Source organism: Phyllostomus discolor, chromosome 9 (genome assembly GCF_004126475.2).
Source record: "Phyllostomus discolor isolate MPI-MPIP mPhyDis1 chromosome 9, mPhyDis1.pri.v3, whole genome shotgun sequence".
NCBI classification, from domain to species: domain Eukaryota; kingdom Metazoa; phylum Chordata; class Mammalia; order Chiroptera; family Phyllostomidae; genus Phyllostomus; species Phyllostomus discolor.
In genome coordinates this window covers 67309304-67453482 of record NC_040911.2, presented here as the reverse complement: position 1 = coordinate 67453482, position 144179 = coordinate 67309304, and the positions used below count along the sequence as shown (strand labels likewise).

Genomic DNA, 144179 nt, shown 5'->3' with positions numbered 1-144179 from the left:
ACAGTGTAATTCTGAATCACATGGTCACTGTGGCTCTGCCATCCCCCAAGATGTGATTCTGGTCTGCACAGTCAATGATGGGTCCTTGCCATCTCTATATTCAGGCACCTGAGAAAGAGTAAAAGCCAAAATCCATGGCAAGTGGCTTATCATATGATGGAGATAACCAGAAGGTCTCATCTCTTTCACATCTGCCTATTTCCCATTGACTCAATATGAGAGGTTGGGAAATTTAGCCTCTCGTTAGGCAGCCTGTATTCACAAATAGGGAGAAGAGAGGACAATTAGCCAGCTACCCTAGCTATTTCACTATTTTCTGGTAGCTTAAGAAAACAAAGGCTTCATTCTCTCTCATCCTATATGTCCATGCTAAGTAACTAGAATCTTGCTCTATCTTGTTGTCCTCATTTTTACACCTACATTCAAAGTAAACTGCTACATATTTCAAATTTTGCTTTTTAAACACTTGTATTAAAATACAACATGTACAGAAAAGTGCACAAACCAAGTGTATGCTCAGTGAATTTTTTTACAAAGTGAATACACCCAAATAACAAGCTCAAAGACAAGAAAAACAGCATGACCAGTGCCTTGAAAGTCCTCTCATACCCCATCAAGTTACCATCCTCTTACCAAGAATAACCATGATTATGCCAAAACCATAGGTCAGTTTTTATTGCTGTGTAATGCTCTACTAATGAATACATGGTTTATTGATTCTACGGTTGATGGACACTATTTGTTTTTAATGTTTGACTCTTACTAATAATGTTTTATGCACATTATATGTCTCCTGATGAGACATATATTGCATTTGTCTCGGGTATTTACCTTGGAATGGTACTGCTGGGTCATAAGGATACTCTTATTGCCAAATAGTTCTTCAGAAATGGTTGTACCAGTTTACACAGCCACGAGCAGTGTGTGAGAGCTCTGGTTGCTCCACATCTCCACCAACACTTATTATGTCAAGCACTGAGTCTGTTTTGGTTGGACCTCGATGGAACACACGTACACACAGGCCAATTTACATTTTCAAAACCCACAGGATGTCCAGAGAGACACATGTGAAATATATGTTGAGGATGACACCTAATTCCGTGCTCTCATTCTCTGGACCACAATGCTGAAATTGGCAAGATGACATATTATAGCCCCAGATATAAAATCTAGAGATTTTATGTAAAAACTCTGGCTATTTTGCTTCTGAAAAAGAATAGATGATCTAGCAACACAGGGCCCATATTCCCTCATGGCTATAATTGGCTGGAGTTGAGTGAGAGAATGGTGGCTCCCAATTCACTATTCCTACCATTCCCTATGCCTTCCATGACTAACCCACTTTATTAATTTACCTTATCTCCCTCACCATGGTTAATATAGAATTGACCTTCAACACATACGGAGGATTCCCAGTTTCCCTCTTGGACCTGACCAACAGGGCTAGGCATCCAACATGACTAATCCTTACCCTTGTTAGGGTATAAGGAATGTATCAGAAATATTTCCTGTCCCAAGATATCTCCACTATTACAACTTTTACTTTGTATTAAGGACTGCTCTCTTTTCACAGGCATATCTTAAATAGAATAAAAACTATTGGCAATGATAAAACAGTAAATTGTCCTTTTGGTGATGAATACCTCCTGCTTCAAATATCTTTTGCTGTGTAGCAAACCACCCCCAACCTTAGCAGCTTAAAACAACATTTTGAGTATGATTTTGTGGGTCAGTAACTTCATCAGAGCACAGTGGGAGATAGCCCAGCTCTGTTCTGTGATGTCTGGGGCCTCAGCTAGAATAGCTCAAATAGCTGAGATCTGGCTGGAACAACTGGGTCTAGGCCTCAGTCCTTTCTGTCAGTTGAGTTCTTCGGTTCTCCTCTGCATGGTCTCTTTACAAGGTTTTCTTGGGTTTCCTCACAGCGTGGTAGTTTCAGGATAGTTGGACTTCTTATATCGGGCTGGCTTTCCTCAGGGAGCAAAACTTAGGCCTGGAATTGTATCGTGTCAGCCTAGATTCAAGGGGAATATAGACTGTGTCTCTTAGTGGGGAAAACACAAAGAGTTGGTGACATCTTTAATTTACCCCATCTTCCTCCCTTCCTGCCTCTCTTTCTTTATTCTCTGACACTTTGCTTCCCACAAACATGTATAGGATGTTTCAGTTACTATGCTAATTATAGGAGCACAGAGATAAAACATAATCCTTGACCTCAAGAAGCTTACAATCTAAATGGATAAAAACCAGCAAACTGACAATGACAAAAGAGTAAAATGTGCAATGATGGGTGTACATGAAGAATCTGTAAAAGAGAGGTCAATATATTATTCATATTTGTAGTCCTTGCAATTTATTTAGAGCTTGGGCCAGGCCCTCTACAAACACTAACTGAGCCAAAGAATTCATGACTGTCATCAAAACCTGAGCATGGATTAGTTTATATGATTACTTCTCTGAAAAGAAATAACTAGAGGGATGCCTTTAAAAGTTTAATATAATTAAGTGCACAGTTATTCATTTACCTAATGATAAAATTCTCTGGAATTAAACATTTCTATTGTTTGGCATAAAATATTAATTTATGTGTGCAGAGTCTTTGAAGCACACAGTAACCTAAAAATTCTCAATTTTTTATTGAAAATTGCTGAGTATTCTGAGATCACTGAGACACATGGGGGAAAGCAACCAGAGTGACCAACACAGGGGGAAGGGTGCTGAACAGCCATTGGGATGGTCAAGAGTAATCCCATTTATCTCATAGTTCTGCCTGGAAACCTGCCACTTAACTAGCACTTGTCACATTGAGACAAAAGTTGCTTGAGAAAACACACAAACCCTTGTTTGTTTAAGCCACTGCTTATCAGGTTTTCTGGGGGTTGCAGTCAAACATTTAGTGTTTCTAACAGCATACACAGAAAGCGAGGCCTTCGGGTTGGAGGATGGAGAAATGGATGCTGCAAAGCTGTGTGGTGTCAGTTTCCTTAGAAGCACAGCCAAAAATGGGAGTTCTTCTCCAATTTCTTTTTTAAAATTTGTATTTATTTATTTTTAGAGAGAGGGGGAGGGAGAAGGAGAGGGAGCAGAACATCAATCGGTTACCCCTATTCGAGACCTGACCTGCAACCCAGGCATGTGCCCTAACTGGGAATCAAATGGGCACTCAATCTACTGACTCACACCAGTGAGGGCTCTTCCCAGTTTCTCTCTTTTTTAATTACTTTATTGTTGTTCAATCACAGTTGCCTGCATTACCCCTCACCACTACCCCCCCACCCCAGCCAATCCCACCTCCCTCCCCTGCTTCCACCCTCCCCCTTGGCTTTGTCCACGTGTCCTTCATAGTAGTTCCTGAAAACCTTCCCCCCACTTTGGCTCACAGAAAAACCTTGTAAGGGAGTGAGAGGAGCAGGACTAGGTAGGAGGAAAAGCCAAAGGAGGATGTGATTTCAGGTGAAATCACTCTCAGCCTGATCTCCTGGGGAGCTCAAAAGTATAAATTGCAACATTGTGAATGTCTGCCTTGAGGCAAAGGAATGGGGGCTTTTGTACCCCTTACAGTCAGCATTGCATGTGACCACCCCAGTGTGTTTGGGGCCCTGGGTGATAAAAACTGTGTGGCAGCTCTAATGGCCCAAGGACCAGTGCTGGATAAAGTTGCAGGTGTGGGCCATTAGCAACAGCACCTGCAGCAGCCCTGGGACAGTAAAAAAGATCCCAGGGGATCTGAGCAGGGCACCAACAGCTTCTGCTACAAAAGATGACTAGTTCTTTCCAAGATTTATGGCAAACCCTAAAATCTAATTTGCATACATACTTATGAGAATGACTAAAATGTACAATCACACTGACCAGGATGTTTCCCAAATGCTGGTGAAGACAGGGAGCAATCAGAACTATCTTACATTGCTGGCTCAACCACTTAGAGAAAATATTTGGCTGTACCTACTAAAGTTAAATGTATGATGAAACTATCACCAAGCAATTGCACTCCTGAAAGTATACTCAATAGTTGTGATACCTATGTGTGGTGGCAGCTGGGGTACTAGAGATATTGAGGGGAACACTATGCAAAGTATATGATTGTCTAATCACTAAGCTATACACCCAAAACCAATACACAACAATAATTCTAAAAGCTAAAAAAGAAGTATACCCAACAGAAGTGAGGGTTTTGTCTACCAAAAAATATGTAATAATGTTGGCAATAAAAAGGAAGGTACTAGTTCTGGCTGGTGTGTCTCAGTGGACTGAGCACGGGCTGTGAACAAAAGGGTCACCAGTTCAATTCCCAGTCAGGGCACATGCGTGGGTTGTGGGCCAGGTCCCCAGTGGGGGGTGCATGAGAGGCAACCACACATTGATGTTTTTCTCCTTCTCTTTCTCCTTTCCTTCCCCTCTCTAAAAATAAATAAATAAAATCTTTAAAAAAAGATGTGCTATAAAAAAGGATGGTACTAGTGATGGATATTGAAGGAGTTATTTAAGTGGAAGAGCCAGCTTCCAATGGTTACACAGTCTGCAATTCCATCTATCAACATGACATTCTAAAAAGGCAAAGCTGTAGTGATAGTGACTAGTTTGGTGATTGTCAGGAATTAGGGGTGAGGAGTAGTAGGGAGTTTTTGGGGTGATGAGACTATATCTTGATTGCTTGATAGTTGTATAAATCTATACACATACTAAAATGTATAAATGGTACAACAAAAATTAAATAAATAAGTAAGAATAATTTTTTAAAAAGCTAAGTGTACAAATGTTCACAGCACTTTATTTATGACAGACTAAACTGGAAACCCCCCAAGTGTTTATTCAGAAGAATGGGTATGTAAATTGTGATATGTTTATACTAAGAAACACTGCCCAGCACTGAAAAAGAACAAACTACTGGTATGTGCAATAGTATGCATAAATCAAGTGAAAGCGGCCAGACACAAAAGAGACCACATTATATGATCCATTTACATAATGTTTAAAAACAAGAATGATAAATCTAAGATGATACAAACAGGATTGTGACTGGGACAGGACATAAGGGTGCGTTGTGACGTGCTAGAAATGTGCTCTATAAACATATTCATTTATAAAAGTTCATTGTGCTGTATACTTCAGATTTGTACTATAACTTGTATAAGTAATACCCCAGTATTTTAATATGCTTACAAAATTTACAGAATTATTTTAATCTGCTTTGTATATGTCTAGGTGGTATTGTACAAAGGTGCTGAACTTCCCTGCAGACTGTTGGTTCCTGAAGAGCACACTTCCTGTCTTCACTTGACAAACATAGATAGAGCACCATGCTAGGTTCTAGGGACCCAAGAGAGCAAAGACTTGGTCTCTGCTCTTAAAAAATATTGCTGTTGCTAACAAAGGGGATGATGATATTTGGAATGCAACAAATCCCAGATTACATTTTGTCCTGCTTAGTAAAAATGCAGCTGTGTGAGAAAAATGACCATTTTCCTCATGAGGAAAAAAGTTGTTTTTCTTTTAAAGATTGTATTTATTTATTTTTAGAGAGAGGGGAAGGGAGGGAGAGAAACATCAATGTGTGGTTGCCTCTTGCACGCCCCCTATCTGGGACCTGGCCCACAACCCAGGCATGTGCCCTGACTGGTCATTGAACCAACAACTGTTTGGTTGGCAGGCTGGCACTCAATCTACTAAGCCACAGCAGCCAGGGCTGGGAAATTTTTTTTAACGGGCCTATAGCACCATCACTGGGAGGGGATTGTACCTTACTACAGACTACTTCTAGAGGAAAAGATTTGACATGGTCTATGAAAAAGCACAGATCAGAAATGATCAGAAGAGCAAGGGCTTTGTGTGTTATTTAGCATCTAATAGACCTTCCTGGGAACATATTATTCCTTCTTTTTGTCCCCATGTTAGTTTGATATATGCTTGCTTTATCTTATGCCTCCATGCTTCTCACAGAAATTTCTCAAGTAAAAATGTAAGTTCATACATTATGAGAAAAATAGTAAACCTTGACTCACTTATTTAAGGTTAAACCTGCATGTTAGGTTTGTATGATTCTGCTATGATTTTTACACTTGTCTTTTTCCAAGCTCTGAAATACACAAGCTTAACCTTAAAATGCCAAAAAAAAATCATTTCAAACAGAAGGAAACTGAGACAACTATACATTATAAATGATTTTAAGCAGTGTTTTAAGATATATTTTATTGATTATGCATTACAGTTGTCCCATTCCCCCCCTTTATTCCCTTCCACCCTGTGCACCCCCTCCCACCCTCATTCCCCCCTTAAGTTCATGTTCATAGGTCATATATATAAGTTCTTTGGCTTCTACATTCCCTATACTATTATTAATGCCCCTCTGTCTATTTTCTACCTACCATTTATGCTACTTATTCTCTGTACCTTTTCCCCTTCTCTCCTCAGCCTCTCATCCACTGATAACCCTCCATGTGATCTCCATTTCTGTGGTTCTGTTCCTGTTCTAGTTCTTTGCTTAGTTTGTTTTTGTTTTTGTTTTAGGTTTGGTTGTAAGCACAGTGTTTATAAAATAGGTTACTATTAGAAAAGATTAAGTGTTGCATATATTTTCCTAATTTTATAACTCCCTTATTCCACAAAGATCTGTCCATCATATTTTTCAATGTAGTTTATATTACCTTTTTGGTAAAAAAAAAGGAAAAAATATTTGTAGTTGCTTATATATGCTTAAAGATTTGTAAAAAACTAAGACAGGAGTTATCCTGGGGCAGTGAAGTACACTAGGCAAATAGGAAAAGGAGTTTTCACTAAGTACCATCTTATACTCAGAAACCTTGTGAAATGTGTAAATTTGTTTTAAAACTACTCAGGATTTGTTTTTATCATGTATGGTAAGTCACACAGACATAGAAATGACTGTCACAAAGGAAGAAATTTATATTCACAGTTCCCTAGAAACAGGAAGTACAACATGCACAGCCACTCAGGGAAGCACCAAGGTTGGTCAGGAGGCAGAGGGAGAGAAAGAGGATATGTGGGCAAATGCCTTTGGTGATTTCCAAAGGAAGGAATGGATGAGGTAGGTTGAGCAGGTTTAAGATTGGCTAGTTGATCATCACAGTGGAGTCTGGGACAAAGGCTGTAACTACTTTGCTGGTATCTGACCTGAGTGTGAGAGCCTGATAAAGGGGGCAGCTGGGGTGTGGACTCTGGATTGGTGGTTTGCATATGAAAGGCACACTTGTAGGCAAATCCTCTGCTATCTCTAGGAATTGGCTTGCTAGCCTTGGAAGGAAAGGGAAGTATTCCTAGGTTCAGCAAAACTATAAGATGTCAAAACATCAGGAAATTACAGGAAGCAAAAAATATGATTACTGTGCTATTACATGTGAAATGATTAAATATTAACATGAGTGCATTTTCTTTCTCTTGAGAAGGTTGCCTGACTCACAGCTCCATCTTCTCTGCTACCCAAGATGGCGCTCACTGGTCAGGTCTTGATTATTACATGATGGCTCCTGGCCATGACTGATTTGTCCAGAGTAAGCCCAAGAAAGACCAATGAGACTCTTTCTTTGGAAAATCTGATACTTTAAACAGAGACACAGGCAAAAAAATGTTCTGGATGCAATAACAATTATTTTTCATACCTGACTGTCCAATATGGTAGCCACAAGCCAAATGTGGCTATTGAGTGCTTGATACGTGGCTGGTTTGAATTAAGATGTATGGTAAGTGCAAGTTACCAAATTTTAAAGACTTAGTACAAAAAACAAAATGGAAAATATCTCAATAAATTTGTATATTGATTATATATTGAAAGGATACTATTTTGAATATATTGGGTCAAACAACATATATGAATATTAATTTCACCTGTTTTTCTTTTTATTTTGTGATATGGCACTAGAAAATATATAATATCTGTGTCTCATGTTTGGTCTCTTGGACTGCACTACTGTAGATGAAAGAGAGATCTATGAATACTCAGTGAAGTCTTTAATTTCTTCCCTCCTTATGCCTTGGCCATTTAGCTCTCCCCTCAATGATTTGAAAGTCTCATAATCCTCCATATATGTGTGCATATAAACTAGCTGGAGTTCATTTCTATTTTTTGCCAAAAATTAAATCATAGGATGTTGCAAGGGTTCAGAAAATGCTAAAGATGGGTTATCTTAGTTATCTATTGCTAAATACTATATTTTTATTAAGCCCCAAAGCTTAGTGGCTTAATAAAAATATAATTATTTATAGTTTTTCATGGTTCCTGTGGGTCAGATATTACATAGGGCAGTGTGAGGATGGCTAGTCTCTGCTTCATAGGGCCTGGGGCTCAGCCAAAAGACTCAGAGGTTATGGCTAGAGTTACCTGAGGGTTTACTTACTCACATCTCTGGTAGTTAATGCTGGTTTTTGGTTAGAACCTTAGCTGGGACTGTTGGGCAGAACACCCACATGTGTTGTGGGTTTCCTCACAACTGGGTTCTGGTGAGCATCCCAAAAAAGAAGAAAGAGCCAGGATAAAGTCCTGTTGCCTTCTTTGACCTATCTTGGAAGTCACAGGACATCGCTTTTGTTGCTTTCTGTTGGTCATACCAGTTACAAAATTCCACCCAGATTCAAGAGGAGGGAACATAGACCCACACCTCTCTATAGAGGTATGTCAACATTGATTTGTAAACACTGTTTGTGGGGTAAGATATATATTGGTATGACTATTTGGGATTTGCCATGGGTTAAGGGGTGGGGCATATGACAGGCATATCCATATAAAGAAGGAGCAGTTAGAACCCTGAGGCTGCTTTCTATCCCATGCTGTCCATCAACTCCTGCCCAGTGCAGTAATGAAGAATCTGAACCACAGAATCTTTCTTCTCAGGGACACCAGGCACAGATTAGGCCTTACGAGAAACAGGAAAATCGACTGCCAGACCTATTATCTCAAAGGCAGGACATTAGAGGATTCTTTGGTGAAGGAATTCTCAACACGAGAGAAAAGAACTAAATGTGTAAACATTTGGGGTTCTTCAATGAAATGAAGAATAAAATATTATTAAAGAAGATTGTTCATAGACAAAAAAAGGAACTTCTAGTTCTAAAATAATGGAGTCAGCATTTCTTTTTCCTGATATGAAATATCCAAAGTCAACAAGGAGACAAAGAAACAGAAATGCAAATCCATTATCAGGAAAGCTAAGACTGCTCTGAAACCTTAAATCAAAATATGGGATTCGAAGAGCCAGATGTCAATCCCAGCTACAAAAAAAAAAAAAAAAGAAAAAAAGAGTATGAATAGAAGATACTTGCAATTGCAGAGATCAGAAAATGATTAACATAGAATACTTTCCCAAATAAGTGTTAAATTCTGAGATACTAAAAGCAACAGCCTCCTGTTTGCAAAAGCAGGCAAGGGTTATATAGGCTGTTGGTGGTGTCTTCCCTGGACCCTTTTGCTAGAAGTCTTGAGACATACTCCTTCTGAGGCCTTTTATCCCCATGACTGGAATCAAGAGGGGACTCATTTCCCTAAGACTTCCTTATCTCCATGGATGAGGATCAGGAGAGATCCCCACACCCCCAATCCTGTCTATACCGAACACTCAGCCCTGCTTTAATGACCTGTCTTGGATCCAGGACTTCTAGCAGTATACTTTTGACTCACGTTTAAGAAGCCCTAGAGGCCCAGCTCAGCCCTCACCTCTGCACTCCAGTCCTAGAAAGGCCCTGCACTTTCTTTGTTCTGTCCCTTTCCCACCACTGCCTGCTCACGAAACCTTCCTTCTATTGTGCAGTAAAAGCTTCTTTACACAATTCTCTCCTGCCTACTCTAGTGGAAACCTGACTTCCTTTTGAAGACATTGTATCTCCTGCAACCCTCCCACGGCTGGCTGTTTTTTTGCCTCCCACACTAGGCTGAAGGTGATAGGTGCTCTTCTGACTCCTCATCGCTGCTTCCAAATCATTCACCCTCCATCCTCTCCAAACCTCAGCTTTAAATATAATCTATGAGCATGTATTACCCACTATCCCACTGTTGCTGTCATCTGCTCCCCTGGGGCTTTCTCCCTACCCCTTCTTGACAATTTTAGCTCTTGGCTCAAAATCACTCTAACACTATTCCTAGCTTAATGTTGGGTGATTTCAACAGATGTGTCAGTGATATTGTCAACTTCTGGACTTTCACTTTCTTGAAATTTTCCAATGAGTTTGGCCTTTATACCACCTCAACCACTCATTTGTATGGTCACACCTGAGACAGAGCTACTTAGTTTGGGCCATAGGCCAATGCTAGCAGACACACTCTTATTAGTGATCCACATGAGATAAGCATGGGAAATCTAAAGTAAGCATTTAGAAACTTTTAAAGCAGTTTGACATCACTGTGACACCCAACTATGTGATCAGTGCTTTTTTTGATCAGTGTATTTTACATGTCTTTAAAACATTTTTTATTTGTTCTAGTTGTGTGTATGTGTATGTGTATGTGTATGTGGTTTGCAACAGATTGGATAAGAGGAAAAAAGAAAAAGACTTGGTTCATCACCACAGCTGGCTTGAAAGGCTCTGCCTAGCCCTTGTCAGTACCAGTGACTGTTTCTGTGACATAACCTCTATTTCACACATTCCAATTATATCATCCTTTATTGGATCTTCAGCAGTTGTTTGACCCACCTGAACCTCCAATTCATTAATTTTGTTACTTTTGCATCACCTTTTTTGTACTTTGTCCCATCCTTGCCCAGCTTACTTTCCATGACCAGTAATTATCATTACACCCTCCCTTCCTTATTTCTCTTTCACTTCATCATACTCATTTGACAAAATCTCAAAGCTGAATAAATCCACCTTTCCACCTGTTCTGGGTTTGTGCTTATGGAGCTGAACAAGCTGGACAAAAATGCTTTAAATACCTGTCAAGAGCTTCAGTTGGATCCTTATGTTGTCCAGAATTCATATTCTACTTCCCTTGTCCATTCGATCCCTGTTCTCCTAGATGGCTATTTCCTACCTCCTCCTTTCTCCTCAAATGACTAATACCTCATTCTCCATTTTCTCTCTCAACTGATGGATGGCCTTGATCCCTACCTCAGACATCTTAGATTCTTAGCTTGTAGCTTCTACACACTCCCACTGCCACATCTAATGTACCTTTATCATCTGCACTCACCTACTCTGTTACCATAAATGCTCTAATTACTATTCATGCTCTTATATGAAGCCAACACCTGTCCTTGTACATAAGATCCCATCCTCTCCTGCTTATTCAAAAAAATCACACCAGTGTTTCCCTCTCTACTGAGTCATTCTTTCTGGACAGAAGTAGGCTGTTGTTGCTCATACCTTAAAAACAAAGCAAAACAAATAGGTATCTTTTTTTAAAAAAAAGATTTTATCTATTTATTTCTAGAGAGGGAAGGGAGGGAGACAGAGAGAGAGAGAGAAAAAAACATCAATGTGCGGTTGCTGGGGGTCATGTCCTGTAACCCAGGCATGTACCCTGACTGGGAATCGAACCTGTGACACTTTGGTTCGCAGCCCGCGCTCAATCCACTGAGCTACACCAGCCAGGGCTCAAAAAGGTATCTTAATATCACTTTAACCATCATCTACTAGGCTATGTAGGCTATGTGCCTTGCAGCTGAACTCCTCTGAAGGTTGCCTATACTATCTTCAGTTTCTTACTTCACTGTCTCTGAAATCCACACCCACAGAGAAAACACCTGAAATAGCTCTTTTCACGATTGCCAAAAATCTCCACGTGGAAGAATCTAGTGCTCCTGGATTTCTTAGGAAGAAATCTTAGTTCTCCTCTTTCTTTTTTTAAAAATATATTTTATTGATTATGCTATTACAGTTATCACATTCCCCCCCTTCACTCCCCTCCACCCTGCACACCCTCTCCCACCCACATTCCACCCCTTTAGTTCATGTCCATGTGTCATACATATAAATTCTTTGGCTTCTATTTTTCCTATACTATTCTTACCCTCCCCCTGTCTATTTTCTACCTACCATCTATGCTACTTATTCTCTGTACCTTTTCTCCCTCTCTCCTCCTCCCACTCCCCTGTTGATAATCCTCCATGTGATCTCCATTTCTGTGGTTCTGTTCCTGTTCCAGTTGTTTGCTTAGTTTGTTTCTGTTTTTGTTTTAAGTGTGTTTGTTAATAATTGTGAGTTTGCTGTCATTTTACTGTTCATATTTTTTTCTTCTTTTTCTTAGATAAATCCCTTTACCATTTCATATAATAAAGGCTTGGTGGTGATGAACTTTTTTAACTTGACCTTATCTGAGAAACACTTTGTCTGCCCTTCCATTCTAAATGAAAGCTTTGCTGGATAGAGCAATCTTGGATGTAGGTGCTTGCCTTTCATAACTTGGAATACTTCTTTCCAGCCCCTTCTTGCCTGTAAGATCTCTTTTGAGAAATCAGCTGACAGTCTTACGGGAACTCCTTTGTAGGTAACTGCCTCCTTATCTCTTGTTGATTCTAGGATTCTCTCCTTAATTTTAATCTTGGCTAATGTAATTATGATGTGCCTTGGTGTGTTACTCCTTGGGTCCAACTTCTTTGGGACTCTCTGAGCTTCCTAGACTTCCTGGAAGTCTATTTCCTTTGCCAGAATGGGAAAGTTCTTTATTATTTGTTCAGATAAGTTTTCCACTTGTTGCTCTTCCTCTTCTCCTTCTGGTACCCCTATAATTCGGATGTCGGAATGTTTAAAGATGTCCTGGAGGTTTCTAAGCCTCTCCTGATATTTTTGAATTCTTATTTCTTCATTCTTTTCTGATTGGATGTTTCTTTCTTCCTTCTGGTCCACACCATTGATTTGAGTCTCAGTTTCCTTCCCATCACTATTGATTCCCTGTACATTTTCCTTTATTTCATTTAGTGTAGCCTTCATTTTTTTCCATCTAATTTGCTACCAAATTCAACCAATTCTGTGAACATCCTGATTACCAGTGTTTTGAACTGTGCATATGATATGTTGGCTCTCTCTTCATCACTTAGTTGTATTTGTTCTTGAGCTTTGATCTGTTCTTTCATTTGGGCCATTTTTTTTTTTGGTCTTGACACACCTTTTATGTAGTGAGGGGTGGAGCCTTAGGTGTTCACCAGGGTGGGCAACCCACATTGCTGTGTTGTGATGCTCTATGTGGGGGAGGGGTCTGAGAGGGAACAATAGTGCTTGCTGTCTGCCAGATTTTAGTCACTTCCCCTGCTACGCACAAGCAAACTGCACCCTTCTGGTGCTGACTCCCATGTGGGTGGGTTTGTGTACATTCTAGGACCCTGTGGGTCTCTCCAATGAACTCTCTTGTGAGGCTGGGAGTTTCTCCTGCTGCCACCTCAACCCCCACAAGTGTTTTCAATCAGTATTTTGAGGCTTTATTTTCCAGAGCTGGGACCCAGTGTTGCGAGGTCTGTCTTGCTCCCCAGGTTTTCCTCCCATTTTATCTGCACATGAATGTGGGACTGGCCACTCTGCCAGCCACTGCCTTGCTGTGAGTCCTCTTTACCTGGCTGCCTCTCCTACCGGTTTGGATGAATATTTCTTCTTTAACTCCTTGGTTGTCAGACTTCCATACAGTTCAATTTTTTGTTAGTTCTGGTTGTTTTTGTTTTTAAATTGTTGTTGTCATTCTTTTGGTTATGCAAGGAGGCCTAGTGTGTCTACCTATGCCTCCATCTTGGCCAGAAGTCTGTCTCTCCTTCTTGATCTATTAGAATTTGACATAGTTGATCAACTCTTTTCTTCAAATCTTGGGACATGTGGTCTTTTGTTCTTTCTTCTCCCTCACTGGCCACTCTCTTCAGTAACCTTTGCTGGTTCTTCACCTTCAACCACTTCACACTGGAATATTCCAGGACTCTGTCTTTGGTCTTTTCTATTTAAACTTATTTTCTTGGTGATATCATCCTATCACTTGACCTCAAAATCCATGAATATAAAAACTGTCAAGTTTATATATCATAACAGACTTCAATCTTAAATTCCAGACTTGTGTGCCAAAATGCTTACTCAACATCTCCTCTTAGATGTCTAAGTAGACAACTTACATTTTCTTTTTAATTTTTTAAAAGATTTTATTTATTTATTTTTTAGAGAGAGGGGAAGGGAGGGAGAAAGAGGAGAGAAACATCAATGTGTGCAAGAGGCAATGTGTGGTTTCTTCTCATGTGCTTCCCACTGGGGACCTGGCCCACAACCCAGGCATGTGCCCTGACTAGAAATCGAACTGGCAACCCTTTGGTTCACAGGCCAGCACTGAATCCATTGAGCCATACCAGCCAGGGTGACAACTCACATTTTCTATGAGGATAGTGAACCATTGGTCTTTGCTCACAAGGTCCTGTATCCACAACCTTTTCATTTTAGTGGATGGTGACCTCATTCTTCTAATTGTTCCATCCAAAAACCTTGTAGTCATCCTTCATGATCTCTTTCTCTTATATCCCACACCCAAATCATGTGCAAATCTTGTTAGTTCCATTTTTAAAACATATATAGGATTCACCCACTTATCATCATCTCTGCTGCAGCCACCCAGGAGCAAACCATCACTATTTCTTGTCTGGATTACTGAAACAGCATTCTGACTCCCACAGTCTATTCTTTACCCAGCTGCCAGAGTGATGTCTTAAATGGTAAATTATATTGTGCTAGCTGTCTTCTGAAAACCCAGCAATGACTCCTATTCTATTTAAAGTAAAAGCCAAAATCCTTCACATGTTCTACAGGGCAGTAAGAAATTTGGCTCCACCATTACCTCTCTGGTCCCCTCTCTTACCATTATTTTACCCTGACCACTCTACCCTAGCCACATGGTCCTCCTTGTTATGCTCCAAATATATCAAGCACAATACTCCTTGGAACCTTTATGTAAACCTGCTTTTCCTTCTGTCTGAAACACTCCTCTCTCAGATGTCCACATGGCTCTTCTCTCAGCTCCTTCTCATCTTTGCTCAAATATCACAAGTCAAGGTGTATACCCTGATCATCTTACCTGTAATTGTAATCTGACTTTCTCTCTTCACTGGTACTCCTAATCCTTCTACCCTGCTCTGCTTTTCTTTATCACTTTCTCACACACAATACAAGCTATTTCTTTATGTTTATTCACACTATTTTTTTTTCTCCACAAGAATCCCTTAAGGCAAGATTTTTGTTTATATACATGTATGCCAAGTACCTAAAACAGTACTTGGCACATGATAGGCATCAAGCACATATTTGTTGAATGAATGCATGAATGAATTACGAATGAGTGCAAGGCTTAATGAAAAATCATTAGAGAATTTTTGTTTGTAGAATCAATCTGTCAGTGAATGTGGGGAAGATGAGAGGATGAAGAGAAACTCCCAACTGTGAGCAGTGTCAATCTTGGTTGAAGAGAGGTAAAGATTAAAATAATTCATTAACCATGTATCTCATGTCATAGCAGGAGACTTCAACATACTATAGGAAATAGAGGACTTGAACAACACTATAAACCAATAGAGCAAGTAGACATATACAGAACACTCCACCCAACAACAGCAGAATATACCTTTTTCTCAATCGACTTCCTGAACATTCTCTAAAAAGATCATGTGTTATGTTACAATACAAGTCTCCACTAATTTTAAAAGATTAAAATCATACAAAGTACCTTTTATGACCACAATGGAATGAAACAAGAAAACTAGAAAGTAAAAAATATGTGTAAATTAAACAAACAACTAATAAATCAAAAAAATCACAATCAAAGTTAGAAAATACCTTGATGCATGTGAAAACAAAAATACAACATTCAAAAATGTAAGGGGTTCATTTAAAGCAGTACTAAGAATGCAATTATAGTTGTAAATGTATACATTAAAAAAGAAGAAAGATCTCAAATTAATAACTTAACTTTACACTGAAAAGAAGAGCAAACCATACCCAAACCTAGAAGAAAGAAGGAAATAATAAAGATTAAGGCAGAGATAAATAAGGAATTAAAAAAATCAACAAAACCAAAACTTGTTTTTTCACAAAGATCAGTCTGACCCTTTAGATTAACTAAGATAAAAAAGAGATAGAAGACTCAACTCACTAAAATCATAAATGAAAGTCAAGATATTACTAATTTTACAGAAATAAAAATGATTATAAGAATACTATGAATGTTAATATGCCACAAAATTGAATAACCAGTAGATTTGTCTAGATGAACTAGACAAATTCCTAGAAACATGCAATCTAACAAAACTAAATTATGAAAAAATAAAAAATCTGAATAGTCTTGTATTAAGGAGATTGAATCAGTAATCAAAAGCCTACCAACAAAGAAATGCCCTGGACCAGATGGCATCACTGGTAAATTCTACCCAATTTAAATAAGAGCAAACAACAAGCCTTTCCAAACTCTGCTAAAAACTGAAGAAGTTCTGGCCAAGTTGGAGGCATAGGTAGAAACACTTTGCTTCCTTGCACAACTGAAAGAAGGATAACAACCAATTTAAAAACAATAAGGACTACAACTGCCATAATAGCAAACTGCATGGAACTCTAACAGACAGCCAAGGAGTTAAAGAAACATTCATCCATTCTGGTATGAGGGGCAGAGATGGGCAGCCTGGCAGGCAGAGAGGACCCATGGCAAGGCAGTGGGAAATGCAGGTGAAGAGAGGCTGGTGGACCAGGAAATTAAAGACTCAAAACCTCTAGCTGTGAAATACCGTGGGGGTTTCAAAGGCTCATGGAGTTTATTGGAAAGTGGGGCTAGAGTGGAGTGAACAAATGGCATTGTTCCCTCTCTGTCCCCTCCCCCACAGGCAGCACCATAACACAGCAAAGAGAGTTGCCCCACCTTGGCAAATACCTAAGGCTCTGCCCCCTTACAATTTAACAGATGCACCAAGACAAAGAAATATGGTCCAAATGAAAGAACAGAAAAAAACTCCAGAAAAAGAGCTAAGCAACAAAGAGATAGACAACCTATCTGATGCAGAGTTCAAAACCCTGGTAAATGTGATGCTCACAGAATTGATTGAGCTTGGTTGCAAAATAGAGGGAAAAGGAAGGTTACACAAAGTGAAATAAAGCAAAATATACAAGGGAACAAGAGTGAAGGGAAGGAAACTGGGACTCAAATCAATGATTTGGAACAAATGCAAGAAATAAACATCCAACTGGAACAGAATGAAGAAACAAGAATTGAAAAAAATGAACAGAGGCTTAGGAACCTTTGGGACAACTTTAAGTACTCCAACATCTGAATCATAGGGGTGCCAGAAGGAGAAAAGGAAGAGTGAGAAATGGAAAACATATTTGAACAATTAATGAAGGAAAACTTCCCCAATCTGTCAAAGGAAATAGGCTTCTAGGAAATCCAGGAAGCTCAGAGAGTCCCAAAGAAATTGGACCCCAGGAGGAACACACGAAAGCACATCACAATTAGGTCACCTAAGATTAAAGATAAGGAAAGAATCTTAAAAGCAGCAAGAGGAAAGGAGATGGTGACCTACAAAGGAGTTCCCATAAGGCTATCAGGTGATTTCTCAAAAGAAACCTTATAGGCAAGAAGGGGCTGGAAAGAAGTATTCAAAATCCTGAAAGGCAAGGACCTACATCCAAAATTACTCTATCCAGCAAAGCTGTCCTTTAGAATGGAAGGGCAGATAAAGTGCTTCCCAGAGAAGGCCAAGTTAAAGGAGTTCATCACCATCAGGCCCTTACTATATGAAATGCTAAGGGGACTTATCTAAGAAATAGAAGATCAAAAACTATGAACAGTAAAATGACAACAAACTCATAGCCATCAACGACTAAACCTAAAAAACAAAAACAAAAACAAAAACTCAGAAAACAACTAGAACAGGAACAGAATCACAGAAATGGAGATCAAAGGAAGGGTTATCAGCAGTGAGGGGGAGGGGAAAATGGTGGGGGAAGGTACAGGGAATAAGAAGCATAATTTGTAGGAATAAAATAGACAGGAGTAGGTTAAGAATAGCATAGGAAATAGAGAAGCCAAAGAACTTATATGTACAACCCATGGACAAGAACTAAGGGTAGGGGGAAATGCTGAAGAGGGGGTGCAGGGTGGAGGGGGGATAAAGGGGAGAAAAAACTGGGACAATGGTAATAGCATAATCAATAAAATATACTTTAAAAATCCAAATCAATAAAGTTATTGGTGAAAATTTTTAAAATTGAAGAAGGAACACTTTCTAACTCATTCTATGAGGCCAGCATTACATGGATACCAAAACCAGGCAATGACATGACAAGAAAAGAAATTTATAGATTAATATCCCTGATGAATATTGATGTAAATATCCCCAATAAAATACTAGGAAATTTAATTCAGCAGCAAATTTATAGATTATGCACTTTGGCTAACTGGGATTTATTTCTGGAATGCAAACTTAGTTCAATGTAATGAAAATCAATCAATGTAACATACCACAATAATTGAATAAAGGAAAACCTACATGATCACCTCAATTAATACAGAAAAAGCATTTAACATTTTAAACAACCTTTACTTATTGAAAAAAATTAATAAACTGTGGCCTGGTGGCTCAACTGGTTGGAGCATCATCCTGTACACCAATAGGTTGTGGGTTCAATCCTTGGTCAGGGCATATACCTAGCTTGTGGGTTCCATCCCTGGTTGGGGTGCATACAGGAGGCAACTGATTGATGTTTCCCTCTCACATTGATGTTTCTCACTTTTTCTCTCTCTCCCCTCTCTCTGTTTCCCTTCTTCTCTCTCTAAGATCAATAAACATATCCTTGGGTAAGGATTTAAAAAGTTAATAAATTACATACAGAAGGAAACTTCTGTATCACAATAAAGGCCATATGTGAAAAACCCATAGCTAACATCATACTCAATGGTGAAAGTCTGAAACCTTTTTCTCTATGATCCAGAACAAGATAAGAATGCCCATTTTTGTTATTTCTACTCAACATAGTACTGAAGTTTTAAGACAGAGCAATTAGGCAAGAAAAAGATTAGGCATCCAAATTGGAAAAGAAGTAAAATTATTCCTATTCACAGATAACATGATTTTATATGTAGAAACCCCTAAAGATTCCACAGAGTAAAACAGATATAAATTCAGCAAAGTTGCAGAATACAAAATCAATGTGCAAAAGTCAGTTGAATTTCTTTACATGAACAATGAACAATTGAAGAAAGGAATTAAGAAAAAATTCCACTTAGAATAGTATCAAAAATAATAAAATACTTAGGAATAAATTTAATGAAGGTAGAGACTGGAAACTCAAAACATTGCCAAAAATTTATAGAAAACATAAATAAATGGAAAAACATCTTATGTTCATGGATTGTCAAGGTGATGATATACCCAAAGTGACCTGCAGATTCTATGTAACCCCTATCAAAAATCCAAGTGTCATTCTTTGTAGAAATGGTAAAACCAATCTAAACATTTATATGCAATCTCAAGGGACCCAGAATAGCCAGAACAATCTTGAAAAAAAGAACAAAGTTGGAGGAGTCAAATGCTCTGATTTCAAAACCTATTATAAACCTATAGTAATCAAAGTAGTGTGGTTCTTCCTGGGGCATAAGGACAAACATATAGACAAATGAAATAGAATAGAGAGCCCAGAAGTAACCCATCATATCTTGGGTCAATGATTTCCAGCAAGAGTGTCAAGTTCACAACAAATGATGCTGAGAAAATTGGGAAGAAGGAAAGTCTTTTCAACAAATGCTGCCGAAAAAAAATGGATACTCACATGTAAAATATTGAAGTTGTAACATTATCTTATACATTTATAAAAATTAAGTCAAAATGAATGAAAGACCTAAGTGTAAAACTAAAACTAAGGGTTCTTAGGAAAAAAACATAGGGGAGAATCTTCATGACCTTGGATTTGACAATGGTCTCTTAAATGTGATTTCAAAAAGACAGACAACAAAAGAAAAAAGTAGATAAATTGGATGTCAACAAAATTAAAAACTTTTATGCTTCATAAAATAATGGCCAATATCAGTAGTTCAAAAGCACAATGAGATACCACTTCAAACCCATTAGAATGGCTATTTTGAACAAAGAAAAGAAAATAATTAACATTGACAAGGATGTGTGGAAATTGGAACTGTTGTACAGCTCTCGTGCATTGGTAGGTATGTGAAACTGTGTAGCCACTATGGAAAACAATATACATAGTGGTTCTTCAAAAAATTAAATATAGAATTACCATGTAATCCAGCAATATCATTTCTAGGTATATACCCAAAAGAATTAAAGCAGGGAGCCAAACAAATACTTGTATAACAATGTTCTTAGAAGCATTATTAACAATGGCCAAGAGGTGGAAACAATCTAAATGTACATTGATGGATGAATGAATAAACAAAATATGATGTATATATACTATAGAATACTATTCAATCTTAAAAGGGAATAAATTCTGATATATGTAAAATTATGGATATATCTTGAAAACATCATGCTACATGAAAAAAAGTCAGATGTAAAAAGTCAAATGTTTCCCCAGCCAGTGTGGCTCAGTTAGTTGGACATTGTCCTGCAAACTGAAAGGTTGCCAGTTCCATTCCTGGTCAAGACACATGCCTGAGTTGCAGGTTCAGTCCCTGGTAGGACATACATGGAAGACAAATGATCAAGGTTTCTCTTTCACATCAATGTTTCCCTCTCTTTCTCCCTCCCTTCCCCTCTCTCTAAAATAAAAAAATTAAAATAAAATAAACAAGTCAGATGTTATATAACTCTACTTACATGAGTTTCCTAGAGTAAGCAAATTTATAGAGGGAGAAAGTATAATACAAGTTATTGGGGCTTTGGTGGGGGGTGGAGTTTGGTGTATTATTATTTAATGGTTCAGAGATTCTGTTTGAGAAGATGAAAAGGTTCTAGAAATAGGAACAATGGTTGCAAACCGTTTTGAATGTACTTAATGTCACTATTATTTACCACAATAAAAAGATAAAATATGAAGCCATGACCAGCATAGCTCAGTTGGTTGAGCATCAGCCCACAAAGTGAAAGGTTGCTAGTTTGATTCCTGGTCAGGGCACAGGCCTGTGTTGCAGGCCAGGTCTCTGGCTGGGTGCAACCAATTGATATTTATCTCCCTTCCACTCTCTCTAAAATAAATAAATAAATACAATCTTTTTTAAAAAAATAAAAATATAAAATATGAGGTGGTAGGGTTGAAAAAAGAAGTAAAATTTCAAAAGAGCATCCCAGAAGTTAATATCAAATGAAATTTGTAAGAGTATACACTCTAAGTACTACTCTTAGTGTAGAATAGACACTGCTGATAATAAAGTAAGAGACATAGGGAATAGAGTTAAAAAAGTAGACAAAACATAATTGAAATAGAGTTTAAAAGAATTGGAAAGAAAACAATAGATGTGAAAATCAAGCAGAAAAAAAAAATCCAGTAAACAAATAATTGGTGTCTCTAAAAAAGAAAATTAAATAGAACAAAAAATATATTTACATATTTAAGAAGTGTTTCAGAAAGAAAAGAAGTATGAATATATGCATCATGTCCAATAAAAAATTGACTGAAAAACATATTCTAGTAATTACTGGATTTAAAAGATAAAGGGAGTATACTTAAGGAAAGCATGCAAAATAATTAAATAACTGAAAGGGAAAATTAGGTTGCCCTCAAGTCTCCACAGCTATTTAATATTTCACACCAGAGAAGCAAAGTCTATATAATTTTAATGGAAAGAAAGTATGAACAAAAGTTTATACCCAGCCCAACTGTGCTTTAGGTACAAAGCCAACACAAAAATATTTTTGAGTGTGCAAGAATTCAGGAAATACAGCCCTGACTGGTGTGGCTTGTGGGCTGGGCATCATACTGCAAACCTAAATGTCACTAGTTTGATCTCTGGTCAGGGCACATGCCTGGGTTGTAGGACAGGTACCCAGTTGGGGACATGCAAGAGCAACCAATCGATGTTTCTCTCCCTCTTTATCCCTCCCTTTCCCTCTATAAAATAAAATAAAATAAAATAAAATAAAATAAAATAAAATAAAATAAAATAAATATATCAAGAAATACAGTTTTTATAACCCCCTTTTTGGGGGGGTACAGGGAATTTTTTGATGGTACATGACAAAGCAGAGCTCCCTAAGCCCTCCCCACTTCAGGGGGTCTAGGATGGAGACTGTAGGTCAAAAGATTGTCAAGTGTGTTGGGGAATGAATTTGGGGGAAGGACTCCCCAGCAGCCAAGGGCCTCTCTTCCTATCACTAGGGCTGGTAGTCCCGGGGACCCTCATTCCTTGGAGGCCACGTGGACCTTAAGGTCCACTACCCTGTTGCTGTAGCCAAATTCGTTGTCATACCAGGAAATGAGCTTGACAAAGTGGTCATTGAGGACAATGCAGCCCCAGCATCAAAGGTGGAGGGGTGGGTGTCATTGCTAAAGTCGCACGAGACAACCTCATTTTTAGAATAACCCAGGATGCCCTTGGGGACACCCTCTGATGCTTGCTTCTCTACCTTCTTGATGTTATTGTATTTGGCAGCATTCTCAAGGCAGCAGGTCAGATCAACAACTGACACTGGGAGTGGGGACATGGAAGGCCTTGCCAGTGATCTTCCACTGAGCTCAGGGATGACCTTGCCTACAGCCTTGGTAGTGCCAGGAGAAGCAGGGATGATGTTCTAGGCAGCCCCTTGGCTTTCATGCCACAGCTTCCCAGAGGGACCATGTACAGTCTTCTGGGTGGCAATGATGGCATAGACTGTGGGCATGAGTTCCTCCACAATGCCAAAGTTGTCAGGATGACCTTGGCCAGGGAGGTCAAGTAGCTCATGGTGCAGGAGGTATTACTAACGATCTTCACGAAATTATCATACTTCTCATGGTCCACACCCATCATAAATATGGAAATATCCACAGAAGGGGCAAAGAGGATGAACCTCTTGGCCCCACCCTTCAAGAGAGCCCCAGCCTTCTCCATGGTAGTGAAGAGACCAGTGAACTCCATAGCATATTCAGCACCAGCATCACCCCATTTGATGTTGGCAGGATCTCACTACTGGAAGGTGGACATTGGCTTTCCATTGATGACAAACTTCTCATTCTCAGCCTTGACTGCGTCTGAACTTGCCATGAGTAAAGTCATACTGGAACATGTAGACTGTACAGTTGAGGTCAATGAAGGGATCATTGAAGGTGACAATATCTACTTTGCCAGAGTAAAAAGCAGCCCTAGTGACCAGGTGTTCAATATGGCCAAATCTGTTCACTCCACCCTTCACCATCATGTCTCAGGGTTGAGTCTGGCCCTGTGCAGGAAGACACAGCTGTCTGTAGAACAGGAGGAGCAGAGAGCCTATAACCTTTTTTTGAAGTTGTTAATAGATGACTGAGAAACAACACTGAAAGAACTGATAATGACCATGAAATCCATTAAAATGTGGGACTAAATTGAAAATAAATGTGGGAATTATGGTTATAGAATATAATATAAACAATATAAATTCTGGCAGTGAAAATTATGTAACTAACAAAAGTTGAGAAAGAGAGAAAGGTGGAAAGTAGGGTAAGTATGCTGATTTCTTCCATATTTAGAGCTGGCAGTCAAAAATACCATTTAAGTTGATAAATGAAGCACAGTGATCTGTATTTGAAACTTAAAAGGTAAAGGTTGAAAATAATATTATCTATTAAAATTGGGTGTGGGGAAAGTGGATTTACGTCAATTCCGTAGTGTTTATAGAAGTGAGTTAAAAATACTCCTGAAAGATCCCAGGAAATGACGCATGTTGTAACAAGAAAATCTAACCACTAACTGTATTGTAAATGTATGAAACAACCTCACTGCCTGGAGTTGGTGAACAGGTGCTGACTTAGTAACTTTGGATGCATGGACTCTGTAAAACTAAAAGCAAGGGAACTGAAAAAGGCATGGTACTCTAGTTGATAAAATGACTCCCCATGAGGGTTAGTGTTAACATTTTGAGACAGCTCTACATGTATATTGAAATTGAACAATTAAATAAATGGATGGTGGGTGATGGGAGCCAGGTTTCTCACTGTTGGTATGGGAATTTACAGATAAACAAGGGGAAACTAGAATGATCCATGTAGCAAGGGATTAGAATTGGAGACATCCTGTTTAACTTAATATAGATTCAGATGGTTATACACAGAGAAGTATTTGTAGTTATGTGTCTGTACACAGGTTAAGCATATGCACATATATTTATTTGGTCTGTCATCTGACAGGGCCTAAACTAATTACACAAAACTAATGAACACTCTAGTGGCAACCAACAAGCACACATAGGGCCCAAGTGTTGGTTTTTAAAACCATTATTCAATTAAAAGGAACCAGGGATCCTTGGAGAAATAGCTAATTCTAGCTATTGAATTCTAGCTTTGACATGGATTGGTCAAAGGGCACAAGGGCCAACTAAAAGCTCCCAGTGGCCAAAGCTGGAGCAATTTGAGCAACAAAATAAAGTAACATTGCATTATAACCCAAAATATAAAAAAGTAGTAGATAAAGGTTGAAAACTTTACCTACTAAATCTAAACTGAATGAATCTTACTTACATGAATATAAACTGATATAAATAAATAATTGAATAAATTCATAAATGGGGAAGACATAAATATCCTGTGCAGAATTCCAAATCAATTATGTAACTCCTTCATTGAATTCCAGTGCCAGGGGAAAAACTGTGTTGGACTAACTGAGAGAAAGTCTATTGTCTCCAATATGTCATCTTCCTAAGGGATTTTCAAAAACAGTTTCAACTGTGATTTTTGTCTTACATGCTGATGGCTGACTTTAGAACCTAAGCCTGAAGAAGATGGGATCCCATTATATCAGTCACCTGTACAGCCCATTACAGGGCCATGCACGAGGCAGGGCTCTATATTTGCTTTTTAAATAGTCATAATGGTGCATCATAGGGTGCCATATGGTGTACTGTTTCCACAGTCATTGGGTGCTGAGATTGTATGTAACATTTACACAAAAGTTGATCACTGGCATCAATTCAGCTGACACCCTCCATCTTATTCCTAAGCAAACTGCCCCTCAAAGCTCTTTTTACTTTCCCAGCCCTACCTCTTACAACCTTCTAATTCATTGCCTTATGCCTCTGTCCTCACCTGTTATGGTTGTGCCCATCATCTATTCCAATTTAAATCTAGCAATGTGTTTCTATTAATACCTCCCACTAGAGTACTGATGATTAATGTTCTTTAAGACAGAAGTGACTTGGAAACCAGCTTTCCCAAGTCACTGTATTGTAAATGTATGAAACAACCTCACTGCGATGACCTGGCCCTGATTCAAGCCCACATAACACAAGCCAAATTACACACTCCATGGTGAAGGCATTTTTCAAGTCCCACCCTTGTATGAGTGAAGGTGAACAGCATTATGTGACCACGTTGATCAAATACAAGGAGATGACGTTGATCTTTCCTCTTACTTAGAAGTGGCTGAAGGGGTGGGGAGGGAGGGAGGGCATAGGGTAGAATGCTATTCTAAAGAATTTAGGGCTTTATCTTATACAAATGGGAAGCCACTGAGAGGTTTTTAAGAAAGTTGGCTTCATATTTTTGACTTAGAGAGTAAGTTCAATCTGATGGCAGTGTTTATGTCTCCCAGGGATTTTACATAAGAAAAATTATCATGCAAGCAATCAATTTCAAAAAAACTTCAACATTTGAAAACAACTCAGTGAGGGTAGGATTTCCTGAAGCTCCTCAGACCTCCAGTACACCTGTGTTTGAGCAGATTTGTTTCTAAGGCTCCCTGTCTTAATGTCACCACTAATTCCTTCTCTAGCTCCTATCAGACCTGACAATGAGGGGACAGGAGCTGTGAATAGTAGCACCATTGATCTTTTCAGGAGAGCAGTGGTCACTCTGGTCACATGTGGGTCAGTTCAAAGCTGAGAAGGATGGGAGCTGATGTGATCTCAGGATATTAAGAGACTAGGATAGGATAAATTAGTAATTGAAATAGTTAAATTAGTCATGCTTCCTAATCTTTGTCCCATCCTGATAAACATTAAAAAGGGTATTTGTATACCACACTGGGATCAACTTGAGGGAGCTTGGATAATTTTAAATGGGTTTCGTGGATAATAATTATTCACATTTCCTGTATATAATATTCTCACAAAAATACAAACAAAAAATCCATGATACTATATTTTATGAGAAGAAAAATAAAAAAGTATTATGGCAAGTTTAAATATTGAATTTATATAAACTTTTCTGAAAGCAAGTCTGTAATTTTTTTTAATGAAAAACTAGACACAGGAGCCCTGGCTGGTGTAGCTCAGTGGATTGAGTGTGAGCTGTGGACTAAAACATCGCAGGTTTGATTCCCAGTCATGGCACATGCCTGGGTTGCAGGCCATGGCCCCCAGCAACCACACATTGATGTTCTCTCTCTCTCTCTCTTTCTCCCTCCCTTCCTTCTCTCTAAAAAAAAATAAATAAATAAAATAAAATTTAAAAAAGTAAAAAAAGAATAAACAAACTTTAAAAAACAAAAAAACATAGGTGTCACTATTACAAAAAAAAACTAGACACAGGGAAAGGAAATAACAATGCACTTTATAAGCACTGTATTACAAAGTGGAAAATACAACTCTTAAATAAAACTATTTAAATTGGCAGCATAAAAAAAAACTAAAGCTACTTCTCTCTGAGTTCAACTTTTAATATCATTTTATGTTTAAAATGTCTGTACATAATTTCTGATCAAGATATTTTAAATGGTAACCTCTTCAATTCTTGATAGTCATCATGGAGAAAAAACTTTCTTGGTGAAAGAAATAATGATAATATGTAAAACATTTTTTTCAGTTCATAATTTTGCATATGATTTTGCAAAGAAGTTGGTTATGCACATAGATATGATTACAAAATATGTGTACCACTTGATTAATTTTTACACACACCTAGTACCAACAACCAGGTCAAGGAACAGAATGATACAAGCATCCAAAAGTTCCATTGCTTTCTCCCAGTGAATATTCTTTGACCTTTCCCGACAAGGTGACCACCACACTGACTTCCGTAAGTGGAATTTATGCAGATATACTTGTACATGTTTTGTGCTACTTATATGTAGGCTATTCTGTTGGGCCTGTATTTAGGGGTGAAGTTACTGGTTCATTGGGCTTGAAACCAGTTCAGCTTCCTTCAGCAAATACAGCTGAAGTAGTTCCAGTAACACTCCCACCAAAAGTACAGAGCATTTCAGCTCTTCCATGTCTTTGCCAACACATGCTATTGTCAGTTAAAGCCATTGTTTTTTTAAACAATGATTCATAAATGTACAGCAGTCAGAAATTAAATCGAAAGAATCTAACAGTTCTTTTCTTCTATTAACAATGGTAATGTTGATAATTTTTTCTGACAATGTGACTGTATTTGAATCTGAGAGAACTCAATCACATCCAAGTATTTGGAAACAATAAAACTCGAATCCACCAGCTTGGGCAAGCACCTAGAGAGGTGAGAGTGCTCATGTTGGGATGTCACCAAAAGGCCCAACTGCTGCAAACAAACAGACATTTCCTAAATATGTGAAGACAAGGATTCAGGGCCACTGCTCCCAATGGTAGTGATAGGAGCCCTCTCTCTGTGCCCCCGACCCCTCCATAGTGAGTCTTATGTCTCATGGTGGGGAACCACTGGGGACTTACTGGCTGGGATGCTGACATACTACTAATTAATCATCTCAACCAGCAAACCAAGGAGGTAGCAGACATATCATTGTCCCCATAGTACAGAAAAGAAAACTGAGGCCTCCCAAACCTAAGGGATTGTCCCCTGAGTGAATATACAAATCCTGCTTCCCACCTCTTTTTTGCAGCGAAGCTGAGCTCCAAGAGGCCCATGTTTGAGAACAATAACCTGAGGGAGGGCTGCAGGGCTCTTCTATCAAAGGGAGGAATGGAAGACCCTAAAGCAGAATTGCAAAGGGTCACAGGAATGGGCATGTCTCTCAGAAGTCTGTTCAAGGGATCAGCCCTTGGGGCAAATGCTGTTACCTTAGAACAGAGTCCCTGTCCACTTTTCTGTCCTCTGTTGTTTATTTTTCTCTCCCCTCCCATCTGTGTATCTCCTCGTATTGCCCTCCCTCTCTTGCCTTTCTCCTCCTATGTGAATATTTAGCATTTCCAATTCTAAAATAATTGGAAAATGCTAAATATACACATTCTCCTTGTATCTAGTGACTGAAGATACATGTTTTCTGTTTCAAATTTTTAAACCAGGCAAATTTAATCTTTTATGTCTTCTGAAAACAAAACTAAAACCAATCAGGTTGCTCTATAACTTTGGCCTCCAGCCACGTTACCTATCTCTCTGTGCCTCAGTTTCCTCACCTGGAAAATAGGGGTAATAATAGCATGTATTTTATAGTGTTACTGTGAAGATGAAATGAGTTTTTATATATAAACAGCTTTGTTATTCACATTCTTTTAACAGCTTTATTAAAATAATGATATACCATAAGATTTACCCTTTTAAAGTTTATAAATCAGCTGTTTTGTGTACCCACCACCATGATCTACTTCTAGAACATTTCTATTACCCCAAAATGAAATCCATTAGCAGTCTGTATCTCTCAACACTCCCAGCCCCTGGCAACAGGCGTTCAATCAATACATTCTGTCTCTATGACATTACCTATTCTGGACATTTTATGTAAACAGAATCAGACAATACCTGGTCTTTTGTGACTTGTTTTTTAAAAAGATTTAATTTATTTTTTTTAGAGCGAGGGGAAGGGAGGGAGAAAGAGGGAAACATTGATGTGTGAGAAAAACATTGATTGGTCACCTCTCCCACTCCTCTAGCAGGGGACCTGGACTGTAACCTAGGCATGTCCTGTGATTGGGAAGCAAACCAGCAATGTTTCAGCTTGCAGGCCAGCACTCAACCCACTGAGCCACACCAGCCAGGGCATGATTATGTTTCTTTTATTTAACATAATGTTTTCAAGATATCAAGATTTATCTATGTTACATTATCTATGCTACATTAACATGTACCAGAACTTTCTTTTTTCTTCTGAGTATGTGTGTATATATGTAAATAACTTTTTTCTTTTTGGTTCTTTAAAAATATCTAAAATTTCTTTTGTTTCCAGCTTTATTGAAGGCATAGTTTACAAACAAAAATTATACATATTTAAGGTGTACAATGTGATCATTTGATATACTTATATGTTGTGAAATGATTATTACAACCAAGCTAATTATACACATCCATCAATTCACATACTCTTTTTGTATGAGGCAAGAACACTTAAGATCTACTGTCTGAGCAAATCTCAAATATACACATAGTATTAACTACAGTCACTATGGTGTATGTTCCCAGACTTATTCATCTTATAACTGAAATAGTCAACAGGTATATGAAAAGGTATTCAGTATTACTAATCATCAGGGAAATGCAAATTACAACCACAATGAGATGTTATCGCATACCTGTTAGAATGTCTATTATCAAAAAGACAAGAGGTAACTAGTGTTGGTGAGAATGTGGAGAAAAGGGAACCCTGGTGTGCTGTAAATTGGTGCACTGTAAATGTAATCTGTACAGCCACTGTGGAAAATAGTATGGTGGTTTCTCAAAAAATTAAAAATAGAACTACTTTATGATTGAGCAATCCTTGGGTATATGTCCAAAGGAAATGAAATTGGGATCTCAAAAAGGTAGCTGCATTCTCCTGTTTACGGCTGCATTATTCAGAATACCCAAGATGTAGAGATAACCTAAGTGTTCATTGACAGATGAATGTATAAAGAAGGTATAGTATATATACACAATGAAATTATTCATTCATAAAAGAATGAAAACCTCTTATTTGCAACAACATGGATAAACCTAGAGGACATTATTCTAAGTGAAATGAGCCAGGCACAGAAAGACAAATATTTTTTATACATGGAATCTAAAAAGTTTAACTCATAGCACTGTGGGATGGTGGTTGCTAGGGGCTGAGGGATGGATGGAAATGGGGAGATGCTACCTGAAGGATAAACAGGTCTCAAGTATGTGCCTGAATTGTGCTGTTCGTTAATATTATGAAGTAATTTTGTTTTTGCCCTCCCTGTGGATGGGTGGGCCTCAATTTTAAGTCTTAGACCTTGTAATAGAAACTCTACCTGTACTTATTACTGTGATTATTTCAGAAGTACCTCTCACCCAGAGTTGCCAATGGTTAAGGAGGAATTTTCCATTTAATTAGCATTAGAGATGGTTTAGCACTGAGAGGAAGAGAGTGAGAAATTTAAGACCAGCCAGCACCTGGCTCCTGGAAGAGAGTTGCTGGAAGATTCAGACAAAACACTGGGTGTTGAATCTTCAGTGTCAAGCAATACTGATCCTAGAGCAGTAGATCTAGAACCACACTTAACTTTGAGAGAATAGTCTACTGCTGCCTTAGCTGTAGCTGCTATAACAACAACAAAAACACCAAAACCATAGGGTGGGTTGATTAAACCACAGAAATTTATTTCTCATAGCTTTGGAGCCTGGGATATCTAAGATACCTATTAAGTTGGTGCATGTTACTGAACAGAAATTGGGGTTCTGCTGCTTGCCACAACCCATGGGCAAATTCCAGAGGCAGAGGTTTGGGAGAAAAGGAAAGAGGTCTTTTATTGAAAAGCTGCACAGTCTGGGAGGATGGCAGGCTCTTTCTTCAAAGCCCTTCCCCTCCAGAGCACCCAGAGGAAAACCCAGCCACCCTCTGCCAGACCAGTCCAAGGTTGTGCCTGGAGTCCTTCTCCCATTCAAAATACTGTTCGTCTGGAATTGCAAATGCAGCATCATGATCATCCAAGCAGTTCAGCTTCTTTCCTCATCACTGTAGGACTTCAGGTTCCCTTCTTTTCAGACCCACCAAGGGCCACAAGTCTTCTGGGACCAGCCGATCTAAAAACGGTTCAGCCCACTTCAGGCCCATAGTGGATACCAGAGGAAGAGTGCGTTTCTCCCTTCCTTCAGTTTAAATCTCCCAGCCCAAGCTTTTCCGCACTCTGGGAGGGTTCCGCTTCCCCAATCTATCCATCCTTTTCTCAGGCTAGACTGACAGGACAGCGTCTCCCCTTGCCATCATATTGACCTATATGGTACACATGCAGCTGCCCCCTGGTCCCACCCACATCCACGGAGGGAAAGGGATAAGGGGGACTTTTCCCTCTGTCAGTAACTCTTGTTAGCCTCTACATGCTCAGCTGCAGGACTTCAGATAGTGTTTGCTTGGTTACCAGGGCAGTAAAGCTGCCCCTGCCTCAGCGCAGGTCCCCTCCCTTGCTGCCTCTCTGCTCCAGCCTGTCAAGCCACTGGTATTAGGCATGGTCAGGTTTTAGTGAGGGTCCTCTTCTTCATTTGCTGATGGCCATCTTCTTGCTGTGTCCTCACATGGTAGAAGAGAGCGAGCTCTAGTCTCTTTTCCTTATAAAGACACTAATCCCATTGTCAGGGAATCTACCCTCATAGCCTCATCTAAACCTAATTACCTACTAAAGGCTCTACCTCCTAACACCATTACATCTGCCATTGGAGGTTACTATTTCAACATAAGAATGTGGAGGGGGAGGGAGACACAAACATGCAGTCCATACATGGCTACTTGCAAACTCCTTTTTTATGTTGTGACTCTTTGATATGCCAGCCTGTCTTCTTTGCAGGAACTGAACTGCTTGAGGGATGGCATGGGAACGGGGGTACCTTGAATCCATTTCTCCTAGAGCATTCAGTTAAAGTCTGTTGGGGAACAAAAGCCAATCAGCAAGTCTGGACTTGTATTCATTAGTAGGAATTCTTCAAGTTGTCTCAGAAAACTGCTTTTGTTTAAACATACTGTGCACACTTAAAAAATATACTTAGACTAGATGGATATTATTTTAATGAAAAAAAAGTTGGTTTCAGCATTTGATGGCATGCATTCTCTCACAACCCAGTAATTTAAGAGAATAATAACAAAATACATCCTGCCTAGCTTTATAAATATTTCAATGGACTACCCATTTTTTAATTCAACACTGTTACCATGTAAAGGATCACTCAAAAGTAGAATAACAAAATATTTCAAAAAGACAAGTTGAAAAAGTAGTGATCATAGAATGAAAGACCATCTAACTCTCTGGGGCATAGTCTAAGGACATGTTGAAGGTTCACTGCCTTAGATGGAAAAAAATATTTTGAGAAGACAATTAAAAGTAGTGTATATAGTTTTTATTCTTTACAGAAATATGCAAATACACCCCAAATTAAATTGCTTCTAACTTCAATGTCTGTTATGGCAGAAACCCCATTTTCCAGTTCAATGGCATATTCCTCAGGTCAAGAAACATTACAGACAAAATGACATTTGAAAAGGGTATCTGAAAATTTTTTATTATTTAAAGTTTCATTATATTACATTTCCTAAAAGCAGTATCACTTCATGCAACTTACACTTGCATAACATAGGCTGAAATAGCAAAGCACGACAGAGATGAACCTGGAAGAAGCCCTTGGGTGAGGCTCAGACTGAGCCCAAATTAACAGCATCCAAAGTTGTTTCCACAGGAAGAACTTTGTTCTCTGTGAATTTTAGTGAAAAAAGAATAATGTAATGACATTATCTCTTTATTAGAAAGCCAAACATCTTCCTGTGCCTTGGACAGTACCTTAAGCTACAGTATTTTCGAAGCACTCCATTCCCATCATTTATATTCCTAGTGATGTGGGCTCAAGAACCCAGCCTTAAAAATGGCGGGAACCGAGGCTCTAAAAGTGTAAAAGTGACCTCTTAAGGATTACATGGGCAAGGAGGTGACTAGTGATTTTCATATCAGGAGGCAAGGCGGTGTCTCTGCCCAGTTAGCATGCTCTTTAGCAATAAGGCTTTTCGATTTTAAGAAAAATCAGACTGTTTAAGAAAATCAGCAAGTTGATAGCAGGTGACTGTGTCTACGACATTTAACTAGCAAAACTCATCTCCTGGTGGCACGTCCCCGCCAAAAGGACAATGAAGGCTGAGTTTAGTGAAGCTGGTGTTGAGCAACAGCAACTGGGTCAGAGACCTACCTCAGCAGGAATTCCTTCCTCCACCCGAGCCCGACATTCCCAGCCACTGCTGGTGGTAGGGTGATAAAATGTAGTGGCTCAGGCATGGAGCCCCTCCACCCCACCCCCGAAGTGGTGCTGGAGCCAGTTTTGCGCCCAAGCTCTTCTTTAGAATTTGAATTGGCAGTGTTTTAACCCTGCCGCCTTGTAGGTTAGAGGGACATCCCTCCTTTCCTTTTCTAGGCTTCAACCAAAGTTGCACTTCCCAAGGAGCCGGGGCGCTGCTCGGCTCTTGATTGCTCGTGCCTGGCGGCGGAGGGAGGCACTCAAAGTGACTGGAGCTCTGTGTTCTACGTGTTGGGTCTGGCTCGCACAGTCCGAAACGCAAGCTGGGTCGTCGCTCCGAAGCCCCGCAGGGGTGGTCGAGGGCGGCCGAGGTGGCCCGCGCGGGGATGTCAAGGAGCTCGAAGCTGGTGCTGGGCCTCTCGGTGGTGCTGACGGTGGCCACTGTGGCCGGCGTGCATCTGAAGCAGCGACAGGACCAGCAGGTCGGTGTCACGTGACGGTCTCTTCCGGGCCCAGCGCTGCGGTGGTCCCGGTCTCTCCGCGTGGTTTCTCCCTAGCCCTGATATTTCCTTCTCTTTCTTTTCCTCCGCTGTGACGAGGCCCGGCACCCTCACGTTTTGGCGACTGCGGTCAGCTGGTTAGGCCCTGGGTCATGCAGCTCCCAGGCCGCGTGCGTCCTGGAGACACAGGCCACCCTCTCTAGGCCAGCGCCCGGGAGCCCGGCTCTCCTAGCTGAAGTTGCGTGGCTCCCTCGAACGCACGCTTGTGGGGTGGTCAGCGGTCCCGTTTTCAAGTCACAGCCACCCTGTCGTGTTACGACCCTCCAGAATGTTAGTGAGATCGCAGAAAAGTGGAAGAGGGGAAGGGATTTCCTTGGAGTACTTTCAGCGGGATACCGGCCTCTCCACCCCCAGGCCCAAGGTTAGGTCTTACTGCATTTAAATGCTAGTAAGACTTTTCCCTGTGGTAAAGAAGCACCGATCACTTTCCTTAGTGCCTGTGGCCATGGTAATTTGGTGAGATGCCTGTATGTTGTTTTTTCATTGCAGGGGGGTGGAATTTAAGGAGTCGGTTGCTATGAAAACTAGATTCTGGGGACGTTAGCGATACCAGCCTCCAAATTATCTTTTATTTTTTAATACCTTTATTTCTGGAAACAAGACTTACTAATCAGTGGAATGACGGGCAGTTTTGTGTTTCTCGGCCCATATTTTCTTTCGTATTCAAGTTAGCAAACATTTAATGATTGATCACCATGTGCCCGGCACCATACCAGGCACTTTTGGGGACTAAACATAAGGAAGCATACTGTTGCTGAGACCGATTCAAAACTGTGTTGCATGTTGAGTGTGAGAACGGGAACTAGGTCGTTGGTGAACTGTTACAGAACACGTTGGTGCAGTTATTGGTTGAGCTTAGTTTGCCTAAGGTGGAAGTAATCAGTAGCAAGAAAGTCTTTGCTATTGCGTTGACTGTCTTGCATTGACTGTGCTACGTGCTCTCTAAACAGATGTGAAGCAGATGAGGTCTTTGTCCTCTGTGTTCACAGTCCAAGGAAATCAGAAGAGAGGAAGCCTGTAAAAATACAAGAATTCTCGGGAGAGAGGGAAGGGATGATTAATGATGAAAGGCATGGAAGAGACTAGAGATTTGGGTTTCTAAGAGGGTAGCTTTTGTAACAGAGGCAGGAATATGGTTATGTGAGATATAGTTCTGAGGTCAGTGAACCGGGAATATTGAAGAGTGCCAGGTAAAGCTGGTTATTAGAGCTTGGTTCTGAAACCTAGCTACACACCCGATGTTCCTGCCAAGTTTTTACAATGCAACTGAGGCTGGGCACTACTCCAGTCCTGTTAAATCAGAATCTCTTGGGGATGGAGATCATGCTTATGTATGTTTTAAAAGTGACCCAGGGGTTTCTCAGCCAGGTTTGAGAACCACTGTGTTGGAGGGTTGAAGAACAGGAAGATTAAGATATTTGGAAGTTAGAGATGAAGCAAAGATGACCGGAATAACCTGTGTTTATCTTATATTCAGTTATTCATTGTGGGCTTACTTTCTAGCAGTGAGAAAGAGTTGGCCAAATGATTGATGGGGTGGGTATGTAGGAGGATTCAAGGGAAGCAAGACATGATGACTTGTTTCTTCACAGTCTACTATGTACCACGTGCTGCACTAAGAACTTGACATACATCATCTTTAATCCTCACAGGAACCCAGCAAAACAGGTAATACTTACATGAGGAGCCAGAGTTCTAGGTGTTAGAATTGGAATAGTGAAGAGGTCTTAGTTACTGGTAGGGTAGTAAAGTACACATCAGAAGAAAGATGTTGGAGGCAGTCAGCATAAACATTGAAACTTAGAGGAAGATAGCAAATGATGTATGGAGAGCAAGATCCTAAGTATATGCTAGTCTGAAAAGGCAGGGTACGATCTCAGGCAGGTGCAGAATGATTGCAGTGGAAGGTGTGGGCTTTAGGGGGTAGAGTGGGTGTGTGGGTATGTAGTGGTGTGAGGAGCACTAGATAGGAAGAATTGGGGAGGGAGGAGTGGAATGAGTACTTCCACTTCTGTTTCTGGAGGTCTTGCCAAGGGTTCAGGGATCAAGAAAATTGGTTTTCAGTTGATTTATTAGTCTTAATGACTCTTTATTCCCCCATAATATGGAGTGAAGTTCTAGGGCTGGAGGAGGTCCAGCAGGTAGATACTTGTTGAGTCTTTCAAATAGACATAATAATAAGTGACATGTGCCCATCTGCCTGCAGTGAGCACGGAACGCTGTGGATGGTTCGTCGAAACACGAGAAAAACATACCGGAGACAACTAGGTCCTATGGGGGAATAGGAACAGAAGGGCCACTCCTCATATGGGGAGCGCCTTGGCTACCCTCTCTCCTGGAGGGTGCCACTTGGCCACCCTTTCTCCTGGAGGGCGCCTTAGCGCCTCATCCTCCTGCACAAACAGGATTTTATTCTTGAATACCAATACAGTTTGCAAATTACAAGTAGTTAGTTTTTGAAAGGTGCTGGCAGATTTCCTACTGGTATCCTAAGCCAGAGATTTGGGGGTTTTATTTAAAAAGACTACAGGACTTAAAGCTTAGTTCTGTTTCCTGCCCGTGAGTTCATATTCTAATTAAAGAGCACCCTCCAGCAAGCAGATTTCACAGTGTCTTTTGTATTCTATGTCTTAGGCCTGATTACCCAGGAGCCAGTTTGTTTCTGGTCTGGGCTGTTTCGCCCCTGCAGGCCTGAGAAGACAAAGGCAGCCAGGAGACTTGGATTTCTCACATCCAAGAGCAAAAACTCAGGCTTTGGCAAAATTGGTGATTGATAATCGATTACCCCGTTATTTCCACAGCCCCTCAAGTCTTGTCCCTGTCATTCCTTTGTGAACGTGTCTGTCTTTGGTTCATTCTCTATCCAAGAGAATTGTTACCCGTAGTTCAAGCATGAAAAGGAATGAGGCATATGAACAGGCAGTGTTCATGCCAGGGAAATAAGTTTTGTCTCCTTTGTGGCTCCTGGTCTTGAGGTCTTTCACTCAGTCTAAGTCATGGGGGGTTACAGCTTCCTGAGACCAGGCAGGGTGGTCCTCAACAAATAATTACAAAAATATTCAGACCCCAGGACCTGTCTCCATTAATTCTGCCTTACAAAACTGTTGTTAAAAACTTATTAGAGCATTTTGTGACTTGTAACGATAAAATGTTGGTCATGACTGGATTGATGTTTTAAAAAGTCTCCTCTTAGGTGCTAGGTCCATATTCTGGAATTTTCTATCTTTCTTTAGTGCTTAACAAAATAACTACATTGATGGGTCTTTATTTTTTCTTTTGTTAGTAGCATTTTTTTCCTTCTCTGTTTTGTAATTGACTAATAATATTGTATAATTTTAATTTTTTCTCATATATTAGAAGCTAGGTTTTCAGCACCTTACAGCTTGCTTGTTCATATTTTAGTAATCTCTTTTTATCGATATTTATTCAACTAGAATAAAAAGTAGTTCAAAGAATTACTGTAGTAATCCTTACCAAATTTTTAAGTGTCATATATCAAGTAAACTTTTAAAATTCAACACAGTAGCAGTTTTTTTTCTTTTTTAATTGTTATTTCCAATTAAATGTTCTACACTGAATATTCAGGAATTTCTTAAAATATTTGATAAGTAGTCATTTAAGTGATAACATGATAGCACATTACCAGATTAATTTGATGTTTTCTTTATTGCATTTTACATTTATGCAGAAAGTTAAAATAGAGTCTGGAAGTTTTAAGTGTATTTTGGTAATGCTGTTATTTGGATTTGAATGGCACAGAGATGGGAACCACCTGTTCAGGGTGTTACTGAAATCTGTTTTTTACATTTTTAGAGGCTTCGTGACGGAGTGATCAGAGACATTGAGAGGCAAAATCGGAAAAAAGAAAACATTCGTCTTTTGGGAGAACAGATTATTTTGACTGAGCAACTTGAAGCAGAAAGAGAGAAGACATTGGCAAAGGATCTCAAAAAGCATGACTTGAAATGAATGTGAAATATTGGTGGGACAAGTAGTGTTGAATGTGTGTGTTCGTGAGTGTTGATGGAGAATAGCTTAGTGAGATCTTCCTCCTTTTTTTGGTCACTGTTCTTTTAAACTCAATCAAGTACAAGAACAATGGATTATGTAGTCTAAATTATTGCTTTAGAAGTTCATTACATCTGAGTAGAGAAGTGGGCACTCTTCTGAAGTTTCTGTTTGTGTAGTCCTGATAAAAGTCCCTTTAAGCGTGGTGTCCAGAGTTTACGATTGTTATAAAAAGCACTTCTGACCCTGTGAGAAAAAAGGGATGGATAGTAACATCCACCTGAGTAGTTTGATAAGTCGCCATGATGATGAAGCCACAAGAACTTCTACCTCAGAAGGACTGGAGGAGGGTGAAGTAGAGGGGGAGACTCTCTTGATTGTTGAATCAGAGGACCAGGCATCAGTGGACTTGTCTCATGATCAGAGTGGGGATTCCCTCAACAGTGATGAGGGAGATGTATCCTGGATGGAGGAGCAGCTGTCCTACTTCTGTGACAAATGCCAAAAATGGATACCAGCCAGTAAGGAGCTTCTCGATTCCTTTGGTTTGTCGGTTTCTATGTGGTTGGTTTTTTTAACCTATGAAAGAACATGAATGTAAAATAGACCTAAATAAAAAGATAATTATTATATTTATTTTTAGTTTAGTTTAACTAAATTTATATAAAACGCACATTTATACTAATAAAAACTGTCAACATCTATCAAGTTGTTAAATTAATGTTCTTTATGGTAATTCAATAAAGATTAGAAAATTGTAAATTCTGTGTTCCTTAAAGAATTAGCCAGATTTTTCCAACAAGGCTATGTTAAGAATTTGAATCCAAATTCTAGGCCCAGTGTAGAATTAAAGTTCAAGTTAATAACAATTACTCTTAATATTTACCTTAATGGAAAACTCCTGCTATTGTATGCTGAAGTAAGGCTAGAATTAGCAGAGTGAATGTGTTTTGTCCTTTTTTTCTAGGACTATTCTTGTTTTCTACTTGTTGGCCTCTTTGATCTGCTGGCAATAGATATATACACACATGCTTCCCTGATACTTTAGTTTTTCAACTCAGTCTTTTTAACTGCTAGCTTCCTAGTTCTCTAGGAAGAGTATACTTTGCCAGTCATCATGAGTCTTTACCAAAAAAAAAGGGGGTTTTGTGTTAGGTGGAGAACAGTTAAGATGTATATACTAGAGGAATTCTTTGTGTAATGGACTTTGTAACTAGGTCAGAGAAAAAAATTTTTTGTATGTAATTGTGAAGTAGGGCATTTTCTAGTGTGTAGAAATGTTTTTGTTAAAGACTCATCTATTCAGGTAACAGTTATTAATACATAACTTTTCACAGAAAACAAACCTAGAATTTATTATATCTTAGGTAATTTTTACTTATGAGCTCTTTCTGCTTATTAGTTCAAGGTCCTGCCTAAAGATCTCAGTGGCTCTCCCCCTGTTTTCACAGGATACATTTTCAACTGCACTTTATGATTGTGCCCTTGCTGCTTTAGCCTCTCTCTTTAGATTCCTCTTATCCTCGCACATAAAGAGAACTTTCTGTTAGGGTGAGCTTTTATTGGGTTGGCCAAAAAGTTCATTTAGTTTTTTCTGTAAGACGGTTCTAGTGCTTAGATGTCTTTAACTTCATTTGAAAGAATTTTATTGTATTATGACAATCAGCTGTCATATCAGTGTGCATTAAAAAAACATGAAAATTTGTGTAGCCATTAATGCTGAAGATGGAAGAAAATAAGCAACATTTTTGGCATATTATGCTTTATTATTTCAAGAAAGGTAAGAACACAACTGAAATGCAAAAGTAAAAGATTTGTGCAATGTATGGAGGACCAAAAGTGGTTTGTGAAATTTCTTGGTACCGTTGACATTTTGGCCAAACAATTCTTTGCTGTGGAACTGTTTTATGCATTGGAACATGTTTAGCAGCTTCTACTAAACATGGCCTCTACTCGCTAGGCACCAATAGTGGGAGATAGCTGACATACTCAAAATACCCAAATCAATAAAGTTATTGGTGAAAATGAAAACATGTGTCTTCTATTTATGGAAAAAACTAAATGGACTTTTTGGCCAATCCAATCATTCTCTACAAACAAGTCTTTTTTATCCTTAGGACTTAGCAAATTTTAATTTTCTTTCTGGAACATGCATCACTATAGCCTCCAACACCCGCATACACAAGCATCTCTCTTCCCCTGGCCAATTCTAATCATCTTGTAGAACTCACTTTTTCTAGCTCTCCTATCTTTCCAATATGGGTCATGCATCCCTTTTATGTGCCCTCACATTGCCCTTAGCACCACTGATTTTTGTGTCTTCATAGAGTATGTGCCACCTGGGAACTTTAAAAAATGCAAACCCAGGCCGTGCTTCCAAGATTGATTCATTTCATGTGGGGTAGGCCAATGCATGTTAAAAACAAAACCCAAAATCCTCCCTAGGTGATTCTGATATACGGTGAGGATGGAGAACTGTGCTGTTGTGATTACCTATTTCCTCATGTGTCCCTTACAGAATTTAAGCTGAGAACAGTTACTATCTATACCTGCTTTGGGCAGAGTAGTCCTAGTGCCTAGCCCAGTGCCTGATACTTCAGTGGGTGGACAGATGTTTGAATGTGTAAAGAGACCTATAGGAGTCAGGAATGTTAATAGCTGGAAAACCCAGTGAGCAACAAGTGAGCCTTGCCTAGTATCTTTCTCCTAAAAGTAAAGGAACCAGTGATCTTAAGTTGGGCACACACTTGATGTTGGAAGAATACAAATCTTTCTACTCCCTTCCCTGCCTCCTATTGTGGACTGGCTGGGGGGAAAAAAAAGTAAAAGAAAAACAGCATAAGAAACTTGGAAAATCTGGTTGATAAAAACTAAACATTTGGGTTACCACAGCTCTATGATAAACGTTTTTGTTTTTCTCCTAGGTCAGCTGAGGGAACAGCTCAGTTACCTTAAGGGTGATAATTTTTTTAGGTTTACTTGTTCAGATTGCTCAGAAGATGGCAAAGAGCAGTATGAAAGGCTGAAGCTAACATGGCAGCAAGTGAGTAAAAGGCTCTTCCTGTATAATTCATGAGGTTGGTCCCCCAAGGAATTTATTGGAATGTATGGAAAAAGGAACTTCTGTGAGCTTTTGAGCTGTTTTGAGCATCACTTTTTATTTACCCGTGAAAGTTATGTACTGAATGTGTGGAGAAAGTTCTTGGTACTCAGTGCTAACTTCGTGAATTGGGTTTGAGGTTCTTGAAAACACGATTTCATTTTTTTAAAAGATGTTATTTGTTTTTAGAGAAGGGAGGGAGGAAGAGAGGAAGAGAAACACCTGTGTGAGAAACACATTTGGTTCACTCTCATATGCGCCCCAACCAGGGACTGAACCTGTAACCCAGGCATGTGTCCTGACTGGGAATCCAACTAGCAACCTTTCCTTTGCAGGATGACAGCCAACCAACTGAGTCACACTGGTCAAGGCACAGTTTCATTTTTATGTAATACCAAACTCTGACTTTCATTGAAAATTAAGTTCACATTTTTCTGGCAGCCTTTTTTTGGAAACATGAAACCATTTTTAAAAATGGAAAGATGGCCCATTGGAAATAGATTAGGAAGACATAAGGTGGCTGATTGTAGAAACCAACACAGTCCAGCTTTTCTGCATTTGAACTCAAACATGTTTAAATATTTTTTGCTTGATGAATACTTATGTCCACTTTTAGTCACCTTGAATACCAGTACCATAATCCAGCTTAGCCTGATCGAGATAGCCTTATCGTATAGCCTGAACGATAACTTTTTATTGATCTTTGGTTGTATTAATTTTTTTGGTTTTATTTTTATATTAATATGTCTGTAGTAAGCATAATGTATATACAGTGTTTAAGTTCTAAAAAGGAACACATTATACATATTCAATTTTATGTTTGTTGATTCAACAAATGTTGAGTACCTGTAATGAACCAGGCACTGTTCTAGGCCTGGAGGCTACTGTGATGAACTTGCACAGCTAAGACCCCTGCCCCATGCAGTGACATTCTAGACATTTATTTTAGATTGTAAGTAGACAACTAAGTTAGTTACCCATTGCACTTTTTTGCTGTGAAGGAAATAAAACAGGGTAATGAGAAAAGATTGTATATTATACCATCTAAGCCACTTTAGGTGTTCCTTGCAAATCATAGTTGCTTTAGCAGCCTTAGATTTATCTTAATTATCAGCTTTATTAGGACATCTAATGAAATCTGTCAGTGGTGAATGGAAGGAGTCTTTGACTTGTCTGAAAATATATGAGTAGAAAGTGAAGTTTGTATTGAGGATATAGTCTCATGAATGTTGTAATTCCAATATTTTTCTCAAAGAGCACATGCAACCTACTCTAGGCAGGGTCAGTTTAATGTTAATAGATTATTCTGATGTGTGCACATGTAGGCAGATTTGCACTTGGCTTGCAAGTAGCTTCTCAAAAGCTGTAAAATGGAAGAGCAAATATATGTATTTTGTTATTTTCAGGAATACGAGTATTCTCTGAAGGTTCTTTTTAAAAGAAGAACTAGTTTTTGATTGTATTGCTCAGAATATATGATTGGCTCAATTTGCACACTTAATTAGACTAATAACACTTGGAAATTATTTCTTTTACTTCCAAAGACACATTGGTCGTGGATAATACTGGTGTGATGAAATGATAACTTCCATCAGGTGCATCTGGTTCTTGGCAAGCTGTTGACCAGTGTTTCTCGTTGCATCTTAAAAACTCAGTCTGTCATCAAAGAGCTGACAGACACTCAGTTGGTCTTGAATAGATTTCATTAGAATGTGGGTTTTCTGGGTTTTTTAAAATCTTAAACTTTGTCTTTGTTGCTTTATCAAAGTAATAAATGGAAATGCTTGCTTATATTACTGAATACCAACAGTAAAAAGGTCTGGTCTCCTGACTAAAAGGCCTCTTTCTTCCACACCCTCCTTTTATCTTCTGTCTTCCTCTTTGGTGGCTTGTGAACAACAAGTTTGAAATGCAGGAGAATCTTTATCATGTGTTTGGGAAGGACAGTGTAGTTTTTACATTCTTGTCCTGGACAGTCATTCTTACTTTACAAGTAAAGAAAGATACCATGATTGTTTTTCAAGATACTTGTGTCAGCTGTGTCTTTGCCAATCCTGAACTAGGCCCTGGGGATACACTGGTTCACAAGGCTGGCCTGTTACTGATGAGTATGTCTAATCATGCGAGCAGAAAACTAAACTGGGATGCGTTATTTTAGATTATGAATTCCAGGAGAGGAGAAAAACCATGTCCTTTATATATTGAGCTTGTAATTTTCCTCAGTAAGTATTGTGATAATAGGTAAAGTTATTTTCATGTACATTTGAATTTTTAACTTTTTAAAGTAATGAAATGTTTCAATTATAAAAAAATAGATTGGAAATAAATTAACAGACACTTATGTATCTGCCACTGAAATTAACAGTAAATTATGTTTCTGAGGTACTGTAGGAGCGAATAGGCAGAAGTTCGCTTCATTCTTTCTTTAAAGGACTTCTTGAAAAATAACTTTTAAAAATTGTGGTAATAAGCCCTGCCTGGTATGACTCAGTGGATTGAGCACTGGCCTGTGAAACAAAACAAATAAAAATTGTGGTAATATATACCCACCATAAAAGCTTACAATTTTAAGCATTTTTAAGCATACAGTTCAGTGGAATAAAGTGTGTTTACATTGTTTGGCAACCATCACCATCATCCATTTCCAGAACTTTCTTAGCTTCCCAAACTGAAACTCCATATCCATTAAACAGTAACTCCCCATGAACAATAACTGCTCAAAGGAAGATGCTTGTTGGTTAATGTAGACCTGATACAAAAATAAGTGAAAGAATTTGAAAAATTTGTTCGCAGGGTTATCTGTTAGGCTGTCCAAAAGTTTTGTAAAGTTAAGGATGAGGGGAATTGAAACTCAGTTTGGAAGCATCATAATTGCCTTGGGTCATAGACACTCTAATGGGACTATTGGGAGTTAAAGCTGTGGACCAGACATTGGGGGATGAATTAAATAAACTTTAATAGACTTCTTTATAGCTTCAGGATCCTCCTTATGGAAATAAATTCTATACTAAGAATATTCTAATATTATCCTTCCTTTCTCCCCTCCATTCTCCAGCATTACTACCTAGAATATAAAACATATTTCCCCCCTGCAGATTAACACCCTTAATCATGCCTCTCTCCCATCCCTTGTTTACTTTGTGTTTCAGGTTGTCATGTTGGCAATGTACAACTTGTCTCTGGAAGGAAGTGGACGTCAAGGTTATTTCAGGTGGAAAGAGGATATCTGCGCTTTTATTGAGAAACATTGGACTTTTTTACTAGGGAATAGGTAATGTGATTTTTAAAAAGTCTTTTACTTGAACAAAGATGTGAAGAACAAAGAATATTTGAGACAGCTTGAGACAGCCTAATACAGCCCTCTACAGCAGTAATTTTCAACTTTTTTCATCTTATAGAACACATAAAGTAATTCTAAATTCTGCAGCACACACAAAAATATATTTTTTGCTGACCTGACCAAAAACATAGGCATAATTTGATTCATTCATACTGGATGGCTATTGTTGTGTTGCTATTGTTATTTATTTTTATTTGACAGTCTAAGGGAAAAGAGGTCAGTAAAAATGGTCAGGTACTGTGTGTTTTAAAAATTGGTATGGCACACCAGTTAAAAATTGCTGCTCTGGAGAATTAGAATACATGTTTGCTTGTGGCAGTTACAGACAATTTTGTAAGTCAGAAAATGTCCTTATGGGAAGATCAGAAGAAGAAAAATAATGACAATTATTGACTGTACCCATTAATATTGCTCTTCATTAATAGAGACTTGTTAGTATTTGTTTTATTAACTGGGAGAACAGTTTTATAATTTTGGTATTACAGTGCTTAGCAAAGTCTAGGTACATTAATACACATATGGCTTATTCATTCATTCTTTTCGTAATAATGCTTTCAATTTGCTGCTGAGTGTACTCCTCCTTGGTGGCTACTTTGGTTCATCAGACTTAGGGATGCCAGTGCGCAGACATTGAGACCATGTGTTTTAACTAAATGTTTGTGTGGACCTAATAAGATCTTTATTGCAATTTAGGAATTAGTGAGTTTGCAGCTGCATTTGTGAATTCTGTTTGAGGTTCTGATTGTTAACTGCCATCTGAAGTCCTGTGTGAAATTCATAAATATTGCATATTGGGTCAGCGTAGATAAGATAAAGGCTCTGATCACATCATGTCAGAGCTGGGAGTTTGTACGTGTCCTCACTCTGAACTCACTGCAGCCTCTATTTCCTCCAGTGCTGAGAAGTCACAGTTCTGCTGATGTTCCTGGGAATTCAGGGAAGACATTTGTAAGGAGGGATGACCTTCTAGAGGCTTGCTATGAGTTAAAAATAGAATAGATTCAGTTCATTTTTACTAAAGGAGTTATTTTTGTTCTGGAGTATTTTAGTGGTACTAAAGAAAGAATTGACAGTATAACTGGTTCTTTTTCTCAAAGAAAGGAAATCTGTTGTCTTAGTTGAATGATTTAGCACTATTTGTGGAACTCAATAGATCCCATTTATAAGGGACAAGAAAGGGAAAAAACTGATAAAATTAGATCTTGGAATGTTTTCATAATCTCTTAGTGCTATTCTGTTTAATGGATTGTCTTCTGGAAGAAATTGGATTTAAATTGACTATTGTTAAGGATATTGCCTTTCTTTTAACAGAACTTGTTTGATTTCACTTGTTCATTTCTACAGCCTGTTCTTTTTAAATACGTCTGAAAGGCATTAATTACTTTCCAGTTGCTATATAGTTTAACCACTAGACTAGTGGTGTTGGCCATAATAATGCATCCCTTGAATTATTATATAGTTATTTAAATCAAGTCACTTAAAAATACATTTATTTTATAAAAAAAACTTCACACCAAGTTGGGAAGTGAAAAACTCCTATCATTTGTCATAAATAGAATGAAACTATAAAAATAAATGCACTAGAAATAAAATGCCATTAAGTTGTAGGCCCATGAGACCCACTTTCTTCATCAAAAGGGGAGAATACATATGTTAGAATTTCAAACAACAAAGTTACTCCTTGATCTAACCAGAAGGAGTGAAAGAGAATTAAAATTTACTCTGTGATTCTTTGTTACTCAGTTTTCTGACCAGTGCTAACCTTTATTTTGGAACTCTGCTTTAAACATCAGTGATTGGGAGGTCACCTGAAACTGCTCCTTGATTGAGTCACCACGGGCTCTGTTGTCTCTGTATGAACATACACAGAATCACTATACCCCAGAGAACCAGGCTGTAAAAAACATTTGCAGTCAAACTTTTTTCATAGCTAATAAAGATTTTAATTCTCCTATTCATAGAACATGTTTTAAGTTCTTAACAATAGTAACCATTTCTTATTTGCTATAAAAGGTAGGAGAATAGCACACTGTGTAATGAAGTTCTAAATTTGAATACATTTTCTTTCAGATACTTATAGATTTTGCTTTTGTGCCTTTAATTTTGTTTACTTTTTAATTATATTTTATTGATTATGCTATAACAGTTGTCTTGATTTTTCTCCCGTTGCACCCTTCCACCAAGTGGCCCTTGTTCCTTCAGGCAATCCTCCTACCATTGTTCATGTCCATCGGTCATGTGTATAATTTCTTTGTGTACTGCATTTCTTATACTATACTTCACATCCCCATGGCTATTCTGTAACTACCTATTTGTACTTCTTAATTCCCTCACTTCTTCACCCATTCTCTTCCTTGTCCCTCCCATCTGGCAACCTCCTGATGACTAACTTCTTTTCTCTTGCTTTTAAGAGTCTCTCTTTATCTTTAACCTTTGGCCTTTTAATAATGATATGTCTTGGAGTGGGCCTCTTTACATCCATCATAATTGGGACTCTTGTGCTTCTTGGACTTGCATGTCTATTTCCTTCACCAATTAGGGAAGTTTTCTTTCACTATTTTTTCGGAAAGATTCCCAATTTCTTACTCTTTCTCTTCTCTTCTGGCATAGCTATGAGGAGAATGTTGGACCAGAGGCTGTTTCACACTGTCCTCATTTTTTAAATTCTTTTTTTCTTCTTCTTGTTCCAATAGTTGTTTTTTGCCTCCTTATGTTCCAAATCATTGATGTGATTCTTGGCTTCATTCTACTGTTGTTTCCCTGTAAATTGATCTTTATTTCAATTAGTGTGTCATTTGTTTCTGACTGGGTTTTTTTTTAATTCTCCTGAGGTCTTCACTAAGTTTCTTGAGCATCCTTAAAAACAGTGTTTTGAACTCTTCATCTAGTAGATTGCTTGTTTCCATTTTGTTTAGCTCTTTTTCTGGAGTTTTGATCTGTTCTTTCATTTGGGCCATGTTTTCTTATTTCTTCGTCTTTGCAGCCTCCCTGTGTTTGTTTCTATGTATTAGGTAGAGCTCTTTTGACTCTGTGTCTTGGTAGTGTGGCCTAATGTATGGTGGCCTGTAGGGTACAGTGGCACAGCCTCCCCTTTGTCCAGGCTGGGTATTCGAAGTGTGCCCTTTGTGTGGGCTGAGAACACACTCCTTTTGTATTTGAGCCTTGGTCGCTGTTGGGAGATCAATGGGAGGAATTGACCCAGACCAGTCAGCTGCAAAGACTGGCTGTGACCATGGACCACCAACCCCTGCCCTCGATGGGGGGTCAGATGTGTAGGGACAGGGTGGTGGTGAGGATCTGACATGGTCTGTAGCTGTCCACTGGGTGTGTTGGTCCTGGGATATCCCAGGTGGCACAGCCTAAGGTCAGCCTCTACCTGTGTTTTGTGTGGGGCATCCTGTCTGAACTGTAAAGCAGTCTGAGATGGCTCCTACATGTGCTGGCCTTGGAGATTCCCAGGTGTAGCCAAGCTGTGCCTGTAATCTGACTGCCACTAGGGCTCATGGAAGCCAGCTGTTGCTTGTTTGATAGGATTTGGGAGCCAAGAGCAGCCATTCTTTAGAAAAGTAGCTTGGGTAGAGCCTCTCTGGATTTCCAAGGTGGGTCACACAATGTTAGCCAGGTTGATGGAATCTCAGATATGGTACCAGCTTACCGGCTTTGTGGAGTTAGGACTCAGCAAAGGGACAATGACTTCTGCTCATCCTGATGCCAGACACTTCAGTCTCTCCCTGTATACCACTGGTGCCTTTCAAGCTGCCACCTTGGTGCTGGGGTGCAGAGGAAGCAAGTCTGAGTAGGTAAGTCTGTGTGTGGTTCCCCAAGATGAACTGCTCTGAGATCCGGTTGCCTCCTCCACCTGCTGTTTTTCGCAGCCAGGAGATGTGGGGACTTACCGTCCTGGCACTGGAATCCTGGGCTGGGGGTGCTGGTGTGTGTCTGGGACTGCTTGCTCCTGAGATACCCCTTCCGAAATTTTATCCACGTGGGTGTGGGGCTAACCTGTTCCATTTCTGTGCCCCTCCTAACAGTTTGGATGGATGTAGTTTCTTCATTTCCGTAGTTGTCAGACTTCCATTCAACTTGATTTCTGACGTTCCTAAGTGATGGTTCTTCTATATTTGAATTGTAATTTTGATGTGGCTATGCAAAGAGGTGAGTCACACCTGCCTATGTCACCATCTTGATTGGAAGCTGCCTTTAATTTTTATTTAGTTTAAGTGTGTCAAGGATTATTTAGGGATAATCTAAATAACTATATGTACCTATTATAGAAATAAATTAAAAAATATACAGAAGCTTTATTAATTACCACAGTTTAATTGTCATTGTGTGTGTGCTCACTTAATTTGCTTGTACAATCTCAGCCTTGAATTCTTCCAGGAGTACCTTTGATTAGTGAAGAATAGTCTGAATAGCTTATTCTTTATTGATTTTAAGGTGCACAATATTTCAGATTTTGATTTCTCTGACAGCTGGATATATCTTACAAGTGATGGTGTGTCAAAATTTGATAGTTTTCTTATATATAAATGATATATTTTAAAATTAGTAGGTCTTATATTTGATGAAATATGAAACAACACATTCATAGTATTTAAAATTCAAAAAGTTATATGAAGATTCTAGGGAGATGGCAGAGTAGCAAGCACCAGAAATTTGTCTCCCTACCTAGACAGTAATTACAACTGGATAATCTGTCTGATGTAACTCCAAAAATAGGGTTTTTGGAGTCTGTTGAAGGTTTGCAAATTTCAGGGGAAGGTTTGGATAGTAAATTGCTCTTAATTTCAGTTTCAACTCTTAGGATTCCCTGTAGCTTCTGCCTATCCCTCATACTTCAGCTGTGGCAGGCAACAATATGCATGTCCTCAGAGCAGCTTGCATATAGCTTATGGGAGCCAGGGTGGAGAAAAAAGACCCTGTCCTCCAAATATTATGATCTGTACTCAGATCGCTGCTGTTCCTGATAACAGGTACAAAGAGGTAGGTGGCCATTGTTTCACTTCCCCTGTTGCAAGCCACTTCCCCTCTAGCTGAATCAGTTTTTAAGGGATTTAATAGGCTGGTTCCACCCCTCTGCACTTCATTTGTCTTTTTGTTTCCTTTTTGGAGCCAGACATTCAAAAGCAACTACATATACAAGGGAAATTAGAAGGTCAATATACGTGCTCAGGGGAAGGCACACGCTCAGAAATGACCTGAGAAGACCTTAAGTTTATACAATTCATGCTGATCTTTGGCACAAGGGACAGCCTACGTCAATCAAAAGACTAAAACCAAACTTTGGGAAAGGAAGATAATCTAATTTCCAGAGTTACTATGTTATTAAATTCAAATGTCCTATTTTAAATTTAAAAAAATTAAAAGGAATACAATGAAACAACCAAGTATGGTCCATTCAAAGGAAAAAACATAATCCAACAGATACTTCCTTAAAAAAAACAAAAACAATAAAACCAATGGTGGATTTACTAGACAAAGACTTTAAAACAACTGTCAAAGATGTGCAAAGAACCAAAGGAAGATGTGGAGAAAGTTGAGAAAATGATGTAAGAAAAAACCAGAAATATCAGCAAAGAGGTAGGAAACCTAAAAAGAAGTCAGAAGGAGATTCTGGAGCTGCAAAGTATAGTAACTGGAATGAAATATTGACTAGAGAGATTCAAAGGTAGAATTGAGAGGTTCAATACAGAGATTAAATAGGCAGAAAGTAGATTCAATGAACTTGAGGATAGGACCATGGGAAGTATTAGGTCCGAGAAACGGAAAGCAAAAAGATCAAGAAGTGACCAGAACCTAAGGGATCTATGGGATACCACCAACTGAACTAATTAATAGTCATTGTGTGAGAAAGCAAGTGAAATGACTTCCCCTATGGTCACACTGTTTGGGCAAGAGGAGGGAGCCTACAAAAGTTTGAAAAAGTTTAGACTGGAGAGGTGCTGTGGAACGAGAATATTGCTGGTAAAAGCTAAAGTTATTTGCTTCATTACTGATAGTGTTTATGCCTATTGGTTTATTTTTTTGCCTTTCTTTCTAGTACATCATTTTTGCTAAGAATACTTTTTTCTTTTGCTTCCTACCACTATTTTAGAACTGTTAAACTGGCTTTCTTATGAAAGAATTTCTGGTAATTGACTTATGTTTTCAAGGTGGAAATAGAACAGTTGCGTTTGAAAGAATTTTCAAGAGGAACCTGAGTATTAGACATTTAACATATTTAAAAATGTTTGTTATATATACTCTTGTGTAATTATATACTTGCTTACCCCACCCCCAAAGTTAAATTCTTTGTTTTTGGAACATATTGTGCAATATAGTTTTAACCCATTGTATGGTGTAAAGGCCAATAGGAACAGACTAAGAGATGCACCTGATACCTTGGGTAAAATGAACTGTTTATTAGGGTAGATAGGTAAACACAGCTCAACTCCTTGAACAACCACATGAAAATTGTAACTAATATGTAACAGCCATCACTCAGGACCATCAGAAATTGATTTGAATGGAAGTCTGACTACTATGAAATTAAGAAACCACATCCATCCAGACTGGTAGAGAAGGCAGATATGTGAAATGGGCTCGTCCCACATCCATGTGTGGTGGATAAAAATTTGGGAGGGATATCTCAGGGGCAAGGAGTACCAGCCCTATATCGAGCACTCCAGCCTGCGGTTCCAGTAGGAAGATAAGTCCCCATAACTTCTGGCTGCAAAGACCAGTAGGGATTGTTCAGCAGAAGAAACTTCTGGAGTCCCAAGCAGTTCCCCTTAAAAAACCCACATATGGACTTACACAGACACACTCCCTCTGAGCTCCCACACCACTGGGGTAGCAGCTTGAAAAGCACCAGTGGCATACAAAGAGGAACTGAAGTATCTATCATCAAGGTGGGAGCTAGTGGACAGTTTACTCCCAGCCAGGAAGGTGAGCAGCAGCCATTGTCACTTTTCTGAGCTTTCCCCACACACAGCCGCAGAGCAAACAGTCAGGTGCGTATCTGAAGACTTGATCAACCTGGCTAACACTGTTTGCCCTTCCTTGGAGATCCCTGATACTCCATCCCTTCGAATGTACTGTTCCATCCAAACTGTTAACTGTTCCACCAAATTTACAGGCCCATCCAAACTGTTAACTGACTTTTCCATATGAATGCCTGGTCTTGGCTATTGCTTTACAACTTCCAAAATCCTATCAAATGAGCAAGAGCTAGGTGGCCCCATGCCTGGAACTAGCAGCAGCCAGCCTAGATTCAAAGCTTGCCTTTCCCTGGGAATCTCCAGCCCAGCACAAGTAGCAGCTTGAAGGCTCAGAAAAGTGACAATGGCTGCTGCCCACCTTTCTGTCTGGGAGTAAGCTGTCCGCCAGCTCCCACCTCGATGACAGATACTTCAGTTCCTCCTTGTATGCCACTGGTGCTTTTCAAGCTGCTACCCCAGTGGTGTGGAAGCTCAGAGGGAATGTGTCTGTGGTAGTCCACATGTGGGTTTTTTAAGGGGAACTGCTTGGGACTCCAGAAGTTTCTTCTACTGAACAATCCCCGCTGGTCTTTGCAGTCAGAAGTTTGCAGCACAAGTTGCAGTCAGGTTGCTTTATAGCTCATGCAGGGTGGCCCTTGGCAGAACACAGGTGAGCACTGACCTTGGCCTGTACAACCTGGGGAGCCCAGAGCTCCAGGTACATAGGTACCTAGTGGACAGCTACAGACCACATCAGAGTACCACCACCCTGCCCCCACAAAACAGATCCTTCACAGAGGGTGGAAATTGTCATTCAGTGGTCACAGTCAGTCCTTGCAGCTGACTGGCCTATGCAAATCCCTCTCATTGACCTGCCAACAGCAATCAAGGCTCAACTACAAGAGGAGGGTGTACTCAGCGCACACAAAGGGCGCACTTCGAGTACCCTGCTTGGGTGGTAAGGGAGGCTGTGCCACTGAACCCTACAGGCCACCTATATATTAAGGCACACTACCAAGACATGGAGTCAAAGCAGCTCTACCTAATACATAGAAACAAACCAGGGAGGCTGCCAAAATGAGGAGGCAAACATGGCACAAATGAAAGTAAAGATCAAATTCCAGAAAAAGAACTAAATAAAATGGAGATAAGCAATTTATTAGATGCACAGCATGAAACACTAGTTACTAGGATTCTCAAGGAACTCAGTGAGGATGTTAACAGCATAGACAAGAACAGTTAGAAATGAAGCAAACACTAATTTAAATAAAAAACAATTTACAGGGAAACAACAGTAGAATGGATGAAGCCAAGAATCAAATCAATGATTTAGAACATAAAAAAGCAAAAAACAACTATGCAGAACAAGAAGAAAAAGTAGTCCAAAAAAAACAAGGATAGCGTAAGTAGCCTCTGGGACAACTTGAAGTGTTCCAACATTTACACGATAATGGTGCCAGAAGGAAAAGAGAAGGAGGACGAAATTCAAAATCTGGTTGACAAAATAATGAAAGAAAAATTCCCCTAATTTGGTGAAGAAAATAGAAATGCAATTTCAAGAAGTACAGAAAGGCCCACACAAGGTGGATGCAAATATGCCTACACCAAGACACATCATAATTAAAATGCCAAAGGTTAAAGATAAAAAGAGAATCTAAAGAGCAGCAAGAGTAAAGCAGTTATTTATGTAGAGGGGTAGTCCATAAGACCATCAGCTGATTTCTCAAAAGTAACTTTGCAGGCTAGAAGGGATTGGCAAGAAATATTCACGGAAAAGTCATGAAAAGCAAGGACCTACAGCCAGGATTGCTCCGCACAGCAAAGCTATCATTTAGAATCGAAGGGGGGATAAAGAGCTTCCCAAACAAGAAAAAACTAAAGGAGTTCATCATCACCAAACCATTATTATATAGAAGGTTAAAGGGACTTATTTTAGGGAAAAAAAAGATCCAAACTATGAAAAATAAAAAGGCACTGAACACATACATATCAACAATTGAATCTAAAAAACAAATTAAGCAAACAAGAACAGAGACAAAGTCATGGACACGGAGTTCATTTTGTTGGTTGCCAGATGGGAGGGAAGTGTAGGGGGATTGAGAAAGAGCTGAGTGGATTAAGAAGCACAGATAGGTAGTTACAGAAATAAACATGGGGTTGTAAAGTACAGTATAGAAAATGGAGTAGCTGAAGAACTTACATGTATGACCCATGAACATAAAAATGGTGTGGGGATTGCCTGAGACAGTAGGAGGTGCTGGGTGGATTGGTGAATGGGAAAAAATTTAGACAATTGTAATACCATAATCAAAATATAATATAAAAAATGAAGTATTTACTAGGGTGATTGATTCTCCTGCTTGTTTTTTGAGAGCTGTGTTTAATTCACATATAAAAGCAAGTTCTATGATCCTAATTTTAAAGATGAAGAAACTGAGTTAGCTAGGAGGTTGTAGAGCCAGGATTTGAAGGCAGACAGACTTTAGAACCTCTGTCTTGATTTATGTTCCTTCAAAGATTGCAGGTTTTGTAGCATATCATAGGCTAGACTTTGTAGAATACACAGTATATTTTCTATATAATGATTGAGTTAAAATACCAATAATTTTTATATTCTTGGACTGTCTAGGAAAAAGACTTCGACCTGGTGGAGCACAGTAGCAGGTTGCCTCAGTGTGGGAAGTCCTATGTATTTCCGTTCAGGTGCTCAAGAATTTGGAGAACCAGGATGGTGGAAACTTGTTCACAACAAGCCCCCAACAATGAAACCTGAAGGAGAGAAGTTGTCTGCCTCTACCTTGAAAGTAAAAGGTACTGTTGTGAGCACAGTATAGAAGGTGCTAACCAGACCAAAGTCAAGCAAGTGTGAGCTTAGGAAACAATCCCATTTTTACCAGATATACCTCATCTGCCTCCTGAGTAACTCTGCTTGGCAATTTATTGTGACACTTTTTTTTTGGTATAGCATAAATAATAATTTCATTAAAATATTTGATAATTTCAATCAAGTTACCAGTTTGTAAAATTTCCTTTGATATCTGGAAGGTGCTCTATTTTAATCTGATTTTGTTTTAAACTTCTCTCTCTCTCTCTTATAAATTGTTGTTCAAATATAGTTGTCTCCATTTTACACCCACCACTCTCCCCCCACCCGAGCCATCACCTCCTCCCACCCTCCATCCTACAGTCCTTTGGCTTTGTCCAAGTGTCCTTGTATACGTCCCTTGACGACCCTACCCGCTTTTCCCCTCTTTATTCTCTCCCTCCTCCCCTCTGGTTACTGTGTTTGTTTTTTATTTCAATGTCTCTCGTTGTATTTTGCTTGCTTGTTTGTTTTGCCGATTAGCTTCCACTTATAGGTGAGAACATATGATATTTGTCTTTCACCGCCTGGCTTATTACAGTTAGCATAATGCTCTCCACATCCATCCATGCTGTCATAAAGGGTAGGAGCTCCTTCTTTCTTTCTGCTGTGTAGTATTCCATTGTGTAAGTGTACCATAGTGTTTTGATCCACTTATTTACTGATGGACACTTAGGTTGCTTACAACACTTGGCTATTGTAAATTGTGCTGCTATGAACATTGGGGTTCATAGATTCTTTGGAACTGGTGTTTCAGGATTCTTAGGGTATAATCCCAGCAGTGGAATTGCCAGGTCAGAAGGCAGTTCCACTTTTAGTTTTTTGAGGAAATTCCATACTGTTTTACATAGTGGTTGTACCAGTCTGCAATGCCACCAACAGTGCACTAGGGTTCTCTTTTCTTCACAACCTCTCCAACACTTGTTTGTTGATTTGGTTATGATGGTCATTCTGACCAGTGTGAAGTAGTATCTCATTGTGGTTTTAAATTTGCATCTCTCTGATGGCCAGTGATGCTGAGCAGCCTTTCATACATTTCTGGACCTTCTGAATGTCCTCCTTGGAGAAGTGTCTTTCAGGTTTTTTGCCCATGTTTTATTATATTTTAAAATATATTTTATTGATTATGTTATTACAGTTGTTCCATTTTCCCTCCTTTAATCCCCTTTGCCCTGCCCTCCCCAACCTGCATTTGCACCTCTTAGTTCATATCCATGGTTTGTACATATAAGTCCTTTTGTTTCTACATTTCCTATACTATTAATCTCCCCGTCTATTTTGTACCTACCATTTATGCTTCTTATTCCATGTACCTTTGCCCTCATTCCTCCCTCTCTCTACCCACTGATAACCCTCCATGTGATCTCCATTTCTATGATTCTGTTCCTGTTCTAGTTGTTTGTTTAGTTTGTTTATGTTTTTGTTTTTTAGGTTTAGGTGTGACTTTATTGTGACTTTACTATTCATAGTTTTGATCTTCTTCTTTTCCTTAGATAAGTCCCTTTAACATTTCATGTAATAAGGGCTTGGTGATGATGAACTCCTTTAACTTGACCTTATCTGGGAAGCACTTTATCTGCCCTTCCATTCTAAATGATAGCTTTGCTGGATAGAGTAATTTTGGATGTAGGTCTTTGCCTTTCATGACTTTGAATACTATTTCCAGCCCCTTCTTGCCTGCAGGGTGTCTTTGAAGAAGTCAGCTGATTGTCTTATGGGAACTCCTTTGAATGTAATTGCCTTCTTTTCTCTTCTTGCTTTTAAGATTCTCTCATTATCTTTAATCTTGGGTAATGTAATTATGATGTGCCTTGGTGTGTGCTTCCTTGGGTCCAAGTTCTTTGGGACTTTCCGAACTTCCTGGACTTCCTTGAAGTCTATTTCCTTCACCAGATTGGGGGACTTTTCCTTCGTTATTTGTTCAACTAAGTTTTCCATTTCTTGCTCTTCCTTTTCTCCTTCTGGCACCCCTGTGATTCAAATGTTGGAATGTTTAGAGTTATCCCAGAGGTTCCTAAGTGTCTCTTCATTTTTTTGAATTCTTGTTTCTTCGTTCTGTTCTGGTTTAATGTTTATTCTTCCTTTTGTTCCAAATCATTGATTTGAGTCCTGGTTTCCTTCCTGTCACTGTTGCTTCCTTGTGTAGTTTCCTTTATTTCACTTTGCATAGTCTTCACTCTTTCCTCTATTTTGTGACTATACTCAACCATTTCTGTGAGCATCCTGATTACCAGTGTTTTAAAATCTGCATCTGATAGGTTGGCTATCTCTTCATTGCTTAGTTGTATTTTTTTCTGAAACTTTGATTTGGTCTTTTATTTGGGCCATTTTTTTCCCCAGCACACCTGTTAAGTAGCAAGGGGCCAAGCCTTATGTATTCTCCAGGGTGGGGCAACCCATATCACTGCATTGTGGTGCTGTATGTGGGTCCTAAAGGGAACAATGCTGCTTGCTGGGCTCTCTGCCAGCTTTTAGTCACTTCCCCAACTGCTCACAAGCAAATTGTGCGTGAGTTTGTGTGCATTCTAGGACATTATGGGTCTCTCCAATGAAATCAATCTCCTGTGAGTCTGGGAGTTTCTCCTGGTGCCTCAACCCCCACATGTTGTTTAAGTCAGAAGTTTTGATGCTTCATTTCCCCACATGAGAACTCTGGGTTGTGTGGTTTCTCTCACTCCCCAGCTGTTCCTCTTGGTTTACTCACATGCAAATGTAGGATCATCTGCTCTGCCAGCCACTGCTTTAACTTCCCCCAACCCCTCTCCACCCCTGGTCCTTCAGCTGCCACCTTGCCACATGTCCTCTCCACCCCTGCAGCCCATCTGCACTGCTGCTACCGGTCTGGATGAATGTTTCTTCTTTAACTCCTTGGTTGGTAGACTTGCATAGAGCTTGATTTTCTGGCAGTTATGGTTGTTGTTTCTTTTTAAATTTGTTGTCCTTCTTTTGGTTGTACGAGGAAGCACAGTGTACCTACCTACGCCTTCTTCTTCGCCAGAAGTCCTCCTTTGCCCATTTTTTAATTGGATTATTTGTCTTCTCAGTGTGGAGTTGTATGAGTTCCTTATATATTTTGGAGATCAAATCCCTGTCTGATATATCATTGGCAAATATATTTTCCCATACAGTTGGTTCCCTTTTCATTTTGCTGATATTTTCTTTAGCTGTGCAGGAGCTTGTAATTTTGATGAAGTCCCATTTGCTAATTCTTCTCTTTATGTCCCTTGCTCTAGGGGACATATCTGAAAATATTGCTGGGTGGAATATCTGAGATTTTCCTCCCCATGTTCTCCTCTAGGACTTTTATAGTGTTGCGACTTATATTTAAGTCTTTTATTCATCTTGAGTTTATTTATATATATATAGCAACTTGGTGGTCAAGTTTCATTTTTTTGCATGTACCTGTCCAGATCTCCCAACACCATTTGTTGAAGAGGCTATTTTTACTCCATTTTATGCTTCTGCTCCCTTTGTCAAATATTAACTGACAGTAGAGACTTGGGTTTATTTCTGGGCTCTCTGTTCTGTTCCATTGATCTGTATTTGTGTTCTTGTGCCAGTATCAGACTGTTTTGATTATAGTGGCCTCGTAATATAGTTTGATGTCAGATATTGTGATCCCTCCTACTTTGTTCTTCTTTCTCAAAATTACTGCAGCTACTCGGAGTCATTTATGATTCCACATAAATTTTTGAAGTGTTTGTTCTATATTTGTGAAATATGTCATTGGTACTTTAATAGGGATTGTGTTCAATCTATACATTGCTTTGGGTAGTATGGACATTTTGAGGATAGTAAGTCTTCCAATTGTGAATAAAGTATATACTTCTATTTGTTTATGTCATCCTTAAATTCTTTCTTCAGTGTTGTGTACTTTTCTGAGTACAAGTCTTTACTTCCTTGGTTAGGTTTATTCCAAGGTACTTTATTTTTCTTGTTGCTATATCAAATGGGATTTTTTATCTGACTTCTCTTTCTAATATTTCATTGCTGGTATACAGAAATGCCTTTGATTTCTGATTATTGACTTTGTATTCCACTCTTGCCAAATTCACTTATTAGGTTGAGTAGATTTTTGGTGGAGTCTACAGGATTTTCTATGAACACTATTATGTCATTTGCAAACAATGACAGTTTTGCTTCCTCCTTTCCAATTTGATTGTCTTTTATTTCTCTTATTTGATTTCTGTGGCTAGGACTTCCAATACTATGTGGAATGAAAGTGGTGAAAGGGGACATCACTTGTCTTGTTCCTAATCTTAGTGGGAAAGCTTTTTATTTTATTTTATTTTATTTTATTTTATTTTAATCATTGTTCAAGTACAGTTTTCTCCACCCTACTCCCATTCCAGGCCACCCACCCAACCCTCCCCCCTTCCCTCCATTACCCCCCACCCCTAGTTTTTGTCCATGTGTCCTCCAAATTTGTTCCTGTAATCCCTACCCATTCCCCCCTGAAATTCCCCCCCTCTTTTCTCCCCTCTGGCCACTGTCAGACTATCCCCTATTTCAGTGTCTTTGGTTATATTTTGCTAGTTTTTTTTGTTTTGTTTTGTTGTTTAGATTCCTGTTAAAGGTGATATCATGTGGTATTTGTCTTTCACTGCCTGGCTTGTTTCACTTAGCATAATGCTTTCCAGCTCCATCCATGCTGTTGCAAAGGGTATGCGCTCCTTTCTTTCTGCTGCATAGAATTCCATTGTGTAAATGTACCATAGTTTTTTGATCCATTCATTTACTGATGGGCATCTAGGTTGCTTCCAGCACCTAGCTATTGTAAATTGTGCTGCTATGAACATCGGGGTGCAAAGGTTCTTTTGTATTGGTGTTTTAGTGTTCTTAGGATAGAGTCCCAGCAATGGAATTGCTGGGTCAAAAGGCAGATCCATTTTTAGTTTTCTGAGGAAGTTCCAAACTGCTTTCCATAGTGGTTGTACCAGTCTGCAGTCCCACCAACACTGCACTAGGGACCCCCTTTCTCCACATCCTCTCCAACACTTGTTGTTTGTTGCTTTGTTTATGATGGCCATTCTGACTGGTGTGAAGTGGTATCTCATTGTGGTTTTAATCTGCATCTCTCTGATGGCTAGCGATATTGAGCATCGCTTCATGTGTCTTTGGATTTTCTGTACATCCTCCTTGGAGAAGTGTCTGTTCAAGTCCTTTGCCCATTTTTTAATTGGGTTACTTGTCTTCTTTGAGTAGAGTTGTGTAAGTTCTTTATATATTTTGGAGATTAAACCCTTGTCTGAGGTATCATTGGCAAATATGTTTTCCCATACAGTTGGTTCTCTTTTTATTTTGATACTGTTTTCCTTAGCTGTGCAAAAGCTTTTAATTTTGATGAGGTCCCATTTGTTTATTCTTTCCTTTATGTCCCTTGCTCTAGGAGACAAGTCAGTGAAAAAGTTTCTGCGTAAAATATCTGAGATTTTCCTACCTATGTTCTCTTCTAGGACTTTAATGGTGTCACATTTTATATTTAACTCTTTTATCCACCTTGAATCTATTTTTGTATAAGGTGTAAGTTGGTGCTCGAGTTTCATTTTTTTGCATGTAGCTGTCCAGTTCTCCCAACACCATTTGTTGAAGAGGCTATTTTTATTCCATTTTATGGTGCTGCTTCCTTTGTCAAATATTAATTGACCGTAGAGGCTTGGGTTTATTTCTGGGCTCTCTGTTCTGTTCCATTGGTCTATGTGCCTGTTTTTATGCCAGTACCAGGCAGGTTTGATTACAGTGGCCTTGTAGTATAGTTTAGTGTCAGGTATTGTGATTCCTCCTACTTTACTCTTCTTTCTCAAAATTGCAGCATCTATTCGGGGTCGTTTATGGTTCCATATAAATTGTTGAAGTGTTTGTTCTATGTCTGTGAAATATGCCATTGGTACTTTAATAGGTATTGCATTGAATGTGTAAATTGCTTTTGGTACTATGGACATTTTAATGATATTAATTCTTCCAATCCATGAACACGGTATATGTTTCCATTTGTTTGTGTCTTCCTTGATTTCTTTCCTGAGTGTTATGTAGTTTTCTGAATACAGGTCTTTTACCTCTTTGGTTAGGTTTATTCCTAGGTATTTTATTTTTCTTTTTGCTATTTCAAATGGAATTTTTTTCTTCATTTCTGCTTCTGCTGTTTCATTGTTGGTGTACAGAAATGCCTTTGATTTCTGGATATTGACTTTGTATCCCGCTGTTTTACCAAGTTCATTTATTAGGTCAAGCAGTTTTTTGGTGGAGTCTATAGGATTATGTATGTACAATATCATGTCATCTGCGAACAGTGACAGTTTTGTTTCCTCCTTTCCGATTTGGATTCCTTTTATTTCTTTTTCTTGTCTGATTGCTGTGGCTAGAACTTCCAGTACTATATTGAATAGAAGTGGTGAAAGTGGACATCCTTGTCTTGTTCCTGTTCTCAGTGGAAAAGATTTTAATTTTTGCCCATTGAGTATAATGTTGGCTGTAGGTTTCTCATATATGGCCTTTATTCTGTTGAGGAATGCTCCCTCTATTCCCACTTTACTGAGTGTTTTTATCATAAATGGGTGCTGTACCTTATCAAATGCTTTTTCTGCATCTATTGATATGATCATGTGGTTTTTGTCTTTGCTTTTGTTTATGTGATGTATTACATTTACTGATTTGCGAGTATTGTACCATCCTTGCATCCCTGGAATGAATCCCACTTGGTCATGGTGTATGATCTTCTTAATGTACTGTTGGATGTGGTTTGCCAGTATCTTGTTGAGGATTTTAGCGTCAATGTTCATCAGCGATACTGGCCTGTAGTTTTCTTTCTTTGTTGTGTCTTTATCTGGTTTTGGAATTAAGATGATGTTGGCCTCATAAAAAGAGTTTGGGAGTCTTCCATCTTTTTGGATTTTTTGGAATAGTCTGTGAAGGATAGGGGTTAGTTCTTCCTTAAATGCTTTGTAGAATTCTCCTGTGAAACCATCTGGTCCAGGGCTTTTGTGTGTTGGGAGTTTTTTGATTACTGCTTCAATTTCTTTTGCTGTTATTGGTTTGTTCAGGCTTTCTGCTTCCATTTTGTTGAGTTTTGGGAGGTTATATTTTTCTAGAAATTTGTCCATTTCATCTAGGTTTTCAAATTTCTTGGCATACAGCTCTTTGTAGTAATTTGTTACAATCCTTTGTATTTCTGTGGTATCTGTTGTAATCTCTCCTCTTTCATTTCTGATTGTGTTTATTTGGGTTTTCTCTCTTTCTTGATGAGTCTGCTTAAAGGCTTGTCGATTTTGTTTGTCTTTTCAAAGAACCAACTCTTGGATTCATTGATCTTTAGAATTGTGCTTTTAGTCTCTATGTCATTTAATTCTGCTCTGATCTTGGTTATTTCCTTCCTTCTGCTTGCTCTGGGCTGTCTTTGTTGTTGTTCCTCGAGTTCTTGTAGACGTAGGGTTAGGTTGTTTGTTTGAAATGTTTCTAACTTTTTTAGGTGGGCCTGTATCGCTATGATCTTCCCTCTCAGGACTGCCTTGGCTGTGTCCCATAAGTTTTGGGTTGTTGTGAGTTCGTTTTCATTTGTTTCCAAAAACCGTTTGATTTCTTCCCTAATATCATTCTTGACCCATTTATTGTTTAATAGCATGCTGTTTAATCTCCATGAATTTGAGTGTTTTGGGTTTTTTTCCTTAGAGTTGGTTTCTAGTTTCAATCCCTTGTGATCCGAGAAATTGCTTGGTATGATTTCAGTTTTTTTGAACTTGTTGAGGCTTGTTTTGTGTCCTATCATGTGGTCAATCTTTGAAAATGTTCCATGTACATTTGAAAAAAATGTGTATTTAGCTTCTTTGGGATGGAGGGTTCTGTAAATATCGGTAAAGCCCAGTTCGTCTAGTGTATTGTTCAATGCCTCAATATCTTTGTTGATATTTTGTTAGGAAGATCTGTCCATTTTTGATAGAGGGGTGCTAAAATTCCCCACAATAATTGTGTTGCTGTCCATATCTTTCTTGAAGTCCTCTAAGATTTTCTTTATGTATTTGGGTGCTCCTATGTTGGGTGCATATGTATTTACAATATTTATGTCTTCTTGGTGGATTCTTCCCTTGAGTATTATGAAATGACCTTCTGGGTCTCTCTTTATGGACCTTCGTCTATTTTGTCAGATATGAGTATTGTTACCCCGGCTTTTTTTTCCTGTCCATTTGCTTGGAAAATTTGTTTCCAGCCCTTCACTTTCAACCTGTGCAGATCTTTTATCCTGAGGTGGGTCTCTTGTAGACAGCATATGTGTGGGTCATGTTTTCTTATCCAATCAGCTATTCTATGTCTTTTGATTGGAGCGTTTAATCCATTTACGTTTAAGGTTATTATTGATAGGTACTTATTCATTGCCTTTTATGTACATGTGATCCTCTCTCTCTCTCTCTTTTCCTTCCCTTCCTTAAAGCAGTCCCTTCAGCATCTCTTGCAGAGCTGGTTTAGTGGAGGTGTATTCTTTTAGACTTCTTTTGTCTGAGAAGCTTCTTATTTGGCCTTCTATCTTGATTGAGAGCCTTGCTGGGTAAAGTAGTCTTGGTTGCAGGCCTCTGGTTCTCATTACTTGGAATATTTCTTGCCATTCTCTTCTGGCTTGGAGTGTTTCCATTGAAAAGTCACCTGTTAGCCTTATTGGGGCCCCCTTATATGTTACTTCCTTTTTCTCCCTTGCTGCCTTTAAGATTCTCTCTTTGTCTTGAAATTTTTCCATTTTAATTATGATGTGTCTTGAGGTGGGCCTCTTTGGGTTCCTCCTGATTGGGACTCTCTGTGTTTCCTGTATTTGTGTGACTTTTTGTCTCATCAAATTAGGGAAGTTTTCCATCATCACTTGTTCAACTAGGTTTTCTATCCCTTGTTCTTCTTCTTCTCCTTCTGGTATCCCTATTATGCGGATATTATTACGTTTCATATTGTCTTGCATTTCTCTTAATCTCTCTTCATTTTTTCTGAGCCTCTTTTCTTTTTCTTGCTCTTTCTGGGTGTTTTCTTCTATTTTGTCCTCTAGCTAGCTGATCCGATCTTCCGCTTCATCGATCCTGCTTTTCATTCCCTCTACTGTGTTCTTCAGTTCAGAAATTGTATTCTTCACTTCCTCTTGGCCCTTGTTGAGAGTTTCTATTTCCTTTTTTATGCTGATGTAGTTTTCATTGAGTTCATTGTAGCTTCCCTGTAGACTCTTGTAGCTCATTGTGAGCTCATTGAGCTTCCTGACAATCACTGCTTTGAATTCAATATCTGATAGTTGAATTGCCTCTGTTTCATTTAGCATTCTTTTTGAGGCTTCCTCCTTTCCTTTCATTTGGGGATTATTTCTTTGTCTTCTCATTGTTTGTGAGACTCTTCTTGTTCGCCTCACCTCCTTATATTGATCTGTTCTGGCTCCCTGGGTTTATGATGTGAACTTCTTCAGTAGAGTAGCAGTGAGTTTCAGTGGTGCTGTTTCCTTGACCCCCCACGCTTGCTGGTCTTGGGATGTCGGTTAAGTTGGCTTTGTGTTTGCCTTTGGGTTTTGATTGTTGTTGAGTCTTTCTTTGGTCGTTCCTTCCCGCCAGCTGGTTAAATGTGGGTCACTCTGTCCACCACCTTCTGTTTTTTGCTGTGCTGGTGAGGGCAGGTTGTGTTGAAGCTGGTTCTTCTGTGTGTACAAGGTTTGAAGAAATCTTGTTCAGTTGTTTGTATTGGGTACTGTCTCTACTGTTTAGTTGTATTTCCAGATAAGTCCTGGATTGAGGTTTGTGTGGTTACTACTCCCTCCTTCACCTTCTTCTGCTGTTATCTGTTAGTGGTTCCTTTGTTGTTGAGTTTCCTCTTCCAGTGGGTATCCTGGTGTTCACCTCCTCCACCTATTCTTTTTTGTCATCAGTTGGAGGGGGAAGGCAAAATGGTTTAAGACAGCAACAGAGAATTCTATGCTATTCACAATAGTAGCAAGTAGGGAAGATATAGGAGATCCTTTCACTATGTATAGTGTTAACCGTGGTCTTCCACCCAGCTAGCTGATTTTTAGAAAGGATGGAAAGAAGATAAGACTCTTGTTGGGGGAGGAAGGATTATGAGTTAGATCTATAAAGCAGAGAGGTTGTGGGCGGTCAGATTCTGGGGTAAGGTGAGAGTAAAGGATAGTAAATAGGTGTAGTGTGTGAGAGAATAGAGGTAACCACTACAGTAATAGCGTTCAGGAAACTTTGAAGTGGGCTAAGATCTGGGGGGAGGGTGTTGTGAAGTAATTACAATTGCATGGAACAGCAGTTATTTACAATAATATTATGGCAACATTCATATGGCAGAGTCTATGAGATCTGGGTAACATGGATAGGGAGTACAGAACATCTAGTAGTGTGTTGATGGGCCACAGGTGAGTTAATGGACAGTAGATTAGTAATACAGTATAGAAAGAGATATCAGGGGAAAGCTGTCAGGTCATACAATAAAACCAGCCTAGCAAAGCAGGCTATACAAAAATAAGAGGGATATACAAATACTGTTAAAAAAAAAAAAGATGTAGGAACACTGGAAAAATAATAATAATACAAATATGCAATAACTTGCAGGTTCTCTGTAATAGCAGAGTGACATTTATCTCACTGTCCCAGCTGTTGTGATGCCCCTTCTTTGGGTTCAACTTTGGTCTTTTCACCGATCCAGGATTTTGTCACACTGGTAGGTATTTAGGAAAAAATTTAAGAAAGTAAAAAATAGAAAAGGCAGATGAAGGCAGGACGAAGAGATAAAATTGGAGGACAGGAAGGAGGAAGGAATAAAGCAAGAAATCAGGTAAGAGAGGGAAAAGAAATCAAAAGAGAATAAAAACAATAAAACTTAAAAAATTAAAAATTGTTAAAAAAATAGAATCAAATTAAAAAGTCTCTTGGTTTCAAAGTGGCCAAACCGGTTTTTCTGCTCTTGCTGGTTGAGGCAGACTGAAGGATGATTTGTTTGGCTTTTCCTCCTTGGCCTGTGGAGTTCCCAGTGGCTCCTCAGCTTTGGGCCCTGGGTGTGGGAATCAGGTCTTTCCCCAGGGTTACTGCTGTGGGTTGCTGTGCGGGGATGCTTTCCTTGCAGGCACCTCCCCTACGCCGGTGCTCCCGCGAGCAGGCGCGGCCCGTCTGTCCCTGGCCGGTGCTCCCGAGAGCGGGCGCCTGCGCTCTCACAGCTGGGGAACAGACAGGTTAGAGCCACTAATCACTTTAGGTGAATTCCCCAAACAGTGTCTGTGTCTATTCACTCCTTCCTCTTGAGATATTCCTCCCGACTGAGCCCGCCGCTCCCCACAGTGGCCTGGCTTCTCTCACCGCCAAAGCTCCAGCCAGAACGGTGACTGCGGGAGTCCGGGTCCTCTGCACGACTCGGCCCTGGTGTCCACCGCCTCCAGGGCACCACCTCTGCTGCTCACCACCCCGGTGTGTTTGCCAGCACCTGGATTCCTCCCAGAGCCACTCAGACCTTGCTCAGCTGGTGGGGAGGGAGCAGTTGATCTGGCTCTCTCCCACTAACCCTATGGTAAACCCAGCCACAGCCCCCAGGCCTGGGGCTGCAGCCCCTTGGACCACACACTTGTCCTGGGACCCTACCTTGTTGTAGCACTCCCCTTAGGATCCATTCTTTGTTCTTTCGGTTCTGCCACAATCCTTGGTTCTCTGTTTTCAAAAATGCTGAAATATGGTGGTTGCTTGCCTTTCTACTCCATAGATTGGTCAGGATTTTCTCCCCTGAGGAGAGGAAAGCCAAATCTGCTCCTTCCTACTCCGACGCCATCTTAGATCTCCTAGTGGGAAAGCTTTTAGTTTTTGCCCATTAAGTATGTTGTTGGCTGTAGGTTTCTCATACATAACCTTTACTATATTGAGGTATGCTCCCTTTACTCCCACTTTGCTGAGTGTTTTTATCGTAAATGAGTACTGTATCTTATCAAATGCTTTTTCTGCATGTATTGATAGGATCATGTGATTTTGTTTATGTGATGTATTACATTTGTTCATGTGTGAATGTTGTACCATCCTTGCATCCCTAGGATGAATCCCACTTGATCATGGTGTATGATCTTTTTATTGTATTGTTGGATGCAGTTTGCCAATATTTGGTTGAGGATTTTAGCATCTCTGTTTATCAGCCATATTGGCCTATAGTTTTCTTTCTTTGTTGTGTCTTTATTTGGTTTTGGCATTAGAATGATGCTGGCTTCGTAAAAATGTTTAGGAGTCTTCCCTCTATTGGGATTTTTAAAAAATATTCTGTGAAGGATAGGGGTTAGCTCTTCCTTATATGCTTTGTAAAATTCTCCTGTGAAATGGTCCAGTCCAGGTCTTTTGAGTACCTGGAGTTTTTTGATTACTGGTTTGATTTCTCCAACTGTTACCAATTTGTTCAGGTGTTCTGCTTCTTCTTTATGCAGTTTTAGAAGATTACATTTTTCTAGAGATTTGTCCATTTCACCCTGGAATTCAAATTTCTTGGCATATAGTTACTCATATTAATTTTTTACAATCTTTTGTGTTTCTTTGTATCAGTTGTAATTTCTTCTCTTTCATTTATGATTGAGTTTATTTGGATTCTCTATTTTTTCCTTGATGAGTCTGCTTAAAGGCTTGGTGATTTTCTTTATCTCTTCAAAGAACCACCTCCTGGATTCATTGATCCTTAGAATTGTGCTTTTAGTCTCTATGTCATTTAATTCTGCTCTGATTTCAGTTATTTTCTTCCTTCTACTTGCTCTGGGTGGTCTTTGTTTTTTTTTTCCTCAAGTTCTTGTAGTCATAGGGTCAGGTTGTTTATTTGAAATGTTTCTATCTTTGTTTGGTAGACCTGTATTGCTATGAACTTCCCTCTCAGGACTGCCTTCGCTATCTCCCATAAGTTTTGGGCTGTTGTGAGTTCATTTTCATTTGTTTCCAGAAACTTTTTGATTTCTTCCTTGATCTTATTCTTAACCCATTCATTGTTTAATAGCATGATATTCAGTCTCCACGAATTTGAGTGTTCTGAGTTTTTCCCTTGAGGTTGGTTTCTAGTTTCAAGCCCTTGTGGTCTGAGAATATGCTTGATATGATTTTAATTTTCTTGAATTTGTTGAGGCTTGTTTTGTGTCCTATCATGTGGTCTACCTTTAAAAATATTCCATGTGCATTTGAAAAGAATGTATATTTTGTTTCTTTTGGAAACAAATCCTATTATGCTATTATAGTATAATCAACAAAAAATTTCCCAATTTTTCCCCCTTCATCCCCCACTTCGCTCTGCCCCCACAACCCTCCAGCATTCCCCCCACTTTTAGTTCATGATCATGAGTTATACATATAAGTTCTTTGAGTTCTGTGTTTCCTATACCATTTTTTATCTCCTTCCATCTATTTTATGCCTACTAATTATGCTTCTTCTTGCCTGTACCTTTTCCTCCCTATTTCCCCTCCCCCTTCCCCACTGAAATCCCTCCATGTGATACCCATTTCTCTGATTTTGTTCCTGTTCTGGTTGTTTGCTTAGTTTTTATTTTAGTTGTTTTCTTTTCTTTTAGGTTCATTTGTTGATAGTTGTGTTTGTTGTCATTTTACTGTTCATAGTTTTGATCTTCTTTTTCTTAGATAAATCCCTTTAACGTATTGTATAATAATGGGTTGGTGATGATGAAGTCCTTTAACTTGACCTTATCTGGGAAGAACTTTATCTGCCCATTCTAAATGTAAGCTTTGATGGGTAGAGTATTCTTGGATATAGGTCCTTGCCTTTCATGAACTTCAAATACTTCTTTCCAGCCCCATCTTGCCTGCAAGGTTCCTTTTAAGAAATCAGCTGATAGTCTTATGGGCACTCCTTTGTAGATAACTTTCTCCTTTCCTCTTGCTTATTTTAGAGTTCTTTCTTTATTTTTAATCTTAGGTAACTTAATGATGATGTGCCTTAGTGTGTTCCTCTTTGAGTCCAACTTCTTTGGGACTCTCTTGGGTTCCTAGACTTCCTGGAAGTCTATTTCCTTCACCAGATTGGGGAAGTTTTCCTTCATTATTTGTTCAAATAAGTTTTCAATTTCTTGCTGCTGTTCTTCTCCTTCTGGCACCCCTGTAATTCGGATATTGGAACGTTTCAAGTTGTCCCAGAGGTTCGTAAATCTCTCATCACTTTTTTGAATTCTTTTCTCATTCTTTTCTGGTTGATTGTTTATTTTTTTCCTTCTGGTCCAAACCATTAGTTTGAGTTCTGGTTTCCTTCCTATCACTGTTGGTTCCCTGAATATTTTACCTTACTTCATTTTGGGTATCTTTCATTTGTTTTTGTTTTTTTTTTGACCAAGCTCAATCAGATCTATGAGCATTTTGATTACCAGGGCTTGAACTTTTCCATCAGACATATTGGCTGTCTCCTCATCGCTTAGTTCTTTCTAAGGTTTTGCTCTGTTCTTTCATTTGGGCCATAGTTCTTGGTCTTGGCACACCAGATAAGTTTTAGGGGAACAGGGTCTTAGGTATTCATCCGGGTAGGGCAACTGTCCTTGCTGCACTGGGGTGCTGCTGGTCTGGTTGTTCCATTTGATTTTTTCTTTAATTCTTTGGTTGTCAGAGTTCCATGTAGTTTGATTTTCTGGTGTTTCTGGTGGTTTATGGATTTTAGAGTGGTTGTTTTCCTCCTTTTGGTTGTGCAAGGAATTGAAGGGTTTCTACCTATGCCTCCATCTTGGCCGGAACTCTGGGTCCCTTTTTATGGCCTTTGTTTTGAAGTCTATTTTTTCTGATACAAGTTTTGCTGCACAGCTTTTTTCCCCTGTCTATATGCTTGGAATATTTTTTTCCAATCCTTTACTTTCAGTCTGTACAGGTCTTTTTTTCTGAGGTGAGTCTTTTGTAGACAGCATGTGTGCGGGTCATATTTTCTTACCTATTCAGCTACCCTGTGTTTTCTGATTGGAGCATTGAATCCATTTACATGTAAGGTTATTATTGAGAGGTAGTTATTCATTGCCAGTTTATTCCCTTTGTATCTGTGTTCCTCTCTCTCTCACTCTTTTTCTTCCTTTTCTTAAAGCAGTTCCTTTAGCATATCCTGCAGTGCTAGTTTGGTGAAGGTGTGTGCATTTTTCAGCCTTCATTTGTCTGGGAAACTATTTTGCTTTTAATTTTAATTGAAAGCCTTGCTGGATAGAATAGTACTGGATGTAGGCCTTTGGTTTTCATTACTTGGAATATTTCTTGCCATTCCCTTCTGGCTTGTAGTGTTTCTGTTAAAAAGTTGCCTGGTAGCCTTATCTGGGCTCCCTTGTATGTTACATCCTGTTTCTCCCTTGCTGCATTTAAGATTCTCTCTTTGTCTTTGAATTCTGCCTATTTAATTATGTGTCTTGGATTACATCTCTTTGGGTTCCTCTTGATGGGGACCCTTTTTGCTTCCTGGATTTGTGGTACTTCTCTCATCAGTTTTGGGAAGTTTTTCATTATTACTTTTTCAAACATGTTTTCTATCCCTTCTTTATCTTCTTCTCCTTCTAGTATCACTGTTATACAGATATTATGTTTCGTGTTGTCCTGCAGTTTCTCTAACCCGTCTTCTTTCTTTGTGAGTCTTTTTTCCTTTTCTTGCTCACTCTGGGATTTTTTTTCTACGTTGTCTTCCAGCTTGCCGATTTGATTTTCTGCTTCATCTAGGCTGCCTTTCATTCCTTGTATTGTGTTCTTCAATTTAGACATTGTGTTTTTTTCCTCTTGGCTCTAGGTGATAATTTCCTTGCCCTTTTTCATGCTGGTATAATTTGCAGTAAGGTTCTTGTAACTTCCCTGTAGTTTTTGGTAATTCTCACTGAAATCATTGAGCTTCCTTTTAACCATTGTTTTGAACTGAATGTCTGATAGTTTACTTGCCTCTATTTCATTTAGCACTCTTTATTGAAATTTCTCCTTACCTTTTGATTGGGGGTTGTTTCATTATCTCCCCATTTTAGGGGAGACTCTTTGTTCATTTTTGCTCCTCAAATTGATTTGCTTTGACTTCCTTTCTTTGTGATGTGAACTCCTATGGTAAGAGACGTGTAGCATTCAGGGATGCAGTTTCCTTGATCTCCTGAACTTAATCCTCTTGGGATGTCCTTTATGTTGTTTATGTTGGCTCTCTGGATGTAATTGGGTTTTGATTGTTGTTACTTTTGTCATTTGCTGAGTCCTTCCCTCCAGCTGATTGACTGAGGGTTACTCCGCCCACCATATATGCTTGTATGTTGTTGTACAGGTGCTGCCAGAACAGAACCACAAAGCCCAGTGAACAAACCCACATCCACAAATTTATCTCCCACTCCCCACAATCCCACTATCAACAGCAAATGAACCAATATTAATAAGGGTGTAAAGAGATTAAGACTACTACAAGAAAGGAGAGAAATAAACTATAGTCTAAATTCTAGTGACTTAATATGCACAAACATGATAGACAAGAAATGAATGTTAAAAACCTATGCAGGAAAGAAAATATTGCTAATAATGGAGAAGACCACAGTGGATTTCATCTCTGTAGCCTCTGCTATTTACTGCTGTTTTTTCTTTTTTGATCCGCCTCTGAAGATGTCAGATATTGACCTTGTCTGACCTTAGGTGGCCTTCTCCAAGACTGCCAGGGATCTACTTTCTGTGGCTGTCTCCTTCACGTTAATCTAGTCACTCTGCTCTCAGTAGTCAGATTTAAGCACCACAGAACCAGGGCAGAGTATCTCCTGGGGGTGAGACTGTTGTTTCCCCTCAGGCTGCTACAGCTCTGAGGAGGAGTGGTCTGCCTAAGCAGGATGGCTATTGCCATATGGGGAATGACTCAGCACCAGTATCCCAGAGACTATTTTCTCAGTTCTCACCCCTAAGCTTCTGTCCCCAGTCTGTCCTCAGGCATCTCTAGCCCACCCTGCCCTAGCTTTTTCCTGAGCCCTTGGTAAATGGATGCATATGAATATTTGTGCATTGGTCCTTTAAACAGCTTTTTGTGTCTCCGGTTGTCCATCTCTGGCAGAGAGTAACTCTGCCAATTTTCATCACCAATGCACAGATACCAATTTTAGTTGTTATATGTATATCCTTTGGGCTCTGGTGCTCTAGGCTAAGGATCCCAGCTTAGGGTTTAGATCCCATACTTCTCAGGGGGATCCAATCAGGGATAATTGCTTAATTATCCCTCTGGTGCTGCCGTCTGTGGGCACCCAGCCAGCCTTTTCCACACTCCTTATCAGTCAGTTAGTGCTGAAGACGATTCTTCTGTCTGTCCGAGGCCATAAGCTTTCTCTTGCTATTCAGTTGTTTTTTTCCAGGTGATTTCTCCACAGTTTAGTTGTAATTCCAGATTCATCCTGGGAGGAGGTTAGTGTGGCTTCCAGTCACTCCTCTGCCATCTTGCCTCCCCTTGTTTGAAAGTTTTTAAAATATATATATTTTATTGATTATGCTATTACAGTTGTCGCAGTTTTCCCCCCTTTGTCCCCTTCCTTCCTGCGGTCCCCTCATTCCCTCCTGAAGTCCCTTCCCTTCATTCATGTCCATGATTCGTACATATAATTTCTTTGGCTTCACATTTCCAATGCTATTCTTAATATCCCCCTGTCTATTTTGTACCTACCAATTTATGCTCTTTAATCCCTGCATCTTTTCCCCCTCCTAGCTGATAACCATCCAAATGATCTCTGTATCTATGATTCTGTTCCTCTTCTGGTTTTTGGTTTGTGTTTGTTTCTTTAGATTCAGTTGTTGGTAGTTGTGAATTTGTTGCTATGTTAATGTTTATAGTTGTGGGTTTTTTCTTAAGATTCTTTAAAATTTCATATAGTAATGGCTTGGTAATGATGAAAAACTTTAGCTTTACCTGGTTTATGAAGCACTTTATGTGCCCTTCAATTCTAAATGATAGTTTTGCTAAATAGAGTACTCAAGGTTGCAGCGCCTTACTTTTCATTGCTTTGAATGCTTCTTGCTAGTCCCTTCTATTCAGCAAAGTGTCTTTTGAGAAATCAGCTGACAGCTATGCGAACTCCTTTGTAGGTAACTCTCTTCTTTTCTCTTGTTGTTTTTAGGATTCTCTATTTTTAATCTTGGGCATTTTAATTATGATGTGCCTGGGTGTGGTACTCTTTGGGTCCCACTTATTGGGACTCTCTTTGCTTCCTGGACTTATATGTCTATTTCCTCCACCAAATTAGGGAAGTTTTTTTTTTTTTTTTTCAAATAAATTTTCAGTTTCTTTTCCTCTTCTCCTTCTGGCATTGTTATGATTGGGGTGTTGGTATGTTTGAAGATGTCCCAGAGGCTTATTATTCTATCTTCATTTTTTAAAATTCTTTTTTCTTATTAGTATTCTGAGTGTGTGCTTTTTTCTTCGTTATATTCCAATTTATTGACTTGATACTCAGTTTTACCCACTCCACTATTGGTTCCATGTAGATTATTCTTTATTTCACTTAATGTAACCTTCAAGCCCTGGCTGGCGTAGCTCAGTGGATTGAGCGTGGGCTGGGAACCAAAGTGTCCCAGGTTCGATTCCCAGCCAGGGCACATTCCTGGGTTGCAGGCCATAATCCCCAGCAACCGTACATTGATGTTTCTCTCTCTTTCCCTCTCTCTCTCTCCCCCTCTCTCTCCCTCCCTTCCCTCTCTAAAAATACATACATAAATAAATAAATCTTTAAAAAAAATTCCTTAAAAAAATGTAACCTTCATTTCTGCCTAGGTCTTTATCATGCTATTGCCATACTGAGTGAGTTCACTGAGTATCCTTATAAGCAGTGTTTTGAACTCTGCATCTCATAGGTTGGTTATCTATGTTTTGTTTAATTCTTTTTCTGGAGTTTTGTTTTATTCTTTCAATGGGGCTATATTTCTCTGTGCCCTCATTTTGGCAGCTTCCCTGTGTTTGTTTCTGTGTTTATGTAGAGCTACTTTGACTCTGTGTCTTAGTAGCCTGGCCTATTTTAGAAGAGAGTATCTGTTAATAGTGTGGGACAGTGCCTTAGATGATTGCCAGTGTGGGGCAACCCCTTTTACCACTTTGTGGCTCTGTGGGGGAGAGCACTCAGAGAGGAGACATTGTGGATGCCTGGCTTCTGGTGGTTTTCCTGGGAGGAAGCTGTCTCCCAGCCTGTGCCCTGTTTCTAGTCTCTTCGCTTTCTCCTCATATGCCACTTGTGCCCTTCCAGCTGTTGCCCTGGTGCTGAATCCTAGAGGAGGTGGGTCTGTGTAAATCCTACGTCTATGTAGGACCTTTAAGATGAGTCTCCTGATAATCCGGCAGTTTCTTCCACACCCCATGTCCACTTTTTTCACAGTCAGAAATTATTAGGATTTATCTTCGAGGTGCTGGAACCCTGGGCTGCTGGGTAGTCGGGTGGCCAGTGATCCTGTGCACCTGAAATATCCCTCCCAATTTTTATCTACCACATGTGAATATGGTACGGCCCATTCTCCTGCCTCTCCACACTGCCTCCACAGTATCGTGCCTTTCTGCGCCTCTCTACCTCTCTTCACGTCTCCACCCCTCCTACCCATCTGGATGAATGTGACTTCTTTAAATCCTTGGTTGTTGGGCTTCCTTACAGGTCGATTTTCTGATAGTTCTGGGTGATAGTTGTTTTGTAGTCTAGATGTATTTTTTCTGTAGTTGCAAGAGGAGGCAAAGCGTGTTTACCTATATCTCCATCTTGACCAGAAGTTATTTTAATCTTTTTATCATGAAAAATTTTAAATATATGCAATATGGAGAATAATATAATGAATCCCCATGTTCACCATTCACCTAGCTTCAAATTTTACATTTTTATTTTTTATTGTTACTTTTTAAAATTGAATTTATTGGGGTGACACTGGTTAACAAAATTGTACAGGACAGCTTTTACATTTTAAAAAATATATTTGTGAAAAAATCAAATAGGATTGAAGGGTATAAATTCTGGACAGTGCCCCTCTACATACAGCCTTTCCTGCAGTTTCACTCGTCATAGTAACCACTGTTGACTCTTGTGAATGCCTTTAGAACTAGTTTCTGCATATTTAAACATTTTGTTATTTTTTAAGAAAAACTGTAAATGGACCCATAATGCTTGTTTTTCAGTTATCCCCCTGCTTACAAGTATACCTTGGATATTTTTACATAGCTGTACATGCAGATCTTTTATTTCATTGTATTCCATTGAATGACTATATAGAAATTTATTAAACCCCTGTTGGTGGACATTTTGCTTATTTCTAGAACCTTTTGTTGTTATTTTAAATAGTATTACAATATTATATTTGTGTACTTGTGCAATTTTTTTGTGATAAATTCCTGGAAGCATGTTGCTTTATCAAAAACACATGTTAATTGAAAACTTTTATCAGTATTGCCAAATTACCTTCCAAAAAATTGTAGTAAAATTTATGTTCTGGTATGAAAATGTTCATTTCTCCCTATGCTTGCTGAGCATTATTAAACTTTTAATGTTTACCAATCCTAATAGGTAAGATAGTAATTAGTTGTTTAAATGTGATTACAACTTTTTCCTTAAGAGATAGGTATAAGTCCTCATTTAAAGCATTCATTGACTTAGCAAGTGTTCAACAAGTATTTATTGAGTTAATTAAATAACGGAAGGGAAAGGAAATAACAATTAGGAGAAGCCACCCAAAAGAAAATGTGAGATTAGCGATGGGGTATAGGAAAGAGGAGTCAGAAAAGGTTCTTAAACTAGTGACCAGAAGTAAAAATGACAGGAAAACAAAATAAAGCATTCATCAAGCATTTCTCTATTTTGAATGTAATAGGTTTACAACAATAAATTAGCAAAAGAAATGAAAGCTGAGTGATTATTTAAAAATTTAGAGAGACTTCTGGTCAAGATGGTGGCACAGGCAGACATGACTTGCCTCTTCACAAAACCACATCAAAATTACAACTAAAATACAGAATAGCCATCACTCAGAACCATCAGAAATTGAGTTGAGTGGAAGTCTGACAACTACGGAATTAAAGAAATCACATTCATCCAGACTGGTAGGAGAGGTGTAGATTCAGAGCCATGGAATAGTCTGGTCCTACATCCACAGGTGGTGGATAAAAATTCAGGAGGGGTATCTTGGGAATGAGAAGTCTCAGCCCCACACCAGACTCCCAGCCCAGGGTCCCAGTGCCAAGAAGATAAGTCCCTGCAACTTCTGACTGCAAAAGCCAGTAGGGTTTATGTTAGTGGAAGAAACTTCTGGAGCCCCAAGCAGGGCCTCTTAAGAACCCACACATGGTCTCACCTACTCAGACTCAATCCCTCTGAAGTCCAGCACTGGGGTAACAGCTTGAAAGGCACCAGTGTCATACAGGGAGAAATTGAAGTGTTTGGCATCAAGGCAAGTGGAGTCCATTGTTCATTTTCTGAACCCTTCCCTGACTGAGACACAGAGCCCAAAAGCTAGTGCCGTCTCTGAGACTTCATCAACCTGGTTAACACTGTTTGACCTACCTTGGAGATCCCCAGAGACTTTGCCCCACTCAACTTGTGGGCCTACCCAAGCTGCTTTTCCACATGACTGGCTAGTCTTGGCTCATGCTTCACAACTCCCTAAAACATCAAAAAAGGAACTGCTGGCCTCAGTGAGTCTCAGGCCTGCCACTAATAGCAGCCAGCCTAGATTCACAGCATGGCTTCACCGGGGAATCTCCAAGCCTAGCATAAGTAGCGGCTATCTAAGATTGCTTTATAGCTCAGGCAAGGTGGCCCTGGGCTAAACACACGTGGAGGCTGACCTTGCCTAGCACCACCCAGGAAATCCCAAAGCCTGCACACCTGGTGGGCAGCTGCTGACCATGTCATAGTACTACCACCCTGCCCCTGCACAGATGATCCTCCATGGATGGCAGAGAATGGTGGTTAGTGGTCACAGCCAATGCTTGCAGCTGACTGGCCTGGGTAAACCCCTTCCATTGACCTGCCAACAGCAATCAAAGCTCAAGTAGAGGAGGAGAGTGTATACAGCCACACACTAAGGGTGCATCTAGAGTACCCAGCTTTGGTGATAGGGGAAGCTATGCCACTGGACCTTACAGGATATCTACTATATTAGGCCACACTCCAAGACACAGAGTCACAACAGCTCTATTTAATACATAGAAACAAACACAGGGAGGCTGCCAAAAAAGGAGACAAAGAATCATGGCCAAAATGAAAGGAAATATTAAAACTCCAGAAAAAGAGCTAAAGGGAATGGAGATAAGCAAGCTATCAGATGCAGAGTTCAAAACACTGTTCATAAGGATGCTCACTAAGTTTAGTGAGGACCTCAGCAGAACAAAAAAGATCCAGTCAGAAATGAACGATACACTATGTGATATAAAGAAAAATTTACAGGTAAACAACAGTAGAATGGATGAAGTCAAGAATCAGATCAATGATTTGGAACGTAAGGAAGCAAAAAACAACCATTGGAACAACAAGAAGAAAAAAGAATAAAAAAAAATGAGGGTAGTGCCCTGGCTGGCGTAGCTCAGTGGATTGAGCGCAGGCTGGGAACCAAAGTGTCCCAGGTTCGTTTCCCAGCCAGGGTACATTTCTGGGTTGCAGGCCATAACCCCCAACAACTGCACATTGATGTTTCTCTCTCTCTCTCTCCCTCTCTCTCTCTCTCTCCCTCCCCCTCCCTCCCTTCTCTCTCTAAAAATAAATAAATTAAATCTTTAAAAAAAAATGAGGGTAGTATAAACAGCCTCTGGGACAACCTTAAGTGGTCCAACATTCACATTATGGGTGTTCCAGAAGGAGAAGAGAAAGCAAGAAATTGGAAATATATGTGAAAAAATAATGAAAGAAAACTTCCCTAACTTGGTGAAGGAAATAGACATACAAGTCCAGGAAGCACAGAGTCCCAAACAAGATAGATGCAAAGCACTCCAGGGCACATCATCATAAAAAGGCCAAAGGTGAAAGGTAAAGAGAGAATCTAAAAAGCAGCAAGAGAAAAGCAGTTAGTTACCTATAGGGGAGTTCTCATAAGACTGTCAGTTGATTTCTCAAAAGTAACTTTGCAGTCTAGAAGGGATTGGCAAGAAATATTCAAAGTCATGGAAAGCAGAGTCCTACAGCCAAGATTGCTCTACCCAGCAAAGCGATCATTTAGAATTGAAGGGCAAATATAGAGCTTCCCAGACAAGAAAAAGGTAAAGGAGTTCATCATCACCAAACCAGTATTGTATGAAATTTTAAAGTCTTAAAAGAAGATCAAAATTATGATCAATAAAATGGCAAAAATACATGTCCATCAACAATTGAATTTAAAAAACAAACTAAACAAACAAGAAGAATAGAGTCAGAATCATGCTTGTGGAGAGCATTTAGTTGGTTGCCAGATGGGGGAATAATGAAGAAGTGAAGGGATTAAGAAATACAAATAGGTAGTTACAGAATAGCTTTGGTGATACAAAGTACAGTACAGGAAATGGAGTAGTCTAAGAACTTATATGCATGACCCATGGTCATGAACTTGTGTGGAGATTCCCAGAGGGAGTGAGGAGTTCTGGGTGAAGGTGGGGAAAAGAGGGGAAAAATCTAAACAACTGTAATAGCATAATTAATAAAATATAATTTCAAAAAATTTAGATATTTATTCTTTTCCAGCAGCCTCAAAACCAATTTTAGATCCCATCATTACTGTTGAGGGCCTTAGAAAACGTGCGAGTCGCAATCCTGTGGAATCAGCCATGGAATTAAAAGAGAAAAGATCTCGTACTCAGGAAGCAAAAGACATTAGAAGAGCACAGAAGGAAGCAGCTGGCTTTCTTGACAGGAGCACTTCTTCAACCCCAGTAAAATTCATAAGCCGAGGCCGCCGGCCTGATGTAATTCTAGAAAAAGGAGAAGTGATTGACTTTTCATCCTTGAGCTCCTCTGACCGCACTCCGCTGACAAGCCCATCTCCTTCTCCTTCTCTGGATTTCTCTGCCCCTGGGACTCCTGCCTCTCACTCAGCCACGCCTAGCTTGCTTTCAGAAGCAGATCTGATTCCAGATGTGATGCCACCACAAGCCTTATTTCATGGTAAGACTTAACCCTTTGTGGGTCTTTTATGTATGGCCCATGATATAAAAGTGTATGCTTTCACCTTGCATGTGGTGTGCTTTGCATTTCTTCTGTTTTGTTTTATGCTCTGCACAGATGATGATGAGATGGAAGGTGATGGAGTCATAGATCCAGGGATGGAGTATGTCCCACCCCCTGCTGGGTCAACAGCTTCTGGGACAGTGGTTGGGGGCAGAAAGAAGGTCAGAGCACCCGAGCAGATAAAGCAGGAAGTAGAGAGTGAGGAGGAAAAACCCGACAGGATGGACATTGACAGCGAAGACACAGATTCCAACACATCTTTGCAAACAAGGGCTCGAGAAAAGAGGAAGCCACAGCTGGAGAAGGACAGGAAACCTAAAGGGCCCAAATACACCTCTGTGAGCATCTATGAGGAGAAATTGCTTCTGAAGAGGCTGGAAGCTTGTCCCAGTGCTGTTGCTATGACACCAGAAGCTCGGAGGCTGAAGCGTAAATTGATTATCAGACAAGCAAAAAGGGAGAGGGGCTTACCACTTTTTGACTTGGATCAAGTAGTTAATGCTGCTCTTCTGTTAGTTGATGGAATTTATGGAGTCAAAGAAGGAGGAGTTTCCAGTCTTCCGGCAGCCCAAGCCACATACAGAACCACCTGTCAGGACTTCAGAATCCTTGACCGATACCAGGTGAGTTAGCACACTGTCTCTAATTCAGGGTGGGAGTGGAGGTGGGGCAGGCAGCACCATGGAGTGGACACAGTTATGCTGTGACTGTTAAGGTCCTGAGTAATTTTGGGATAGAAACAAAAACGCAAAAAAGAAAAATACGAAAATTGCTGGGCTTAATTTTTTGAAATAGCTTAGTCTGAATACCACTTCATACATCTGGGGTTTTTCCCTCTTGGGGCATTCAAGGCAGAACCTAGACATTTTCATTGTATTATTTTGTCCCTGAGGGTAGCTGTCCATGGTTTGGTTCATAGCTTTGATCGATGGTTGTATTGAGAATGCTAGTATACCAGATCCTGTGCTTAGCAGGATCTGAAAACATGTAAACATCTGTGTGGTTAAGAGACAACATGGAGACATAGTAGCCAAGGAATCAGTGTGGTGTCAGTGTTGTTTGAGATGATTTAGTGGAACCCAGGTCTAGGTGTACTCGGGAACAATGAATTCCATTCAAACTACCAGAACCACACCTTCACACAGGAATGAGAGGTCTTATATTTCCCCTGTATCTTTGCCAGCACTTGTTCTTACGAGCCTTTGATTAGTTAGCTAACTGAGAGCTGTAAAGTGAATTTGTTTGATTGTCCGTAAGGTTAAACAGTTTTCATATTCCCCAGTTGTTTCCCTGTGAATTGCCTGTTTGGATTCTTTGCACATTTTTCTATCTTGTTTTTTGGCAACTAGTGGGCTTTTCTCTTTGTTGCCACTGTTCTGGTATTATTCAGTAGTTTTGGGCTTTTTTTTTCATTGTACTCAGTGTTTCACGTGTGGCCCCTCTCAATTTGAAGCTCTCCTTGAGTTATAGAAAGTCTTCTTAATTTCCTATCTTCTGGTTTCTCTGTTCAGTCTTTTCAGAGTACTACTATTAGACCAAGGGTTAGCAAACTTTTTCTGTAAAGGGTCAGATAGTAAATAGTTTCTGCTTTGCAGGCCACATAGTCTCAGTTGCAGCCATCTTAACATTACTGTTGTATTGTGAAAGCTGCACAAGACATAATACATGGGTGTGGCTGTACTCCAGTAAAACTTTATTTAATACAAAACAGGCTAGATTTGGGCTATAGTTTGTCATTGACCCCCTATTCCAGATCTATCCCCTTAATATTTTTTCTCCTATTTCTCATCTTTCCTGGGGAGTAAAAGCCTGCCTGCCTGCATCTTAGGAGCAAGTGGGGGGTGGGGGTGGGAGCTACCCCATCAGCTGGTAAACTTCCACTGAATGTCTCTGTTTTTAGGTCAGTACTTCCACCCTTGGCTGTGTCAGGTGCCCCTGTATCTAGAATCTCTTGAGCCTCTGCAGAGTGTAGTCTTCTTCCCATGGAGGGGAATATCATTTCTGGTTATGAGCAGTGGGGGCTTTAATCCCTTAAATAAAGAGACACTCAACTTTACTAGGACCTGGTGACCCCAGTTGCTGCTCTTTCCTGAGGCTCTAGCCTATAAATCATACTACTCCTGGCTTGTCCTCACTGCTGCCTTAAGTTTTGCCTCTCTGATATAAATCATTTGTCATTTATTCATATGCTTTTGTTGCCATCATCTGTTTTTTGTTCTCATGGGTTTGCTTTTTTAACATGTATACTTTATTTTTTTTAATTATGAAATGTGTCATATCCATTGAAGAATGCGTAGAACATATGAGTATGGTTTATAGAGATGAATAGAATAACTACCTATGCCTCTAGCTCCTGGGTTAAGAAATAGCATTATAAACACCTGCAACATCCTGTGCACTGCCTGCTCCTCCCAGAGGGAGTCATTTTCTTACTTGTTAAGCATTCTTCTATTTTTTCAATGTCTGTATCCCTAAACAATACACTATCAGTTTAAAAAAATGAAGTGGGAAGCACTTAGTATATAAGTAAATTGACTCTCAGGTGAAGGCTTCTAGGAGAAGATAAGCTAAGTAGTCTTTATGGGTCATTGCTGTAGATTGAATTGTGTCCCACAAAAGGATACATTAAAATCCTAACCCTCTGTATATGTGAATGAGACCTGATTTGGAAATAGGAGTAGGCTGGGCCCTTAATGCACTATGAGCAGTGTCCTTACAAGAAGAGAACAGACACAGACACTTAGGGAGAATACCATGTGATGACTGAGGCAGAGTGATATGTCTATAAGCCAAGGGATACCAATAATTGCTGGTAACATCAGAAGCCAAGAGAAAGGCATGGGACAGATTGTCCCCCAGAGTGTTTAGAAAGAGCATGGCCCTGCTGACATCTTGATTCCTGATTTCCTGACTCCAGAACTATGAGAGAATAAATTTCTGTTGTTTTAAGTCACCCCATTGATACAACAGCTGCAGGAAACTCATATAGTCATGTTCTGGCTACACCTCTCATGAGCCTGTCCTGGAAAAGTCAGTGGTCAAGGTCATTAGGGAGTCCTGGGAAACATAAGGCTCAGTACCACCTGAGCTGCAGTATATACCAGGCAGTGCGACAGAAGTCTGGACCGTGGGAATGGGGTCCTCTGTATTCCTGCCTGGGCTGACATGCTTTCTTCCAGCTCATAGGTCAAGTGTGGGACAAGTGTACTCAGCTGAGCCAGGGAGCAAGCATGGATGGAGTAGAGTCTCAGAGTATATGGTGAAGCCAAGCAGGGCACAGAGAGATTCTGGGCCGCTACTTCTCAGGGTTAAAAATGGTTCAGTAGCGGCAGGGACTTAGTGATGATAGCCTCAGTATGTTGGCCCCTTGAGTCACACTTACCACTCTACTGACTGCCTTTTGTGTGTGATACTCTGGTCCTGGGATCACCTTTCACTGGGGATTCATTTGTTCCTTCTTTGTATTGAATATCCTGTTTCTGTGCTCCATCTTTACCTTTTTGTACGTTTACCCTCTGGTTTAGCAGAACATATGTTAGTAGTTTTCTGAGGAGAGCTGCCTGGGAAGTAAAATGTGAGGCCTTCCTTGCCTGAAAGGCCTTGAACTTTAAGCCAGAATCCCAAGCCAGCATTGGGTAAAGCCGAGGGCCAATTTAACAGCAATGCAGGAAGCATTTAGACAATGGAATAGCTCTCTGTTGAGGACCTCCAGTATTTCTTCCTTGAGGTGTTTTCTGTTGTCAGAGTTGCCATAAAGGATTGTTTCTGCCTGAGGACCCTGGTTGCCAAGTGGAGAAAGGGGACCTCAGCCTTTAGTTTTACGATACTCACACCTTAATGCTATGCAAGCTTCCCTGTCGAGAGGCCTGGACATACTTCATCTACAGATCAGACCTCCAGACTTCAGTGGGGAGGAGGGCAACCATCTGGCAGCAGGGACTTGAGGTGGGATATAGGGATCTTACTATTGTGCACACAACTTTTATCATTCTTTTGGTGAGCATGTGTTCTTGGGCTCTGAATTTCACAAGGGCTTCTCAGTTTTTCCTCCCTAACTAGTAGGGATTGGGTGGCTAGAGGGACCTGCAATTGGGTATTTCCCTTTCCACAGGTTGTTTAGGCTCTGATAAAACCATAATGTGCTCACTTTGGCAGCACATATACTAAAATTGGAACAACACAGAGAAGATTAGTATGGCTCCTGTACAGAGATGATAGGCAAATTTGTGAAGCATTCGAATTGTTAAGGCATTATGCTGAGGGAAATATGTCAGACAGAGACAGGCAAATACTGTATTATCTCGTATGTGGGGTTAAAACAACAACTCATAGACAGAGATCAGACTTGTGGTTACCAGAGGCAGAGGATGGGAGGAGGGGGCATTGGAAGAAGGTGGTCAAAAGGTACAAATTTCCAGGTGTAAGATAAATAAATACTAGGAATGTAACATACAACATGGTAACTATAGCTAACACTGCTGTATGATATATAGAAAAGTTGTTAACAGAGTAAATCTTAAGAATTCTCATTGTTACAGAACAAAGAGGGGGGCCTGGGATGATATACTATTACCGAAAGGAACCCCCAGGTCCATTATGTCTGCCGTCTATAGGAAAGATGTCTCTCAATGCCAGAGATTCGTGAAAAGGAAAGGAAATGTTTATTTAATGCTATACAAACTTAAAGTAGTGACCTAATGTCTTCATCAAAATCCCAAAGTCCCTTAAAACACCCACAAACAGACACAGTCCTTCCTTCCCCCTTTGCCCAGTCTTGGGTACTGTATCTCAGGAAAGGAAATAGAAGTCCTTGGCTCAGGCAGCCCCCGGTTCTTCCCAGTAATCCTTCCTGGCTGGTAGGCCTCCCTCAGTTCCCGGCACCATCAGCTATGTTGCCGGGATCTCTGCTAAAGCCGGGTGGTGGTTCCCCCGTCTAATGCTGCGGGGGTTCCCACTCCGGCAAAGGTGCATGGTCCTCTCTCCACCACTCTAGCTGCGTGGTCCTCTCTCCCCCAGGGCCACGGGAGTCCCCGCTCAGTCAAAACCGCGTGGTTCTCTCTCCTCAATGACTGCAAGGGTGGGGGCGGTCACCACTCTGCCAAAGCAGAGTGGTGGTTCTCTGCTAAAGCCGCATGGTGATTCTCTCTCGCAGGGCTGCGGGAGTCCCCACTCTGCTAAAGACCGAGTGGTTCTCTCCCCAATGGCTGCCATGTCTCGGTTTAAATCCCTGCGCCAGTCTTCCTCTGCAGCCCCATTTCTGACTCCTCCCATACTCTTTTACACCTGCCAGTACTCTCAAAGCCTTCCAGTTTTAGTGGGCTGCCATCGTGAGTCTGGGCAGGCATGGTCCCTCGTCATAGAGCCAGTCTTCTCCAAGCTCCCACACAGGTGCTTGGGGACCTGCCCCCCAGTTACGTCTTGGGGGGGGGAAGTTACTTCCATTCCCCTGGCTCAGAACATGGCCACAGCTATTAACATATCTATGCAACCAGTTAAAGGTTATAGATATGTTAAATGACCACACCAGAGGTTAGCTGCAAAGCTGTTGCTGTGCAATACAGCTCTCAATGGCCCTGCTCCATTTGTCCCTTCCTCCAACCCACATGGGGGGGTGGGTGGAGGACAACCCAACATCTCCTGGACACCTTGAGTTCTGGACCCCATTTCAAATGCCCATTTGGGGTCCCCCCTCTTGGCTGCACCCTGTTACATCATCACAAGGAAAACATTTTTTTCTTTTTTCTCTTTTTATGATACTTATATGAGAAGATGGATGTTAACTGAACCTATTGTGGCAATCATTTCAGAATAAATGTATATCAAACCACCATGTTGTATACTTTAAACTTACGGAGTGATACATATCAGTTATTTCTCAGTAAAACTCAGGGGAAATGTTTCTAACAAAATACTTTAAAAAAGTAAGACACTAGGGTAGGCTCTGACAAAATGGTTTCTTTTGAGGACAGGCCTTGTTAAGAACAGAGTACACTATACTCTGATGTATTTCAAAATGACTACTTTTCCACTCCTCTTGGCAGAAGCATGAGGCAATTTTTCCTTGCTTTTTACCACGAGAACCTAGTACAGCTCCTTGAAGTATCAAGAAAACTCGCAAAAATGGTCCTTCCCCTTCCCCAGAGTGTTGTCTCTAGGATTTGTTCACACTGAACCCCCAGCAATTTTGCATTTGTAGTTTAGGTTTTTACCTGACACTTGTTCACAGAGCTTTCTATTCATGGGTTTCTGCTTGGTAAGTTGTGATTCTCTGTATCTTTCTGTCTGTCTCTCCTGTTCGGGGGTAGCAGTTTGCCCTGTGACCTCAATTGTCTGATGGATCTAAGAAGTTTGATTTTTCAGTTTGTTCAACTTTTACTTGTTAGGATGTTGTCTGTTTATATGCCAGACTGGAAACTGGATGTTCTCTTTTGTGCTTCTTTAATCTGGGAAATTCTTCATAATTGTTTCTTTAATATATTCCTCCTTTATGTTTTTTCCTCTCCTTTTGGATTCCTAATATGGACATTGACACCATTAGTTCTTTTCTTTATCTCTTCCTTTGCCTTTCTTTTTTTAATCTTCTCCCAAGGATATGTTTATTGATTTTAGAGAGAGAGGAAAGTAGGGGGGGATAGAGAGAGAGAAACGTTGATATGAGAGAGAAACGTGGATTGGTCACCTACCATTCACTCCCTGAGCAGGGAACTCACAACCCAGCTGTGCCTTTACTGGGAATTAAACCCACAACCTTTTGTTGTATGGGATGACCCTCCAAGCAACTGAGCCACCTGGCCAGGGCTTTTCCTTTCATTTTATTTTATTTTTTTTTCTTTTTATTGCATGTGTTGGGGTGATGTTGGTTAAGAAAATTATACAGATTTCAGGTGCACAGTTCTGTAACACATCATCTGTATGCTGCATTGTGTGTTCACCACCCCAACTCAAGTCTCCTTCCATCACCATTTATCCCCCCTATACTCTCCTTTACCTCTCTCTGTGCCCAGCCCACTGATAGTCACCACACTGTTGTTCATGTCCATGAGTTTTTTCCTCTATTCCTCCACACTCTTACCCAGCTTCCTTCTCAGGCAGCAGTCAGTGTGCTCTCTATCTGTGTGTCTGTCTCTGTTTTGCTTGTTAGTTCATTTTGCTCATTAGAGTCCACATATGAGTGCAATCATATGGTCCTTGTCTTTTTCTGGCTGGCTTATTTCATTTAACATGATGCTCGCTGGGTCCATCTGTGCTGTCACAAAGGGTACAATTTTTTTTTTTTTTTACAGCTGAGTAGTATTCCATTATGTAAATTTACCACAGCTTTTTTTACCCACTCATCTACTGATGGACACTTGGGCTGATTCTAAATCTTGACTATTATAAATAATGCTGCAATGAACATAGGGATGCATATATTCTTTTGAGTTAGTGTTTCAAGTTTCTTTGGATAAATCTTCAGAAGTAGAATCACTGGTTCATAAATTTTTAATTTTGGGGGGTAAATCCATACAGCTTTCCACAGCGGCTGCACCAATCTGCATTCACACCAATAGAGCATGGGGATGCCCTTTTCTTTTTTCAAAGATTCTATTTATTTATTTTTAGATAGAGAGGAAAGTAGAGAGAAGAGAGGGAGAGAAACATTAGTGTGTGGTTGCCTCTTGTGCACCCTCCACTGGGGACCTGGCCTACAGCCCAGGCATTTGTCCTGACTAGGTATTGAACCAGCGACCCTTTGGTTTGCAGGCTGGTGGTCAATCCAGTGAGCCACACCAGTCAGGGGGAGAGTTTGCTTTTCTTCACATCTTGACAACATTTGTTGTTTCTTGATTTACTGATAGGCATTCTGCAGGTATGAGGTGATATCTCATTGTGGTTTTAATTTGCATTTCTCTGATGATGAGTGATACTGAGCATATGTTTATTGGCTGTGTGTATGCCCTCTTTGGAGAAGTGTATATTCAAGTCCTTAGCCCATTTAAATTTTTTAAAGTATATTTTATTGATTATGCTATTACAGTTTTCCCAGTTTTTCCCCTTTATCCTTCCTCCACCCACCCCCCACCCTCCAGCATTCCCCCCTCTTAGTTCATGTCCATGGATTGTACATATAAGTTCTTTGGTTTCTCCATGTCCTACACTATTCTTAACCTTTCCCTGTCTATTTTATGCCTACCAATTATGCTTCCTGTTCCCTGTACATTCTCCCGCCCCATTCTTCCCCTCACCTTCCCCACTGAAAACCCTCCATGTGATACCCATTTCTCTGATTCTGTTCTGTTCTAGTTGTTTGCTTAGTTTTGGGGGTTTTTTAGGTTCAGTTGTTGATAGTTGTGAGTTTGTTGTCATTTTACAGTTTGTAGTTTTTGATCTTCTATTCCTTAGATAAATCCTTTTAACATTTCATTTAATAAGGGCTTAGTAATTATGAACTCATTTAAATTGACCTTATCTGGGAAGCACTTTATCTGCCCTTCCATATTAAATGATAGCTTTGCTGGGTAGAGTAATCCTGGATGTAGGTCCTTGCCTTTCATGACTTCAAATACTTCTTTCCAGTCCCTTCTTGCCTGTAAGGTTTCTTTTGAGAAATCAGCTGACACTCTTATGGGCACTCCTTTGTAGTTAACTTTCTCCTTTCCTCTTGCTTGTTTTAGGATTCTTTCTTTATCTTTAATCTTGGGTAATTTAAGATTACCTTAAGATTACCCATGATGATGTGCCTTTTGTGTTCCTCCTGGGGTCCAATTTCTTTGGGACTTTATCTTCAATCTTGGGTAATTTAAGATTACCTTAAGATTACCCATGATGATATGCCTTAGTGTATTCCTCCTGGGGTCCAGTTTCTTTGGGATTCTCTGGGCTTCCTGGACTTCCTGGAAGTCTATTTCCTTTGCTAGATTGGGGAAGTTTTCCTTCATTATTTGTTCAAATAAGTTTTCCATTTCTTGCTCTCCCTCTTCTCCTTTTGGTACCCCTATGATTCTGATGTTAGAGCATTTAAAGTTGTCCCAGAGTTTCCTAAGCCTCTCCTCATTTTTTTGAATTCTTGTTTCTTCATTCTGTTCTGTTGGACGTTTATTTTTTCCTTTCATTCCAAATTGTTGATGTGAGTCCTGGTTTCCTTCCCTCCACTGTTGGTTCCCTGTGTATTTTGCTTTGTTTCACTTTGGGAAGCCTTCATTTGTTCCTTCATTTTGTTACTGAGCTTAATTAGTTCTGTGAGCATTGTGATTACCAGTGTTTTGAACTCTGCATCAAGTAGTTTGTCTCTCTCCTTGTTGCTTAGCTCTTTTCTGGAGCTTGATCTGTTCTTTTATTTGGGCCATATTTCTCTGTTTTGGTGCAACCTGTTATGTTGTAAGGGGGCTGGGCCTTAGGTATTTATCCGGGTAAGGTAACCTCTTTGCTGCATTGTGGTGCTGTCTGTGGGGAAGGGATTAGAGAAGGAATAATGGAACTTGCTGGCTCAGCTCAAGCCCCACTTTCCAATGACCTCTTTCACGTGACACTGGGAATTTCTCCCACTATGGCCACCCCTGCAGTAGTTTACAGCCAGCTTTGAGTTTTTAGTTTCCCATGCAGCAAGCTCTGCTTTGCCCACATAGTCTGCCGCCTTGTGGCGAGTCCTCTCAACCAGCCCTGCCTCACCCACACAGTCCGCTGTCTTCCCGCAAATCCTCTCTGCTTGGCTGCCCATCTCCACCACTCCTACTGGTCTGGGTGAATGTTTCTTTAATGCCTTGGTTGTGAGAGTTCCATGGAGTTCCATGGAGTTTTTAGATTGGTTTTTATCCTTCTTTTGGTTATGTGAGGAAGTGAAGCATTTCTACCTGTGCCTCCATCTTGACCAGAACCAGCCCATTTTTCAAGTGGATTGTTTGCATTTTGGTGTTGAGTCTTGTAAGTTCTTTATCAATTATGGGTATTAACCCCTCATCAGATATATCATTGGCAAATATATTCTCCCAGTCATTGGGTTGTCTTTTCATTTTCTTGATGGTTTCCTTTGCAAAAGCTCTTTAGTTTGATATAGTCCAATTTGTTTGTTTTCTTTCCCTTGCTCAAGGAGATATACCAGAAAAAATATTGCTACAAGCAGTGTCTGAGATTTTACTGCCTATGTTTTCTTCTAGCATTTTTGTGATTTCAAGCCTCACATTTAAGTCTTTAATCCACTCTGGTTTATTCTTTTGTGTTATGTAAGAAGGGGGTCTAGTTTCATTTCTTTTGCACATGTCCAATTTTCCCAGCACTGTTTATTGAACAGACTGTTTTTACCCCATTGTATTTTTTGGCCTCCTTTGTCAAATATTAGTTGACTATTAAAGTGTGGGTTTATTTCTGGGCTCTCTATTCTGTTTCATTGATCTATATGTCTGTTTTTCTGTCAGTACCATGCTGTTTTCATTACTATGGCCTTGTACTATAGTTTGAGATCAGGTAGTGTGATATTTTTTGTTCTTTTTTCTTAAGATTGCTGAGGCTATTAGGGTTCCTTTGTGGATCCATATGATTTTTTGGAATATTCTAGTTCTGTGAGATACGCCATTGGTATTTTAATAAAAATTGCATTGAATCTATAGATTGCTTTGGATAGTATGAATATTTTAATGATCTTAATTTTTCCTACCCATGAACATAGTATATGCTTCCACTTATTTGCATCTTTCTCAGTTTCTTTCTTCAGTATCATATAATTCTCCAAGTATAGGTCTTTTACCTTCTTAGTTAAATGTATTCCTAGGTTCCTTATTTTGTTGTTGTTGTTGTTGTTGTAATTGTAAATGGGAGTGTTTTCTTAATATTTCTTTCTGGTAGTTCACTATTGGTGTATAAAAATAGTACCAATTTCTGACTATGAATTTTGTATCTTGCTACTTTACTGATTTTATTTATCAGTTCTACTAGTTTTTTGGTGGAGTCTTTAGGGTTTTCGATATATAGTATCATGGCAAGAGTTTTTCTGTATATAGCAGAGGTGTCCCATCTGTGGCCTGTGGGCTGCAGGCAGCCCAGGATGGTTATGAATGTGGCCCAACAGAAAATCATAAATTTACTCAAAACATTATGAGATTTTTATGTGATTATGTGTCATAATGTATTTAATGTGTGGCCAAAGACAACTCTTCTTCCAGTATGGCACAAATGCCAAAAGGTTGGATACCCTGATACACATAGTATCATGTTATCTGCATATAATGATAGTTTTACTTCTTCCTTTCCAGTATGGATGCTTTTTATTTCTTCTTGTCTGATTGCTGTGGCTATAACTTCCAGTACTGTATTGAATAAGAGTGGTGAAAGTGTATATCCCTGTCTTGTTCCTTCTCTTAATTGAAAAGGTTTTAGTTTTTGCCTCTTAGGTATGATGTTGGCTCTGGGTTTGTCAAATATGGTCTTTATTATGTTTAGGTGTGTTCCACATATTCCCATTTTGCTATGTTTTTATCACAAATGTGTGTTGGATTTTATCACATGTTTTTTCTACCATTATTGATATGATTGTGTGGTTTTTGTTTTTCATTTTGCTTATGTGGTTTATCATGTTTATTGACTTGCAGGTACTGTACCAATCTTGTATCCTCAGAATAAATCCTAGGTGGTCATGGTGTATGAACTTTTGAATGTATTGCTGGATCTAGCGTGCTAGTATTTTGCTAAGGATTTTAGTGTTAATGTTCATCAGGGATATTGCCCTATAATTTTCTTTGTTTGTGGTATCTTTATCTGGTTTCTAAATTAGGAAAATGCTGGCTTCATAAATTGAGCTTGGAAGTTTTCCTTTCTCTTGAATTTTTGGAATAGTTTGAGAAGGATAGGTGATAGTTCTTGGAATGTTTGGTAAAATTGACCTGTGTAACCATTGGGTCTAGGATTTTTGTTCATTGGGAGTTGATTACTGCTTCAATTTTACCATTTGTGTTCTGTCAATTCAGATTTTCTGATTCTTTCTGATTTAGTTTTAGAAGATTATGTTTTTAGGAATTTACCTATTTTGTTGGCATATATTTGTTTGTAGTATTTTTTACAATCCTTTGTGTTTCTTTTTTTTAAAGTATATCTTATTGATTATGCCATTACAGTTGTCCCAATTTTTTATCCCCTTTATTCCCTTTCTTCCTGCACCAGCCCACAGTCCAGCAGACCCCCTCACCCCTTAGTTCATGTCCATGGGTTGTATATTGGCTCCTCCATTTCCTATACTATTCTTAACTTCTCCTGCCTATTTTGTGCCTGTTATGCTTCTATTCCCTGTAACTTCCCCCCCATATTCTTCCCTTCCCTCTCCCCCGATAACCCTCCGTGTGATGACCATTTCTGTGATTCTATTCCTGTTCTAGTCGTTAGTTTGTTAAAACATTTTTAGGTTCACTTGTTGATAGTTCTGAGTTTGTTGTCATTTTACTGTTCATAGTTTTGATCTTATTATTTTTCTTAATAAAACCTTTTAACTTTTCATATAATAAGGGCTTGGTGATGATGAATTCCTTTAAACTTACCTTATCTGGGAAGCACTTTATCTGCCCCTCCATTCTAAATGATAGCTTTGCTGGATAGTGTAATCTTGGATGTAGGTTCCTGCCTTTCATGATTTGGGATACTTTTTTCCAGCCCCACCTTGCCTGCAAGGTTTCTTTTGAGAAATCAGCTGATAGCCTGATGGGTTACCTACTTCCTTTGTAGGTAACTTTCTCCTTTCCCTTTATTGCTTCTAAGACTCTCTCTTTATCTTTAGTATTGGTAGCTTAATTGTTATGTGCCATGGTGTGTTCCTCCTTGGGTCCAATTTCTTTAGGACTCTCTGGGCTTCCTGAAAGTCTATTTCTTTTGCCTTATTGGGGAAGTTTTCCTTCATTATTTGTTCAAATAGTTTTCAATTTCTTGGCCTTTCTCTTCTCCTGGCTCCCCTATAATTCAGATGCTGGAGCATTTGAAGTTGTCCTAGAGGTTCCTAAGCCTCTCCTCATTTTTTTTTGAATTCTTGTTTCTTTATTTTCTTCTGGTTGGATTTTTCTTTCCTCCTTTTGTTTCAGATCATTGAGTCCTGGTTTCCTTCCCTTCATCATTGGTTCCCTGTATATTTTCCTTTATTTATGTTTTCATAGCCTTTACTTCTTCCTCTGTCTTGTGACCATACTCAACCATTTCTGTGAGCATCCTGATTACTAGTGTTTTGAACTCTGGTAGGTTGTCTGTTTCCTCGTTGCTTAGTTCTTTTTTCTGAACTTTTGATCTGTTCTTTCATTTGGGCCATATTTCTTTGTTTTGGTGCAGCTCTTATGTTGTAAGGCAAGGAGCCACACTTATTCACCAGGGTGGGGCAACCCACATTGCTGCATTTTGGTGCTGTCTGTGGGGGAGGGTCAGAGAGGAAACAGTGCCTCTTGTTTGCTCTGTTGTGCCTTCCCTTGTTTCCCACAAGTGGATTGTGCCTTTTCAGGTGCTGATTCTCGGGTGGGTGGGCTTATATACATTCTTGGACCCCATGGGTTTCTTCCACATACTCTCCTGTGAGACTGGGAGTTTCTCCTGCTGCCACAACCCCCACAGAGTTTTACAGTCAGGGGGGTCTTTAGTTTCCCGCACTGATATCTTGGGTTCCTCAGTCTGTCTCACTCCCCAGTTGTTCTTCCTGGCTTATTGGTGTACAAATGTGGGATCAACTGATCCTCTAGCTGCTTCCTTGCCATGTGTCCTCTCCACCCCAGCTGCCTTTCTCTGCCTACCCTATAGGTCCTCGGTTGTTGGACTTCCATGCAGTTTGAATTTCTGGTAGTTCTGGTTGTTTTTTGTTTTTCAATTGGTGGTTATCCCTTTTTTGGTTGTACAAGGAAGGGAAGCATTTCTACTTATGCCTCCATATTCCCTTTGTGTTTCTTTGGTGTCAGTTGTTACTTCTTTTCTATTTATTTTATTTATTTGGGTCCTCTTTTTTTTCCTGATGAGTCTGGTTAAAGGTTTGTCAATCTCGCTTATCTTTTCAGAGAACCAGCTCTTGATTTTATTGCTCTTTTGTATTTTTTTAGACACTATTTTGATTACTTCTGCTCTGATATTTATTCCTTCTACTCACTTTAGGCTTTGTCTTTTTTTCCTCCCAGTTCCCAGTGTAAAGTTAGATTATTTATTGGCGCTTTTACTTGTTTCTTGGGATAATGTTATAAATTTCCTTCTTAGGACTGCTTTCACTGTGTCCCATAGATTTTGGGTTGTTATGTTCTCATATTTATTTGTTTTAAGGTGTCTTTTGTTTTTTTCCTTGATCTCATTGTTAACCTCGTTCATTGTGTAGAACATGTTACTTTGCCTCTGTGTGTTTGTGTGTTCTTCAGGGTTTTTGTATGTGTGCATGATTGATGTAGTTTCATACCACTATGGTCAGAGAAGAGGCTTGATTTGATTTCAGTCTTCTTAAATTTATTGAGACTTATTTTGTGTCCTAACATGTGGTCATTCTAGAAAATATTCCATGTACATTTGAAAAGAATGTATATTCTGGTGCTTTTGGGTGAAATGCTCAGAAGATATCAATTAAATCCATCTGATCTAGTGTGCCATTTAAGGCCACTGTTTCCTTATGGATTTTCTGTCTAAAAGATCTACCTATTGGTGTCAATGGTGTGTTAAAGTTCCCTATTCTGACTATATTTCTGTCTGTCTCTCCTTTTGTGTCCATCAAGGTTTGCTTTACATATTTAGGTGCATCAGTGCTTGGTGCATACATGTTTACAAGGGTTATATCTTCTTGTATTGATCCCGTTAGCATCATGTAATGTCCTTTGGCTCTTGTTGTGGCCTTTGTTTTGAAGCCTGTTTTGTCTGCTATCAGTATTGCCACCTCAGCTTTTTGTTGTTTTCATTTGCATTGCATATCTTCTTCCATCCCTTTTAGTCTGTATGTGTATCTTTTGTTCTGAGGTGGGTCTCTTGTAGACAGCATATATGTAGGCCTTGTTTTCTTATCTATTCAGCCACCCTATGTTTTAGAAGCATTTTAGCTATTTACATTTAAAGTGATTATCAATAGGTATGTATTTTTGTGTGTTCCTCTGTTGTTTCTTTTTCTTTCTTCCTTCTTCTTCCACCTTCTTCTTCCTCTTCCCCCCTCCTTCCTCCTCCCCCCCTCCTTCCTCCCCCTCCCCTCCTCCCCTTCCTCCTCCTCCTCCTCCTCCTTCTTCTCCTCCTCCTCCTCCTTCTTCCTTCTTCCTCCTCTTTCTTCTTCTTCAACACAGGCCCTTTAACATTTCTTGTAATACTGGTTTGGTGGTAACAAACTTGTTTAGCTTTTTCTTGTCTGGAAAGCTCTTTATTTCTTCTTCAAATGATAGTTTTCTTGGGTAAGGTAGCCTTGGTTGTAGGCCCTTGAGTTTTATCGTTTTGAATATTTCATGCCAATCTCTTCCGGCCTGAAATGTTTCTGTTGAGAAATCAGCTGACAGTGTAATGGGAGCTCCTTTGTAGGTAACTAGCTCTCTTTCTCTTGTGGTTTTTAAGATTGTCTTTTTGTGTTTAACCTTTGCCATTTTAATTGTGATGTGTATTGGTGTAGGCCCATTTGGCTTCATCTTGTTTGAAACTCTGTACTTCTTGGACTTGTCTTTTTCCTTCACCAGGTTAGGGACGTTTTTCATCATTATTTCTTCAAACAGGTTCTTGATCCCTTGTTCTCTCTTCTCTCTTGTACCCCTATGATGCAGATGTTATGCTTTATATTTTCCCAAAGGTCTCTTAAACTAGCCTCATTTTTTGAAGTTCTTTTTTCTATTTGCTGCTCTGATTGAGTGTTTTCCTCTATCTTGTCTTCCAAATCACTGATTTGATCCTCTTCCTCATCCAGCCTACTGTTTATTCCTCCCAGTGTATTCTTCATTTCAGAAATTGTATTCTTTTTTTTAAAGATTTTATTTATTTATTTTTAGAGAGAAAGGAAGGGAAGGAGCGAGGGAGAGAAACATCAGTGTGCGGTTGCCTCTCCCTACTGGCCCGCAACCCAGGCATGTTCTCTGACTGTGAATCAAACTGTTGACTCTTTGGTTCACAGGCCTGCTCTCAATCCACTTAGCTAACCCAGGCAGGGCATGTTTTCTTCATTTCTTAGTGGTCCTTTTGTATGGTTCTGAATCCTTTTTAATGCTATTGTAGTTCTTGCTAAGTTCCTTGAGAATCCTTATAACCATTTTATTTTTAAATTTTTTATGTGATAGATTGCTTGCCTCCATTTCGTTGAGCTCTGTTTGTGGAGATTTCTCCAGTTCTTTCACTTTGGGCATGTTTCTTTGTCTCCCCAGTTTGGCTGCCTCTTTGTGTTTATTTCTGTATATTACGTAGATCTGCTGTGACTCCCGTTGTTTGTGGGGTGGCCTTATATAGTAGGTGTCCTGTGGGTTCCAGTGGTGCAGTCTCATTCATCACCTCAGCTAGGCACTCCAAGAATGTCCCTTGTATGGGTTATGTGGGCCCTGCTTTTGCAAATGAGTCTTGATTGCTGTTGGCCCATTTGTACATGGGATTGACCCTCGGGCTGGCTGTGAGGCTCAACCCCAGCTGTGGAGTGCCAGCAGTTCTGTAGGTGCTGACACACAAAGCAGAATTGGCCTCAGTAAGGTTTGGTTCCTGCCAAGATTTCCCTTTACATATGTTACTTGTGAAGTTTCTTTGATCCTGCTCTGATGTTTTCTGATACAGGCCACTGTGTGTATTGATTCTGGGCCTCTTGGGATGGACTATGGTGCAGGCCAGAGTAAAGTGCTGCTTGTGACTCGCCCTTGGCAACCTGTTTGGAGTTACAAGGGATCCAGTTTCTGCTGCCTCTGCTGGTCCTAGATGTAGACAAGAAGGACCAAGCTGGTTACCAAAACTGGCTTTTAACAGCACCAGGCCTGGGGGCAGATCAGCAAAAGTCCCAAGGCATCCCTAGATTCACCTCTGCCTTGCAGCTGCCTTTTAGGTTCAGTCAGTGAAAGAGCCTCTGGCTGTACTGCTCAGCAGGGTGTAAGCTCCTCGGGGTGGAGGGTGAGGAAAACCAGAGGGTGGGGATATGTCTTTCCCCCAGGCTAATGCTGGTTTAGGAGGGCCCCAGCGAGTAACTATGGCATATTGAGAATAGGGGAATGACTTAACACAGAGATCCTGGCAGGTGTCCCTCAGCTCTCTTCCCAGAGCCACAAATCTCAGATTCTCCTCACACATCTCTAGTCTGCCCTGCCCTTCCTCTGCTGGAGCCCAGGGTGAGTTGCTATGAGTAAAATTTTGTGCATTAGCCTTTTAAAATGATACTTGTGTTTTAAGTGGATTCCTATCTCTCCCTGGTATATAAAAACCTCATTGCTTTTCACAACCAGATATGTAGGTGGCTTTTGCTGGCTTTGGTGCTTTGGGCTAGGGAGCCCTGCTTGGTATTTATATCACATCTTCTCAGGGGCAACACCTCCTGCCCCGCCAGCTGACATATCCCTTTGGAACCTCAGCTGCCACCTGTGGGAGCAGGGCCAGGGCTTTTTGTGTCTCCACCCTTACTACCAGTCTCCATGTGGCTTCTTCTGTAAATCTCTGGTTATAAGATGTCTCTTCATCTAGTCTTCAGTTGGTTATTCAGGATGATTGTTCTATAATTTAGTTGTGGTTCCAGTTTTGTCCTGGGAGGAGGTGAGTGTAGTTTTTACCTACTCCGCTGTTATCTTGAATCTCCCTTAACTTTGCCTTTTTTTTCTTTGAGTTTTTTATTTTTTATTTTTTTATTATTTAATGTATTTTATTGATTATGCTGTTACAGTTGTCCCATTACGCCCCCTTCATTCCCCTCCACTCTGTACACCCTCTCCCACCCACATTCCGCCCCTTTAATTCATGTTCATGTGTTATAAGTTCTTTAGCTTCTACATTTCCCATACTATTCTTGCCCTCCCCCTGTCTGTTTTCTACCTACCATCTATGCTACTTATTCTCTGTACCTTCCCCCCTCCCCGCCTTCCTCCCACTCCCCTGTTGCTAACCCTCCATGTGATCTCCATTTTTGTGGTTCTGTTCCTGTTCTAGTTGTTTGCTTAATTTGTTTTTGTTTTTGTTTTAGGCGTGGTTAATAATTGTGAGTTTGCTGTCCTTTTACTATACATGTTTTTTATCTTCTTTTTCTTAGATAAGTCCCTTTAACATTTCATAAAATAAGGGCTTGGTGATGATGAACTCCTTCAACTTGACCTTATCTGAGAAGCACTTTATCTGCCCTTCCATTCTAAATGAAAGCTTTGCTAGATAGAGTAATCTGGGATATAGGTCCTTGTCTTTCATGACTTGGAATACTTCTTTCCAGCTCCTTCTTACCTATAAGGTCTCTTTTGAGAAATCAGCTGACAGTCTGATGGGAACTCCTTTGTTGGTTACTGTCCCCTTACCTCTTGCTGCTTCTAGGATTCTCTCCTTCATTTTTCCCTTGGCTAATGTAATTATGATGTGCCTTGGTGTGTTCCTCCTTGGGTCCAACTTCTTTGGGACTTTCTGAGCTTCCTGGACTTCCTGGAAGTCTGTTTCCTTTGCCAAAATTGGGAAGTTCTCGTTTATTATTTGTTTAAATAAGTTTTCCACTTGTTGCTCTTTCGGATGTTGGAACATTTAAAGATGTCCTGGAGGTTCCTAAGCCTCTCATTTTTTTTGAATTCTTATTTCTTCATTCTTTTCTGATTGTATGTTTTTTTCTTTTTCTTTTTTTTTGAAAGATTTTATTTATTTATTTTTAGAGAGGGAAGGGAGGGAGATAGAGAAAGAGAGAGAGAGAAACATCAATGTGCGGCTGCTGGGGGTTATGTCCTGCAACCCAGGCATGTACCCTGGCTGGGAATTGAACCTGGGACACTTTGGTTCCCAGCCCGTGCTCAATCCACTGAGCTATGCCAGCCAGGGCTTGATTGTATGTTTTTTTCTTCCTTCTAGTCTACTTCATTGATGTGAGACCCAGCTTCATTCCATCACTATTGGTTCCCTGTGCATTTTTCTTCATTTCACTTATTGTTGCCTTAATTTTTTCATCTAATTTGCAACCAAATTCAACCAATTATGTGAGCATCCTGATCACCAGTGTTTTGAACTGTGTATCTGATAGGTTGGCTATCTCTCGGTCACTTAAAAGTACTGGTTGTGAGGCTTTCATATCTGTTCTAGCCATCTTTTTTTTTTCCTTTGGTCTGGTTGTTCCTGTTACGTATGAGGGGCGGAGCCTTTGGTGTTCACTAGGGCGGGGGACCCCAGTTGCTGAGTTGTGAAGCTATATGTGGGGATGGGGTCAGAGAGGGAACAATGGCGCTTGCTCTGCTCTCTGTTGGACCTCAGTCCCTTTCGCCACTTCCCCTAAGCTAACTGGGACCCTCTGGTGCCAATTCCCGCATGCATGGGCTTGTGCACCCTGTGAAACTTTCCATCGACCTCCTGTGAGGCTGGGAGTCTCCCTGGGCCTCAACCCCCACAGGTGTTTTCAATCAGTGTCCCAAGGCTCTATTTCCCAGTGCTGGGATCCTGAGTTGTGCGCAGTGCCTTGCTTCACAATTGCCACCTCGCTGGGTCTTCCTGTTTCCGCCTCTTGGCCAGGGTCTCTGCCAGCTGCCACTTGTATGCTCAGGGACCACTCGCTGCAGTCTTGTGTGCCTCAGATGCCTTATGTGCCCCAGATGCCTTACGTGCCTGGTTCCAACACTCTCTGCTCTCCAAGCTGCGACCCATGCCTGGCTGCCTGACTCCACCCCTCCTACCGGTTTGGGTGAATGTGTCTATTTTAACTTCTTGGTAGTCTGACTTCCTTATAGTTCAATTTTCTATCAGTTCTGGTTGTTATTCTGTTTCTAAATTGTTGTCCCTATCTTGGTTGTGCAAGGAGGCACAGTGTGTCTACCTATGCCTCCATCTTGGCCGGAAGTCCCCCTTACTTTGCCTTTTTGAAGCAATCCTTCACCTGTCCCTAACATCATTCATTCACTGAGTACTTTATTTCAGTGATGTTGTATTTAATATCTGATAATGGATAACAGATGCTTCATGACTACTCCTTCCTATTTCCAGTCTCCTTCATTACTTTCAAGCCTATTTATTATGCTTTTTAAAAATAGCTTTATTGAGCCCTGGCTGGTGTAGCTCAGTGGATTAAGTGTCAGACTGCAAACCAAAGGGTTGCCGGTTTGATTCCCAGTCAGGGCACATGCCTGGGTTGCGGGCCAGGTCTCTATCTAGTAGGGGTGCACAAGAGGCAACCACACATTGGTGTTTCTCTCCCTCTCTTTCTCCCTCCTCCTCTGTCTAAAAATAAATAAATAAAACTTAAAAAAATACATAAAAACAGCTTTATTGAAACAAAATTCACATATTATACAGTTTACCCACTTAAAGTATACAATTCATTGGTTTATAATATTGCCACAGAATTGTATAAATATCACCACAGTCAATTTTAGAACATTTTTATCATCCTAAAAAGAAACCTAAACTTTAGCTGTTGTTGCCCTCCTCTCCATACCCAGCGACTGTTAATGTATTTTCTGTCACTATAGATTTGCCTCTTCTGGAAATTTCATATAAATGGAAGCTCATAATATGTGGTCTTTTCTGACTGCTTCCTTTCACTTTGCATAATGTTTTCAGTATTCATCCATGTTGTGGTATATATTAGTGCTGTTATTTTTTATGGTTAAATAATTAATATACCATCGTGTGGCTCTACCACATTCTATTTGTCCATCTAACAGATGATAGACATTTGAGTTGTTTGCACCTTTTGGCTATTGTAAATAATGCTGTGAACATTTGTGTACAGGTTTTTGTGTGGACATACGTTTTCACTTTTGGGTTTATATCCAGGAGTGGAATTGGCCAGTCAAATAGTAGCATGATGTGTAACTCTTTGAAAAGCTACAGACTAGTTCCCAAAATAGCTACGCTATTTTACATTCTCTCCAGTGTTATATGAAGATACAATGCAATGGGTTTGCCACCAGAACATAGGTGTTGTGAAAACCACCACTAATTAAAGCCAGAATGGGAAAGGAAAAGATTCACATCAACATTGTGGTCATTGGACACATAGATTCCAGCAGGTCTGCCACTACAGGCCATCTCATCTACAGATGTGGTGGGATCGACAAAAGGACCATTAAAAATTTGAAAAGGAGGCTACTGAGATGAGGAAGGGCTCCTTCAGGTGTGCCTAGGTCTTGGATAAACTGAAAGTTGAACATGAGTGTGGTATCACAATTGATGTCTCCCTGTGGAAATTCAAGACCTGCAAGTATTATGTGACCATAATTTATGCCCCAGGTCACAGAGGCTTTATCAAAAACATGATTACAGGCACATCCCAGGCTGACTGTGCTGTCCTGTATGTTGCTGCCAGTGTTGGTGAATTAAAGTGTGTATCTCCAAGAATGGGCAGATCCATGAGCATGCCCTTCTGGCTTTCATATTAGGTGTGAAACAGCTGATTGTTGGTGTTAACGAAATGGATTCCACTAAGCCACCCTACAGCCAGAAGAGATATGAGGAAATTGTTAAAGAAGTCAGCACCTACGTTAAGAAAATTGGCTACAACCCTGACATAGTAGCATTTGTGCCAGTTTCTGGTTGGAGTGGTGACAACATGCTGGAGCCAAGTGCTGACATGCCTTAGTTCAAGGGATAGAAAGTCACCCAGACAGATGACAGTGCTAGTGGAACACACTGCTTGAAGTCTTGAATTGCATCCCTACACCAACTTATCCAACTGACAGGCCCCTGAATTTGCCCCTCCAAGATGTCTACAAAATTGATATTGTCTCTGTGGGCCAAGTGGAGACTGGTATTCTCAAACGGGGCATAGTGGTCACCTTTGCCCCAGTCAGTGTTACAACTGAAGTGAAGCCCTTTGAAATGCACCATGAAGCTTTGAGTGAAGCTTTGACATATGTGTCAAAGTTGTTTGTCATGGCAGTGTGGGTGTTTGCAGCAAAAATGACCTATCAATGGAAGCAGCTAGCTTCACAGCTCAGGTGATTATCCTGAACCATCCAGGCCAAATCAGTGCTGGATATGCATCTGTGCTGGATTGTCACCCAGCTCACATTGCTTGCAAATTTACTCAGCTGAAGCAGAAGATTGATCGTCACTCTGGGGAAAACTGGAAGATGGCCCAAAGTTTTTGAAGTCTGGTGATGCTGCCATTGTAGATATGGTTCCTGGCAAGCCCATGTGCACTGAGAGCTTCTCTGACTATTCTCCTTTGGGATTCTTTGCTGTTCGTGGCATGAGCCAGAGAGTTGCTGTTGGTGTCATCAAAGCAGTGAACAAGAAGGCAGCTGGAGCTGGGAAAGTCACCAAGTCTGCCCAGAAATCTCAGAAGGCTAAATGAATATTATCTCCAATACCTGTCACCCCAGTCTTAGTGATGGAAGAAAGGTCTTAGAACTGTCTCAACAGGACACTTAAGTTTAGTAGTGAAAGACTTTAATAATTGCAATGCATTGTAAAACCTTCAGAAGGAGAGGTGAATATTTTGTAGACCATGTGGTTTTTGTGTGTGTGGCAGTTTTTAAGTTACTAGTTTATTAAATCAGTACTTTTTAATGGAAACAACCTGACCAAAAATCTGTCACAGAATTTTGAAACCCATTAAGTCAAAGTTTAATGAAGAAGAAAAAAAAGTGGTATGTTTCAGTTTTGATTTCCATTTTTCTGATGACTCTTTATAGTGCTTTAAAAAATTTCATGCTGATCTGATCATTTCTGGCTTTCCCAGTGCATTTTGTTTACTTTATCTTTTGTTTTGTTTTATGCTCCTTATTTACATGTCTTGATTTTTAAAAAGATTTTATTTATTTTTTAGAGAGGGAAAGGAGGGAGAGAGAGAGACAGACAGACAGACAGACAGATAGACATCAGTTGTGCGGTTGCTGGGGGCCGTGGCCTGCAGCCCAGGCATGTGCGCTGACTGGGAATCGAACCTGTGACACTTTGGTTCGCAGCCCACACTCAATCCACTGAGCTACGCCAGCCAGGGCACATGCCTTGATTTTTTTCCACTGTGAATGTATATTCCCTTGGTCTTACCAGCTACCTTTGCTGGCAGTGTACACCTGGAGAGAAGAGAAAAGTCTGGTTTCCAGCTTGTCACCCTCTTGGCAACTTTTGTAAAATAGGAGGCTCTGGGCTCAATCATTTAGCATCCTCACCTTTTTCTACAATCATGCAACCTCACCTCAAAGAAACTCCCAGGACTTCTGGCCCCTGTGCTCCTTTACACCTCCCTCTGCTGTCACTGGATTAGAGAATATGCAGGGGCTGTCCCAAGGGTGTCTGTCCTCCACCTCAGGAAGGTACCAGCACTGTTCTGATATCACCCCTCTAGTTGGTGCTTCCTGGCAAAGTTGTTTGCCAGAGATCTATCCAGAGCTGAGGAAGTGGTCCAATCAGGAAATATCCCTATCCCCATCATGATGCAATACCTTTCTGTGCTCTAGACTGCCTACTGCCACCTTACCTGTATCCAGACACTTTTGGTGTTCTTTGGGGTTTCCCACAGCCTTTGTATTCTGTCTTCCCTCTCACTCTTTAGACCTCTCCTAGATTGGGTTTGGGGAAGGGACCTAACAGCCCACCTATCTCCCTATTTTGTTTAGAACCAGAAGTGTGAAGAAGCTCTTTCAACATTTTCCAAACTTACTTGACTTTGGGACCCCCCTTACCCCCCCTCCATTTTGTCATTCAACTGATGTTCAATTGAATACTTCATACGTGCCAAGCACTATTCTTTGGGGCAGTACTGCAGTGAATTAAGACAGACAAGGTTTCCTACCCTTATGGAGCTGCCATCAGTGAGCAGGGAGGCGACAGTACTAACTCCCTTAATGAACAGGATGACTTCCTACAAGGCTGCAGTGGAGTGGAGGAGCAGAGAGCAGTAACAGCACTTCAGACAGGGTAGTTAAGGACAGCCTTTCTGTAGAGGTAACACTTGAACCAAGTTCTGATATACAAGGAAGAGCCAGGCTGAGGAAAATTTAGGACAGAAGACCCAGGCACAGGACCTAAGGCAGGAGTTAGTTTGGTGTCGGGGGCTAGAACATAGTGATGACTAAGAAAGGGGATGATGGGAGATGAGGCCATAGAAATAATGGAGCCAGATCCCATGGGTCACGGCAAAGCATTTGAATTGTTTTATGAACATACAGGGGGAAGGCAGGTAGGAGTTTCCATCAAGTGAGGTGAATTTAATTAGTTTTTAAAGGAAGAATCCGGCTCTGGCTCTGTGCAGAGAACAGATGATATGGGGTAAGAGTGACAGGCAGTGGGAAGACCGATAGGCAGTGGTAGTGACAGTGATCTGGACAGAAGTTGAGTGTGGTTTAGACTTGGGAGAAAGCAGGGGTGATGGAAGGAAGTTGGGGTACTATATAACATTTATAGAGTTCCACAAACTCATCTTGAGACATTAACTGGATAGTGTTTTGTGGGCTAGTGGTCCAGTGCCTGGCATTTCAGTTATCTGTTGCTGTATTACAAACCATCCCAAAACTTAGTAGCTTAAAACAATGAATATTTAATATTTCTTCCGATGCTGTGGGTTGACTGGGCTCAATTGGGTGATTCTTCTGTGGCAGCATTCATCTGAGAGCTGGATCAGGATTGGAATGAACAGGATGGCTTCTCTTCCCCCAGAACCTGTTTCTACATCCTCTAGTTGTTCAGCGGTCCAGCCTGAACACAATGGTAGCTGAACTCAAAGAGGGAAAAAATGGAAGCTGCCAGCCCTCTTAAGGCCTGGGTTCAAAAGTCCCAGAATGATACTTCTGTCACTTTCTGATTGGTCACTTACTGGCCCACCCAGATTCAAGGGGAAGAGAAATTGACTCTGCCTTTTGATATGAGGAGCCAGAAATATCCAAAAGTATAGGAGGGAGTGTTGGGTCAATATTTTGAAACTATATAAGACAGCTTGCAATTTCACTTTGAAACTTATTTTAAACTCCTAGAAGAATTTCAAAGTTCACTTTTAAAAGTTTTGATGTTCAGTTTGGGAAAGTAATGAGAGCAAATTATGAAAGAAAGAATTCTTGCTCTTCTTCCAACAGAGTTATTTGCTAGGCTAATAAACTGATTCTACAAAAAGAACTCAAGTTTCTAAACTTTATCCAACCCTTGGCAAACTATTTTATAAATGTCTTTTAATCTTTAATTTTAGCTCTTTGCTATAAAACCCTAATTGCATGTGTTCTGTTACTACATGACTGAGGGTCCTAGAGTGGCACTCACTGAGAACAGACATCTTCAATCAGGCTCCCAAGGTGAAACCCACCAGTTCAGTTAGGGTACCCGCCTAAGGAGCAGAGACCACATCCTGTTTGACTCTGGTAGGGCCTCTCCACTATTGTGATTTGTTTTAGGGATGATACCTATTTTTGTCAAATTTACTCATTGGAATAGAGACATATTTTAATCAATCCATATATAGATACTGCAATAATTGGCCCCCATGGCTGTTTGGATAACTATACTTACCTTCACGGCACTAGAGCTGGTTAATGTTTGTTGAATGGACTGAAGATGTAATATAGATAAAATGAAGCTGTAAATTCCATGCTCAGTACTGCATTTCACTCACTTAATGACTTTAAACATTTTAAACTTTAAACTTAAATCTTTTAAGTTATTTTGATTTTAAATTGTTACAACTAGGATGAGTTTTTCATATTTAATTTTATACAAAGGTGACTATGAATTTTTTTGTTGACATGAGCTTTTAAAATAGGATGTAAAAAAGACCTTTCTGATACATGAAAACATCATAAGTACTGATTATCTATGGAAATTAAATCAATCTTTTGAATAATTTTGTTTATATATAACCAGTGTTTCTTTCTCATAGACTGCCTTGCCATCCAGGAAAGGATTTCGGCACCAAACCACCAAGTTTTTATATCGTTTGGTGGGATCAGAAGATTTGGTTGTGGACCAGAGCATTGTGAGCCCTTATACCTCTCGGATCTTGAAACCGTACATCAGGTATATGGAGAAGAGCCATGATGTGGATTGTGTCATGACAAGTAATGTTTGTGCTTTCTACCCCCCATCCCTCTCTTGGAATGAGGAAATACCAAAACCTGTGAGCGGGAGTCAGCAAGGACCGAGTCTGTGCTTTGGTACCTAGCCTCAGCCCTGACTTGTTTCAGCTATGCTTTTTTGCAGAAACGATGATCCTTTGATAGAAACAGAAAAAGCAAGGATAAGTTAACTGTTGGATTTCATTAAGATGACCATACTCATTGTTTTCTTTTAAATTTAAAGTTGTATGTATTTAATAGTCTATGAAATAAAAAAAATGAGAGAGTTGTTTCAAATTGTACCTATAGCTGGATTGGATGTTGGGACAGTTTCTGCTGCGAAGCAGAGCAGACGAGAGGTCCCCAGTGCTATCTTGGCTGTGATTAACAGAGCACATAGTCTTTGTTGACTGCACTTGCACTGCAGCTCTGTAGTCACCTGATGCTCCTTGCATAGATAGCACTGCTTCCCAGGCAGACACATGGAAAGGCAGTGTGTGAGCCTGCTTTGGTTCCCCTGGTCTCTGGTGGTCCCCAGCTACCTTGGCAGGATTGAACCTTCCCTGCCCTAGACTCTGTCTTGGTGAGAACATTCAGAGGATTAAATCAGATTCTAATTCTGTTTCCTCACTCTGTTCATAAGGCTCACTAGCACCAGTAGAGTTACTGGTGGGTACAGAGGGGTTTGGTCAACAGATGTTTAAAGAACGAATTTTAAATTCATACCAAAATGTACTATAGCTGTGGTCAAGCTAGTTGCCATATAAAGTAATGCAAGTTAGTTCAAAATTTCAAGCTGATCAAAGAGTTTGCATGAATCAAATGGTTAGGAGTAATATTGGGTATTTTTTGACTTGAATTTGTTTATCTTCTGTGGTACTGGAGGCGTGATTATGAAACAAAGCCACCCAAACTGCAACTCCTGTCACAGATTCGTTCTCATCTGCACAGAAGTGACTCTCACTGGACTCCAGAGGCTGATGCACCTCTCGATTACTGCTATGTCCGGCCAAATCACATCCCAACGATAAACTCCATGTGTCAGGAGTTTTTCTGGCCTGGTATGTTCTCCCCTTTTCAAACTGGGTAGATCAGTTTTCTGTATAGTTAACTTCAGTAATTTTTAAAATTACTGTATGTCATGTGACCCTAAAACCTTTACTCATGATTTTATATAGTTTGTCTCTACTAATATAAAAATATTAAAATATAAATACCCCTTTTTTCCCTAAGATCAAGAATAAGCCTGCATTTAAAGTAATAAACAGTGTTTTGTTTGTTTCTCTTCCCTATTTTCCTCTGCTTCTAGAATAAAAGATTCATTCTGTTTGTTTCTACGTATGTTTAGATACCAGGTAATGTCTATCAGCCATACACAGACTGGCAGCTGGGGCATTTGGCACTTTTGATTTTGTTTAATAATTCTGTGTGCTCTGTTTATTTAGCTATTTCTTAGAGAGTGTCAGTACAGCCAAAAGGTGTTTTTAAAAAACCAAATATGCCGATCACAGACTTTAACCCAATATGATTTGTCATTTTATCAGCCTTATAATATACTGTATCTAAGTACCAAAGCCATCAGTTAAGAGAACACATTTTCGTTGTTAAATATAAACACATTTTTTGTGGATCTGCTTTACCACTGTGCTTTGAAATATAATATGTCTTCCAGATGTTAAATAAGATTTCATCAGGATGAGAGCTTTGTCATCTTCATTGTCTCATAATCATGTCATAGTGCCTGTGGTGGCAGAGCTGTGCAAGTGGAAAGGAACATTCCAGGAGCAGTCACTACTTCCTGCCTTTACACTAGTGACTTTCATAACCTATGCAAGAGCTCATTTTTTATTTAACCTTTTTATTGTAAAATGTAGCATTTGTACAAAAGAGCTTATAAATTGAGTATGTCTGAGATAAAGACTACAATGAAATGGACACTCTCAGGGGATCTTGACTCCCACTCTTTGAGGTCTAGGTACACTCTCATCTTAAACAAGGTAAAACTGAAGCTAAGACATTTAGAGATGTGCCTATTGATACACGTGGCCAAGGAGGCTGAATTGAAAACCAGGTGTGTCCAGTGCTCAACCTGTTCACTCCTACTATCCATCCTATCCTGCCTTTCCTCTTTTACATACATACTTAGAAAAGATTATGTTGATTTTGGTATATTCTAAAATTCATTTTTAATTTTATGATCTGAATGTGTGCTATGTATGGTAATATCTTTGTCTCATTTTGTTTTGGTTTGGTTTTTTAGCATGCAGGTACAGCTGTAAGTACAGACTGAAAAGCTTGGTGTTCATTAATTCCAAAAGGCACATGGTTTTGAATCTCCAATTGTTTCTTTTCTTTAGGCATTGACCTGTCTGAGTGCTTGCAGTACCCAGACTTCAGTGTTGTTGTCCTGTATAAAAAAGTCATCATTGCTTTTGGCTTCATGGTTCCCGACGTGAAGTACAATGAAGCTTACATTTCATTTCTGTTTGTCCATCCTGAATGGAGAAGAGCAGGGATTGCAACTTTCATGATTTATCATCTCATTCAGGTATGTTGTCTGTGCTCATCTTCTACACACTTGCTTCTGGGCTCTTTGGAAAGAATTAGAGGAAGAGTGGATCTGAGCAGGGCCCTCCTTGCACGGCCCAGTGGAATATGAGACCAAGTGACAATGCCAGTCACCATCCTTCTCCACAAGATGGGTTGCCCTTTGGTTTTCAGAAGCTGCCAGTGGGTTCTGGTGTGTTGCGTAATGTTATCCATTTTTTCTTATTATATTGTTTTTCTTTTTTTTTACAGTATATGTTTAAAAGACAGTATCTTTTGTACCGTGAATTTGCAGTAGAAGATGTATAATGTACTTTTTTTTACTTCTGTTGGTGTGCACTGTATATGTAGTCTGTGTGCTTCTTTTGATGAAAGTAACTTTATAAGAAAAAAAAAACACGTAGACAAAAATCTTCAACCCTCTAAAATAAAATTGCAATTTAGATGCGGGTTTTGAAGAAGCCAGTTTGTGAATATGTGTAGTAAATAAATGAGAAAATTGCAAAAGTGAAAGCCTGAAGCAGTTATACTGTCCATATCGGAAACGCTGTTGCTCTTTGAATCAGTGCCACCACGACTCAGACAAGGAAGTGGAACTATGGTTTTTAGTTTTCAAATATTTTAAAACATTGTAGCTAAGCTGTATCAATCACTAGTAGCACATATTTTGTAATTCTTGGTTGCTTTTCATTTTGCTATCATCGTATAACCTGGTATGAACCTTCCAAGATTTAATTCTAATATCAAATTATAATTCATCCTTTGATAAAATCTGTATCACCTTTGAAGAAAATATACCGTATATTTATATACTAACATCAGAAAAACATGCAAGGATTTTATTTCACCCAGCATATTTTTGGCAACTCTTATTTAGAAACCATCTGGTATGGATGATTTTGTGCTACTGGTCTAGATTCTTTTTTTTGTTTGGGATTTTTTTTTATTATTATTGAGGTATAATTGACATAATAACATTATATTAATAAGCTTCAAGTGTACAACATAATGATTTAATTTTTGTACATACCGTACATTGTCTTGTTAACATCCATTACCAAACATAATTATAAAATTTTGTTTTTCTTATTATGAGAATTTTTAAGGTTTATTCTCTTAGCAACTATCAAGTATACAGTACAGTATTAAATGGAGGATGGAGTTGATAGAATGTTGTTTTTCCAGTTTTTAATGAAACTTGATCAGCAATTCCAAGTGTTGGCCAGAACCTTGGGAACTGTCTTCTAGAAATTGTTTTCTTCTCACCTCTCAACAATTTATATGTGCTACCTTGTGTTGTCTTGAACTGAGAGCTTCTCAGTTATTTCTCCCATGCTTCCTTTTTCTCTGCCTACTCCAGTCACAGAATTGACTTCTACTCTGTGTTCATCCTTCAACCTAACAGAATGCCTACAGGATTTCTGCCTTTCCCTTCTGGCAAGGGCTTGAGGGCAGGGCACAGATGACAGTTGGATGTGTGTGCTTGACACAAGGACTGGTCCAGTCAGTCCTAACAGAGCATTTCCTGAGTGGGAGGAGAGTCTTTATCTTGGTATGTGGGTGCCTGGCCCCCGGCCAGCCCAGGCCCGGACACAGACAGTAGTACTTGGTGATGACTGTGATCAGACTGTGCATATTTACAGACTGTCCTATGATAAGGAATACCAGCCTTATCATAGGATACGCTCTTGTCCTTGGTATAATAGTAGTTCTTTCTTGTTCTAAAATGCCTTTGGATACAAAATGTGAATTCAACAGAGAATAGAAGGTAGCTGTCTACTTTTGACAGAGTTCTTAAGTAGAGGCCTTGGGGGAACCAAGAAGTATAAACTCTCAAGGACCCTGTCAACATCAGTATTTTGATGCCGCCTTCATTAAAAACAGGTTGCTTATTTATATTACTTTTGGGATACTTTAGCCTGTGTAGCTAGTTAAAGAATCCAAGGGCTTGCCTTGTATTGGTAGAATAATTATTATTCTTTTTCCCTAGGATTGGGCCTATCCTAAATATAGAAATCTCAGTTTGAGAAGTGAGTTCTGTCTGTTTGGGAGGAATGGGAGATAGACTTTGGGATTCTGAAGGTCCATGTAAATTCTTCAAGTTTTATAATTAAATGAAAGTCTTAATATGTCATATCTGGTCACATAATTTAACATCTAGTTTTTAAAAGCAGAGCTTACCTTGTTCACTATTTCTTCAAGATTGACACAGTGTTTGGTATAGATATGTTTGATACATTTACATGAAATTGAAGTACAAATAATACAGTTGACAATAAAATACCTCCCTTGGCCCTTTGCTTCAGAGAGAAAAAAGAACATTCAGCATACCATCAGTTTCCTTAGTGTTGATGAATGCTTTGGTGAATGTTTTGATCCAGGTAAACCGTCATTTGGTTTCCAGCTGTTGTGAGGTGTTGCAAAATCTGAGTCCCTAACTTCTCCAGTTTCCTAAACTATCTACACTTAAAAGAGTTTCTTTACCTACTCATTTTTCCCTCAGGCTTTCTCCTATTCATCTTGTATTTTTCCACTCTTTTGGCAGACCTGTATGGGCAAGGATGTAACCCTTCATGTCTCAGCGAGCAACCCCGCTATGCTGCTGTACCAGAAGTTTGGATTCAAGACTGAGGAATATGTTTTAGATTTTTATGATAAGTATTACCCCTTGGAGAGCACAGAGTGTAAACATGCATTCTTCCTGAGGCTCCGACGCTGATGTGACTTGAATATAGATCTTCACAGAGAAACACATATGCTATTAGAGATGGGTCTTCACATAAACCTTATTCATTTCACTGTGAGTTCTAATCTCTATGATTAGACATTCATTCAAATTCTCAGCTGAGCTGAGAAAAGAGGTGGGCAATGGAATGAGTAGTGAGCAGCCTATCAGCAAAATTGCTGTCCAGTCAGTCCTTTCTGGAGAGGCTGTCAACCCACATCTTGGGACTCCAGACTCCACAGTTAACTAACACTGAAAGATGTTGCTGTCCTTCCACTGGACAGTTTATAGAATGAGTATCAAACTGATATTTTTAGTCCATCCTAATTTAAAGGATGAGCAAATGTGATTGCTGTAAAGATTCATGCAGTGCCTAAGAGGCACTATCCTGTCCTAGAATGATGAGGGATTATGAGATGGTTATGTAAAGGGATGCCAACCCTTTACCCAGCCTTGATGTGTTGTCAGTGAACCTGCAGGACTTCTAAGTCAGTGAGGTTCTGTTGTCTTTCTCTGACTTTGGTCACAGTCAAAATAAACTAAATGTTGTGTCTATACATTGCTTCACCTGTTCTGTTTGCATCTCCCACCAGGGGCTTGGTCTTGGAGTTGAGGGTCTCAGTTTCCCTGTGCCTATGAAGTTGGCTTGGTGTTGAGTGGCTGAGTGGCCTGCATTTAGATTGTACCACTGGGTGGAAGTGTGCAGTGGTGGAAGGAGAATTGGCCTTGGACAGACCTATATTGTCTTCAGGACTAGGCTGGTTGGTGTGTGTGGCAGGTGGGAGGTATTGGAGACAGACTCTCAATAAGCTTTTTTGGGATCTAGAAGGAGCATTTCCAAAAGTATTGGCTATTATCAAATAAAAATCTTTCCTTGTAACAACTAGATCTTCAATCTAATCATTTGGCTTTCAAACTTTCTTTAATTAAGAGTGGTGGCTCTTAACTTTTTGGGACATGTATTCCTTTCAGGTTCCAAAGAAACCTGAGTACTCTCTAGAAAACTGGCACATTTAAAATTTTGGATCAGATATCTGTGGACCACAGGTTAAGAACCTTAGTTCTAGTGTCGTAGGTTCAATTCCCAGTCAGGGTACATGCCTGGGTTGCAGGCCATGACCCCCAGCAACTGCACATTGATGTCTCTCTCTCTCTCTCTCTCTCCCTCCCTTCCCTCTCTAAAAATAAATAAATAAAACTTTTTAAAAAATTAAAAAAAAAGAACCTCTGTTCTACAGACTGTAGTTAGAGCCAGCTTGAATCTCTCTGTTCAAGGGGAATGCATTGTGCCCTCATGTGAATATAGTCTAGAAGTTTTTCTGTCATTTTTCTCTCTTAACGAGGTTCAGGGCTCCCCAGCATTTGGCCCAGGACTGGACACAGAGTCACTCATTTGCCAAGTTCACCAAAGCTGTTATGGCCTGCCTCCAGAGAATGAATCCTCTGGACTCTTTACCACCTTTCTCTCCTTCCAGAGGAGCTAAACCAACACTTCCCAGCCTCACCCTGCAAGGACTCAACAGAGAGGGTGGGATCAGTTGTAACCTAACACTCACTCGTTTACTCTTTAGGTATATGTGTTTTTATGTTAAAATAATGGATTTTTTTTTACCCCAAAGCTTTAAGTAGTGTTGACACTCTAGGAAGATGGACATTTGAGCCTCTGCACACAGGAGCTCCTAGATTACACGGATGTACATCACAGAGCTGCACACTCCTCTCCACAGCAGTGATACTGCAGGGGTCAGGACAGACCTGTCTTCACTTTATTTTTTTTTAGATTTTTTATTCATGTATTTATTCCATAATCAGAATAAATCATAATTTAAAAGCCATGACATTTTCACAAGGTTAAGGAGACTTTGTATTATAGCTGCATCAATAAAACAGATATAAGTCTAAAATGCAACACTAAACAGGTGTCCTGTTCCCATGATGGAATAACTACATAACAATTATACATATAAATTCACTAAAGATTGAGGTGAGGAAAATAACCCTTTGAAACAAACTTCCCAATGACTAGAGGCATGCTGCATAATTTCTATTAATATATTACTGCAAGATGGAAAAAGTCTGAAGTATACCATATTTTGCTGTATATAATGTGCACTCATGCATCTGTGTGCATTATACACGTGATTATTATACTGATGGTATGTAATCATTATACGCATGTATAATGTGCATCCTTATTTTTCTCTAAAAATTTTGGCAAAAAAAGTCCACAGTATACATGGTAAAATATGGTGACTACTAACTCCAACCCCCTTTATTTCATGTACCTGATCTTGGCATTTGTCTTCCTTCTTCAGTCATATCAAATCTATGCTCAGAAATGCCACCTTCATTCCCCAAGGACCTCAGCAAAGACTGCTAATAATGAGCCTGTATGCAGTCTTCACCTAGAATCTCCAGAGAAATCAAGAGCCCAATAAGAGCAGCAGCATTTCTTTAAACAATTATTTTAACTGTTTAATTAGTTCTGATAGGCCATGTGCATTTCATAAACAAATGGAAATAGTGTCTTAATACCTTCCTTTCTTCTTGCAAAATGTTAAGCAAGTTATTCAAGTAAAAATTTTTTACAGAAACAATGAAAAATAAAAATTCAAAGGGTTTATGCCAAAAAGCAAACCAGTCCTTTGCAGCCTATTTGTTTCTGGGTTGTAAAGCCACAAAGAGGGCAGTTAGGCTGTAGATGGTCCCTCCCATGGTGGCCCAGGCAGGCCTTATTTCAGGTGGGTGGGCACACCATTGATTTCTGGAAAAACTTCAGCTCAGGAACTTTTCCCAGCATGATATGTACCGTAACTGGAAGTCAAATTAGTTGGTGTGGCAAATATGATAGGTATGGAAACCATAGGCTTTAATCTCTGGGCTATAGGTATAGGAAGCCCATGCTCCCACCAATTTCTATGCGAAACCCCTAAACTTGTAGTACATGATGCTCTCTGTCCAGCTACTCATAGCCTCTCCCTGTCTCACTTTAAATGACACCTTCAAATTTGTCTCATTTTGAGAGAAAACTTCAAGGTGAAAATGAGTAGCAGTTGAAAAGCAAACACATTACTAATATGTTCACATTTGGTCAAAATGTCTAGTATTCTAGTATTCTAGTTAAACTGAGTATGGCTAAAGGCTAAATTAAAAGTTATGTACAACAAAAGGCATTAAGCTTTAAGTAGGGTGAAAAGCAAAGGCCTGATCTCAGAGGTTCTTGGAAAAACAAGAATTATTGGGAACTTAAGTGTCTGGGGCTTAAGCCTTGGGTGGTGGTCTTGTGTCTCCATATAGCAGCAGAAAAACACTTGGCATTTCCAGAGCCAAAGCTAGGGTAGAAACATGAAAGTTTATAAGACATTGAACAGACACACTCTAGGTACTAAAAATATGAAAATAATGGCTGCTCTTACTGAGCTCTTCTACCAAGGACTCCATGAAGTGGTGCTTTAATGTCCTCTTTTAGGGAAGAGAAAAAAGGCTTGAAAGGTTAAGTAAAATAGCACACAGACCGAAGGGACTGATCTTGTCTGTGCTGGACCCGTCTCTGCAATAGCCCTGCCCAGTCTGCAGTGTGGTGTGAAATGGAGGATGAGCTCTCCCAGGCCAAAGGGTCCTTGGACCCAGAATGGGGACCTATTTTCTGACCTGAGCCAGGCACTTCCTACACGTGCTGCTTGGACCTCCCTCCTTTGGTGTGTGGATAGTTCTTTGCTGGTCTCCCAGGTAAGGGTTCATAACTTGAGGTTGTTGTGTGCAAAGAAGTGAGTATAAGAGTATAATTATTTTTCAGGGGAGGGGCCTGAAGCATCAACAGATGTTTAAAGGGGTGTGTGAGCCAAAAAGCAGTAACAAACCCTGGTCAGATTGGAGGAGAGACCTTTCTAGAGCAGGCTGGGTGGTTGTGACAGTTTCAAAAGGAATGACTCAGCAAATATTACCTTTAAAATGTTTTGTTTTTAATTGACATAATTTCAGGCTTGATGGAAAATTTGCAAGAGGACAAAGGATTCCCAGATACCTTTTATCCTTGTTCCCTAAATATTAATATTTTACACATTTGCCTTTTTCTTGCTCTCTTTACACACATTATACATACATGTACATACACTTTTTCTGAATAATTTAAAAGCAAGTTGCAGATACCATGTCCCTTTACCCTTAATATTATGGTGTGCATTTCTTAAAGTAAGAAATGTTCTTACCTCACCACAGTACAATGATCAAAATCACATAAGTTACCCTTGACCCCATGCTGTTATCTGATCTACAGACATAATTCACATTTCACTAATTGTTCTAACATTGCCCTTTATAGCATAAGAAAATCAAGATTAAGCATTGTGTTCAGTTGTCATGCTTCCTTAGTCTTTTATGATCAGAAACTGCCCTGGTCTTTCTTAATATGGACATTTTTTATAAGTACTGGCAAGTTGATTTGCAGAATGTCCCTGAACTTGGGGGTACCTGTTGTTTCCTTCTGTTTAGCATTCTGTTAGGTACTTTGGCAGAAATACTACAATATGATGCTGAGTTCTTCTCAGCCCATCATTTAGGAAGCACATGCTGTCCACTAGTCCCATTTCTAGCAAATTTAACTTTGATTTTTTAGTTTTTGCAGATAAGTACGTTGTGGGGAGATTCACTGAGTTGATGTAATATTCTGTTACTGTTCAGACATTCCAGCACTAGTTTTAGCATCCAAACAGTGTTCTTTTGGCCTGCTACTGTGAAGAGGAAAGCTGTCCAGGCTTCCTTGAGGAAGCCCCTTTTAAAGCTGGGTTACCGATGCCTGTTCTTTTTTGTGTGGTAATAACACTGAGCACTAAACTCAAGAGACAGCCTGGTATGTTAAGTAGTAAGTACGTCTTTCACATCTGTCACCCTTCAGTAAATGCTGGCTAGTGTTCCTGCATTCCCACTGCCACTTTTAGGACATAGCAGCAGTGTCATAGGGAAATGGAGGTACTTCAGTTTGGCTCCAGTTACTCAGTGCTTTGTAGCTTTTGCATCTCAATATTTACCAGAGCTATCTCATGACAAAAAGAATAAAGAATTTGTTAGCTACCTAATGTTACATAAGAAACCACTACAAAATCTAGTGTTTTAACACTATAGTTGTATATTTTCTGTTTGGGTTGTGTGGGTTTTTCAGGTGGTTCTCTCCACATGTTGCCTCCTGGGTCACTGGGGAAGCAGCCAATACCTGGGAGTTCAGATGGTAGTGCTGACCAGGGGCCTTGGTCAGTCCTGTCCCATGTGGGCCTCTGCATAGGGTTGCTTAGACTGCCTCATGACATGGAGTCTGGGTTCCAAAATGAAACATTCTTCTGACATTCCAGGAAAACAAATTTCAATTGCAAGTGCTTATCAAGCCTTTGCTTATAACATACTTATTACTGACCCATTGGCTGGAACCAGCCACATACATGCCCAAGCTTCTAGTCCACATGGGAGGGATTCAAAAGGGACAAATACCAGGATATGTTCATGAGGGGGCCCACCAAAGTACAGTCAACCACAAAAGGCTACTATAGAAATGTCATCTAAAGCTCTTAACACCCAGATGGCAGCAGCCCAGCTGAGACTAGCTCCTCTTTGGGACCTCTGGGTAGGCCATAGCTAGTGGACACCTCACTGATGCTGGGGATTTTAGTAAGAGTGCTATTAGTGGCCATAGTGCAGGAGTCCTGGGATGGGCACAATCTTTTGTTTTTTTATTTTGTTTTGGGGCCTGTCTCAAATGGGAATGGGACAAAGAGTGAGACAGATGAGGTGAGAGGGGGCCTCTCCCTGAGGCCTGGCTGTGGTTCCTCCTCAGAATCTGAAGACCTCCCTTTATACCCATCCTATAGTAAATAGCCCCTCCCCCTTTTAAAGTTGTATTGAAATATGATTTACATGCCATAAAATTCACTAATTTTAAATGTACAATTCAGTGATTTTTTTAGTAGATTATTGTAAAGTTGTATAACCATCACCCAGTGCAGTGTTAGGAAATAGGGCTGAAAAGATCCCTGGCGTTCATTTGTAGTCAGTTTCATGCCTACCCCAGCCCTAGATAAACTAATCTGTTATCTGTCTATAGATTTGCCTTTTCTAGGCAACATGTCTAATGACATTTTTTTTTTGCTTTACCTCAACTTGTGGTTTCTGTTATCAGCTACCAGAGTCTTCTCTAACCCAAAGGAGCCAATCACTTTAGATATTTTGGTATAAAGTATCCAAGGCCTTTTGTTTTACACACATAAGCCTTTGCAATTGCCAACTTTTTTCACATACTATTTTTTAAAATTAACCACGATCATACTTTATATCTTGTTCTACTATATGTATTTTTTTCTGTTTTTTTTTAAGTGATCACAAACAGCATTCTAAGGTATCAAACATTGAAAAAATCATGTATGACACTATTGTATTTTATTACAGGAGTGTACCATAATTTAAAAGATCCCCCTTGTTTTCAATTTACTATTGTAAAGAATACTGCATTAAACATTCTTGAAGCTAAATCTGGATGAATATACATGACTCTTTCTTTAGAACACATCCCAAGAAGTGGAATTATTGTGTTAAAGGAGATACAATGTCTCAAAGTGCAATCAATAGTAATAATAATGTCTTGTTTACTGAGTGTTTGTCATGTGCATGCACCATCTAAGAGCCTTGAACAACTCAGAAATATATTTAAATCTCACAATAGTTCCCTGAGGAGGGTACTGTTATAATTCTCATTTTCCTCAGTGAAAAAAACTTGAGGCACAGAGAAATTTACAGTAATTTGCCCAAAACTTCACAGCTAGTAACTGATAGGACCTAAGAGTCTGGCTCTAGAACCTTTAACTACAAAAATTTTTTTTAAATTTATAATTCAACCCATTGTACTATATCTACAATTCTTACTTTTTAATAAACAATTTATGTAGTTCAAGAAGAAATTTCAGAGCAGAGTTGGAAAACTACATTTCTCATTTTAAAAATTACTACTATGAAGCTACCATGATCATGGTAATGATAACTTTTATGAGCCCAGCATTATCCTAAAACCAGCCAAAGACATTACAAGAAAAAAAAAAACTATAGACCATTAATTTTCAATTTTTCACCTCATGGCACATATAAACTAATTACTAAAATGCTCCAGCATTCCAGAAAATATATTTTTTGCCAATCTGACCAAAAAAGATATAATTTTAATTCATTCACACTGCATGACTATTGTGTTGGCTGTTGTCATTTTATAAAATTCGACAATCTAAGGAAAAAAGGTCAGTGTCCCTGACTAGTTAGATATTGCATGTTTTAAAAATTCTTGTGGCATATCATTTGAAAACTCCTATGGAACAATATTTCTCATAAGTATAGATACAAAAATCCAAAATATTAGTAAAACATCCAGAAATTTTTAAAAAATTACATATCAGGACCAAGTGGGATTTATCTCAGGTATGTTAGATTGATAAGTTCAACATCAGAAAATCAATTACTGTAATTCATTACATCAACAGGCTAAAGAAATGACATGATCATATCACATGATGCAGAAAAAAGCATTTGACAAAATCCAACACTCATTTATGATAATTCAGCAAAGAACAAATAGAGGAGAACTTCCTGAACTTGGTAAAGAATATCTACAAACAGCCTACAGCTCAACATTTTGCTTAATGGTGAGAAACTAGAAATTTCCAGCTAAGATCAGGAGTAAGACAAGAATGTTCTTTTGCACCATTGCTTTAACACTGTACTAGAAGTTCTAACTAATGCAATAAGAAAATGGAATAAAAGGTATACATATTGGGACAGATAATAAAACTGTCTTTTTTGCAGCTGACATTATTATGTAGAAAATCTGGAAGAACTGGTCCCCATACCCCACAAAAGGAACTAATAAGTGAATAGCAAGACTACAAGATACAAGGTCAGTCTGTTACTTTTCTATCTGCCAGCAATGAACTAGTAGAATTTGAAATTAAAAACACAGTACCACTTACATTAACACCACCCCCAAATGAAACACTTAGATATAGATCTAACAAAATATATACAAGGTCTTTATGAGGAAAATTACAAAACTGTGATGGAGGAAATTAAAGAACAAAATAAATGGAAATGATCCTATTAATGAATAGAAAAAATTATTGTCAAGATGTCATTTCTTCCTAACTTAATCTGTAGATTCAATGAAGTTTCAAAATCACAACTTACTATTTTTTGGACATCAACAAAATGATTCTAAATTTTATATGAAGAGCCAAATAACCCAGAGTAGCCAACACAATATTGAAGGAGAACAAAGTTGGAGGACTGACATTATACTACAATAATTAACACACTGTGATATTGGTGAAAAAAAAAAAGAAATAGATTAATGGAATAGACAGAAGCCAGAAATAGACCCACATTAATAGAGCCAACCAGTAGTTGACAAGGAGCAAAAGCAATATAGTGGAGAAAACATGTCTTTTCAACAAATTGATGGAACAGCTAATATCCACATTAAAAAAAAAAGAATCTAGACTTAGAACTTACACCCTTCACAAAAATTAAAAAGGATCATAAACATAAAGTATAAAGTGCAAAACTGTAAAACTCCTAGAAAATCTGGGGAGAAAATTCAGATTTTGAGAATGAAGATGACTTTCTAGTTACAAACCAAAGGCACAATCCATGAATAAAAAATTTCATAAGCCAGACGTCATTAAAATTAAAAACATCTTCTCTGTATAAGGCACTGTCAAGAGATGAAAAAGACAAGCCTAACACTGACAGTAAGTCTTTGCAAAGCACACATCTGATAAAGGAATGTTATCCAAAATATTTAAAGAAATCTTAAAACTTAATAAGAAAATGAACAACCAAATTTGAAAACGAGCAAAAGACTGACCTTCTGCCCAAGATGGAGGCATAAGTATATACACTCCCTCCTCACACTATGAAAAGAACAACAAATTTAAAAAAAGAAATCAGGGGAGGAAGATGGCAATGAGGTAGGAGGGAGCAGATTCCACTTCCGCCTGCACACGGGAGGAAAACCTAGCCGATCTACGGGGGAACAGCAAACAGCCAACTGTACCCCAGCATATATGAAAATAAGAGCCCCAAAATTGTAGCAGATACTGAAAAACCAGATGAGTAGGTGCAAGTGGTGAACACCAGGATACCCACTGAAAGAGGAAACCCAACAACAAGGGAACCACCAACAGATAACAACAGAAGAAAGCGAAGGAGGGAGTGGAAACCACACAAACCTCAATCCAGGACTTATCTGGAAATACAACTAAATAGTGGAGAAACTACCCAGTACAAACAATTGAACAAGAGAAAGAGAGAATCCTCAAAACCTTGTACACATGGAAGAACCAGCTTCAATACAACCTGCCCTCACCAGCACAAAATACAAGAGGTGGTGAACAGAGCAACCCTCAGTTAACCAGTTGGTGGGAAGGACCCACCAAAGAAAGACCCAACAACAATCAAAACCCAAAGACAAACAGAGCCAACTTAAACGACAGCCCAAGACCAGTGAGCTCAGGAGATCAAGGAGACTGCACCACTGAATCTCACAGGTATTCTACCACAGAAGATCACACCATAAACCCAGGGAGCCAGAACAGATCAATTTAAGAAGCTGAAGCTAACAAGAAGAGTCTCACAAACAATGGGAAGACAAAGACACAATCCACAAATGAAAGGAAAGGAGGAAGGCTCAGAAACAATGCTAAATGAAATAGAGGCAACTCAACTATCAGATATTGAGTTCAAAGCAATGGTTATCAGGAAGCTCAATGGGCTCACAATGAGCTACCAGAAACTACAGGGAAACTAGAATGAACTCACTGCAAACTATATCAACATGAAAAAGGAAATAGAAACTATCAACAAGGGCCAAAAGGAAATGAAGAATACAATTTCTGAACTGAAGAACACAGCAGAAGGAACCAACAGCAGCATTGATGAAGCAGAAGATGGGATCAGTGAACTGGAGGACAAAGTAGAAAAAAACACCCAAAATGAGCAAGAAAAGGAAAAGAGGCTCAGAAAGAATGAAGAGGGATTAAGAGAAATGCAAGACAATATGAAATGTAATAATATCCGTATAATAGGGATACCAGAAGGAGAAGAGCAAGGGATAGAAAACCTATTTGAAAAAGTACTGATGGGCCCCTGGCTGGCGTAGCTCAGTGGATTGAGCGCGGGCTGGGAACCAAAGTGTCCCAGGTTCGATTCCCAGCCAGGGTACATTCCTGGGTTGCAGGCCATAACCCCCAGCAACCACACATTGATGTCTCTCCCTCTCTCCCTCTCTCTCTCTCTCCCTCTCTCCCTCCCTCCGTTCCCTCTCTAAAAATAAATAAATAAAATCTTAAAAACAAAAAAAGTACTGATGCAAAACTTCCTTAATTTGATGAGAGGAAAAGTCACAAATACAGGAAACACAGAGTTCCAGTCAAGAGGAACTCAAAGAGGCCCACTTCAAGACACATAATTAAAATGGCAAAATTCCAAGACAAAGAGAGAATCTTAAAGGCAGTAAGGGAGAAATGAAGTAACATACAAGGGAGCCCCAATAAAGTTAGCAGCTGACTTCTCAATGGAAACACTCCAAGCCAGAAGAGAATAGCAAGAAATATTCCAAGTAATGAGAATCAGAGGCCTTCACCAAGGCTCTCAATCAAGAAAGAAGGACAAATAAGGAGCTTCCCAAACAAAAGAAGTCTAAAATAATACACTTACACCAAACCAGCTCTGCAAGAGATGCTAAAGGAAACCCTTAAGGAAAGGAAGGAAAAGGGGAGAGGGGGAGAGAGAGAAGGGGGGGGAGAGAGAGAGAGAGAGAAGGGAGACAGTGCAACACAGTTGCAAAAATGGCAATGAATAAGTACCTATCAATAATAACCTTAAATGTAAGTGGATTAAATGCTCCAATCAAAAGACATAAAATAGCCAAATGGATAAGAAAGTATGACCCACACATATGCTGCCTACAGGAGACCCACCTCAGGACAAAACACCTACACAGACTGAAAGTGAAGGGCTGGGAACAAATTTTCCAAGCAAATTGACACGAAAAAAAAAAAAGCTGGGGTAACAATACTCATCAGACAAAATAGACTTCAGAAAAAGGGCCATAAAGAGAGACCCAGAAGGTCACTTCATAATACTCAAGGGAAGAATCCACCAAGAAGACATAAACATTGTAAATCTATATGCACCCAACATAGGAGCACCCAAATAAAGAAAGAAAATCTTAGAGGACTTCAAGAAAGATATTGACAGCAACACAATTATAATAAGGGATTTTAACATTCCACTGTCAAAAATGGATAGATCTTCCAAACAAAATATCAACAAAGATATTATGGTATTGACCAATGCCCTAGATGAAATGGACTTAACTGATATATATTGAGTCCTTCATCCCAAAGAAGCTAAATACACATTCTTTTCAAATGCACATGAAACATTTTCAAGGATAGAACACATGATAGGACACAAAACAAGCCTGAACAAATTCAAGAAAATTGAAATCATACCAAGCATTTTCTCCAACCACAAGGGACTGAAACTAGAAACCAAACCCAAGGGAAAGAATGCAAAACACTCAAAATCATGGAGATTGAATAGCATGCTACTAAACAATGAATGAGTCAAGAATGAAATTAGGGAAGAAGTAAAAAAGTTTCTGGAAACGAACGAAAATGAACTCACAACAACCCAAAACTTATGGGACACAGCAAAGGCAGTGCTGAGAGAGAAGTTCATAGCGATACAGGCCTACCTAAAAATCATAGAAACATTTCAAACAAACAATCTAACCCTACATCTACAAGAACTCGAGGAACAACAACAGACTGCCCAGAGCAAGCAGAAGGAAGGAAATAACCAAGATCAGAGGAGAATTAAATGACATAGAGACTAAAAGCATAATTCTAAGGATCAATAAATCCAGGAGCTGGTTTTTTGAAAAGATAAACAAAATCAACCAGCCTTTAAGGAGACTCATCAAAATCAAAAAGAGAGGACCCAAATATACACAATCAGAAATGAGAGATTGAAACTGACACCACAGAAATACAAGGGATTTTAAGAAATTACAATGAAGAACCGTATGCCAAGAAATCTGAAAACCTAGGTGAAATGGACAACTTTCTAGAAAAATATTATCTTCCAAAACTCAATGAAGAAGTAGCAGAACGTCTGAACAGACCAATAACAGCAGATGAAATTGAAGCAGTAATCAAAAAACTTCCAACACACAAAAGTCCTAGACTGGATGGTTTCACAGGAGAATTCTACAAAGCATTCAAGAAAGAGCTAAACCCTGTTCTTCACAGACTATTCCAAAAAATCCAAAATGTTGGAAGACTCCCAAACTATGTTTACGAAGCTAGCATCATCCTAATCCCAAAACCAGATAAAGACAAAACAAAGAAAAGAAAACTTCAGGCCAACATTGCTGATGAACATAAATGCTAAAATCCTCAACAAAATACTGGCAAACCACACCCAACAATACATTAAAAAGATCATACACCATGACCAAGTGGGATTCATCCCAGGGATGCAAGGATGGTTCAATATTTGCGAATCAGTAAATGTAATACATCACATAAATAAAATGAAAGGCAAAAATCACATGACCATATTAATAGATTTGGAAAAAGCACTTGATAAGGTACAGCATGCATTTATGATAAAAACACTCGGCAAAGTGGGAATAGAGGGGGCATTCCTCAACATAATAAAGGCCATATATGAGAGACCTACAGCCAACATCATTCTCAATGGGCAAAAACTAAAATCTTTTCCACTAAGATCAGGAACAAGACAAGGTTGTCCACTTTCACCACTTCTATTCAATATAGTATTGGAAGTTTTAACCACAGAGATCAGACAAGAAAAGGAAATAGGCATCCAAATAGGAAAGGAGGAAACAAAACTGTCACTGTTTGCAGATGACATTATAGTGTACATAGAAAATCCTGTAGACTCCACCAAAAAAACTGCTCAACCTGATAAATGAATTTGGCATATGTATACATATGTATATTATGTACTTTTAAAAATAAGTTTTCCAGCCCTGGCTGGCATAGCTCAGTGGATTGAGCGCGGACTGGGAACTAAAGTGTCCCGGGTTCGATTCCCAGCCAGGGTACATTCCTGGGTTGCAGGCCATAACCCCCAGCAACCGCACATTGATGTTTCTCTCTCTCTCTCTTTCTCTCTCCCTCCCTTCCCTCCCTAAAAATAAATAAAATCCTAAAAAAAAAAAAAAAAAGAAAATGGGACTTGTGTAATTTAAAAAAAATAAATAAAGTTTTCCTAAATATTTAGACATGCTAGTTTCTACATTAAAAGACTGCACTGCCCTGGAGTATTCTTTATTAGGTGAATAAGAAGAAACGTAGAGGCCTCACTTTGGTTCAAAAACCAACTGTAAAGAAGATAAGAAGTTGACTAGAATATTGTATATAATAGTAATTTAAAGGTTTTAGTGGATTAAGAGTTTGAAATGAGACAGGAATAGAGTTACTTAAAGAGTGCCAATTCAATCACAGTCTACCTTGATAAAAGTAGAATGTCAAACTGGAGAGGAATACTTCTCACTCAGCCTACATGTACAAACTCTGTTTTAGTGCTAGTGCTGTTCTTTAGGGACAAACAAAATGTCTAGAAAAGATGGCTAGAATGGTGACAGCTCTTGAAACCATACCACCATATGCAGAAAGGTAAGGTAGTAAATCTGTTTAGCCTGGAAGAACCTAAAGATTAAGGAGAAGGTTATCATTTATCTTCAAATGAAATGGGATGCTCTGCAAGGAGGTAGAATAATCTATCAGCAAAGGTGTAAAAAAAAATCAGAACTGACAGAAAATCAAACTGTATGGAAGTCCAACAACCAAGCACTTAAAGAGGAAACATTTATTCAGACTGGTAGGAATGCGGCGGCAGGCAGCCGGGCAGAGAAAACTGTTGGCAAGGCGGTGGCTGACAGAGTCGGCGGTCCCATATTTGCATGTGGATAAACCAGGAGGAACAACTGGAGAGCAAGAGAGACCATGCAACCCAGGATTTCTGTGCTGGTAAATAAATTGTCAAAACCTCTAACTGAAAAAAACCTGTGGGGATTGAGGTGGCAGGAGAAACTCCCAGCCTCACAGGAGAGTTCATTGGAGACACCCATAATGTCCTAGAATGTCCACAAACCCACCCACCTGGGAATCATAACCAGAAGGGCCCAATTTGCTTGTGGGTAGCAGAGGAAGGGACTGAAAGCCAGCAGAGAACTGAATAAGCAGCATTGTCCCCCCTCAGACCCCTCCCCCACATACTGCGCCACAACTCAGTGACTGGGTTGCCCCACCCTGGCAAATACCTAAGCCTCCACCCCTTACTATGTAACAGGCACATCAAAACAAAACAAACAACAAAAAAAACTTGACCCAAATGAAAGAACAGATCAAAGGTGCAGGAAAAAAAATACAACTAAGCAATGAAGAGATAGCCACCCTATCAGATGCACAGATCAAAACACTGGTAATCAGGATGCTCACGGAATTGGTTGAATATGGTTGCAAAATAGAGGGAAAAGTGAAGGCTATGCAAAGTGAAATGAAAGAAGATCTACAGGGAGCCAACAATGACAGGAAGGAAACTGGGACTCAAATCAACAGTTTTGAGCAGAAGAAAGAAATAAACATTGATCAGAACAGAATGAAGAAACAAGAATTAAAAAAAAAAAAATGAGAGGCTTAAGAACCTCTGGAACAACTTTAAATGTTCCAACATCTGAATCAGGGGTACCAGAAGGAGAAGAACAGCAGCAAGAAATTGAAAACTTATTTGAAAATATAATGAAGGAGAACGTCCCCATTCTGGCAAAGGAAATAGACTTCCAGAAAGTCCAGGAAGCTCAGAGAGTCCCAAAGAAGTTGGACCCAAGGAAGCACACACCAAGATACATCATAATTACATTTCCCAAGATTAAAGATAGGGAGAGAATCTTAAAAGCAGCAAGAGAAAAGGAAACAGTACCTACAAAGGTTCCCATAAGGCTATCAGCTTATTTCTCAAAAGAAACTTTATAAGAAAGAAGGGGCTAGAAAGAAAGTCATGAAAGGCAAGGACCCACATCCAAGATTACTCTATTCCGCAAAGCTATCATTTAGAATGGAAGAGCAGATAAAGTGCTTCCCAGGTAAAGTCAAGTTAAGGGAGTTCATTCATTATCACCAAGCCCTTATTTCTAATGTTAAACGGACTTATCTAAGAAAAGGAAGATAGAGAACATGAACAGTAGGGAGAAATACCAAATGAACTCACCTTTACCTCAATCAACAAAAGAAAAAAGCAAGCAAGTATAACCAGAGACATTTAAATTAAAACAATCTGACAGTAAGCAGAGATGATGTGGGAGGGGATAACGGGGGGGAGGGAGGAAGGGCTTTCAGGAACAACTATAAAGGACACATGGACAAAACCAAGAGGGGGGTGGAAGCAAGGGAGGGAGGTGGGTTTGGCTGGGGTGGGTGGGAGTGGTGGGTGGTAAACACAGACAACTATAATTGAACAATAAAATAATTTTTTAAAAAGCTTTGAACAGTAAAATGACAACAAACACAACAATCAACAACTGAACATAAAAGAAAACAAACCCAAAATGAACTAAGCAAACAGATAGAACAGGAACAGAATCATAGAAATGGAGATCACATGGAAGGTTATCAGCAGGGAAGGGAAGCGGGGACTGGGGAAAAAGGTACAGGGAATAAGTAGCATAAATGGTAGGTAGAAAATAGGGAGAGGTTAATAGTATAGGAAATGTAGAAGCCAAAGAACTTACATGTATGACCCATGGACATGAACTAAGGTGGGGGAATGTGGGTGTCAGGGGTTTGCAGGGCAGAGGGGGATAAAGCAGGGGAAATGGGACAACTATAATAGCATAATCAATAAAATATTAAAACAATAAAAAATGAGCAAAAGACTGAACAAACACTTCGCCATAGAAGGTATATATAATGAGAAAACTGGCATATGAAAAGTTGATCCATATCATGTTATCAGGGAAGTGAAAATTAAAACAACAATTAAACACCACTACACATCTATTGGAAAGGTTTAAATCCTAAACCCTGACACCATCAAATGCTGATGAGAATGTGGAACAATAGGAGTTCTCATTCATTGCTGGCCAAAAAATGCAAAATGGGACTTCCACTTTAGGAGACCATTTCACAGCTTCTTATAAAACTAAACATATTCTTACCTAGGATCCAGCAGTCACGCTCCTTTGTATTTACCCAAATGAGGTGAATATTTTTGTTCACACAAAAACCTGCATGTGCATCTTTATTCATAATGCCCAAAATTGGAAGCAACCAAGATGCCCTTCAGTAGATGAATGGATAGATAAACTGGTACATCCAACAATAGAATATATATTTAGTACTAAAAAATGAGCTCTTGAGCATGAAAGACATGGGGGAAACTTAAATGCATATTACTAAGTGAAATAAGCCAGTCTGAAAAGTCTAGATACTGTACTACAAATGGAAAAGGCAAAACAGTGGAAAGAGTATAAGGATCAGTGGTCTCTGGGGGTGGGGGAGGGAGGAACTAATAGGCAGAGCACAGAGGACTTTTAGGGCAGTGAAACAACTCTGTATAATATGTTCTTATGGTGGATATATGTCATTATATATTTGTTCAGATCCATTGAATGCACAACACCATGAGTGAACACCAATGTAAACTATGGACTTTGGTTGGTAATGATGTGTCAATGTAGGTTCCACTAACAAATGCTCTGATTGGGTGTGGAATGTTGATAATGCAGGAGGCTGTGTGTATGTGAGGGCAAGGTGGATCTGTGGGAAATCTCTGTACCTTCTCAATTTTGCTGTGAATGTGAAACTGCTTTAAAAAAAGTCTACTAAAAAAAAGCAATTTGAACAACAAACAACCCAACTTAAAAATGGGCAAATGATTTAAAAAGACAGTTCTCCTAAAAAGATACACAAATGGCCAATGAGCACCTGAAAAGATGCTCAGCATAATTAGTCATTAGGGAAATGCAAATTATACTCACTAGGAAAGCTATAATAAAAAAAGACATAATAATGAAAAACTTCCAGTCAAGACAGTGGCATACATATGTAAACATGGCTCACCTCCTCACACAACCACATCAAAATTACTACTAAAATACAGAAAAAGTATCACATCTATCAGAAATCAAGATGAATACAAGTCTGACAACTACGGAATTGAAGAAACCACATCCATCCAGACTGGTAGAAGGGGAGCAAACATGGAATGGGCTGGTGCCACATCTGTATGGACTGGGTAAAAATTTTGAAGGGATACTTTGGGAGCAAGGAATACAAGACCTACACCTGGCCCTCAGCCCATGGTTCCAGTGCCAGGAAGATAAATCCCCCAAACTTCTGGCTGCAAAAACTAGTGATAATTGAGTCAGTGGGAGAAAATTATGGAGCCCCAAGCTGTTCCTCTTAAAGAGCGCACACACAGACTTACTCAGATTCACTCTCTCTTAGCTCCAGCACTAGGGGTAGCAGCTTGCAGGGCAACAGTGTTATACAGGGATAAAGTGAAGTGTTTAGCATCAAGATGAGAGCTGGGGGTCAGCTTTCTCCCAGAAGGAAAGGCAGGCAGAGGCCATGGTTCCTTTTCTGAATCCTGCCCCCACAAAGCCACAGAGTGAGCAGGCTGATGTCATATCTGAGACTCCATCAACCTAGCTAACACTGTTTGTCCTGCCCTGGAGATCCCAAAGACTCCATCCCACCAAACATATGGGCCCACCCAAGCTGCTTTTCCACATAAATGGCTGGTCTTGGCTCATGCTTCACAACTTCCAAATAAGCAACAGTCAACCTCAGTGAGTCCCCAAACTTTGTACCTCTTGCTAAGTGGCCCTACATGAGCAGCAGCCAGCTTAGATTCATATCCTGGCTTTGTATAGGAAACTTCAAGCCCAGCACAAGTAGCAGCTATCTCAGATTGCTTTGTAGCTCAGGCAGGATGGCTTCAGGCAACACATAGGGGTGGGTGACTGAACTTGGCCTGTACTACCCAGCAAACCCCAGAGCCTGAATGCCCAGTGGACAGCTGCAGACCATGTCAGAACACCACCACCCAATCCTCCACAGAGGGCAGAGCCAATTCTCTACAGAGGGCAGAAGTTGGTGGTCAATGGTCACAGCTAGTACTTGCAGCTGGCTATCCTGGGTAAATATTTCCCATTGACCTGCCAACAGCAACGAAGTTTCAACTACAAGAGGAGGGTGTACTCAGACCACTTGAGAAGTGTACCTCGAGTATCCTACTTGGGTGATAGGGAAGGTTGTGCCACTGGACCCTACAGGACAGTTCAAGTCATGCTACCAAGACATTAAGCCACACTACCAAGACAGGGAGTCATAGCAGCTCTATGTAATACATAGAAACAAGCAAGGGAGGCTGCCAAAATGAGGAGACAAAGAAACAGGGGCCAAAAGAAAGTAAAGATCAAAACTCCAGAAAAAGAACTAAACAAAATGTACATAAACAAGGTATCAGATGCAGAGTTCAGAACACTGTTTATAAGGATACTCAAGGAACTTAGTGAGGACCTCAACAGCATAAAAATGATCCAGTCAGAAATGAAGAATACACTAATTGAAATAAAGAAAAATTTACAGGGAAACACCAGTAGAGTGGATGAAGCTGAGAATCACATCAATGATTTGGAATATAAGGAAGTAAAAAAGAAAATCAGAACAACAAGAAGAAAAAAGAATCCAAAAAAATTTGGATAGTATAAGCAGCCTCTGGGACAACTTCAAGAGTTTCTACATTCACATCATAGGGCTGCCAGGAGGAGAAAAGAAAGAGGAAGATATTGGAAATCTATCTGAAAAAATAGTGAAGGAAAACTTCCCTAATTTGGTGAGGAAATAGACCTGCAAGTCCAGGAAGCACAGAATCCAAAACAAGACTGATGCAAAGAGACCCACTCCAAGACACATCATAATTAAAATGCCACAGGTGAAAGATAAAAAAAAATCTTAAAATCAGCAAGAGAAAAGCAGTTAGTTACCTATAGGGGAGTTCTCATAAGACTATCAGCTGATTTCTCAAAAGAAACTTTGCAGGCTAGAAGGGATTGGGAAGATATATTGAAAGTCATGAAAAGCAGGCCCTACAGCCAAGTTGCTCTACCCAGCAAAGTGATCATTTAGAATTGAAGGGCAAATAAAGAACTTCCTGGACAAGAAAAAAACTAAAGGAGTTCATCATCACCAAACCATTATTATATAAAACATTCAAGGGACTTATTTAAGAAAAAGAAGACCAAAACTATGAACAATGAAATGGTAAAAATATGTATCTATCAACAATTGAATTTAAAAAACAAACTAAGCAAGCAAGAACAGAGACATAATCATGGATACAGAGAGTATTCTCATAGTTGCCTGATGGGAGGGGGCTGTGAGGGAATGGGCGAAGAGGTGAGAGGATTAAGAAGTAAAAATCAAGCCCTGGCTGGCGTAGCTCAGTGGATTGAGTGCGGGCTGGGAACCAAACTGTCCCAGGTTCGATTTCCAGCCAGGGTACATGCCTGGGTTGCAGGCCATAACCCCCAGCAACTGCACATTGATGTTTCTCTCTCTCTCTCTCTATCTCCCTCCCTTCCCTCTCTGAAAATAAATAAATAAAAATATTAAAAAAAAAAAAGAAGTACAAATCAGTAGTTACAGAATAGCCATGGGGATGTAAAATATAGGATAGGAAATGGAGTGGCCAAAGATCCTACACCTTACCTATGGACATGAACAACAGTGTGGGGATTGTCTGAGGGATTTGGGGGATCCTGGGTTGAGGCTGACAAAAGGGGTAAAATGGGACAAGTATAATAGCACAATCAATAAAATATAATTTATTTTTATTTTTTTTTTAGTTTTTGCAGTCCTCTCTCACTACTTTTTTTTTAAAGATTTTTATTTATTTATTTTTAGGGAGGGAAAGGAGAGAGAGAGAGAGAGAGAGAGAGAGAGAGAGAAACTTCAATGTGCGGTTGCTGGGGGTTATGGCCTGCAACCCAGGAATGTACCCTGGCTGGGAATCGAACCTGGGACACTTTGGTTCCCAGCCTGCGCTCAATCCACTGAGCTACACCAGCCAGGCAATAAAATATAATTTAAAAAAGAAGACATAGTAAGTGTTGAGGCACTGTGCAGTAATAAAAGACCTCATACATGGCTAGTGAGAAAGTAAAACGAAAACAGGTTGGCAGTTTTTTGGAAATGTTAAACATAGAAGGCCATATGACTCAGCAATCCTCTCAGGATGAGTGAAAACATATGTTCACAGAAAGACTTTTCCATGAATGGTAAATGCAGTGTTATTCACAAGACTGCCTAGATTGAAACAACCCAAATGTCAACTGATGAATGGATAAACAAATGTGGTATACAAATACAATGGGATACTACCCAGCAATAAAAAGGAGTGAAGCACTGATAAATGCTGCAACACAGACAAAACATCATCCATCAAAACATTTCAAAACAGTATGTTTAATGGAAGAATCCAGATGCAAAAGAACATGTGTGATTCCTTTTATATGAAATATACAGAAAAAGCAAGTCTACAAAGACGGGAAACAGATTAGGGATTATCCAGTGTGGAGATAGGAATGGAGAGTGACTGTAAATGGGTAGGAGGCTTCTAATTAGAAATGTTCTAAAATGGGATTGTGGTGATGGTTGCACGACTCTGTAAATATGCTAAAAATTATTGTCATGCTCTTAAAATAGGTGACTTTTATGGTATGGAAATTATACCACAATAAAGTTGTTAATTTTTAAAAAAATAATGAGAAAGAAAAAGAAATCCCAGGCCCTTTTTGGTTCTAGTCTTCTCTTCTTGCTGTGTTTCTAACTCAGGAGAAGCACCACTCAATAGTCAATGCATTGCCCAAACTCAAATCTTGAGCTTTGATTTATTCCACCCTTCTCCCTCCTGGCCAGTCAGGACCAATTTCTCCATTCAACTTTCTAAATGTGTAACTCTGACCCACCCTCTTCACACTTTTTCTATCACCTTCTTTGAGCAGGTTTTGCCTTAGTTACTGTGCTGGATTTCTCATTGTCTTATTTTCAATTCATCTTCCATCTTGCATCTAGGTAAGCATACTAGGCTGTGCTTCTTTAAAATAAATCAAGTGTTTTGTATGTAAATTAATACAACAATATAGAACATTTTTAAATTAAAGGAAAAACATAATTTGACACTAAATTTGCTTTCATTTGGGGTATAAGTTTATTTTTCAACTATTATGTAATCAGCGCATACAGAGTTTTGTGTCCTACTTTTATCATTTCATGTTATATCACAGTCACTCTTTTCAAGTTGCTAAATGGGTTTCATGACCATTTTTTAGTGACTATTTTCTTTTTTAAAAAAGATTTTATTTATTATCTTTAGAGAGAGAGGAAGGGAAAGAGAAAGAGAGGGAGATAAACATCAATGTGTGGTTGCCTCTCATGTGCCCCCTACTGGGGGCCTGGCCCACAACCCAGGCATGTGCTTTTACTAGGAATCGAACTGGTGACCCTTTGGTTCACAGGCCCGCTCTCAATCCACTGAGCTACACTAGCCAGGGCTAGTGACTATTTTCTTAATTATTCTTTTATTATTCCTCATTAAGATTTCTGCTTTTATAAATAACATTACAGTAAACCTTGTCAAAATTTGTTATAGAGATTTTAACCAAGACAGAAGTCGTGTGGTCCCAAGGAAGGAGCTCTCACACCCTTTGTTGGTTGGGAAAGCCCTACAGGAAGAACTCTGTAGTTACAACAGAGCTCTATGGTTATAAAAGCCCCTCCCCTTAACTCCCTGCAACCCACTAAAAAAACCTCCTTATCTCTGTTCTTGCATGTGGCTCTTATGGCTGCATATACCATATTGCAGTCCTTGTTTTTTGTGTTGTTTTGTTTTGTTTTGTTTTAAATAAATCTTTTTTGTTAGTCACCTTTTGTTTATGGTCAATAACATATTTGTTCTTAAGGCTTTTGCCATGTATTTGATTTTTTTTATTTCTGGATTAATTCCCAGAAATGAAGTTCTTAATTCAAAGTCTTTAAACATTTTTGTTGCCAATTTTTATTGCCAATCTAGTCGTTAATGCATTAAGGTACCAATCTCACCTCAAAACTACCAGGACAGGTATTATCACTTAAAGTATTTTTCAAAACTTTAAATAGGCAATAATTTTTCATTTAAAAAACTATTAGTGTGGTTGAACATTTTCCATTGTTTGTTTTCTAGTAGTATTTCTTCTTTTAAAATTTGCATCTTTCATCCATTAATCTCAGGGGAATAGGGGAATCTTGATGTTTTTCCACACTTATTGATATGATTTATTTGAAGTGATTCTCATCTGAGTCTAAGATGGCTGGTTCCATCTGGAGAATTTGTGGGGAAGGTCCATCAAAAGTACTTTTCATGACTATTTAAGAGGGATGTGGCGTGGGGACAGAGGGTAAGGGGAGGGAGAAACCAAAGGCAGATTTTGCAGCACTTTTTCCAGGCCCTCAAGTCCTCAACCAACTGCCTACTTGTTTCTGAGCCCTGGGAGAAAGGGCTGTGAGGGAAAATTGGGCATCAAATTCTGCCTCTGAGGGCCTTTTGCTCTACCTGCTTAGTCCAATTCGATCTTTCATCTGCCTCCAATATTAGTCCATGAAGGCCTGGTCCTGAGATAGGGTGTGTGAGGAAATAGTTGCAATCAATAAAAACTACAGGAACTGTCAAGAAGATTGTAAGACAATTCCCACCACTGGATTTATGGCTTAAAACTGGCAGGCACCAGCTTAATCCAACACAAGGACTAATTTCACTTAATGGTATCTCCTAGCCTCATTATACACTCATAATACATTAGCATGTTAAACGACACACCCTCAAACACCGTGATCAGAAAGGATATAAAATGGCTTACATAACTTCTCTGAGAAATCTCCACCCCTTTCTCTGGAAGATCCTGAATATTCCTCCCCCACCACTGATTAAATAAGCCTCACTAGAGGAAGCAAATTCCACTAAAAGCAGGCCTGTTCTGTCTCATTGCTTCACTAATAAATTCACTTTCACTTTAAACTGTATGCTGGTTTGACTTTGAATTCTTTCCTGCATGAAGCCACAGTAGGTTGTGGACCCTTGGGCCTCTTGATCCCCAGAATCCCTGCATTATTCTCAGCCTGGTGGCCACCCCAGGAACCCCACTTCTCCAGGCTCACTCCAGATAGTGACAGTGGATTGTTCTTTCTCTCTATCCAGCCCAGGCTCCCTTTTGAACCTCTTGGAAATTTGTTTTCTCTCCTAATTCTCTGGCCATTTGAGCCACAGAGGTGTGAGGCAGAAATATATAAAAAACTTGGCCTCTGGACCATTTAGACTTGAATCCTGCATATGCCACTTGCTGGTTGTGCTTCATTTCCCCTAATTTGTTAATAATATAGCACTTGTGATAGCATGTGAAGTACCTAGCATTTTGCCTGGTAGCTGGTGGGCACTCACTAATGGGGGCTAAAGCAGTGGAAGAAACCCTAGTTAAAATGGGACTGGAACTCTGTAAATCTCAGCCTTGGCTGCAAAAACTGCAGTATCAGTCCCATCCTCAGAATTTGATGTACAGTTGAATACTTGAACTACATGTTTTTAAACAGGGTCCACTTATACACAAACTTTTTTTCAATAAATACTGTAAATTTTTATATATGATTTTCTTATTAACATTTTTCTCTAGTTTGTTATATACAGTATATAATATATAACATATAAAATATGTATAAATTGAACATTTATGTTATCAGTAAGGCTTCCAGTCAACAGTAGGCTATTAACATGGTTAAGTGTTTGAGGAGTCAAAATCTGCATGCAAATTTTCAGCTGCACAGGGTGGGAGGGCGAGGGTTGGGTGCTCCTAATGCCCTTCAGTTGTTTGATAGTCAATGGTAGTTGGTCTAGAGGGTAGCCCAGGCATAGGGATTTTAAAAACTTCCCAGCTTAGGGGATTTTTCTGGATGGCTGAGGTTGAGACCACAGGCTGGAGGGACTAATCAAGGGTGGAAATCTATGCACTTTCTCTCACACCCCTCCCCACGCCACAATTTCATGCCTCTGCTTAACTTAGGTATGAGGTTCCTCATCTTACTTTTCGAGATGCATTTCTCCTCTAAGCCTGAAGGCCTGTCTGAGCATTTGGTAACAGATCTGCTCAGAATGAAGCAGGAGATCCCACTTTCTCCTTTTTAAGTAGAGCCTCCTTAAGTAGTGCTAATTAAGTAGAAAGTGTTTGATTTCATTTTAGTCTCACAACCACTTTTATTCTTATATCATATTGGTGGTTGTTCTTTTACTTCCTGTACTTCTGTAGACAGAAAACTAGATTCACAGGCTTTTGTGCTTTTGTATCTAAACACTTGGGGCACCTTGGAGAATCCTGAGTATAAAATGATTTGGGGGAAAAGCAAGTTTTTCTCCCCAGTCTTGCCAGAGATTCTGGGGCTGGTGAAGATGAGGCTGAGATGGAGAAGATTATGCAGGCAGATTGGACAGCATGCTTAAGGCAAGCAAGTAAGCCCTAACTCAAACTGGCTCAAACCACCACCACCACCAATTACTGTCTCACCCAGCAGAAGTCCAGAAGCAATATGTCCATGGTCAACTGCATGACCTTGGAAAAGTCACTTAAACTCAGTTCTTCATCTGTGAAAAAGGTTTGTTGTGTGTACAGTCTGTAACATAAAGAAAGTGTTTTATAAACATTAACTACTCCACTGATTGCTCTTTGCTGTGGAACAAACAAATGCAAAAATGTTAGTGGTCAGTAGCAATAAGTATTTCTCATGTGTCTGCACATGGGTGGGGCTTGGCTGGGCCACTCTAATTCAGCTTGTTGCCCATAGCCAGGTTAGGCTCAGGTCCACATGTGTTCCTTCTGGGTCCCAGGGCAACACTGCAGCCTATACAACAGGGATGCTATATAAAGTATTTTATTTTTAACACAGTTAAGTTCAAAATATTTTCTAATTTCTATTGTGACATTCTGTTTAACCCATGGTTTATTTAGAAGTGAGCCATTTAATTTCTCTGTCTCGGGGTAATGTCCATATACCTTTCTGTTATTGATTTCTAGTTTAAGTCTCTTGTGATCAGAGAACATACTTTGTATCAATGTTAAATTTCTGAAACAGATGACTATGCTCTGGCTATGTTACAAAATAGTTCTGGTCTTAGAAAATGCATGCTGAAGTAATTAGGGGTAACTTGCCATGATGTATTTAACCTATACTCAAATGGATCAGGAAAAAACCGTGTGGTGTGTGTGTGTGTGTGTGTGTGTGTGTGTGTGTGTGTGTGGAGAGAGAGAGAGAGAGAGATTATGAGCCAGTGACAAAGAGGAAAAGAATGAGTGAATAAGTGAGGGTGGGGGAACATATACAAATATTACAACTCAAGGGGTAACAGTGGGTAAATCTAGGTAAAACATATATAGGTGTTCTTCATACTGTTTTTGTTTTTGCAACTTTTCTCTAAGTTTGAAATTATTTCCAAATAAGATAGACAGGAAGAGCTAATACTGCTCCCACTTCAATCCTCCAAGTCTGTATCCTTCCATATTGTCTCATTAGCCACAGATATATGCTAATATTTATACATGTAGATGGGATTTTGTTGCCTTATATAAATGGGATCATTCTTTATGCGTTAATTATTAGGCAGCTTAATTTTCTCTCTTAATAAATCAAAGAGATCCCTCCAGGTCAAACAGCATAGGTTTAATTTCCTTTTAAACAGAGCTGAAAAACATTCCATAGGTGTTATAAGTATCACAATTTCTTTGACCATCCCCCTATTGATGGATATTCTGACAGTTTTCCATTTTGGGCCACTATAAAACAAAGCACCAAAAACCATCCTTGTACATAAAACCCATTGTATTGGAGCTGAGTACTTTGTGATTCACTTTTGAAATTAGAATTTCAATCTGTCAAGCAGCACCACAAATTCTTCCCAATCTGTTATGTTCAGAGATCTTCTGCAGCGGGAGTAAGGCTGATTTCCAGAGACCATCTGCTTACGCCTCATGTCCTGTAGCACGCAAGCCTGGCATTTTCCAGAGCAGGATGAAAGTAGCCTCTCAGAGTCTAGCCACACCATTTTTCTCTTTCAACATGAAGACACTGTTGAAAACTGTCTGCTGTCTTCTCGCAGATACCTCATCTTTGTATGGCAGATGAGTCCAATATTACCACGTGTTGACCAAACTTCACACATCCTTTCTCAACTAGTTCAAGGGTACCTGCTAATTGTATAACTTTAAAAAGGTTTTGCTAAAGATTTTAGGCAGAGCCCAGGCTTTTGTAGGTGGGACTACATATGGTCCACAAGCAGCCAGATGGATGCTCAGGAGGAGTCAACTTCTAGTACAAATAATTTGGCAGAGATTATAGTTTTGATCTCCACATAGACACAATGCCTTATACCAGGAATAATAGTTAACATTCATGGAATGTAGTTTCATGTCAGGCACTGAATTAAATACTTTTACACAGACCACCTCATTTAATTCCTTCCACAGCACTGTGGTATAATACTGATCTATCACTTACCTACTGCTACATTATTTCTACATAAAACCATGCCAAAACTTGTGATCTAATATACTCACCAATTATATGCTTGTGATTCTGTGAGTGAATAATTTGAACTGGACAGGACTTCTGGTCTCATCTGGGCACCCTTATGGGTCTGGGGTCAGCTGCAGTTCAACTAAGGAGCTCACTTCTGATAGTTGGCTGGCTGTTGACTGGAGCAATGGAAATTTTTGATCCATGTAGTATGTCATCCTCCAACAGGACTAGCCTGGGCTTGTTTATGTGATGGGGCAGGGTTGAGAGTGGGAGACAGGTAGAGAAGAAGAGGGTGAAAGACAAAGTGTGCCAAGGCTTGTTAAACTCTTAGCTCATAGCTGGCACATCATTTTGCCACATTCTGTTGGCCAAAGCAAGTCACAAGGCCAGCCCAGGTTCAGGAGGGAGGAAAATAGACTTCTGTCCCTCGATGGGAGGAGCTACAGTCACATTACAAAGGGCACTGATACAAGAAGGAGTGAAGGTTTGTCACCATTTTGATAATTTACTTCACTGGCTTTTGCAGGTCAGAAGAGCAATGAACTAAGAGGTTACTTGAAATGATCTAAGCTCACAAAGCCAAGTGTCACATCTGAACCTGAGAAGTCAGACAGCAGCAGCCAAGCATTTATCCCTCCTATCTTTCTGTGTCTGTTAAGGCTTCCTGATTATTGCAACCCTTATAACCTCACCCTCTCTGAAAATCCCCAGCACATCCAGTCAACCTCAAGCAGAAAATCATTGCCGAAGATCCTTATTTCCTTGAAGGAGAGATGTGTGATAAGTTCAAGGTATTGTGCAGGTGAGTTTGTGGATAAGTAGCTTGGTAGGTGACTGGGGAGTTGAGTGGACATGCTGGGTGAGTGATTGGGTACAAGGATGGATGGGAGATGAGTGGTGGGCAAGCAGATAAAGTTAGGGGCCTGAGGGCAGCTCTAATTTCATCCATGTTTGAGTTTTACTGAGGGTGAGGGGTGATAAGTAAAGAAATCTGAGCCTCCATGTTGCCTCTCTTGGGCCCTTCTGGCTGAAGGCCTGAGGTCTGAGGTCCCAACCATGATGAGACATCCTTTCCAATCAGGGAGACATGAGCAACCTTGCACCTCTAAACTGGGAAGGGTGAGGTCAGAGCCTTCCTTCCTTTCAAGGAGGGAGTGCCCAGAGTCAATTTTATTCTTCAGTCTTAAGGTTTGCCCTGATAAATTTCCATGTCTCTAGTTCTATGTGGAGTATCAGGATTCCTAAGAGGACTCTTACTTTAAAGGAGTTTACAGCCTGGGCATACCCTCAAAGGGCCTTGGGAAAGGTCAGGAACTTGGCCTATAGGCTCAAGTCTTGGCTGATGACCAGATAGAGGCCTTCCCTATCCCTCTTTGTGGGGTCACCTGGATGACTACATTGTAATCATCCAATTTATTGGCCAGGGACAACAAGTCCCAAGTGCCCTGGTGTCAATCTCTTATCTGGAGAGCAGAGTGCACACTAGCCTCTCCCTTATCCTTCACATGTTCTTTCTCCCTAATGTCTCAGGGTTTAACCACTCACCACTCTACCTGGAATTCCTCAAGTCTTCGATGAAAGAAATGTTTCTGTCATTTGCACTTGGTGCATTCATGATGCTTGCCCAACTTGTCCAGCAGACTCCTGAGAGTAGAGACTGTCCTTTCTTCTCCCTCCGCTCCCCACCCCTCCAGCAGATCCCCCACTCTACACTTGACAGTCTCAACTGTTGATTTCCTCATTGACCTGATTTTCTCCAAAGATACTTTATTTTTGACAACTTGTTTCTCAAACACCCAAGGATACAACATGCTCCTTAATTGACTTCAGTCAACTGTGACAGGGCCATGAGGTGGCATGTTCTTTCACAAAAGAACACTGTGCCTCAGCACCAGAAACATCTAAAGTTGTCCACCTGAGAAAGTTAGACATAGGTCTTTCTAGAACAGGCTTTATCCAAGGCTCACACCATGGTCTTCCATATTCTTATACTTTAAAAATTTCCTGGTCATGCCAAAACAGCCCTGATGGTCTGTCTATTCAGAACTAATCATTATGGTGAATGTACAATCCTAGTATACGATGAATTACCTTATTTATTTTATTTAATAAAATAAATCTCCACAGCTGAACCTCTAAGAAGTAGACTGATTGATGGTTACATCTTTGATGAAACCTGTTGTTAGAAACTACAAGTGAAGTGAAGAAGGGCAGCTACAGTCTAAAAGTGTGCAGCCCACTTTTCCCTCTCCTCACTGAGTGTGCTGTCTTAGTAATGATTCAGGAGGCCATAATGTTAGATACCTGCAATATCACTAGAAGACTTCTACTTCAACAAGTTGGTCAGCTGAATATAAGCAGATAATTAACTGAAACTTGGATGTCTCACCCTCAAGAACCTTCCACCCCAGGTTTCCATATAATATCCAAGAGAACAATAAACTCATAGGCTGGGAGAGAAGGTCGTGAGTCAGGACTAGACCGAGACTAGGACAGTATGTAACAAAACCATCTCATATGACTTATCTCTCCATCATGTTTCACACCTGGGGAAACGAAGGCACCAGGAGATTAAGTGGTGAAGTCTCCTTCCCCATTGTGTTAGCTTCTGGGAACAACTGTATAGATTTCTCTCTGCATTAACTTCAAGAGTTTATTTTCATGGGAGAATACACTGGGGCTCTTCTCTTACTCATCTTAACAGTTCCAATTATGATAAAAAAACATTTCTTAACATCCCTAGAGCTATGGATTTAGGGGCTCCACAGCAGTGAAAAGACTCAAGGTAACAAAATGTATCATTTATAAAAGCTCTAAACTAGGCAAAGCAACAGTCAATTATTTTGTTTTATCAAATTTGGAAATTAGAAGCAAACAAACTTTCTATTAAGACTGAAATAGGCTAAAATTGTTTGTATTCTTGGCTTATGTATACTTCGCTACCTATTGTCCTTGCTATAAAAACTATCAACTTCAACTTTTAATGTAAAGATTTTTTGAAGTCTTATTGAGGTTTAATTTATTTTCTTAAATTATATTTTATGGATTAACTATTACAGTTGTCCTGATTTTTCCACCCTCTACCCAGCACCTTCCACTCCCTCAGACAATCCCTACACCATCATTCATGTCTATGGGCCATTTGTATAAGTTCTCTAGCTACACCATTTCCTATACTGTACTTTACATGCCCCCGGCTATTCTATAACTACCTATTTTTGTACTTCTTAATCCTCTCACCTCTTCACCCATTCTGCTAAAGATCCCTCACATCTGACAACCATGAAAACACTCTTTGTATCCACGATTCTGTCTCTGTTCTTCTTGTTCTCTTAGTTTGTTTTTTAGATTCAATTGTTGATAGACATGTATTTTTGCCATTTTATTGTTCACAGTTTTGATATTCTTCTTTTTCTTAAGTAAGTTCCATTAACATTTCATATAATAATGGTTTGCTGATGATGAACTCCTTTAGTTTTTTTTTTGTCTGGGAAGCTCTTTATCTGCCCTTCAATTCTAAATGATTGCTTTGCTAGGTAGAGCAATCTTGGCCATAGGACCCTGCTTTTCATTACTTTGAATATATCTTCCCAGTTCCTTCTAGCCTGCAAAGTTTCTTTTCAGAAATCAGCTGATAGTTTTATGGGAACTCCCCTATAGGTAAATAACTGCTTTTCTCTTGCTGATTTTGATTCTCTCTTTATCTTTGACCTTTGGCATTTTAATTATGATGTGTCTTGGAGTGGGCCTTTTTGCATCAGCCTTGCTTGGGACTCTCCGTGCTTCTTGGACTTGTAAGCCTATTTCCTTCACCAAATTAGGAAAGTTTTCTTTCACTATTTTTTCAGATAGATTTCCAATTTCCTGCTCTTTCTCTTCTCTTCTGGGACCCCTATGATATACATGTTGGATTGCTTGAACTTATCCCAGAGGCCACTTACACTATCCTCATTCTTTTGGATTCTTTTTTCTTGTTGTTCTGATTTTTTTTTTTTTTACTTTCTTATGTTCCAAATCATTGATTTGATTCTAAGCTTCACCCACTTTACTGGTGTTTCCCTGAAAATTGTTCTTTATTTCAATTAGTGATTACTTCATTTCTGACTGGATGTTTTTTACGCCATTGAGATCCTCACTAGGTTCCTTAAGCATCCTTATAAACAGTGTCTTGAACTCTGCATCTGATAGATTGCTTATCTCCATTTCATTTAACTCTTTTTCTGAAGTTTTGGTCTTTTGTTTGGGCCATGTTTCCTCATCTCCTCCTCATCTTGGCAGCCTCTCTGTGTTTGTTTCTATGTATTAGGTACAGCTGCTTTGACTCCATGTCTTGGTAGCATGGCATACATGCAAGGTCCTCAATAGCAAGCAGCACAAATATCCACATCTAATGTGAATCTGGTGGCCCCAGGTATTCATTAGGAATCTGAAATGTCACAGAAGAATTTTGATGAGCTCCTCTTCATAGTAAATATAAATTCACCTTCACTTCAAATGCTGGTTACTCACAGACTGAAGGAAGCAGTCTAGAAAGCAGGAGACATTACTTTTAATATGTACTGCCATGGATTCCAAGAGTGACTGTGAGGTGCTTCTGGGACCACATTCCCATGTTCGTAACATGGAAATAATACCCACCCCATCTCTAGCTCCCTGGGGAGCCACAAGGAGGACATAGGTCAACCAAGAACCCTAGGCCTCTCAGAAGATGCCAGTTCAAGCCACCTACCCCTCACTCTAGGATGATTACCTTGGAACAAGGTAGTTTAATCAGTATACTCCCAGTAAGGGTTTAAGGAGACCTGGAAGTAATGGACTGCATAAGAGTGTCGGCTCCAAGAGGAAATGCCTTGGTTTCTTTTGTTTGTGTTATACCCAGCACCTAGAACTGTGCCCAGTAGCATGTGCTCAAAAACAGTTGTTGAATAAGTGAATAAATTCTTATACTTAATTCCAAAATGCAAATGAAGAGATGAAGATATAGAACTTCCCTCCCTCTCTTTCTCCTGAGCACACCACCTCAGTCTACCCTGTGTACCTTGAGTCCCTGAGTCAGGCTCTGCTCAGGGAAACCCAAACAAAGATAGCATTTACTCCACTGATAATTTTCAAGGAGGCTTCATGTGCATTTCCTCGCTTGATATGCCCAAACTCCATGTAAGGGCCTGGGGATATATCGTCGTCTTATAAATACTCATAACACCTGGCTGGGAAAATATCAGGACATAATGAATGTTAATTGTCCCATTCAGCTTGTCTTCTTTCCCATGTTTATCCAATAACCAAGTTGCAATATTAATCTTGACATATTCTCACTTTTTCTCCAATGGCAATAAAGCTGCAAATATTAATCAATTAATATTTGTTAGACACTTATAGACTTTGTGACCACACCCCAGCCACCACATAAGAGGGGAGATCAAGAGATGTAGCCTCAAGTTTGACTTATTTTACATAAGGCAAATAGGTAAAAAAAAAAAATCAAATTTTTTTGCCAATCTTTCCCCAAACTAGATGTATTACAGACATGCCATCTGGTTGTGGGGAGCGCTAATATACATGAAAATATAGTGCCACTGGATGGATGATAATTTTTGTACTTGATGAATTTTTTCTTGCCAGCAAGCTGGTTTCTCTAATTTTTATCTTATGCTATGTATCTTCTTCTTTATATAAATCATTTTGAAAAATTCTCACCCAAGGTATGTTTATTAATTTGAGAAGAGAGAGAGAGAGAGAGATGTGGTCATCAAAAGACAAAAATCAATTGGTCGTCACCCCTATGCATCCCAACCATGGACTGTATCTGCAACATAGGTATGTGTCCTGATTAGGAATTGAACCCTCAACATTTGGTGTATGGGAAGACATTCCAACCAACTGAGCCACCCGACCAGAGCTATATAAATCTTATAGAAATATTTCTATACAGCAATAACCCACAAATTACTGTTTTAGTCAACTCTCAGATGAAGAACTTCTGAAAATTTTACTTATCTTGTTTGAAATTTGAATATAGCCTGCTGTTGAATTTATAAACATCATACTGGATAGTAAAGAAAAAGTGTTATTATAAAGAATTAAAAAGAGTTCATAACCTTGGTTTTGGGACACACTGACCTGAGCAGTTGCCTAGAAATACTGAGTTTTTTAAATTTTTCTGTATATTTAAATTTTTTTTCTTAACATTTTTTGTAAAATAATCTCTTTTATTGTTGTTCAGCTACAGTTGTTTCCATTCCCCCCCCCCCACCAACATTACTCTCCCATGTCCTACCCATTCCCCACCTTCCACTTCCAATCCTCTTCCCTGTTGTCTTTGTCCATGGATCCTTTATACATGTTCCTTGACTTGAACCTTCCCCTTATTTCCTTCATTATCCCCCTTCCCCCTGGTCACGGTCAGTTTGTTCTTTATTTCCATATCTCTGGTTCTATTTTGCTCATTTGTTTATTTTGCTCATTAGGTTCTACTTACAGGTGAGATCATAAGGTATTTATCTTTCACCACTTTGCTTATTTCACATAACATAATATGCACCAGTTCCATCCATGCTGTTGTGAAAGGTAGGAGCTCCTTCTTTCTTTCTGCTGTGCAGTATTCTATTTTGTAAATATACCACAGTTTTTTGAGCCATTCATTTACTGTTGGGCATATAGGCTGTTTCCAGCACTTGGCTATTGTAAATTGTGCTGCTGTGAACATTGGGGTGCATAGCTTTGAACTGGTATTTCAGGATTTTTAGGGTATAATCCCAGCAGTAGAATTGCTGGGTCAAAAAACAGTGCCATTTCTAATTTTTTAAGGAAATTCCATAGTTTTCCACAGTGGCTGCACCAGCCTGTATTCCCACCAACAGTGCACAAAGGTTCCCTTTTCTCCACAGCCCTGTCAGCACTTGTGTTTGCTGAACCAGTGATTAATGATGTTAATGATGGCCATTCTGACTGGTCTGAAGTGTATCTCATTTTGATTTTAATTTGCATCTCTCTGATGGCTACTGATGTTGAGCATTCTTTAAAATGTCTATGTGCCTTCTGTATGTCCTCCTTGGAAAAGTGTCTGTTCAAACCCTTTGTCCATTTTCTAATTGGATCGTTTGTCTTCCTAGTGTCAAGTCATGTGAGTTCATTGTATATTCTGGAGATCAAACCCTCGTCCAATATATCATTGGGAAATATATTTTCCCATAGTGTTTGTTCCTTTTTCATTTTGCTGATGTTTTCTTCATCCATGCAGAAGCTTTTTAATTTGATATAGTCCATTTGTTTATTCTTTCCTTTATAAACCTTGCTGTAGGGGAGATATTGATGAAAATATTGCTACATGGAATATCTGAAATTTTCCTACCTATGTTCTTCTCTAGGGCTTTTATTGTGTCACAACTTATATTTAAGTCTTTTATCCATCTTGAGTTTATTTGTTATATGGTGTAAGTTGATGGTCAAGTTTAATTTTCTTGCATGTATCTGTCCAGGTCTCCCGACACCATTTGTTGAAGAGGATATTTTTACTCCATTTTATGTTTCTGCCCCCTTTGTCAAATATTAATTGACCACAGAGACTTGGGTTTATTTCTGGGATATCTATTCTGTTCTATTGATCTATGTGTCTTTTCTTGTGCCAGTACTACACTGTTTTGATTAAAGTGGCCTTGTAGTATAGTTTGATATCAGGTATTGTGATCCTTTTTACTCTGTTTTTCTTTCTCAAAATTGCTGAGGCTATTTGGGGTCATTTATGGTTCCACATAAATTTGTGAAATGTTTGTTCTATATCTGGGAAATATGTTATTGGTATTTTAATAAGTATTGCATTGAATCTATAAATTACTTTGGGTAGTATGGACATTTTGATTATGTTAATCCATCCAATCCATGAATGTGGTATATGATTCCATTTATTTTTTGTCTTCTTTCATTTCTTTCTTCAGTGTTGTGTAGTTTTCTGAGTATGGGTCTTTTACTTCCTTGGTCAGGTTTATTCCTGGATACTTTATTTTTCTTGTTGCTATATCAAATGGTTTTTTTTCTAATTTCTATTTCTGATATTTCATTGTTGGTGTACAAAAATATCTCCAATTTCAAAATATTGACTTTGTATCCCTCTGTTTTGCCAAATTCACTTATTAGGTCAAGCAGTTTT

General features: G+C 39.6%; 2 protein-coding genes, 1 long non-coding RNA gene, 1 other non-coding gene and 2 pseudogenes across 7 annotated transcripts; 4 read left to right on the top strand and 2 right to left on the bottom strand.

Annotated features, from left to right (window-relative positions):
- The first annotated feature begins 33380 nt into the window (after positions 1–33380).
- On the top strand, positions 33381–109871 carry KAT14 (lysine acetyltransferase 14). Of its 3 annotated transcripts, none has more exons than XM_036009497.1 (11): positions 33381–33569; positions 37461–38176; positions 40580–40698; positions 43905–44026; positions 53687–53868; positions 77517–77933; positions 78051–78619; positions 103870–104006; positions 104930–105105; positions 106402–106592; positions 109137–109871. In XM_036009497.1, exons 2-11 carry the CDS (start codon positions 37918–37920, stop codon positions 109308–109310), a joined length of 2346 nt encoding a protein of 781 aa, XP_035865390.1. In that variant the 5' UTR covers positions 33381–33569; positions 37461–37917; the 3' UTR covers positions 109311–109871. The 3 variants fall into 3 exon arrangements, with proteins under 3 accessions (XP_035865390.1, XP_035865389.1, XP_035865391.1); XM_036009496.1 differs by having other exon boundaries at positions 77514–77933; XM_036009498.1 differs by lacking the exons at positions 33381–33569; positions 106402–106592; positions 109137–109871 and adding an exon at positions 105354–106395 and having other exon boundaries at positions 37883–38176; positions 77514–77933.
- On the top strand, positions 33381–109871 carry LOC114506203 (protein PET117 homolog, mitochondrial). Of its 2 annotated transcripts, none has more exons than XM_028523711.2 (11): positions 33381–33569; positions 37461–38176; positions 40580–40698; positions 43905–44026; positions 53687–53868; positions 77517–77933; positions 78051–78619; positions 103870–104006; positions 104930–105105; positions 106402–106592; positions 109137–109871. In XM_028523711.2, exons 1-2 carry the CDS (start codon positions 33474–33476, stop codon positions 37614–37616), a joined length of 252 nt encoding a protein of 83 aa, XP_028379512.1. In that variant the 5' UTR covers positions 33381–33473; the 3' UTR covers positions 37617–38176; positions 40580–40698; positions 43905–44026; positions 53687–53868; positions 77517–77933; positions 78051–78619; positions 103870–104006; positions 104930–105105; positions 106402–106592; positions 109137–109871. The 2 variants fall into 2 exon arrangements, with proteins under 2 accessions (XP_028379512.1, XP_028379513.1); XM_028523712.2 differs by having other exon boundaries at positions 77514–77933.
- Positions 72258–72821, bottom strand: LOC118496781. The gene is made up of 2 exons (XR_004899332.1): positions 72595–72821; positions 72258–72351 (listed from the first exon to the last, which is right to left on the bottom strand). It is a non-coding gene; the product is annotated as an uncharacterized LOC118496781 (long non-coding RNA).
- LOC114507118 lies at positions 82136–82242 on the top strand. The gene has a single exon (XR_003685396.1). It is a non-coding gene; the product is annotated as a U6 spliceosomal RNA (small nuclear RNA).
- Positions 98959–100549, top strand: LOC114506202 (annotated as a pseudogene).
- A 2182-nt stretch (positions 109872–112053) lies between the features above and the next one.
- On the bottom strand, positions 112054–112262 carry LOC114506204 (annotated as a pseudogene).
- Positions 112263–144179: the final 31917 nt, after the last annotated feature.

Bases quoted from the DNA above. Each gene is read 5' to 3' on its own strand.
- LOC114506203 (XM_028523711.2), top strand. From the start codon at position 33,474: ATGTCAAGGAGCTCGAAGCTGGTGCTGGGCCTCTCGGTGGTGCTGACG. The intron at 33,570-37,460 runs GTCGGTGTCACG...TTACATTTTTAG, and splicing joins AGCAGCGACAGGACCAGCAG to AGGCTTCGTGACGGAGTGAT.
- KAT14 (XM_036009496.1), top strand. From the start codon at position 37,918: ATGGATAGTAACATCCACCTGAGTAGTTTGATAAGTCGCCATGATGAT. The intron at 40,699-43,904 runs GTGAGTAAAAGG...TTTGTGTTTCAG, and splicing joins TGAAGCTAACATGGCAGCAA to GTTGTCATGTTGGCAATGTA. The intron at 78,620-103,869 runs GTGAGTTAGCAC...TCTTTCTCATAG, and splicing joins GAATCCTTGACCGATACCAG to ACTGCCTTGCCATCCAGGAA.